This window comes from Strix aluco, chromosome 16, assembly GCF_031877795.1.
Source record: "Strix aluco isolate bStrAlu1 chromosome 16, bStrAlu1.hap1, whole genome shotgun sequence".
In the NCBI taxonomy this organism is placed as follows: domain Eukaryota; kingdom Metazoa; phylum Chordata; class Aves; order Strigiformes; family Strigidae; genus Strix; species Strix aluco.
The window spans coordinates 12,342,831-12,474,314 of NC_133946.1; the positions used below are offsets into that span (position 1 = coordinate 12,342,831).

At 55.1% G+C, this 131,484-nt stretch overlaps 13 protein-coding genes across 27 annotated transcripts in view; 7 read left to right on the forward strand and 6 right to left on the reverse strand.

Annotated features, from left to right (window-relative positions):
- The first annotated feature begins 2,182 nt into the window (after positions 1-2,182).
- LOC141930653 (dispanin subfamily A member 2b-like) lies at positions 2,183-3,836 on the forward strand. Its single transcript, XM_074841838.1, has 2 exons — positions 2,183-2,464; positions 3,239-3,836. The coding sequence occupies exons 1-2, from the start codon at positions 2,258-2,260 to the stop codon at positions 3,455-3,457; spliced, it is 426 nt and encodes a 141-aa protein (XP_074697939.1). The 5' UTR covers positions 2,183-2,257; the 3' UTR covers positions 3,458-3,836.
- Positions 3,837-8,865: 5,029 nt separating this feature from the next.
- LOC141930736 (interferon-induced transmembrane protein 2-like) lies at positions 8,866-11,760 on the forward strand. 2 transcript variants are annotated; one of them, XM_074841958.1, is made up of 2 exons: positions 8,866-9,116; positions 11,287-11,760. In XM_074841958.1, the coding sequence occupies exons 1-2, from the start codon at positions 8,901-8,903 to the stop codon at positions 11,440-11,442; spliced, it is 372 nt and encodes a 123-aa protein (XP_074698059.1). In that variant the 5' UTR covers positions 8,866-8,900; the 3' UTR covers positions 11,443-11,760. The 2 variants fall into 2 exon arrangements, with proteins under 2 accessions (XP_074698059.1, XP_074698060.1); XM_074841959.1 differs by lacking the exon at positions 8,866-9,116 and adding an exon at positions 10,481-10,713.
- Positions 11,761-12,031: 271 nt separating this feature from the next.
- On the forward strand, positions 12,032-15,512 carry LOC141930608 (interferon-induced transmembrane protein 5-like). Its single transcript, XM_074841720.1, has 2 exons — positions 12,032-12,747; positions 13,383-15,512. Exons 1-2 carry the CDS (start codon positions 12,580-12,582, stop codon positions 13,599-13,601), a joined length of 387 nt encoding a protein of 128 aa, XP_074697821.1. The 5' UTR covers positions 12,032-12,579; the 3' UTR covers positions 13,602-15,512.
- Positions 15,513-15,647: 135 nt separating this feature from the next.
- Positions 15,648-36,342, reverse strand: PGGHG (protein-glucosylgalactosylhydroxylysine glucosidase). 4 transcript variants are annotated; one of them, XM_074841709.1, is made up of 16 exons: positions 31,582-31,904; positions 31,205-31,478; positions 26,973-27,058; positions 25,642-25,909; positions 24,929-25,139; positions 23,946-24,381; positions 22,777-22,896; positions 22,468-22,599; positions 22,031-22,142; positions 20,852-20,924; positions 20,229-20,365; positions 19,298-19,431; positions 18,953-19,048; positions 18,378-18,475; positions 16,041-16,255; positions 15,648-15,948 (listed from the first exon to the last, which is right to left on the reverse strand). In XM_074841709.1, exons 4-16 carry the CDS (start codon positions 25,892-25,894, stop codon positions 15,884-15,886), a joined length of 2,082 nt encoding a protein of 693 aa, XP_074697810.1. In that variant the 5' UTR covers positions 25,895-25,909; positions 26,973-27,058; positions 31,205-31,478; positions 31,582-31,904; the 3' UTR covers positions 15,648-15,883. The 4 variants fall into 4 exon arrangements, with proteins under 4 accessions (XP_074697810.1, XP_074697808.1, XP_074697807.1 ...); XM_074841707.1 differs by having other exon boundaries at positions 26,973-27,097; XM_074841706.1 differs by lacking the exons at positions 31,205-31,478; positions 31,582-31,904 and adding an exon at positions 36,227-36,342 and having other exon boundaries at positions 26,973-27,097.
- On the reverse strand, positions 34,711-42,966 carry PSMD13 (proteasome 26S subunit, non-ATPase 13). Its single transcript, XM_074841716.1, has 13 exons — positions 42,769-42,966; positions 42,165-42,243; positions 41,236-41,270; positions 41,103-41,158; positions 40,697-40,740; positions 40,375-40,461; positions 39,406-39,577; positions 38,859-38,938; positions 38,649-38,774; positions 37,958-38,020; positions 36,986-37,066; positions 36,227-36,343; positions 34,711-35,507 (listed from the first exon to the last, which is right to left on the reverse strand). The coding sequence occupies exons 1-13, from the start codon at positions 42,861-42,863 to the stop codon at positions 35,412-35,414; spliced, it is 1,131 nt and encodes a 376-aa protein (XP_074697817.1). The 5' UTR covers positions 42,864-42,966; the 3' UTR covers positions 34,711-35,411.
- A 150-nt stretch (positions 42,967-43,116) lies between these two features.
- SIRT3 (sirtuin 3) lies at positions 43,117-48,665 on the forward strand. 4 transcript variants are annotated; one of them, XM_074841717.1, is made up of 8 exons: positions 43,119-43,290; positions 43,406-43,523; positions 44,624-44,821; positions 45,354-45,586; positions 45,748-45,848; positions 46,049-46,210; positions 46,543-46,752; positions 48,234-48,665. In XM_074841717.1, the coding sequence occupies exons 1-8, from the start codon at positions 43,248-43,250 to the stop codon at positions 48,252-48,254; spliced, it is 1,086 nt and encodes a 361-aa protein (XP_074697818.1). In that variant the 5' UTR covers positions 43,119-43,247; the 3' UTR covers positions 48,255-48,665. The 4 variants fall into 4 exon arrangements, 3 of the variants coding, with proteins under 3 accessions (XP_074697820.1, XP_074697819.1, XP_074697818.1); XM_074841719.1 differs by lacking the exon at positions 46,049-46,210 and having other exon boundaries at positions 43,118-43,290; XR_012625372.1 differs by lacking the exon at positions 48,234-48,665 and having other exon boundaries at positions 43,117-43,290; positions 45,748-46,417; positions 46,543-46,680.
- Positions 48,666-49,542: 877 nt separating this feature from the next.
- Positions 49,543-63,371, reverse strand: RIC8A (RIC8 guanine nucleotide exchange factor A). 5 transcript variants are annotated; one of them, XM_074841711.1, is made up of 11 exons: positions 63,169-63,371; positions 61,445-61,635; positions 58,336-58,383; positions 55,584-56,198; positions 54,897-54,991; positions 53,912-54,062; positions 53,173-53,268; positions 52,768-52,912; positions 52,178-52,322; positions 51,067-51,186; positions 49,543-50,682 (listed from the first exon to the last, which is right to left on the reverse strand). In XM_074841711.1, the coding sequence occupies exons 2-11, from the start codon at positions 61,526-61,528 to the stop codon at positions 50,562-50,564; spliced, it is 1,620 nt and encodes a 539-aa protein (XP_074697812.1). In that variant the 5' UTR covers positions 61,529-61,635; positions 63,169-63,371; the 3' UTR covers positions 49,543-50,561. The 5 variants fall into 5 exon arrangements, with proteins under 5 accessions (XP_074697812.1, XP_074697811.1, XP_074697814.1 ...); XM_074841710.1 differs by lacking the exon at positions 63,169-63,371 and adding an exon at positions 62,922-63,132; XM_074841713.1 differs by lacking the exon at positions 63,169-63,371 and adding an exon at positions 61,720-61,741.
- On the forward strand, positions 63,273-68,749 carry BET1L (Bet1 golgi vesicular membrane trafficking protein like). The gene is made up of 4 exons (XM_074841721.1): positions 63,273-63,460; positions 64,032-64,123; positions 64,875-64,931; positions 66,557-68,749. Exons 1-4 carry the CDS (start codon positions 63,442-63,444, stop codon positions 66,722-66,724), a joined length of 336 nt encoding a protein of 111 aa, XP_074697822.1. The 5' UTR covers positions 63,273-63,441; the 3' UTR covers positions 66,725-68,749.
- A 1,123-nt stretch (positions 68,750-69,872) lies between these two features.
- VPS51 (VPS51 subunit of GARP complex) lies at positions 69,873-77,482 on the forward strand. The gene is made up of 10 exons (XM_074842291.1): positions 69,873-70,093; positions 70,815-70,944; positions 71,040-71,186; positions 71,783-72,005; positions 72,732-73,473; positions 74,058-74,276; positions 75,063-75,284; positions 75,676-75,797; positions 76,302-76,389; positions 76,835-77,482. Exons 1-10 carry the CDS (start codon positions 69,890-69,892, stop codon positions 77,093-77,095), a joined length of 2,358 nt encoding a protein of 785 aa, XP_074698392.1. The 5' UTR covers positions 69,873-69,889; the 3' UTR covers positions 77,096-77,482.
- Positions 77,483-80,188: 2,706 nt separating this feature from the next.
- Positions 80,189-82,843, reverse strand: SCGB1C1 (secretoglobin family 1C member 1). 2 transcript variants are annotated; one of them, XM_074841899.1, is made up of 3 exons: positions 82,357-82,843; positions 80,925-81,115; positions 80,189-80,448 (listed from the first exon to the last, which is right to left on the reverse strand). In XM_074841899.1, the coding sequence occupies exons 1-3, from the start codon at positions 82,406-82,408 to the stop codon at positions 80,425-80,427; spliced, it is 267 nt and encodes an 88-aa protein (XP_074698000.1). In that variant the 5' UTR covers positions 82,409-82,843; the 3' UTR covers positions 80,189-80,424. The 2 variants fall into 2 exon arrangements, with proteins under 2 accessions (XP_074698000.1, XP_074697999.1); XM_074841898.1 differs by having other exon boundaries at positions 80,189-81,115.
- An 8,225-nt stretch (positions 82,844-91,068) lies between these two features.
- INCENP (inner centromere protein) lies at positions 91,069-107,611 on the reverse strand. Its single transcript, XM_074842318.1, has 16 exons — positions 107,475-107,611; positions 107,269-107,382; positions 105,962-106,743; positions 104,028-104,079; positions 103,831-103,864; positions 101,649-101,727; positions 101,064-101,112; positions 100,623-100,740; positions 100,402-100,536; positions 98,027-98,136; positions 97,526-97,643; positions 96,662-96,784; positions 95,976-96,148; positions 95,598-95,688; positions 93,621-93,780; positions 91,069-92,854 (listed from the first exon to the last, which is right to left on the reverse strand). Exons 1-16 carry the CDS (start codon positions 107,609-107,611, stop codon positions 92,640-92,642), a joined length of 2,490 nt encoding a protein of 829 aa, XP_074698419.1. The 3' UTR covers positions 91,069-92,639.
- A 379-nt stretch (positions 107,612-107,990) lies between these two features.
- On the forward strand, positions 107,991-124,271 carry LOC141930667 (inner centromere protein A-like). The gene is made up of 21 exons (XM_074841865.1): positions 107,991-108,022; positions 108,234-108,374; positions 108,584-108,631; positions 108,721-108,834; positions 111,438-112,102; positions 113,208-113,259; positions 113,869-113,902; positions 114,925-115,021; positions 115,645-115,738; positions 116,807-116,942; positions 117,015-117,143; positions 117,667-117,678; positions 118,193-118,302; positions 118,616-118,727; positions 119,898-120,008; positions 120,288-120,415; positions 120,625-120,703; positions 121,634-121,741; positions 121,949-122,059; positions 123,474-123,630; positions 123,941-124,271. The coding sequence occupies exons 1-21, from the start codon at positions 107,991-107,993 to the stop codon at positions 124,144-124,146; spliced, it is 2,676 nt and encodes an 891-aa protein (XP_074697966.1). The 3' UTR covers positions 124,147-124,271.
- A 3,043-nt stretch (positions 124,272-127,314) lies between these two features.
- The window catches only part of NLRP6 (NLR family pyrin domain containing 6), an 8,748-nt gene continuing 4,578 nt past the window's right edge, over positions 127,315-131,484 (reverse strand). For 2 of the 3 annotated variants that reach the window (XM_074842342.1, XM_074842341.1), the window contains exons 6-10: positions 130,509-130,679; positions 130,135-130,305; positions 129,069-129,239; positions 128,243-128,413; positions 127,315-127,877 (exon numbers count right to left, since the gene is read on the reverse strand). In XM_074842342.1, coding sequence (XP_074698443.1) covers positions 127,787-127,877; positions 128,243-128,413; positions 129,069-129,239; positions 130,135-130,305; positions 130,509-130,679 — 775 coding nt within the window. In that variant the 3' untranslated portion in view covers positions 127,315-127,786. Of the gene's footprint in view, positions 127,878-128,242; positions 128,414-129,068; positions 129,341-130,134; positions 130,306-130,508; positions 130,680-131,484 lie in introns of those variants that run through there. The other variant, XM_074842343.1, reaches the window with a different exon arrangement.

Consider the following 131,484-nt stretch of genomic DNA (forward strand, 5'->3'; position numbering starts at 1 on the left):
TCCCTCTGCAGCGCAGCGGCGAAAACATCGGATTTTTCTTCTTTTCTCCTTTCCCGGTCCACAAGTTGAGGCAGCAGCTCCTCCTCGCTGCGGCTCGGGGCTGGGACAAAAACGTGAGAAATCAATTATTAGAGAAATAAGTACATTCACAGCTGGGAAAACTAGAGGGCACCAGTGCTCTGGTTTGTGTTTCCCTGTACTCAGCTTCTTTAAGGATGTGGAGGATTAATTAACCCCTAATTAAACCCAATTTAGACAAACAAGCAGGGAAAGCAGCAGATTGGGAAGCTCAGTCCTTGTTAGGAAGCGAACCTGCTGCAGGCTAGGGCGGCCGGGGCCTGCAGGGAGGAAGAGGAGGAGGAGGCTGGGACGAAGGGGAGCTCTGCACAAGGCTCTCCCGACAGATGTGGAAGATGCACATCTGGGGATATTAAGCCGTTATTTCCCCCAATTTTTGCACCTCTCCAGCAAAGGGAGCAGGCGAGGGGTTGGGGCACAGCTGGTTGCACAACTTTTGGCCAGGGGACCGAAGTTCAGCCTCTTCTCACCCCGCCAACGGCTCTGCGGGGGCCGGGGGGGTTTGAGAATGCTGGCTGGATGTCCCAAAAAGTTTGTGCCTGGCCCATGCCGACGGAGGAGCGAGGCTGGGACACAATGTCCAGCATTACAGGAGAAATTTTCATGCCCATGGGGAGTCTGGGCCCAACCAGGGCACCCGGCGTGTGCAGGGCTCTGCACCCTTCAGTCAGCCAGGCCCAGGGCAACCTGGCAACCACCAGCACCCACGTTACCAGTCACTAGTCCCAGGCAAACTTTGCAAAGTGCCTCTCGTTCTGCAGCGTTCCCACGGCTCGTCGGTGGATCCTGGTGTCCTGGGGGCTGGACGATGCCAGGCGGGTTTCCAAGACGTGCCAGAGGGACTGGGGTGCAGGGACCTTCGTTGACTCAGGGTGTCTTTATCCTTCATGGGCTGCTCGAAGCCTCCCAGGGGCAAAGTCCGTCTTTCCAGGAACAGGTTGTCCTTCCATTTGTTTTACTTAAGCATGAACAATCCCAGAGCTGCCAGTAAAATTTTATTACTTCCTTATATTACAGTGTATAATGTGAATTAAGATGTATTAACAAAGTTAATACACTGTCATACTATAAAGATTGGTCGGTATAATAGGGAGGGGGATTTTCGTAAGGGGGATGGTGCCCTTGGGGACCGCAGGTTTGTGCTTCCCTGCACTCAGCTTCCTTAAGGATGTGGAGGATTAATTAACTCCTAATTAAACCCAGTTTAGACAACCGAGCAGGGAAAGCAGCAGATCGGGACTTTCCACGCGTCCCAACCAATGTTCCCAACAAGTGGCACCTTCTGGCCTCACCCCGTATTTGTCGGAGCGGGTTTGGGTCCCTCCGCAAGAGCAGGTTTGTCCTGCCCGCTTGGGCCCTGTGACGGGGCCGCGCTGGAGGGGCTGGGGCTGGAGGGGACGAGCTCGCAGCCTGTCCCGGCCTTGCCTGAAGCTGCTCTCCCGCCCCAGCAGTGGGATTTCGCGAGCAGGCACAAGCCCGAGCCCTTCGCACGACATCCTGTGTCCCCCTGCCAGCAACGCGCTCGGTCCTGCCTTGATGACATTTCTGGGAACAAACCCAAAAAATGACGGGAGCGGCGATCCTTGCCGTGCCAAAGAGGCGATAATCCCGGCCAGGGCTGCTTCTGCCAAAAGCCTTTCTCCTCGATGGAGCTAGAAACTTCAGGGGCCGCGAAGCTGCGTCCCATCAGCCTCGACTGCCTGCACCCAAAACCCAAACTGCCGGCAGCGGGGAGCTGGGGCTTGGGGCTGAGAGCGGAGAGGGCAGGGGAGGGCACTTCCCAGTGCCATGCGGCAGGGACCTTATTTGGGGTTTCTTTGCCAAAAACCCCAAAACGCTCGTAGCTGACCCCAGACGGCCACCCCGGGAGGGGACAAAGGAGGGGACGAGAAAGGAGGGGACAAAGAAAAGGGAGCAAAGAAAAAAGGGGCAAAGAAGAAGGGGGCAAAGAAGGGGACGAGGAAAGAGGGGAACAAAGAAAGAAGTGGGGAAGAAGGGGACGGGGCACGACTTCCCTCGGCGCGCAGGGGGAGGGCGCGGAGCCTCTCCTCCCCGGGAAGGGGAGGGGGCCCGGACGGGGCGGCCCCAACCCCTCCCTCCCCGCCCCGTCCTCGGTCTCGGGGAAACGAAACCGTCCGCGGGTGCCCGGTGCCGCCGCCCCCCGCAGCCCCCAGCCGGGATGTCGCGGTCGCTGGGGCCGGCGCTGCCGCCTTACGAGCCGCTGTCGGAGGGGCTGAACATGGAGGGGCTCCCGCCGAGCACCGTGGTGTCGGTGGAGGCGCCGCCGCCGCCCCCCCCCCGCGACCACCTCGCCTGGTCCCTCTGCACCACGCTGTACGCCAACGTCTGCTGCCTGGGCTTCCTGGCGCTCGTCTTCTCCGTGAAGGTGGGGGGTCCCACGGGGGCGGGAGAGGGGGGGAGGCAGCCCGGGGACCCCACTGAGCTCCCGACCCCAGGGACCCGTGGACGCCAGAGAGCCCCTAAAGTCGGGGAGTCCTGTGGACCCCGCAGAGCCCCCACCCCGGGTTGCCCCATGGACCCCACAGAGCCCCCACGGAGCCCCCGGAGCCCCCATGTCCAGGGAGACCCATGGACCCCATAGAGCCCCCATAGAGCCCCCAAGCCCAGGAAGAGCCATGGACCCCATGGAGCCCCCAAGTCCGGGGAGACCCATGGACCCCACAGAGCCCCCGCAGGGCCTGCAGACCTTCCAAGCCCAGGGAGACCCGTGGACCCCATAGAGCCCCCACTCTGGGGTGTCCTATGGACCCCACAGAGCCCCCATGGAGCCCCCAGAGCCCCCAACCCCAGGGAGATCCATGGACCCCACAGAGCCCCAACCCTGGGGTGCTCAAAGCACCCCAGAGACCCCCCAACCCCAGGTAGCACTGTGGACCTCACAGAGCCCCACGCCCGAGGGTGCCCAATGGACCTCATAAAGCCCTCACTCCACAGACCCCTGGCCCCAGCTGGAAGCTCTGGAGAAGGCTGGGGTTTGGGGCAGCGGGGGCAGTTGGCACCCCAGAGTAGTGCTGGTGTTTTGGGGGGGCTCAGGCCTGCACAGCCCCTCCAGCACCTCCCACCCTGCTGCAGCCCCTAGGGGGTCCCCCTGGGCTGGCCCTCCCCAACCCCACTGACTCTCCCCTCCACTCCCCCCCAGTCCAGGGACCGCAAAGTCCTTGGCGACTACAGCGGGGCACTGAGCTACGGCTCCACCGCCAAGTACCTGAACATCACTGCTCTGCTGCTAAACATCTTCCTCGTCATCCTCGTCATCGCCCTGATCGCTAGCGGCACCATCGTCGTGATGAACGTCTTCAACCAGGAGCGTCAGGCCTTCTTCAACCTGGACCATCAGTCCTTACCCGGCCCCACTTAGCCTTTCCCTTGCTCTGTGGGCCGAGCATCCCCCCCATGTCTGCTAGGAGCCCCTGTCACCCCTCAGAGCAGGGGGGGGTCGTCCTCTATGCGGCCCCCCCGGAGCCGGCTGGCGTCCTGTACCGCTTTCCTCGCTGCTACTACAGAGCCCTCTCCGATGGCCACCCTTGGTGGTGTCCCGGGAAGGGCCTGGAGCCGCCTCTCCCCTGGCACCAGCTGAGCACCCAAAAACTGGCCGTAGCAAGGGGAGGAATGTGCTTTTCCGCTTGCCGCTTCACTCTGATTTTGTAGCCCCAAGTGCCTGTAAGAATAATCCTAAGGGGAAGCACCTTGTTTGGAGAAAGCCTGGTTCATTCAAATAAAGTTTTCTTCCACTTTTGTCCCTGGCTCGGTTTCATTTTGGTAGGGGGTGATTCGGGGTCCCCCCACCCCAGCTTGGCCCACTGAGAAGCAGTGTCCACCCTCGGGATGCGCCTGGAGAGGGAAATTGTCCCTCGACATGGAGCCTCGCGGAGAGGAGGCTCAAGGATGGGCCAGGCTCAGGGAACCTGGGCACTCATGGGGAAGGGGCACCCACGCGGGGTGTGAAGCCCTTGTAAGGGTCACCCCAGGGATGCGGGTAGCACCTCATCTTTGCCAGGGTGTCACCAGGAGCCCCCCCATCCTCACCAACCCTCAGGAGAGGCGTAGGAGGAAGTGGAGCTGAGAGCAGGCTTGATTTTTGGGGTGGGGGGCTGCGCAAAGGGCTTGAGCGAGAGGAGCTCGAAGGTGGCTCTGTGCAGCCACGTGCGGGGCCGGGGGGGGGGCGGGAGAGGCTTCCTGAGGGAGGGGGAAGCTGGGGGGGTGCAGCTCCATCCCCAACGGCCTTGCTGCAGGACGGAGCCCTGCACCCCAGCCCTGAGAGACGGGGCAGCACTGGGGACACCAGCCAGGCAGGGCTGTGACCCCCACACACACACACCGTCCCCCCCAGAGCTGTTACAGCGTTGTGCCGGCTTTGGCTGGGAAAGAGTTAATTTTCCTCACAGCAGCTAGCACTGGGCTGCATTTTTGAGCTGCGGCTGGGATAACTCCGGGATGTTTAGTTCCTGCCAGCAGTGTTTACACAGCGTCGGGGGCTGCTCTGCCTCTCACCCCAGGGGGCTGGGGGGTGTCCCGATCCAATATCGAGGGAGGGTTCGATATGATCCCAAGAGCGAGATTAAGACACAAACGAGGTCAAATGCCGTATACCCAAACCAGGTTTTTATTACTAAAAAAGTGAAGAGGGGTAGCGATAGGACAGAATGGAAGGAAAAGACAGAAATAAAGCAAGGATGTGGGATAGGGCTGCAAGAATAGTCACCACCATGGATCCAGCAGCGTCCCGTTGGTCCTCAGTCTTCAGTTCTTCGGTGGTGGGTGCACACGGATCTGGCTTCGATGGTAGATGCACACCGAGCAAAATTTTCTGATGCCTTTTTAAGCTCATCGTATCCACTGATCACCATATCTGCCCACCTTTAGTTTTTTTTTCTCTGGTCCCACAGGTTTTGTTGCATCTGGCTTCAGGGCAGGAACGCTTGCCTCTTATCAGTTCATTAGCCATGTATGCATGGGGCCTGGCCTACACAATAGAGCCACCAAATGGCTACAGGATGGGGCCAGCTCAGTACACATCCGCCCCTTTGAGGCTTCTCTAAAGGGTCTGGACAATGCAACTGCAAAGAAGTGGAGGGGTGCATCCTTCAAACAACACTCCCGCTTCTCTGGGCGACATCCCCAGACCAATTCACAGGCCGAAGCAGCTGGTCTTGGAGGTTTGCACAGACACAAGCAAGCTTTGAGACAGTCATAGGACATTTCAGTCTCTCACAGGGGGGCACAAGGAGCTGCGGGGGGACACAGCCGACCTCAGCTGACCCAAGGGGTGTCCCAGACCATACGACATCATGCTCAGTGTATAGAGCTGGGGCGGGGGGAGCAGGAGGAAGAGGGGGCACGTTCAGAGCGATGGCGTTTGTCTTCCCAAGTCTCCGTTCTGTGTGACGGAGCCCAGCTGTCCTGGGATGCAGAGCACCCGCCTGCCGTGGGATGGGGTGAACGAATCCCTCGGTCTGCTTTGCTTGCGTGCGTGGCTTTTGCTTTCCCTATTCGACTGTCTTTGTCTCAACCCACGAGTTCTCTCACTTTCACCCTCCCAATTCATTTCCCCACCCTGCCGGGGGGGCTGAGCTGAACTGGGGTTAAACCACGACAAGCACAGAGCCTCCAGGCCAGCCCCCTCTGCCCGGGGGCCAGGGCTACGGGGGAAGCGGGCAGTGCTCCTCGTGCTGCCGGGGCTGCCGGCATGTGGCACCCTGCTACCCGGCTTTGGCCGCATCCAAAGTGACCCGGGCAAGACCCTGCAAAAATCCCGTCTGAAACCCGTTTGACAGAGCTTCAAGTATGCGCTTGGCCTTTCCCCAGCTCGCTGGAAGCCTTCACGCTCCTTACCCTCGGCAGGCTCAGGTCCTAGGGGCTGAGGCCCCACAAGGATGGGAAGAAAAGCCTTTTTTTTTTCCTCCTCTCCCCAAGAACATCGGTCTCCTGCCAAGAAGCTGCGCTCTTGAGTAAGATGTCAGAAATCCCACCCGCGAAACACAACAGTTATTTGTTGCAGGATCCCTGGCACCGACCTCCTGGTGAATCATCTACTCCTCTGCTCTTCCCGTAAGAGCAAATAAGCGCACGCTCCCGGTGGCAAACGGGGCTGCTCGCTGCCTGCCTGGCTCGCAGGCCAGCGACATGCCCACCGGCAGGATATGGGATCAAACACAATCTAGCTGCAGGGCTCGAGGAGTTTGTTTAAAAGGGCAGCAAACCCCGGCTCAAAAACATTGCCCCAAACGCTCAGGCTCTTGGCGGCTTCGCTCGAGCGCTGGCAGCAGCCACGTCCGTTATCCGAGGGGTTGTCAGCGTGCCACGCTGGATCGTGCCCGCTCCCGCACGCTCCTTCCTTGTCCCACTTTCTCCCGACCCAGGAGCAGCATCCAGCCCTGTTCTGCCCAAGCACATCACTGCCCCGGGGGGGTTTTATGCCCATCTGGGCTGGCACAGGGGTGTGGGCTCACCATGCACCCCCCAGGAGCTCTTGCCCCCCTCCTCGATCAGCCAACATGTGCAAAAAATCCTGGGGCCTATTTTCATAAGGATGCTCTGCAGCCACAAACCCACCAGGGTGGCCCCAGGGCGATATCCCTGGACGGAGCAGGATGGAGTTGGAGAGGGAGAAGCAGCCCCTCACCCTCTGCATCGCCCCAAGACACCACCCCCCCCCACCCCATGCCTCCCCAAAGGGCAATTGGGGTGTTTTGACACGGGGATGCCCCTCGGCGCCAGGTCCTGCTGAGTCCTGGGAGGGAGCCGGGAGGGACAACGGGGACAGGGTGGGCTTTGAAAGCAGAGAGAGCAAAGCCCTTTTTCTGGGGTAAATTCACCCAATTTGGGGGCTGCCACCCCACAGTGGGGAAGGGTAAGGCAGCAGCACTCCAAGGACACAAAGAGCCTGTTGCTGCTTTTACAGCAATTGCTTCAGGCTGTTGGCAAGTGGCCACAAAGCCTTTGAACTCCCGGCCACGCTGCCAGAAGCAAGCACGGAGCGAGCTGCTCTCAACCAACCGAACAAACCTCCCGCAGACCTGAAGGTCCCACATCCGCCTCGCAAACCCTTCCCCCCCGGGGTGCAAAAGTCACCCACCAGCCTGGTGTTTCGCTTTCCCTCACCCCCCCTCCAGCGCTTGGCCCAAAAGCCATCGCCCGCTGCATCCCCTTAACTCTGCCCGGCCCCGCTCCGAGCACCCTTGGGGACCCAACTGCCTCCCCAGGGGCTGGGGGTGTGGGTGGGAGCGAGGCCGGGCAGAGGCACCCGTCTGGCAGCAGCAGTGCAGGTTGAACTTTGTCTCTCTGCTTTCTGATGTCTAGTTTGTTCAGGTTCAAGGGCAAATAAATGAAAAAGCTGGAAACGCAGGCGGGGAGGTGAGCTGGGGTCTGTGAGCCATCGGCTGCGTTCCCGCTTGTGCCAGGGGCTGCGGGAGATGGGATCCCTCAATGGACATTCGGAGCCGGTGGACGAGGAACCAAGCGGCTGCACTCGGTCCTTGGGGCTGCTGGTTGCCCCTGGCCGGCATCTCAGCGCCGCGGGTCCCTCTGACTCCACACAAGCCGGAGAAGCAGGTGGTGCCCCACGGAGGGACCCCGGCACCCCAAAACGGGGAACCCTGCGCTGGGCTCCTGCAGGCAGCTTTGTCGGCAGCGTCGTGCATCAGGAGTTGGGGCTGGAGCATGATCAATCCCCCGGAAATCCCCTCTGAGCCCAAGCCCGCCTCCATCCTCCCCCTTACCCATCCCTGATGCTCTCCCCACTTCCTGTGATTCCTTAAATATCACCAAGGCCTAATGAACCTCATTAACCTCAAGGACTGGCCCTGTGCCAATGGGAAAGTAGCTGAGGAAAAAAAAATATATATAATCTTTAATTTCCTGTAGGTTCCAGACAAGTGATATCAGGGGCTGGGACTTTCAGATCTGCACCCAAATTTCTGGTATGTCCAGAAAACCCACATGGCAGTGAGCGCAGGTGATGAACAGCTTTGTCCTTCTGGAACAAACCCTCCGCTCTTCCCACGTGGGGAAAACCCCATTTCTCAAAAACTATCAGGGCTGGGTTTCCTTTTATCAGCCTCTCACTCAGTCTCCTGGAGCCCAGCGCTAAACAGGAAGGATGTTGATGTTTCTAAAACCCCTGTAGTTTGTAGCTGTGTCTTGGTGGTTTTTTGAGTCAGATGATGGGTTTTACCACCTTGCTGCTTTCTTGAAGCTATTTTCTTTCTTTTTCCAGTCTCTCTTTGGCAGCTGCAAGACGTCATTGCAGCTGCAAGGCCTTGCTATGGATGCTGACCGAAGGGAGAAGCCCCTCGAAACCCACCGTGCAAACCCAGTGGACAGGGACCGAGCCCTTGGTGGTGGTTTGCAGATGGGGAGGGGGTTTGGGGGGGGGTGGTGGCCTCCTCCCCCACGGGTGACATGTCCCCACTGTCCCCCCGTGACAGGTCCCTGCTGCAACTGAGTAACCCCTGGGTGAGGCTCTGTCCTGACCTGCCCAGGGCAGGAATCACTTATCAGCCGGAGAGGGCAAAAAGCAACAAGGAACAGAGGAACAGTCAAGGCGCCCGCCCCACGGCATCGCCTGCCCCATGGGCATCCCCCTCCGATTGCCCCCCCAGCCATGCCCAGGGCTGCAGCTCTCCCCTGCCCCCCCCGGGGAGCCCACCCTGCCCAACAGCCCGTCCTCCAACAGACCCCACGCACCCGCCCTGGTGGCCTCTGTGGTGTCAGACGAGGGGGCCCCACCCCGGCAAACCCTTCCCCTCGCCTATAACTGCCCCAGTACCTGCGCCTCAGCTCCTCACTGGTGCTGGGCTGCCATGGAGAACTACCCCCCATCCACCAGCATCAACACGCAGCCCTATGGCAGGAACGGGGCAGGTTCCCCCGCCACCGCCTTCGGCCCCACCATCACCTCGTTTGTTCGGCCAGAGCCCGTCCCCAACCCCCAGGACTTTGTGCTCTGGTCCTTCTTCAACACCGTGTTCTTCAACGCCTTCTGCCTGGGCTTCATCGCACTCATCTTCTCTGTCAAGGTGAGGGTAGAGGTACCCCCATCCCACCGCTCCCCCGCCCGGCTCAGGGATCCCCACGCCAGGGCTGCCTAATCCCGTCTCTCCCTGTCCCCTCTTGTCCCACCTTGCCCCAAACTGCCTCAGTCCCCATCCTTCCCCCCACGCAATGCCCCCCCCACTCCCTCGGGCCACGTCCAGCCCCCCCTGCGCCGCTCTGCACCCAGCCGGGGGGTCGAGGGTCACCCACCCTCCTTCAGCACTTTGGAAAGGGGGGGCCTGGGCAGTGCGGCGGGTCGAGCTCTCCTCCTGTAGACCAAGCGAGCCCCAGACCATCTCCTGCGGGGGGATGAGGTGGGCAGCCAGCTCCCGGCCCCCTCCCACGGCGCTGCCCAAACCATGGCGAGGCTTCGCCCTGCCCTGAGCTAACAAAGAGCTGCTCCCTGCACACTTTTTGCCTTTTTAATGGGCGCCCTGATCACCCCTCTGCCCCCCTCACCCGGAACCCACCCGCCTCGTGAGACGTGGGGCTCCTGCGGGACCTTTCTCCCCCACTCCCACGGGACAAGGGGGTGTCCCCAGGCACCTCCCGGTGCAGCCTGACCGAGAGAAGCCTCCTCAGCCTGAACCCGGGGGTGAGCTCACAGCAAATAAAGCTCCTGCCCCACCCTTCTCCTTGGAAATGTCGTGCTTTTGGGGTCTGGGAGGTGTTACTCCCTCCAGGCATCCCCACCTCGGGGGGCCGGGGCTACCCCATAACTCAGACGAGCAGCAGGAAAGGGGCCGGGGGAGGGGGTGCCATGTCGGTGCTGTTAATTAAACACACCCCTCCCGGGGGTTCTGGGGTGTCTAGAGGCGCTCCACACCCCTCCTGGCCTGCGTTATCTGCCCTCCCAGGCGGAGATGGCCACGGCGGGGAGGGGGACCCCCAGACTCTGCAGCCCTGCCGAGGAACCCGGGGCTCAGCGGGGGAGCAGGGGGGGTTCCACCTTTCCCTGCACCCGCCTGCCCCCCCATTTCGCCACCCTGAAACCACCCGCCAAGCTCACACCCGTCCCTGCCGCACCTCGGTGCCAGCTCCACCCACCTTCGCTGCCAAGGGGGGGGCTCTCCAAAGGGGAAATTTGGCTTTTGAGTCCCCAAAGTGCCCTTGAGTCCCCTCCTGAGTCCCCTGGAGCCCCCAAAGTCCCCTGAAATCCCCTCTGAGTCCCCAAAGCTGCCCCACACCCGTCAGCTAATGCTGGGGGTGCAGGGACACGGGTGACGGTGCCCGGGGAGGGGGCTGCGCCCCACGGAGGATCCCCGGGGGGGCGGGGGCTGCCCGGCCGCTCCGCCCGCGCTGGGAGGGGGCCCGGGCCGGCGCGGGGGGCGGTACGGGGTCGGTTTCCCTCCTCGGCGGGTTCGGTTTCGTTTCCCCGGCGCTCCCAGTCCCCGGCTCCCGGCCATGAAGCCGGAGGTCGCCATCCCGCTGCAGCCCCGCGGGCTGGGGGGGGCCCCCGCGGCCGGCCCCGCCGGGCAGCCCCGGGACTACGTGCTCTGGTCCTTCTTCAACGTCCTGCTGGGCTACGCGCTGGGCTACCTGGGCTGCCTCTGCTTCCCCGCGCTGATCTTCTCCATCAAGGTGGGGGAAGGGGGGAGGGGGGGCGCCCCGGCGACGCCCACCCGCCACCCTCGCTCCAGCCCGGCCCGTCCCCGCAGCCAGATCCTCCCGGGACCCCCCGCCCCGAGCCAGCTCAGCCCGGGACCCCCGACACGCCCCGATCCCCTCCCCGCCCCGGGACCCCCCGCCTGAGACCCCCTCGACCAGCCCCCTCTGACGCTGGCCCCGCGCTGAGACACCGCCCGCCCCCTCCTCCGCCTCGGGACCCCCCCCCCGACCCAGCCCCCTCCGACATCGTCCCGGGACCCCCCGATGCTCCCCCAGCCCCCTGCCCTAGCCTGCGCCAGATTTCCCATCCCGGGACCCCCAGATCCAGTCCCCCATCCCAGACCCCCCCCGATGCCACACTGCCCTGGGACCCCGCAATGCAGTGCCCCCCCCTCCCCGATCCTGTCCCCCCCCCACGAGAGCTGGGGCTGCGGGTAGGGGGAGCGGGCAGTTCCCCAGGTCGGTGTGTCCCTGAGGTCCCAGCACCACCTCGCAGCCCCCAACTAGGTGCCCCCCCAGCTCTGAGCCCCCCACTTGCCCCCCCAGGCCCGTGACTGCAAGGTGCTGGGGGACCTGGAGGGCGCCCGTCGACATGGCACCCGTGCCAAGGTGTTGAACATCATCTGCTCCGTCCTGATGATCCTCACCGTGGTGACCCTCATCGTCATCGTCGTCATCATCTTCACGTCTGTCACCACCTGACCGCCGCATGGCCGCCGACCTGTTGCTGCTACCCCGTGGGGTGCTTCTTCCTCCCCCCTCCTCTTGCTCCCAAAATGTCCCCGTTCTGGGCGCGTGGCGCAGGGGGGACGGGAGTGCAGCCCCGTCCCTTGGCTGCCGGCAGCCCTGGGTGTCCCAGCACAGCTGCCGTTGGGAGGGCACGGGTGGGCCGTGCTGGGACGCAGGGGACAGCCCCCCTCTTTCCTCTGCTTGCATGCCTTGGCAGGGAGCTGCTGGCTTCCAGGGAGCTGTGACACAACTATAGGTCACTGCTGCTGCAAATAAAGTTTTGTCTTGTCACACTCCCTTGTCGGCCGCCTTGTTCACAGCAGGGAAGGAGAAGCAGGTCCTTGCATATCTTCGGGGCAGCCTCCTCCTCCTCCTCCTCCTTCTCCTCCTCCTCCCTCTGCTGCCAGCTCCACAGCTCTCCACCTCCACCCCCGCCGCGGTGCAGAGCACTTCCAGCCCAGATCCCAGACAAGTTTCTTCCTAAAAGCTAAGGCACAGCAGAAGGCAGAAAGAAAAAAAAATCTCCATGTTTTTCTGGCTGTACGTACCCCATCCCGCCACACAGCCCCTTCTCCCACTTCCAGGGAACCCCGTAGAAGTAGCTCTTCCACATTTTGGTATTAAGTTCCCATTTAATGCATTATCCAGCGGCCCAAACATGCTGCGAATGAGGCGTCTGCCCAGCCCAGCCGGAGGGACTGGGCTGAAGGTGTTGAGCGAGAGATCCTGGCACTGAGGGTCTGTCCCGGGTCAGCCCCTCGGGGTGACGGTCACTTGGTTTCAAGATCATCCCATGGCTCCATCCCAACGGTCCTCCCCGTGCGCTCGGCCTCTCCCCTGCTCACGCTGGAGCCGTCTGTGCTCCTCATCGCGGGAGGAAGGCTGGATATAAAAAGCCCATAGGCTCGCAAAACCCAAGTTTGTTTCTCCTAGCTCCCAGCCAAGCCTTTCTGATAACCACTGCCCGGGGAGGGCTGTAATTTCTTGGGTTTATATATAGAGGCGACGAGGTTGTGCCAGAGACGGGGACTATATAAAGGGGCCGCCCTGCCCCACTCTCCAGCCAGGCTGGTGGAGCTGCAGAGCCGCGGGGTGCCCCTCTCGGTGGCCATGGACACGTCCTACCCACGGGAGGACTACCCGTCCCACAAGCGGGAGCCGTCTCCCGCCGCCCGCGCATCCCCACCACCCCGCGACCACCTCGTCTGGTCCCTCTTCAACACCATCTACATGAACTTCTGCTGCCTCGGCTTCGTGGCGCTTGCCTTCTCCATCAAGGTACGGGCACTGAGCGGGGTGGGGGGAGTCAACGTTTGGGGTCACCTGGGAGCCCTCCCCATGGGCTGAACTTCCTGAGAGGACACAGAGCCTCTGAAATGGAGGTGCTGTCCTGGGGGGCACGGAGGCTCCCCCTCCTGGGAGTGCTGGGCTGGGGGATTAGAGCTGGTTGCAGGCGACGCCAGCTCCCTGTAAAGCCCCCACACTTTTCCTGCCACCTATTAACAAGGCTGAGACCCCCCTAGATAACCCCAGCCTCCCCCCTCCCTGGGGCTGTCACCACCTGAGGACCAACTGCTGCTCCCCAGAAGATGCTGGGGGGCCGTGGTGCCCCCACCCCCTCAGGGCAGGAGCAACTCCAGCTGGTCTGGACCAGGGTGGAAAGGTGGGGGCAAGCAAGGGCTGGAGCCAGCACGGCTCTGAAAGAAGCAGGAGGGGAAATCCCAGCAGCAGAGAAAGAAAGAGGAGCCAAAGGGGAGCAGGAGCCCGGGATGGACAGACGGATGGACGCCCTCTGGGCACTGCCCAGGGAACGAAATTGTGGGCTGCAGGGTGGCCAAAGCCACGTAGCCCAGCGGGGAGGAGGGAGCTGCGGGCGGCCCGGGCGCCGCTGCCCCGTCTCTCGGCTCTTACAGGCACGGGACCGGAAAGTGTCCGGGGACGTGGAAGCCGCTCGGCGCTTCAGCTCCAAGGCCAGGTGCTACAACGCCCTGGCCACAGCGGGGACCGTGGTGCTGCCGCTGCTGCTGGCCGCCCTGGTCATCACCGGCGTCCTCCACCTCTCCAAGCTCGCCCATGAGTCCGTCGGCTTCTTCACCTACCAGTTCAGCGGGAGTGACGACGAGGACAACTGACCAGTGGGCAAAGGGCTTGTAGAAACTCCCTTGCGTTGCTGGTGGTCCCCTCAAACAGACCACTGGTCCAGTGTAACCCACCGCTCAGGGCCACATCCACAAGCTTTCGTGGCCACGGGGCAGCACGGGGCTGGGGGGTGGCAGCCCCCAAAGCTTCTCCCACACGCTGCATCTCCCCTCACCCTCCCCTGCCTGGTCCAGCACCCCCAGCCCCGCCGTGCCCGACCCCGGCTCCTGGCCATGCTTCTCGGGGCAGCTCAATTATTTTTGTTCACCCTGGTTTCTTTTAACTCCCTCTATCCTGTGTGGTGCACGGCATCCCTCCAGCCTCGGTGATTACTATTTAAATCATTAAACCATTTCACACATGGTGAGTCTTCTGCGTGCGTGTGTGTAGCGCAGGCGGGTGCTAAGGGGACGATATAAATACGGTGTTTTCACTCTGATCGTGCTCTTCGCAGGCAGGAGAAGTAATAAAGTCTGTGACCTGTCGAGCCACTCAGCAAGTGAGGAGGGGAAAGAAGCAGGGAAGTTTCATGGCCTCGTGGGGAGACGCTCCAGCAGAGTAGACATCATCCCCTCCAAGGGGAGCTGACTTGCAAACTCATTGCAGTAAAGCAGACACTCCCCAGCAGGTCCCCAGACAAGGACAGAGGGGATGAGCGCAGGGTGCAACCCCCCTGCTCTGTGATGGCCCTCCCCGTTGCCCTCCCCAGGCCAGAGCCGGCTCACTTCGGCAACTGGACTAAAAAGATCCCAGTTTTGGGCAGGGAGACTCCTTTTAGTGCCACCCGGGGCCTGGCTCAGAGCTGGGCTTTATCTCCATCCCCATCAAAACCCAAATCCAGGTGCAGCCCACAGGGCTGTTATGGGGGGCGAGGGGAGGGAGGGGTCCCTTTGTCCTGCTCTGCTGCCAAAAACGGCTGCTAATTAGGGGTTGGGTGACTTGAGGAGGCCTGAGGGAGAGCCAGCCTAATTACAGAGCTGGGGAGCCACTTCGCCTCCATCCCTAAGCGTTCCCACATGCTGCCTGGGGCAGGGAGCAGCCGCAAGGTTTTTTTATAAACTCTGCAGGATTCGGCCGAGATTCCTGGGGTTTGCTTAGAGAGGACAGAGCCCGGGGGGGGCCAGGGAACGCCTCCCACCTCCCTGGCTCTGACCCAGGTGTGTGCTAGCAAAGGCGTGGGGCCAGGAAATGACGCCCCACAACCCGCCCCAGCCTGAGGGATGCAGGAGGGGAATGTGCTGTGGGTGCAGAGCTGGGTGTGGGGAGTATCCTGCTCCTGGGGTGAGTACCGGGGCACAGCCCTTCCCCTTCCATCACCTGGGGCTTTCGAGGACATGGAAAACGCCTTAAGCAAACAGACAGCAGGTCTTGGCTCACCCTGAGGCTACTGAGCTGGAGGACCCTGCTCAGATCCCAGAAAAACTTGTCATCTGACATAATATTAATGATAACTGATGCCTGGGCTTCCACTAGCCCTTCAAACATCAAGTTAGAAGGGCTTTAACTCCCAAACTGCTTGAAAAGAGAGATGATAACGTAGATAAGGGCTTAAAAACATGATAGGGATGTTATACGCTGAATAACTCAAAAGAAAAGGAGCTGCATGCTGCGCTGAGAGGGCTAAAATGCTTTTGGCTGTGTATTTGGTGATCAATATTAGTGCCAAAATAATGCTCAGCTCCAACCTTACTTCTGCCCACCCTGCCTGCTGCCTCACACGGCCTTTGCAGAGTTTCTCATTATGGGGATCAGCAGGATTCGGGGGGTCGCGGCTGCTCAGCCTATTGATCCCCCTCTCTTTGCTCAGTGTCAGGCAGGGGTGACATGGCAAAGCAGGGGTGGCTGAGCCCCCCCCAGCCCTTTGAGCCCCCGGAATGAGGTGGGGGGCCAGGAGGATGCAAGAACCAAGCCAGAAGGTGCTGGAGGAGCTGGGAGTCAATGCAGGCAGGGGCTGGGCTAAGACCAGATCCATTCAGCTAGGGATGTCCCTCTAAGTGCATAAACAGGCGATGGGTGTTTAGAAAACTCGTTTACAACAGTCGCTTTCAGGCTTGATTTCATCTCCTCTGCTAAGTGAGAGGTGTTGAAGGCGTGTGAACAGGAGTCAGCACGGACGAGGATGCTCAGCATCACCCAGGGAGCTGCTGAGTCCCAGAGGGTTTGTGGCCCAGCTGGGATCCCCCCTTCCACCCACCTCTACCTTGCCCCTCCGCCGACATCTGCTCTTCGACTTCTTTCTGCTGCTTCAGTGGGTAAAACCCAGATCAGCCAAGGTTTAAAATGTCTCAGCGGACGATCTCTGAATCCAGCCGGCTGCGGTGGGGAAAGAGACACTCTGCCCTGCAACAAAAGCCAACCCGTGTGAGATACGGGAATGGTTTCTCCCCAAATTGTCTTTATTTTAAGAAGCAGAGCAGGCGATGATACCACACCTTCACACAGGGGAAACCGCTGCCCCGACTCCTCCAGCACAGCTTCCAGGGGAGGTGCCCGAGGGTCCCGGGGAGATGCGGTCACTTTGATCCTGAGCTCTTCTTTGGTGATGGTGAACGTCAGTTTGTTGCCAAAGTAGGAGACGCCAGTGACTTTCAACTTGTTGACATCATCGGGAAAGGCTGGGTCGAAGCGGAGGCTGGACCTCGTGATCCTGGAAAGGCAGGAGCATGTCAGCAGTGGGAGCAGAGGGTGGCCCCAGAGGAAAGCAGCTCTGTGGGGTCGGCCACCTCCCCAGACAGTGCAGCCTCACAGCCCCGGGGCCCTCCTGCTGCTTCGGGGATCTGCGGGCAGGGGGAGTCCCTGGTGTATCCCGAGGATCTCCGGGCAAATCCCGAACACGCTGATGAAGCGCCCGGTGAAGAGCTACTCGAGCTGTGATTTCACAGCCCAGCACCCTAAGGTGTTCCTGTCACACTCCCAGTTCCTCAGCTGGGGTCTGTGGTTTCCATTAGGTTTAATTTTTAATTTTTTTTTAATAAGAGAAAAAATATTTTTTTTTCTTCCAAGGCAGCTCAGTTCCCCACTCCGGTTCAGAGGTTGGCTTCAGCAGCAGCTATGTGGCAGAACTTTGGGAATGCCCTGTCCACGGTGGGATGGGGAACGGGGCACAGGACTGGCAGACGTGGCCAGGGACCCCGAGCAGGAATTGCCACTGAAACTGGGACTAAATGACATGTACTGGAACTAAACTCCAGCCACACGAGGAGCTCAGGAGAGGGCTGGAGCTGGGAGTTTTAGGATGCAAGTCCAGCTTCAAGCCAAAATACCAGCAGCAAGTGTCTGCCCCCAGCTGCTGTTGCTTGGAAAGGTCTGTGACCCTGGTGAGATGGAAGGAGTTCACCTCACACCCGGTGCAGATGCTCCTGGACGTGCTGCTCACTAAATCATGAGACACGCCTGACCACTAGCACTGCCCCTCCCCTCTGTAATTTGCCATCTCAACAAAGATGCATCCGCACAGCCCAGTTTTCACTTTCCCTCTGGGCTGTGACCTTCAGAAACCCCCATCAGCTCCCACTCCCGCCAGTTTGAAGGGCTTTAAACTCAGCAGCGCTATATGTGCTCCTTCACCAAAAGATAAAAGTCAAGCAAACAGCTTGAATCCTCCCTCCAAGCCCTCACCCAAAGTCAAACAGAGCCCATTTCTGAGTTCTGGCTTTGGATGAGAAAATACAGAGGTCACTGTTATCTCCTACTCAAATGTTGACACATGAGAGCTCTTGACCATCATCTCCAGTCTGTAGAGAGGGCTCAATGGTCTGGAGAGGGCTCAAGAGAGGCTGAAGAGACTGGAGAGCCTCAGCGGCAGGCCAACGCTCCGGCCAGGGTCTGTGGCTTACAACGGGCAGGGCACGAGCAGCACGAGCACGGCCCTGAGGGCGGCATAAATGTCACCTCAACATCTGTGGAAATTTGGCTGGAGCCCCAAAGCCCGTGGCTTGAGCCTGTGCCGAGAGGGGCCCGACCTGACACACACGGGGCGTCTGAAGACCTTCAAGATTCGCAAAAGCTGAGATTAAGGTTTTCAGATGGGAATACAGTAGCTCACACCCAGCTCCACCAAGAAACTGGTGGGTTTCTCAGCAGCTTCTGGCCACACACAGAGAGTTAAAACACATAGTTAGTGCTCGGAGGTTTCGCTGGAAATCACAAGGCTTGTCAGTTTGATCCATTCTCAATTAAACTAAGAATACTCTCAAACTGTTGCTTCAGGATTGAAACCACCAGGCTGCTTTGGATACAAGACACAGCTTTGAAACTTTGAAATTATATGAACAGCTTAATGTTTTTTTGAAGATATTTTAATGCTGTGGCAATGCCAGCTGAGCACTTCCCTCACAGGGGCTTGCAGAGCCACACATGTGCAGCGGGCAGATTGCCTCCGGGGGGTGCAGAAGGTCCTTCCACACCACACCCAAAGGAGGGAGGATGATGTTACAGCTAAGCCAGAGGACAGACTTAGGGAATGACATTTACCTTCCCAAACACACAAACTCATTAAGTGACCCGGAGAGAGTCTCTTACTGGTTTATAGTTTCTGATAACTCCACCCTGTTCTCACCAGTGACTGGCTGCCCCCAGTACGCACAGTTCATCTGGGATCATTAATGTTCCTGTTTGTTTGTTACCTGCTGGGAGCTCTGGAGGATATCGTGGATGCTGCAAGCTCCTTTCTTTTTCACAAGTAAAACCACATTGCTCCAGCTAAACAGTAAGGTTTTGAGGGACAGTTAGCTGCCTAGAAATTTAACGTGCCGTAACCCAGGTCTCACCTGAACCCCGTGTAGCCAAAGAGGACAGCTTGCAGGAATCCACCCATTCCTGTCAAGAAGTTCACAGCTCCTGATCCATCTGAGTTCTCCACCCAGATCTGCTCCAGCAAGAGAAAGAAATGACTCAACAGTTGCTTTTGGACCCTTCACACAGTTTCATGGGTTTGAATATGCTCATCCGCACCCCTCCCGCCTATCTGGGGCGCTGCAATGACCGTGCCCCGCTACCTGCCCCGGCGTGAGGCGGTGGGTGGACTCTGAGGTGTCTCGCAATACCACCGTCTCTGTTCCCTTTCCTGTCCCTGGCAGGCAGAGGGAAGCCCGGGGTGACCACGACACTGCCCCACGGCTTTGTGCTGCCTGGTAGGAAGCAGATGCTTCCTCACTGTCTCTTCTCCGCCTGCTTCCGAAGAGCAGAGTGTGCGAGCACCCAGCTCAGTATAACAGCAACCTCATGACCACGGGTCAGCAGAGGCTCCAGTCCAGCAGACACCTCTTGGTGTGATGTTTGGGAACAGGAGAGACAGAACCAGGAGACGTTTGTCACAGGGAAGCACCCACGACACCCAGCTAACCTTGAAGGGCTCCATGATGTTGCTGAAACACTTGTTGAGTTGGCTCTGGGCTCTCTGCACCTCCTTTAGCTCCAGCCAGCCCACGGCGAACATGCTCTGCAGGAGAGGAAAACGGCCTTTCACCCACTGCTGTCTCCCCCAGGGGTGAAAACACAGCAACAGCTTCAGAGTGACACCACAGCTGCACCCTCCTGAGCCAGAGCAGACCTCTCTGGTGCACATCTCCAGCTCTGCACCGTCCTCACTCCCAGTTTAAAGCAGGTCTGACAGTCGTGCCGACGGATGGGGCCAGCAGCGACTCACTCAGATGGAAACCACCACCACAGGCCTCGCCCCTCTCCTTACCCAGGTCATGGCTGGCCCAGCCGTCTCCGTGACGGGTTCATACATCTCCAGGTCATTTCTCCGGACTTCAGAGCTCATGGGGTGCATCAGCGGGAACCCAAGCAAGACCACGTCAGCTTGTTTCACAGGCTCACCTGGGGAAAGGAGCGGGTCAGACCACGTGTGCCAGCTGGGGATAACTGCCAGAGTGAGTATTTACTCATACGGGGAACAAACCTGACTCACACAGAACCATAAACTCAGAACAACAAGCGCCATATCAACGGGGAGAAGGTACTGGAGCTGGAGGGAGGACAACTCGTTGCTGCCTTGCTAAAGGCAGACCAGAACAGCAGCTTATGGTGTGTCCTCAGTGCTGTGTCTGCTGGAATCTCTGTCGAGGACACTGGCACAGCCCTAACGTGGTGGCACCCAGACTGGTGCACTTCAGGTGCAAAGGAATAGCTCCCACCATCCCATAAAACCCAGATTAGCCTGCCCCTAACTGTGAGAAAAGGGGCACTCAGCTGGGCATGTGTGTCCACCAGAACCGGCCCCTTCACTTCCAGAGGGCCGGGGGCTGCTGGAAGGGCAACACACGGCACTTGACCTTGGAAAGAGAGACCCAACTGTCAGCAGTGGGTCCACAGCAACCACGCCATCTGCAGCCAGTACTAGAAGTCTCTTCCTACTCTCTGTGTTCCCAAATTTCCTAATTTTATGAATGCACTAATGAGAAACGATCCGCTAAGAGGCAGAAAAAATATCTACAAGCCAGGCTCTCCACACTGGCAACCCAACTGCTGCACCTGGAGAACAACGCTTAAGATCTTTATTTCAGCCAACTATTCCGCTGCTGTTTCTGTGTTTGAACCAGAGTCCCCACTTCTTGCAGGCTCACAAAGAGCGAGCAGTGGCCAATTCAAGGATCTGCTGCTGCCTTTCTGCTCACCTGGGATGTAACCGTCGTACTCGGGGTGATATTTCTTCTCCGCATCAAAGGGTACTTTGACTTTCTTGGCACAGTCCACCCACTCCTCTGGGACTGGGATCAAGAAGTCCCGAGCAACATCAGCTGCAAAATTTAAGCTGAAAAGAAGCGAGGAACAATGCTTTGTGTCAGGCATGGGTGCCCTTGACCCCCTCAGAGAGGGGAAAAGAAGAAAGGGAACAGAAAGAACTAATTGAGCCATAATGGCAAAGAAACAGCTACTCTGAAAGAATATGGGTCAAAGTTTAAGCTTGGGGTAACAGCTTTCATCGCTGGAGTTGGGAGTCCGTTCCTCTAGTTTTAGATGTCTCCAGCTGGCTAATTGCATAGACATCTCATAAAACGCAGGGAGAGAAACCCTCCTGTGAAGTGAAACCCCTCTCAGTCTCGTGTGGACACCTGGCACAGGTCGGATGAACCACCGTGGGACCACCTACTTCTTCCCACTGACTGTAAAGGCAGAGACCAGCTCAGACAGACGTGTGTGAGGAGAGGAAAGGTGTGTCCCGTGCGGGAGCCCTGCCACGCTGCCAGGCAGAAAAGAAGAGAGATGGGCCAGTGCTTCAGCAAGGTACGTGCGTTACCTCCGCTGGGCCACGGCGTTGGTGTAAACAGAGTTATCAACCCGGTAATGATACTCATCTGGGGGCATGACACCTGAGGGGAGAGGAAGGGAACACTTCACACCGCAGCACACCCGAGGTCTGGCACGGCTTTGGGAACCCCTCCCACTGCATCGACACCTGCCCACGCGGCGAGGTGTTCCCTCTGCTCTGGGAGGAGCCCGCAGCCACCTCGGTGCAAGGCTCAGCAGAGGAGAACACAAATGGTGCTTGTTGTGAAGGAGAAACAACCCGGATTACAGATTTGGCTGATGGGCAGCAGGTGCCTCAACCTGAGGGCATCTCCCTCGCTTCACAGGCAAGGTGACCTTCAAGTCATTCATTCTTTCAAGTCATTCAGTCAAGTCAATCAAGTCATTAAAACATGAAAATAGACGTTTAAATGTGTGACTGCTCTGGGGGATTGGGGCTGTCTCCAAGGGTCTTCACACAAAGACCCAGCCTGGAGCAACCCCAGGGGCTTTTCCAGGTCTGATCACCCCAGTTCCATCGAGACCCCTCTGCTGTATCCCAGCCTTCTCCTCCTGACCCTCCTCCCACAAACACCTCTCCTTCACTTCTCCTTTCCTTCCTCAGTGCCCCCTTTCAGCAGCAGCCCATCAGCGGTAACTTGCACTCAACGTAACAAGCTTCAGCAGGATTGCTGCCTGCCAAGAGACCCCTTGCCCTGCCAGACACATCAGCGGTTGTACTTGTTTGGCACCAACAGCACCAGTTGTCCTTCAAGGAATTAAACTCCTGCAGGCTCCTGGAGGATTTAAATTCAGGTCTCTTAGAAAAGACTTAAAGAAAAATCCTTCCTCTCTAAAGCCCTCACACTCCATTTTCTCTAAGTGCCACAACAGCAGATCTGAAGGCACCTGCGCTTGTGGCATCAGCTTGTACCACCACGGAAGGAGAAATTTAGGTGTCCTGTGAGCAGCAAGGGGCTGAGAAAACAAACAACAGATACTGTGGCATCAGAAGAGAGCTGAGCATCCTGTCCCATGTTCACACGGACACAAACATTATCTGTGAGATATTCCAGAGGGCAGGGGTCTGAAGAACCTGTGTACTCCTGTCCAGGCCTGGCTGGAGGGTCCCTGAGCCTCTGCTCACAAACCCCTTCCCTACAAACAGGTCTGGCCGTTGCAGAAGTACCTCTGATGTGGTAGCATTGCTCCTCCTCGCTCCACACCATCCTGCTGCACCAGTACTGAGCCACAGCCCCCACCAGCTTCCAGCCTCCATCCTCCCGGAACAGCTTTTGGTCCTGGAAGGAGCCAAAAGCAAAGAAAAACAGGGACATGAGGGAGACTCAACCAGACCCAAACTCAGCAGGACAGGAGCTCTAAGGAGATGGATGTAGCAGGAGGAAAGGTCAGAAAACTGGCCTGGCTTGAGCCAACAGGATGCTGAGCCACCCACGAGGAGCAAGGACAGAGGAGGCAGGGCTGAAGAAGGAAGCCTGGGGGGCTACCAGCAATGCTGACGGGAGCAGACAACAGCAGAGCTTCTCTGGGAAGGGACAGTGACGGTCACCAGACGCCCCGCAGGCCTTGCCACAGGGCCATCCAGGCAGCACGCTCTGCCGTTACCTGTGTGGTGCAGTAATACTGCTCAAAGGCCATCAAAACGTCCCCAGTGATATGGATTTCCTGGGCTCCGTAGATCTCTTCAGGGCAAACTTCCCGGCCAGTGGCTGCACTCTCCCATGGGAACTTCGCACCCTGCCAGGAGAAGGTGTTTGTGAGGCAGCGGAGCACAACACCTCGAGGTGCTCTCCCCAGCCCACCGCCTACGGGCATGAGGTCACAGCCCCTCGCTAAAATTGGAGCCAGAGAGGCAGAGGAAGGTCCAGCTGCCCTCCTGCTGCACCGCCCTCAGTCCAACATCCCTGTCCCCACCTCGTAGCCCTGCTCCCGTGCGTTGCGTAAGGCTCCTTCCAGCGTGCGGATCCGGTACTCCAGGATGGCTCGGGCAGCTTCAGGATAAAACAGCAGAATGTTCGGGAACATCCAGGTGTCCTGGAGACATCCAAGCAAGGCAAGGCAGTGGGATCGGCTGGTGGGGAACACAAATGCTCCCACCAGTTTCACCCTTCAAGTCCGTCCCCATCCCAAATGCTCTGACTGTGATTTACTTAAAGGTGCTGTCCCGTGGGCTCATTAAAAGGGATAAATCCGCAAGGAACCGCTCCTGCCCACACCTGCTGCTCTCAGGTATCTCACCAGGATGAGATCAGCAGGACCCCCCATCACGCAAGAGAAGGGAGGCAGGAGTCCTCCAAAGCCAGAGGCTCTGGAGAAGGTCAAAACTACATGCGTCACCAGGAAGAAAACACACAAGGTCCAGAGGACTGAAAAGCCCATGTCTGCTGAAAGACCGGATGAGGTTTAGCACAGGAGCCTCAGCACCACCCAGCAGTGTCTCCTGCTCACGCCACCGATAGCTATTTGGCTGCAGAGCTGCGCACCCGTTCAGCGTGGCTGCTCTGAGAACAAAGCCACCCAGCCCAGCTGCCTTACTGAGTACACACCAAGCCTGTGTTTAAAAGTGGAATGTGCCCATCACACGAAACACTTCCATTTTTTCAGTGGTTCAGCCACAACAGGGCTCGCCGATGCCACCAAAGCTGGGAGGAGAAGCGCAGGTTTCAACTTGCTTCGATTTAAACAGCTAGAAGCTGGTGGCCGTGCTCTAAGCCAGTCACTGAAGCTCTCTTGGGGGAGCAACCTGAACTACCTTAGCCCCAGATCCCAGCTTGGGGAAGGGTGCTGCCCTGCAGTGGGGTCTCTCCCAGCCCCTCGCCCCCGTGCGCTATGCAGCAGCCCCAGGCATCTGGTTTTGACTTGGGAAATTTTCTTTTGAGTTAGAGGACAACGCAGAGGAGTGGCTCCAGGGATCGAGCTGGCTCTGGGTCACTCTTAGGGAAGGAGCAGGAGGATGCTCCCCAACACGAGGCTGGTGCCACGGTAACCCTGCGTGGGGGGAAGGAGGAGCCTCCCAGCAGCCTCCCGCCGAGCCTCCTCCATCCCAGTTGTGGCGCAAAGTCCCCAGCACAGCCTCCACCCACCTGGTCCCAGAAGACATGTCCCCAGTAGTCCTCGCCCCGAGTGCCGTTGGACAAGCCGCCAGGGCTGATGCCATGGAAGTGGAAGGCGGGGCTGCCGCGGGGCGGGATGGCGCTCAGCAGGTAGTAGAGGCAGCCGTAGAGGGCCTGTCTCAAAGGCAGGGGCCCATCCAGGTCGAGGCAGCAGTCCCCCCACAGCGCGGCCCAGGCGCGGGTGTGCGAGGAGTGCAGGGAGCCAGCGGCGATGAGGGCCAGCCCTTCGCTGTAGCTCCTCTTCACCTCCTCCTCACTCTCAGCCACGGCTGTCAGGAACTCCCAGGATCGCTCCCGCTCCTCCCCACGCAATGTCAAGGTTTGCGGCACGGGAGTCCAGAGCATGTGAACTGTGGGCCGGGGCCCCCCCTCCACCTCGGGGACCCGCGTTTTCCCATAGACGTAGCTGTGGGAGATGGCGAGCAAGGGGGGAGGGAGAGCGGAGCGGGTGGGACTCGGTGCACATCCACACGTACAGAGGGGACCCACCAGCAGCTCAGCATCAGGCTCTCCTTCCCACCCAGGATGGAACCTCCCTCATCCCCGCACTTCAGCTCAGCTGCCATCCCACCCCCACAGCACGGGAGGCTGAAATTCATTACAACGATCCCCAGACCCAGCAAAGCATTTTTAGAGGCCACCTCCTCCAAACCACTACCTCCCCCAACTCATTGCTTCGTAATCACAGCTAGTCCCTGCCGCCTTCATTGCTCTTTTATGTGTAAGTCATAATTCTGGAGTTGCAACTAATAATAATCTTTCTATACTTAATTTCGGGTTTTTTTATACACCTGCCAGAAGCAGCAGATTCGCACAAGCCTCCCCACTACTTACCACTCCAGTCTAGCTCTAGCCTTACTTTGCAATTTATTTCCTAACGGTGAGCAGGGCAGCACGCAACAGCCCGTGAAGGATGTATTCAAGGCAAGGTCCCCCCCGTGATCCAGACTCACTGTGCTCCCTGGAAGTCCGGCCCTTGGTTCAGGTCCAAGTCCTGGCTCTCTGGCACGAAAGGACTCTGGAGCTGGACTATGATGGGTTGGGTGGCGTGAGCCGCTCGCCGGATGGTGATGCTGAAGGCCATCAAGTGGACGAGGGAATGGTGAGCGTAGATCTGATGGGTGGCTGTGTAATCAGCGGCCTGAAGCACGTGGCTGAAGGTTCCTGTAAGCACAGCAAGTGCCGTCAGCCCTTTGGTCCTGATGTTCTGTCCTATCTACTGGTTCCTGCTGGCAAAGGAGCCACTTTTCCCAGGTCCAGATCCAAACACAGCTTTTGACCAGGCAACACTGTCACACTGAATCTAGCCGAGCCGCTGAGGAGTGATTTGTGCTATAAAACATTCTATCAGGCTTCATGTTTAAGCAGCGTTTGCTGAGCCTGGCTCCAGCAGGGATTGAGATACAGTCTGAAAATCGCTCTTATTCTCACAAGAAAGGGGAATTTCCACTCGCCCCGACACAACTTCAGATGAACAACACCCGGCAGGTGAACGGAGAATGGGGAGAAGAAAGATGCGACCTCATGAGAAGCAGTGGGGGCAAAGAGACTTTTAACTTCTAGAAGAGGGTCACCAGCTAGAGGGAAGGAGCGATGGGTGCCTGAGATGGAGATCTGAAGGGAGGCAGCAGGACAGGGCGATTCCTGCCCCTGCTCTGCTGTTTACCCGTCCGGGTGTTCAAGGTGAAGGTCTCAGCCAGGCTCTCCACACCGGGCACCGTCATCCTCACGCTGACAGGGCTGGGGATGTCGGCACGGTGCGTGTCTCCTGCCGCCCCGTTGTACACGCCGTTGACGTGGAGGATGTCCCGGTACACGCGGGTGCCCAGGTAAGCATTCGTCTCTGTAGCCAGCAGCCGCGGGTCCGAGGGCAGGGAAGTGGAGGTGAACACGGCCGGGTCCTCTTCGCCATCAGCCATTTTTACTGACCCGAGCTGCAGAACAACACGAGAGTCAGGCCCGAGGGTTGAAGGGACAAAGTCGGGGCAGGCTGAGCACGGCTGTGCCAGACGCCAGCTGAAAGTGGGGGCCGCTCCTCTGTAACCTCCCCGCAATGCCCCAGGCAGCGGCAAAGCCGGCCGCTCGCCAGCCCCCAGCCCCATCGTGTTCCTGGGGTCTCCATTTCTTTTAGTCTCCCTTCTGATCACCACCAGTGCCTCTGCCAGCAGTTTTCCTCCATCCCAGCTTTCCTCCCAATGCCTGGGAAGGGTCTCCTCGCCCGGGCTCATTTCCTCCTTCGCTGTTTCCCTTGTTCTCTCTTCGCTCTGGCCATCTCCCAGCCCAGCAAAGTGGCTCCTGCAGCTCACCGAAACCACAACAACTTACCGGTTTTGTCACTTCCCCAATTTCCCCCCCCCCTTCCTCTTCTGCTGCCCTCTCCGTGACAGGATCTCACCAGTTTCTCCCAATACAACATCACCACCTTCCTCTTCTTTCTTCCTCCCAACGCTATTCAGTGACACTATTAAATACTCTTCTGTGGCCTCAGCAGCTCCTCATCTCCCAGCTCACTGTACCCCTGTGCGCCCCCTCACTCTTGCATCTCTAGCTCAGCTTTGGTTACTGGCTTGCTGGGGTAGGAGATTTTTATTTCATTTATATATAAAAAATATAAAAATATATATTGATATATAAACATATATATGAATACCTAATTACATATACACATATGAACAGCACGTTACAAAAGGGAGCTGTAGCTGGCACCTGGCAATGCCAAGCACTAGAATAATCCAGAAATGACAGAGGAAGGCACTGAGCATCTCCCCACGTGGAGCTGGAGAGGCACCCGGGGCCACACGAGAGCTCACCCGGCTCAGCCCCCAGAATCCCCCCGATAGCAGCCGGCTGCTGGCAGCTCACGGGGTCGGTTCGGTTTCCCCACGCCAGGCAGTGCCTGAGATTGAACTGTGAGAAAAACCCTCGTCCTGCCTTCGGGCAAGTTAAAAACACCCCAACCCCAAAAGGGGTGCAGAAAGCGAGGAGGGTCAGTCTTGCCTGCGGTCTGTGGCTGAGGGCGAGCTCCGGCCGGGCGGGCAGAGGCTGCTGCAGGAGCTCCCGGGGGAAGGACGGAAGTTGCCCAACTGAGAAAGAAGGAAGGAAATAACTTTTTTCCCTCATGCCTAAAAAAAAAAAAAATTTAATTAAATAAATCTTGACATGCAGGTGCTTGCCCAGACGAGCTCTTTGCCCCGGCGGGAGCGCAGAGGCCCCGGGGCCGCCGGGCGCTCCGGGGAAGGAGGAACCGAGAGGGAAAAACCCGTCTGCGATCGATGATTTCTCGCCCCGAAGGCGCCTGAGAAACGCAGCAGCGGCCGCGGAGCGGAGCTGCGGCTGCGGGGGGAGCAGCACAGCCCCGCAGCAGGACCGGCCCGCGACAGCCGCCCCGTGTCCCCGGGCTGGCTCTCACCCTCCTCCTCCTCGCTCCCAGGGGGAACGGGGCCGGGCTCCGCCTTCGGGACGCTTTTCGCGGCTGCCCCGGCGCCCAGCCCCGAGCACCTCCGGCCGCTTCCCGAGCCCGAGGACAGAGGGAGCAGCGTTGTCACCAAGCTGCCCCCAGAGAGGGCCCGGTCACCTCCTGATACACGCAGAAACTCCCACCCTCGCCCGGCTGAGCTCGGCGCACCCCTCGGGCACAGCACCTCTGCCCAGCTCTGCCCTGGCGTGACCCTGCCCCAGCTCCTGCCCCGCCACCACCTGCTTCTCCCAAGAGACCCAGGAGAGCGGGACCCGTGGGAGTCCTCGGGGCGGGTGGCACACGCACGTCCCCGGCCGTGGCAAAGGCTCAGGCTGTCGGTTTCCTTGCAGACCTTTTCAGAGCTGGCAAAGCTCCTGCTGCCTCGTGTCGCTGGCGAGCCGACAAGCAGATCCCAAAACTGTGGAATACAGCGGCCAAAATTCACCCCACGTTGTGCCCTTTGGCAAAGGGAGATGACAGCCCCTCCGCAGACACTTCCAGTCCCCAAACACAGCAAGTTCAGAGCAGAGGGGTGAAAAACAAAAAACCAAAAGAGGAAATTACTGTGGATCTAAATGGATATTCCCGCTGAAGAGGCAGATACTCCCTGCACGGCAGAGCCTGGCTGGACCCGTCCTGCTGCTGCAGACACGCAAGAGATGCCTTGGAGAAATCCTGAGGAGCAGCAGAGGGCAGAGCCCAACCACTGATACCTGCTCCCAGCTCTACTCCTTCCAGGTTCAAGGATCTAAACTCACACCTTGCCACAGCAAGTGTAATTTAGTCTCATCTTTAATCTTCACCACCGCCAGCTGGTCCAGACCAGGGCTGAGCCTATGGCAGAGGCACATCCAACCTGCCAGAGCAGGTGGCTCCCCCCGTGTGCTTCAGAGACCCCCCCAAGCCCCGGGCTGCCAGTGCCTCCTCCAGCAGCCACCAGCACGCGGGGGAAGAGCATTTCTCTCCCCCAGCTGACCCAGCGGGCACGCACTCTGCTTCCTTTGCTTTAGTAAAAAATATTGAAATATTCTTTTTCAGAAAAGCCCTTTCTCACAGCAAGCCAAAACCTCCTCGAACTCTGCCATAGCTCTTCCAAAGCAGCTGATCTTGCTGTGACCAGAATGGAGGGTTTCTGATGGCTTTTTTTTCCTTATTCATCTGCACAGTATGATTTTCCCCTGGATAAGTCAGGGCACAGACAAGTTTCTCTAAGAATTTCAGGGGAATCCGTTAACCATATCTGTTCTTTACCATCAGCTGTTTCTCCAGCTTCTCGAGGATTTTAATTGGTCCTTTTCTTTAGCTCCTGTTCAAAACAAAATTTGCAAGGCTTTACTCCTCAACAAGATTATTCTCCTATTCATAGAAAACACAACCAAGCCTTTCACAGCTGTCCCGGACCAACGCGGCCACTTGTCACCCCTGTTAATCCCAGCAAGGCTCCCCAACACCAGCTTTCACTACAGACACGAAGCCTGATCTACAGGAGCAAAAGAAGGTTTTCAGGAAGGGGCCCAGGCACAGGAATTCTTCCCCCTCCTTCACACCTGAAAACGCTGAACTTGGGAGGGTTGGTGGCCAGAGGGGATTCGAGACCCCTGCTTTGGTGCCAGCAAAGGCAGACTGGTGCGGCCGTGCTGCCGGCACACATGTGCTCTGCAGCTCTTGCTCAAGCAGCTCCCCCAGCAGACAGGCCCCTCTTTATCTCTTGGTCTGGACTAACAGAAACAGAGCTAGAACTGCTCAGAGCCCGCAGGCAGCTGGGGCAAGACAGGGAGGGAGACGGTTGCTGCCTGGATGCTTCTTCCTGCCAAGGAGGAGAAAGAAGAGCTGCTCCCAACACCACACAGGTCGGTATTTCTACCACTAAAAGCAGCATAAAGAGGGACAGCGGAACAGGGGTTTGCTCCAGGAAATCAGCTAAGGCAACGGAGGAAGTAGGTCAGCGAGGGGGGTTTCCTGGAGGTCACTTGTTCCTTTCCCTTATCTCACAGAGGCAGATGTTTTGTGAAACTGCTCAAAAGAAAAATCTTTACCGTCAGAGGTTCTGCCAGCCCCCAGCTTTGTGTCTGCCGCACGGAGAGATGAGTGGCTGTCAGCTGGTTGGAAAAAGGCTCTGATGAGCGGGGAATCAAAGGGAAATCCTTTGGAATGTCAGCTGCAAGCAGCAGATATAAGATAAGAGGATTCTGTTCTTGCTTTTAAATTTCAGCAGTCATCTTTCATCAACAAATATGTGCTTGACCAGACAGCCCACGCAGCCCATCATGCCATTATTAAGGTAAAAACCTGCACCTTCATGGGACAGTTGTTCTGGGAAAAGAGCTCTGACCTCCTTCTAAAGACAAGACCCAATTTCATCCCACATGAGAGCCTGCTGTGACCAGGAAGCCCCAGGAGCTGCAAGGAGAATCAGGGAGAGGAAGGTGGCATTCCCAGCTCCAGAAGGAGAGCTCCGAGCAAGTCCGTACAAATCCCGGCAAACTTCCAGCAAAGCTGTTTTTAAGGGAGAGGAGGACACTGGGTTACTCAGCGAAGCAGGCACGTGTCGAAGTCAAGAGGGCACTGCCTGTGCCACCGACACACATCCATCCCCACACCAGAGGAACAAGACCTGGGCTCAAGGCTCTCAGCCACTTCTGCTCTCAGGTTGGGGCAAGTTGGAAGCTGCTTTTGCAAACTCCAGCCCAACTGGATCCAACACTGGCCACAGGTCTGGCAGCACCTCAGAGGGTCGGGGCTGACGGGCTGGACGGACAGACACCACCACGTACGGAGGGGCCGCAAAGGAGATGGAGCAGCCATCACCACGGTGGGACGAGCAAGGCCCTGCTCAATCAGACAGAAGAGCAGACACCACATCTGCAACAGCTTAAAAAATAGTACATTGTGTCTTGAGTGTTAGAAATTTTAAAAAGCCTGAGAGAAAAGGTCTGCAATCCAGCAGAGCATCGCAGAGAGGTCCCACCTTGCTGGCTGGGGACACTATTTTTGACCTTGGAGGCACAGGGAGTTGGGTGCTGTTGAGGAAAAAAACACCAAATGCTTAAGGGAAGAAAAAAAAATTTAGTAGTGAGCAATTTGGGAAAACCTTGCCATTTAAGGGTTTCCCGCTGCCATGCCTTTGGGAGAGTGGCCGGCCCCGTGCCGAGGGGTGGCAGCAGGGTGGTGGCAGCGGGGGGGTGGCAGCGGGGACAGGCTGGGCAGCTGCAGAGAGAGCAGCACGCTCGCCCTGCCACCGCCATGCGGGGCTTTCAGGGGGGCTCCCGGCTGCTGGCCACCCTGCTGCAGACCCCACGCATCCCCCGGGCGCACGTCGCCTCCAAGCCACCCGAACATCCAGTCTCTGCTGCTGTGAGTAGCTTGGGGGGGGGCTGAAAAGGGTGGGGAGGGCAACCTGCTCTCAGGGGACGCCCTGGTCCCCGACAGGGTGCAAACCCCTCCTCTGTATTACAGCCAGGTTATTTTTGTTGGGAGTGAAAGCAAAAGGGGAGGGGGGAGAAAAAGGAGGAAAGGTGCCCCTGGAGCAGTGCAAGGTCCAGACTGCACCCTCACAGTGGGTGCTCCCCCCCGCCAGGCTCTTGCTTCCATTTTATTGTCTTTTCAATCCCTTTCGTAACCTCTGGGGTTTAAAGTACCTGCTGAGGAGCCCCTGCAGCCCAGGGGGAGGTTAAGCCACGGGGCAGCCTGGGGACCTCAGGGAGGGGGTGGCAGCACAAGGCACCCTGCCAGCACAGACAGACCTGGGCCCTGTCCCCCCCATCCCACTCACCCCACAGCGGGTGTCCCCACAGGCGAGGATGGAGTCTGCTGTCATCCTGTGGTGGTCCCTCCGTCCTTCTCCCTCTGGGGATAATCCCCACAAAAACAGGAGCCACTCCAGCCGTGGAAACTGTCCCGGGCTGGGTGAAATGGGCTTGGAAAAAAGAGCTTTTCACCAGAAATCCTGGCTGGGTTTCACCTCCTGCCCTTGCTTGTGGGGTTTATCCCCCGCTGCCTTTCCAAGGTGTGCACCAAAATGCTCCATGAGCCTGGAGACTCTTTTTCTAGACAAATAAATAAAAAGAAATAAAGGTGACAGCGCAAGGGGTTAAGTGCTGCCCTCATGCACCAGAAATATAAGAGGCTGCTGCTGGTTGCAATTCACACCTCAAAGTCATCTGAAAGTCAGGCCCAGCTGCTCTAGGAAACGCCATGGCCCAAACCTCGCTGCTGACTGAAGGTCACGAGTTGCTCTGATTTCCCAGAGAGTATCATGACAGAGAGACACGGAGTGATGGAGAGAAGCCAGCTCAGTCCGTCAGTGGTGGCAGCTGCTGTGCTTCCCCAGATCTCCGTGCCACGGCCCCAAGGAGCGTCCATCTGGCAGCTGTGGGGCTGCAAGGAACAGGGACAAGCGTGCATGACCCATGGTGGTAGAACAGTCCCAGGACCCCCCCCCACTGCAGCCATCCCGCTAATTCTTCCAATTCTTCTCCCACCTCCACCGACAGGAGCAAGCCCTCGCGTTCTCCGTGATGGCCGTGTGCTTCCTGGCGCCGGCAGCCTGGATCCTGGCGCACGTGGAGCACTACAAGAGCAGATCGGATTAACAAGCAGCAAGAACCACCCGCACCCCGCTGGGAGCGGGCATCTGAGCAAAGGCAAGACCACAGATCTTCGCCGGGGAGGAACCCTCTGAGTTCGTTCATTAAAATTTGCCTTAGCACTCAGCACAACGGCTTGTTGGTTTTGCTTCAGCCCCGCGCTTGCTCGCAGGGGGAGGGATCTGTAACCAGCACACTGTTCCCCTGCCAGCTCGCAGCGTGCGTCCTGCTGCAGCTTTTACCTTGGGCGGCTGCAGCGAAGTACAGGGCAGGTACCAAGGAGCCACCCATGGCCCCAGAAGGAAGCAAAATCAAGTTAAATTCCCAGCAAGAAAACAAAGGCTGTGACGCTTGAAACGGGCCACGTCTGGGTGCCACACACCTGATGTTTCTTCCTGCGTGAAGAACCTCTCCCCCGCCAAGCACAGCACATTTCCTAAATGATCTGGGTTATCAGGGAAGCAGCAGCCAGCACTGGCTCCCACACAGGGAGGTTTGAGTAGCAAGTAATACTTCCAGATATATAAGTGTTCAAGGCCAGGCTGGATGGAGCTTTGGGCAACCTGGGCTAGTGGAAGGTGTCCCTGCACGGGGCAGGGGGTGGCACTGGATGGGCTTTAAGGTTCCTTCCAGCCCAAACCAGTCTGTGATATCTTGGAAAAACCTCCAAAACCACTGTCATCATTCACACTCACTTCAGTGAGCTGCCCAAGAGTTCACACAGGAGCTGGCCCTGCCCTCGGGACAGGAGGGCTCTGGGAACACTCCAAGGCTTTAGTGCCCTCCCAATGGTGCCAAACGCTTCTGGGGGTTTGATGCTCATCGACAGCAGCAGCAGCAGCCCCAGGTGAGCTTTACCGCACGGCCAGCACTTCCTTCACTCCTAACATGCAGTGACAGGACACTACGAGGGAGATTGTACTTTTTAAAGCCTTTTTCCTGTCCTTAGCTATGAAATAAAGGAAACGTTTTCCTGATGAGAACACTCGCCTCTGCCACACACTCTTCTGAAGTCAGTAACAGTGACATCAGGAATGAGCTCTGGGAGACAAGATGAAGCATAAACTGGGGGAAGTCAAATCAGACAACGCAGGAGCAGCCAACAGTGTGTTCAATGCACACACCAACAGCTGAACTAACACGGGCAGGGCAAAATCAAACTTACGGGCTGGACAGGGAAGAGGCAGGAATTCGGAATGAACAACTCCAAACCAGGGAGAAATTTAGGCCAGAACTGATTAGTGTCAGAAAGGCAGAGGGTGCCCACGTACAGGGCCTGACAATTTGATTTTTTTGTTGCTTTTAAAAAGCCTAAGTCTCCCTTGCCCAAAACATCTTTACACCTGCACAGCAGCCTGGTGTCAGTTTTCTTTTTTCCACTGCTGACTTAGTACCCTCAGAGCCAAGACAGCAAACAAGAAAAAACAAAGTACACAAATTCCAGTAGTAGTTTGTTAGTGACGCCAGGGAATCGCAGTGATACAGCACACTTCACATTTGCTAGTGGCCATGGTAAATGATTATGCCAGTAGCTATAGTTACCATATGGGAACAATTGCAAGGTCAAGCAAGAACAAGCTTTGATCTCCAAACCTTAGAAAACAGGTGGAATGTCCTGGACCATCAAGAGAATGTCTGGGATTGTGTTGAGGATGAGTTATTTGACAACCTGGCAAAGGGACTAATCAATTAACTTGGCAATGAAACTAACTTTGGAGTATCCTGACAGTGAACTGCCTTCATTATAACACTAAAAAACACACCCCAGGTCAAAAAGCCCCCTGCCCAGGTTAAGACCCTTCCCCTGAGCGCGTGTAGGAGTAGCACCATTATGTAAGTCGTATTTTTGGTGTATGTTCATCACTAACCAATCAGTATCTAATAGGCATGTTTGGAAAGTACTAACCCCTGATTTTTGTGTATAAAAGCAGCACAAAAACCTGCTGGTGGTGTGCTTGATTTGTGGAAAAGTCCACCAAGCACTCAGGCCTGAATAAATACAGTGTCTCCTGAGCATGATAAGATGGGTTATTGCACACCAGGCACAAATCTGCTTTTTGGGTAACAAAAGTGGTAACTAGAGCTCTTAAGTCAGAGCAGTGACCAGACTGGTGCTGGGAAGCAGGAACTGGCCAGCTGCACTTCAAAAGCCCCTGACATCCTGAGGAATTCAGCCAGACAGGTGAACACGAGTGTTCAGTCTGAAGTCACTGTTCAGTCCCCGGGGCAGTTCCCTGTTAGTACCTGCAGTGGGGAGTTACGCATCCAAGCGGTCACTCGCAGGGAGCCCCCGTTCAGATCTGCACGTGTCAAACTCTCTGCGTGCACAGTTACCTTCCATCCCTATAAAGACATCACGGCACCAGTCAGGCAAAACAATTATGTAACAGACAGCTTTTAAAGAAGCAGTTGAGACAAAAGCAGAAAAAAATCTTGTTGTCTCAGGCCTCACTTTGGCCGTTCCAGTCAGCAAGGCTTACTCGACTTGGGAAGAGGAACTCGACAAGGAAGTACATACCAAGGTAGGACACACCAAGTAAATCACATACTAATCCCACTGGTGATTAACAGGCTGTTTAAGTCTCTGTTGTTCTTGGACAGAGGGTTTTTGTACCATGAAATTCAAAAGGAAGCCTATTTTTAAACAGATCAGAGGCTCAACCACAAGTTATGAAGACAACAAACACAGAACTACAGAAAAGGGAAGGCAGAGAAGTTTATTCCAGCAATACTGCTGCACCTCACTTTAGCACAAAGTGTTCGTAAAAGACAACCACCCCCAAAAGTATATAAAAACACATCCACTAAACGGTAATCCTGGAGAAAACCCTTTGATGGAGTAAACACTCCCTCTACTGCAGATGAGGAGGAGGGGTTGTGGAGAAAGAGGGCAGAAGGAGAAAGATGGTTTGGGGAATGCTGCCTCTGGGCTGCTGCAGGGGCCAGGGGAGAGGCCGCTGGGGAAGGCCGTGCCCTCCCAAGCCGACACCGCTACGGAAACACCACATACGAGGGCCAGGCACCTCCTGTGTGTTTTCACAAAGGAGCCTTTGCTACCGCCCTACCCGAACGCGCAGCCAGCACCGCAGCCTCCGCCGGTCCCTTCACAGGACCGACCGACCCACCGCTGCGGAGCCTTCGTCCTCCTCTTCGAGAGCAGGACGGCAGCTCTCGCGGCCGGCGCCGCTCATGGTAGCGCGTAGGGAAATCTTGACTCCAAGCACCAAAGGGTTACACAGCAAAAGGCCACTTACTCCTGCGAACAAGCGTCAGAAAGCTGCTCCCCCCTCTGCCCACCCACCCCCCTCCAGTAGAACGCGGTACAGTCAGTGGTCGGAGCGCTGCTCGCCTCGGCCGCGGCAGGAATCGCTCTCCCGGGGCGGCACCAGGGCTCTAGGTGAGGATGTCATGGGCTTGGTGCTCCACCAGCATCTCCATGCTCCTCACGTCTGTGCACCAGAACTCCAGGCGGTCTTTCATTCCCTTGATCTGCAAGGCAAGCCCACAACCACCTTGGTGCCTCGACTACCGCAAACACCAACGCTCACAGACACTGGAAAGCCCAAACAACCTCTCAAAACCCCCTACCTCTAGAAAAGATGCTCCTCAGCATCTTCTACCATCAAAACAGCAGCGTTTAAACTTAAATGGCAACACAAAGGAACTGTTTGCAGTTCCATGTACTGATTTCTTTTTTTCCAGGTAAAGGCACCCTATAGAGTCTCCTAAAATGTTATCAGGATGAACCTGAGAAGCTCAGCACCTTTGTCTTTATCACCCCAAGCTCCTCTCTTCTCCAGACAAGCATCCACCTACGACCCAGAAACACGATTTTGTCTCATGCATTTAGGCTGGAAGCAGCCACACAGATGTTCACGTCCTTCTGGAAAAGTCACAGCATTTGTGCTTCACGGTGGTTTCTGCAGCTTTCAGAAGAGAAGTGTCACCAATATCCTATTCTGTCTCCTGACGTGTTTGTACTTACTGCAGAACAGATGCAAAAGGCAGCACACCCCCAAGGTAGGAGCTACAGGCATCAGCGTAAGAAACAACGAAAAGGTGATACACTCCCTCGTCCCCTGAGCATCTTCGAGAAGCACCGAGGACACTAATTCTGACAGTGACCCTTCACAGTTCTTATTTTAACTCCCAGGCCACCTTACAACAAAACAAGGTAGTACCGCCTTAATATCCAAGCTGGCCATTACCTGTTGTAAATCCAACACGCGTGGTTGTACCCACGTCATGTGCACCCTCTTATCGACTTCATCAATGCTGCCCTTCACCAGGCCCACCGAGAGTGCCTTCATCACCAGCAGTTCCACCTGAAAATAAAATAAATAATTCAGGGAAACAATGGAGAATCACCCAGTTTCCCCTGCAATGAATACCACGATTAGGAGGCTGAGAACTTGGCACTACGAAGAAGTTTTATTTGTTCAGCCTACAAAGGGCAGCTTGGGGATACCTCATCAGTCTTCCAGTACCTAAAAGGCAGTAACATGGAAGGTAAGAGGTACTATTTTCACAAGGAGGCACGGTGAAAGGACAAGAGACCACAGGCAGGATTTGCTTCAGCAGGGATTCCATCTGGATAACAGAAGAAAATTCCTCACCGTGAGAAAAATTAAACATCAGTGACATTTCCCCTCGCTGGAAATACTCAATCCAGCTTGGCAGGGCTCTGCATAACCTAATCCAAAGGCCTGCTTTCATAAGCAGGTGGGAACAGATGACCTACAGAGCTCTCTTCCAACTTCAGACTCTGACTAAGAACCTTCAAAAATTTATTTATCAAGAAATAGGAGCACCAAGCAGTTAATTCCTTTTTAAAAAAAGTTCTCCAAATGCACAAGAACAGGGGAGAACATTTCTACTTCAGGTTCACCTATAGGAGTCGGTCCCTCCAGACACTCTGAGAGCTTCAGAACTTCGCCATTAACGAGTTTGTCTAAACTGGAACTCACCTCATTCACAGTGACCTTGGCACTCTTAGCAATCTCTTCGAAAGTGAGCTGTCTGTGATTGGCCGGTCGGGTGAAAGTCATCTGAATTCACATAAACAAAACAAAGAAATAAATCCCCCAGTTTTAACTTCTTCCAACAGTGTGCAGAGCATCCTGCTGAGCTCTCAATCTGCAGTAGCAACTCCATTTCTCATATTTAATCAAAATACTTCAAAGAAAAATGTATTTATGTCACCAGCAAGGAGTCGTACCCCTCCCTTGCTGCAGCAAGCAGCAGATTTCCCCAGCAACATCATCATCTCCCAGTAAAGCTGAGCAGTCTGTGCTGAAACCTCTCAGTGCGTATCAAACCCCTGAGATAACACAGTACCTACAGGTGGTAAAACCCGTGCACAGTAAAACACCAAGACATATACACACACATTAACATACACACGTATTGGTATGTGGCTGTGTATAAACATACGCTACACTTCAGATAACTCAATATTTAAATTTTTGAAAAAGATCCAGGGCCACGGAGGTTTCTATGCCAGTATGATTTGGTCACAGCAGAGCCAAAGCCTTCAAGTGACAGGAAAGAAATTGTTTAAACATTTAGGGTTACCCATCAGGGAAAGGATCTTCAGCCCTCAGGACACCAAGATTTTAGAAACCTTTGTCATACTGGAAGATACTTTAGGAGTTCCATTTCAGACACATCCTGAAGGCACAGAGCTTGCTCTCTCCCTCCCCACCTCCACATCGTGCCTGAAAGGGCACAGGAAGCTACAGACCGGTCCCCAGCCCAGGTTCTTCCCAGCAATATTTGCCTCTGACACCACCAGCAGGCAACAGCTGCAGGCAACTACTCACCCCCGGGAGGGACCGAACACACCCAGAGACCACGATATTTACCCGGGCTACCCCCACCAAGAGGCACTTGGGGCAGCCCCTCCCCATTTCCCACCTTCAACACATCACAGTTCTCACCTCCATAAGACACAACAGCTGAATCTTTTGCAGCAGAAGTGCTTCATTTGCAGCCAGATCTGGCTGTAAAATGATAAAATGGAATAAGTTTGTTCATTATTACCTTTTCTTTTTTCCCTCCGAGGGAGAACAGCATGCTACACACCTGGGGACCCACTACCTTCGTTTACGAGGGAGGAGGCTGCTACTTCCCACCCGCTACCTGGTCACAGTTCTGTAAAACCACCTGTAAGAGCTGCAGAACGAAAGGCAGCGCCTCACATCAAAGGCCACAGCCTGGCACAAGCAGCCACATGAGTGGACCTGTAAATTACTGCAGCGCCAGTGATTTCTGGTACAGCCAGCGCAATTAATATCCAACAGCACTGTTTTCCTCAAACTGTGAGCACAAGGGGAAACCACTATTTCACAGTGGAAGCAGCTTAATCCTGGGAGCAAATGGCATCAAGGAAATGAAATCAGAGGTTATCTTCCCGTGCAGGGCTGCATTGTGTTTGCTTTGCCCCTGATCACGAGAGATTTCTCTTTACTTCTCTCCATCAGTCAGAGGGAAGCCAAAAGAAAACTAATGGTACGTATCAAGACAGAAGAAACATGACTGTGAGTCACCAGAGTCAGGCCCACAGCACCCAAGCGTCCTCTGTAAATACCGAGCCTAGGCCTTAAGCAAAACAGCAACTCATTTGCTCACCTGCTGACCCCACGCCGACTTCAGCGCCTGGAACGTCTCCACATTCCCGCTGTTGAAGGCGTAAAGGGTGTCAATCAGCCACTGCCGATCGGTGCTCCGCAGGGACTCCAGCACAGGGTGCATGAGCTGCAGAAACCAGGCGGGACCATGTTAACCACGTCAAATCCAGTCCTGGTCCTCAGTAGCTGAGGCAGCGCAGCACCAACTTACCAGCTCTCCGAAGTTATAAACACCTTCTCCCAGGAGCCCCGCCAGGCCCAGGGTAAAGGCTCTCTCCTGCTGCTCTGATACTGAAAAAAACAAAACAGAGAAAAAACCCAAAACAATATGAAGCAGCAGTCTAAGCCCCATCACCCCCTCCCCACCCTCCTCCCTGTGCCTGCATTAAATCCCTCCCAGCCCTCTTTCACATCCTCTCCCAAGCGTGACGTCCAGAAGGCTGCAGTGACCACCACAGTAGTACAGCGGGGCCACTTTCTGAACCCACAGGGAAGATTTTTGGGAAGTCAAAGCAGCTATCCCTTCTGGTGGGAGCACGTCCCCCCTCCCATCACCTCAAGGCAGCTTAGGAGCAGAATCCTACTCAGCCATTCCTCTTGGGGATTCCTCGTCTTTCTAGCTAGACCCTGGCTCAACCACAGCAGATTCAAAACAATGTTGAGAAAACCTGTTCTCTGCCAGGGCATTTATTTAGATTGAGATGATGGAACAGAGAATGAAAACTGGGGCTTTCTGTGCTTTGCAAAGGAGCGGTTACCCGGCAGATCTTTAACATCAATGCATCCCAGGAACCGCAGAGCGTCCTTATAGTACGAGGCGTGGTTCCCAATGGTCTGGTAGTACTTGCTGGAGAGGTCATAGAAGCGGCTGTGAACCGAGGTCACACCCGGGAGATTGTTCAGCATCTCCTCAACCTCCTCAATGGTCTCCTAGAGGGTGAAAACCTGTTTGTTACAGACGAAGGTACAACCCCACAGGCACCTTCTTGCCCAGCACCGCAGAGGTTACCGCGCACTTGTGCGGGCCAGCAGTAACATCCACGGGGTAGTAAAGCGATGAGAGCTCAGCCAAAGCATCAGAAATAAAGCAATGGCATTCTCTTTCTACATAGTGGTTACATTAAATAAACAAATAACAACCTTGCTGCAATACTTATATATATATACACACACACGCTTTACATATACTTATACCCATCAAACCTTGTACTTACTCTAAGAGACATCAAGCTGCACCGCATGACAAAAACCTCATCTTAGCTTTAAGAGACTGTTCTAAAACAGCCAAGAGCTGAAAACCCAACACGCTTCGCACCGGAGGCGACAACACTACTTCAGCCCTCATCCGCAGCTCGCCACAAGCAGCACATACACCACTGAACTCAGGAGAGCCCCCGAGCTGGGGGCTGGGACACATCAAGCCATTGTCCCTCTCTCCCGAGCTGCGCGCTCGAGCTGCAAGCAACAGCACCTCAAGGGCCACGTGCATCAGAATCTTACTGAAGCTTCAGAGGTTTGGCCGTAAGTGCTACACACATTTTTATGGCCTACAAGATGTAAAACAGAACTGCAGGTCTTCCCGGAAACCCCAGGAGCTGCACATTTATCATCTCCTCGTTCCAAAGAGGAGCACAGACGCAGGCCCGTCCGTGCTGCAGTACCTGCTGAGGTGTGACCCAGCGCTCCAGAACGCCCCAAGGCGTGAACTGCCCAAGGCATCCCCTCACCTTGGTGACCTGCAGGTCTCCGATGTTCAGCTTGAGCGCCCCGATGGCAGTTTTACACAAGATGACGGCTTCGTCGCTGCTTTTTACCTGCAGGTACACAAAGAGACAAGTTTGGAGAGCGTTACCCTTGTGGCCAGCTGGGCTCCTCAAACCCAGACTGCGGTGTTGCATTTCATTAACGTGTTCCTGCACTCAAATACAGAGCTGGTCACTGAGAAAAGGAGTCGGTACTCTCCAGCACACACACAGCTGCCTCCATGCAGACTCATATGTAAAATGATTCCTGGAGGTGAACTACTAAAAACAGCAATTGCAAAAATACCTTTTCTCGAGTCTTTTCCAGAAAAGTAAGGGCCACATTGGGATCTGAAGTAGAAAGAAAAAAGCAGCAATATCAGGAATTCCCGTGGATCTAAATCTCAACCTAGAAATATATCCTTTTACTGGATTTGTGAAAGCTGGAATGTATTTTTCCTACAACACACCACCCAGCCTTCAAAAGGAGCTATATCGCAGGCCAGGCTTTCTGCTCCCCAGCCGTTTCTCTAGCGAAGCAGCAGACTCGCTGCTCTAAGTAGCAGCAGTTATTTAAGCTCTCTGAGTTAGTTCTTTCCCTTTTCCATACACCAGAAAGGCAACAGCTCAGCTGAAGATTTAGCTGTTAACTAGTTATATTTCACAGGCTTCAGTTGCTAAAAATACTGTAAGTAACTGGTAAGGACACTTACCTGTCATCTGTCTGACTACATGAAGAATGATCTCTACCAGGGACAAGGGGTTCACCCTAGAACAAAAGACTCACTGTCAGAACAGTCTCAGTCAACAGCAGTTACCTAAAAACTTGAAGGCAAACAAACTCACCTGTGCTCAAACTCACTGATGAAGTTCTCATAAAGCTGTAGGCACAAAGACACTGACAGTCAGTGCAAAAGGATATTCCGTTTCAGCTACAAAACTCACTTTTCACTGTGTTCCAATTCATGTTTCCACCAAAGCACTGGGCACCCAACACCGAAATGTCTGCACTGTACAGAATCCAGGAGTCCAAAATTGTTCATTTTAGATAATTCTATCTCTGCAGTCTGCTTCCAACTGCAAGGAGTGATTCAAGAGACGCACAGGCTGGCGGGTACTACAGCAAAACACCTGCCTGCTGCCTGTCCTCAGCTATCACTGTACAATAAGCACAGGCCAAAAGCTTTCAAGTTTCTCTCTGCACACATTCAGAAAAGAGACTGTCTCTAGAAACCCACCTCCCTTTTTCACAGAAATAACTGGCTCCTGGGAAAATGAATTTTAACATAACAACACAAAGTAGGGCAAAAATACATGATTACTTGTAGCATACAGAGAACATGGAACTCTGGACTGAGTATGTCGCTGCCTTCATAAACAGAAGCAGCTCCCAGAGGGGGTGGAATGACCCATTGACCACTCTGAAGCATTTGTGAGCACCTGACAACCCATCCTACACTTGTAGTTGTAAACTCCTTGTTACAAAAGGGAAAGAAAAAGGCTTCCCCTGCACCACCCCCCCAAAAAAATAGTAAATTAAAGAATCATTGTGAAGCTTCTAAAACTGACACATTTCATTTCAGCAGAATTTTCACACACCAACCAATTCCTGCACGCTCATGTCTAGTGCATAAAGCCCAGAAAGCTGAATTCACCTAGTTTAATAATTCTCCACAGACAAGTCACAGCCTGCTTATTTTTCACTAGTACAGAAATACCGCCACTTGTCTTTGCTACAGCAAGATAAAACCTTTGGGATTAATCGAGCACCTCACCTTGATGAGTCCATCTCCTTGGGCAAAACAAGGGTCCTGAACAAAGTCCAAAACTTGCAGAGTCAGCTGGTGCCAGAGTCTTAGGAAACAAGAAGGTCATTCAATGAGTTCACACTTTACACCAGCTCCTCGACTCGTGCCCTGTCCAGCATTTCGCACGCGGAGCCTGTCGAGCTCGCCTGGCCCCGCGGCTGCTGTGACTAATGACGGAGACAAATCAGAAAACCGGTGGCAGAGCCCCCCCCCATCCGGGCGCTAACCTACGGCAAGCCCAAGGAAAGTAACACAGAAATCAGCTCCCCAGTTTTCCACAGCCACGTTCGCGCAGGCTGAACGATTGCTAAATTACGAGAAGGGCACCGGGAGGGGCCCGCTCCCGCCTAGGGAGGGCTCCTCAGCCCGGCACCCCGCCCCGGCAGCTCCGCGCAGCCGGAGGGGGCCGTGGAACCCCCCTCTCCGCGGGACAGGCTGGGCCAGCGCACGCTCGGCCCGGGGAGATGTGCGGAGCCCCAGGACGGCCGGGAGCCGGGCCGGCCCCGCCGAGGGCAGCGGCCGCCTCCCCGGGGCGGGTGTCACCAAAGCAGCCCCCCACCCCCCGACTCACTTCTTGTTGTAGAGCTCCTCGAGGCGGTGCCACACAGCGGCCTGTCCCGGCCCCGAGCTCTGGCTCTGCTGCAGGAAGCCCGGCACGTCCTTCATGGCGGCGGGAGGGAGGGAAGGAAGGAAGGAAGGACGGAGCGAGAGAGAGGGCCGCGACCCGGCCGGCCCCGCGCTCGCGCCCGCCGGAAATGCACACTCACTTCCGGCGCCGCGCGGGGCACGCTGGGTACCGTGGGGCTCCGCGCGGGGCACGCTGGGTACCGTGGGGTTCCGCGGCGACGGCCCCTCCCGCCCCGCCCCGCCGTAGCCATGGCAACGCCTTGCCCCCGGCCTTATCTCTCCCTCCCCAAACAAACACCCCCAAAATCCACGAAACGACCCAAAACAGGGGAGGGGGGGTGTGAGGCCGCGTCGCCGCCGGAGAGGCGGGCGCGCCTATTCGGGGCATTGCGGTAGCGGCGCGGCGGGAGCGCGGCCCCGGGCATGGAGCGGGGGGCGCGGCGCGGCGGCGGGCTGCTGGCGGCGGGTGAGGCCCGGCGGGCCGGGGGAGCGGGGCCGGGCCGCGGGAAGGGCCCTGAGGGCCCGCGGCTGCTCCCCGGCTCTCCCCCAGCGCCCCTCACTCGCTTTCTGCTTCCTCGCAGTATGGAGGAGCCTGTGGGAGCGCGGCCCCAGGGATGGCGGCGGCGGCCCGGGGGCCCCGGCCCGGCTCTCCCTTGGCTCCCGGGACAGCGAGGGGGCTGCGGGCACCGGAGCGCGGAGGTAGGGCTGTCTGGCTTTGCGCACCGCAGCCCGCCGGGCCTCTGCCCGCGATGGAGGGCATCACCTCTCCCCTCTAAACGGGCAGCTGGGTCGCCATCTCTGCAGGCCAGAGCTGGCCGGGGAGCCCGAAGGGATGTACCGGAGCAATATTAGTGTTTGCCAGGTCGTGACTTGAGTCCCCGGGAACCTGGGCTGGCGCGACAGAGCCATGTCCTCGTGTCGACCGCCCTGAGGCCGCAGCCGACGCTTACGCTCAGCAATTGCTGTTTGGGCGTTGGGTCCAGCAGCTCTCTCGGATTGTCTGGGGAGCAGCTGTTCCTCGGATGACCGTGACCCTGCTCAGCCCCGTCTGCACGCCCAGCTGACCCCTGATTTCTTTAGGCCTTTGACGTTTATTTCCTTGTGGAGCTCTGGCGGGGCAGAGCCTTTGGGGGAATGAGAGATGAAACTGTCCGTGCTAACCTGGGCAGCTGTCCCAGGGTGAGCACATCGCCCTCTTAGAAACTTCTTGAAACCTGGGACATAGAAAAGAGTCGTCTGTATCCCGAGAGCAGTGTAAATGCCCCAATATTAGACTGGCTCTTAAGAAGTATTTCTTTCCAGAAGGGGTTGTTGGGCGTTGGAATGGGCTGCCCAGGGCAGGGGGGGAGTCCCCATCCCTGGAGGGGTTTAAGAGTGGGGTTGACCCAGCGCTGAGGGATCTGGTGGAGTTGAGAACGGTCAGGGTGAGGTTCATGGTTGGACTGAATGATCTTCAAGGGCTTTTCCAACCCAGACGATTCTGTGATTCTCTAAATCAACAGACGTGTGGGTCCCAGCGCTGCTCTTCCCACAGCCCTACGTTCACCCTCTGTCCAGAAAAACTCTCAGAGCGGTACCAGTGATTTGGTATTTTTAGATCTGCATAAGAAAGCACAATGAAAAGTATCTACTGGGACATGGATTAGACTAACAGTTAAGTGTTCTCCTTGTTAAGTACTAGCACACAGTCTGGCCGCTTGAAGAGTGAAATTCTTGGGGTGGTTTTCTCTCCTGAGCGTCTTTCAGTCCCAGCTGCTGTCAGTACGCTGCCTGTCGTGCTGTCTCTCTGTTCCGAGCAGGATCCAAGGGACCAGGCCCTTCTCCCTGTCTGCTGCTGTCAGCACCGTGCTGGGAACGGGCCGGTGGGGAGCTGGCGGCGGGGAGCAGCAGCTCACTCTGCAGGACGTGGCACAGCTGCTGCGGAAGCAGGAGTGTCGCCGAGTGGTGGTGATGGCCGGCGCTGGGATCAGCACCCCCAGCGGCATCCCGGATTTCAGGTGACACCTCCTTCGCTTCTTTGTCCTTTTTCAGTGCTGGGAGGGCTGAGATCTCCACCGTAGGTAACACCAGTGCCCACTACTCCTCTCACCCCTTGTTTCGTTCATCCGTGCCTGCGGATCCCCCTTCACCAGCCAAAGGCAGCCTGGCCTCACCAGTCGGACTTGGGGCCAGTCCTTGGCCCATGTCCTCACACCTGCTGCTTGATGCTGTGGCTACACTCGCTGCACTGCTTTGGCTACCAGAGAAGAGCCCAGGTGGCTGTGGCGGGGGCTTGAGACACTTGCAGCTGGAAGAGAGCATGGTCCTCCCCTTCCTGGGCCTGTGGGCAGCCCCCGCAGCCCGGGGAGCGCAGGGTGGTGGCGGAGCAGGTGCCGGAGGCAGGTTCTCCTGTGCTGGGGCGGCTTTGGCTGCTCTCCCAGACAGCACAAAGCAGCCAGGGAGAGCCCAGGGACCTGCCTTGGCCTGGCGCTGTGCAGGGTGGCACCTCTTCCTGCGTTCTGGCTGCCAGCCCCGCTCCCCTCTTTGCAGGTCCCCGGGGAGCGGCCTCTACAGCAACCTGGAGCAGTACGACATCCCTTACCCAGAAGCCATCTTTGAACTGATGTATTTCTGCGTCAACCCGAAGCCCTTTTTCACTCTGGCCAAGGAGCTCTACCCTGGCAACTACAGACCCAACTATGCCCACTATTTCCTGAGACTCCTGCATGACAAAGGGCTCCTCCTGCGCCTCTACACCCAGAATATCGACGGGCTGGAGAGAGGTGAGTTTTCTCTTCCCCATCTCCCAGCAGCCGAGCGCCGGGAGGAGATAAGAGCAAGAAGCAGAATAGGAGGCAGGAGCAGGGAAGCACCCAGCGAACGTGGGGTTTCTGGTTCAGTGGCCTCGTGCTGAGCCGGTCCCATCCCACGCACTGTGTCCCAGCTGCTGGGATCCCGCCCGATAAACTGGTGGAAGCCCACGGCACCTTCGCCACCGCCACGTGCACGGTCTGTCGGAGGAAGTTCCCGGGAGAGGACTTGAGGGTGAGCGGTCACAGCGGGGCATCGACGCGCGGAGCAGAACCTGTCGCAGGCCTGTTACGTCACCCTCGGGGCCGAGAGGTTTTATCGGAGGGGACCAGATCGGGGCTGGATGTTGCTGCGAGGACGCGTCGCGGTTCTGAGGCTGTTCATGCGGGTTTGTGCTGCCCTGTAACGAACGGTGCCGGGTGCTCTTGCTTCAGGGGGATGTCATGGCAGACAGGGTCCCTCGGTGTCCCGTCTGCACTGGGGTCATCAAACCCGACATCGTGTTCTTCGGTGAGGAGCTCCCGCAGCGCTTCTTCCTGCACATGACAGACTTCCCCACGGCAGACCTGCTTTTCGTCATCGGAACGTCCCTGGAGGTCTGGGACTGAGGGAAACCCCCACTCACGAGAGACACACGGAGAACAGGGCCCAAGGGGGCTCTGGGGAGAGAGAGAGGGGTTAGCGGAGAAGGCAAGAAACTGGGTTATTGGTAAAATTGGAGGCGGCAGGGTAAGAAATAAGGTGCATGCGCTCCGAGAGACCCTCTGCAACCCTGGGGGGCATGTGGCGAGCAGGAGTGACTGGTGAGAGCCGTAACCTGCTCAGAGCTGGGGCAGCTCAGCCCCGTGTGGCGGTTAGGAGCCCGGTGCGCGGCGGGTTCCCGCCCACAGGGCCCCGTGGCCGGTGACCGTCTCTCCCTGTCCCTCAGGTCGAGCCCTTTGCCAGCCTGGCGGGAGCCGTCCGCAGCCCCGTGCCCCGAGTCCTGATCAACCGAGACCTCGTCGGACCCTTCGCCTGGCGGCAGCGCCGCAACGACGTGGCCCAGCTGGGGGACGTGGTCCGCGGGGTCGAGAGGCTGGTGGAGCTGCTGGGCTGGACCGGGGAGATGCAAGCGCTGATCCGGAGGGAAGAGGCGAAGGTGGGAGGGGGGCTCCGAGCCCCCACGCCTGGGCTCGCTGCGGGGAGTGGGGCTGCGCTGGCAGGGTTGGACTCGCACCACGGACGTGGCCGTGCTTGCGGCCTGCGTTCAGAGAAAGTGCCAAAGGTTAAAAAAAACCCAACAAAGCCAAACCAAACAGCCCCTCAGAGCTATTCCCCAGGGAAGGTGCCACCAAGCAGAGGCTGAATGTTTCAGTGGTGCTGAAGGGGAGGATGCAGATCTGCCAGCGTCTGGTGAACGTGGAAGAGGCCTGGCTTTGGGTTGAATGAGAGCAATTTAGGGCTTCTTCAAGCAGTGACCCACTCAGTTACTGTAAAGCTTTCTGCTGATTCAGTCTGGCTTTTGGATTTGCTCCTAAACACACCGAAAAAGCCCTGTAGATGAAGGCAGTTTCCTGGAGCTGGAAGCGACCAACCATAAACCCCCCCTGCCGTGACCTGTATCAGATTAACCCAGTACAACCCTGTAAGAGCCCAGGGCTCCCCTTTGCCCTTCCGCCACACAAGACATGGGGGTTCTCCTCTTCAGGCAGCACGGCCCCCAGAGCATGAGGAGACCAAAACCCCCCGAGCTGCTCCTCCGCTGAGCCCTGTATGCTGTTAACAGCCCATTAAAGTCAGTAATTGCTGAACTGAACCAAGGAGCTGAGCCCAGCAGCACCTTAGCACAGCTTTCCTCACTCTGGACTTTCACTTAATCGCTTTGGTTTCATTTCTAGTGTTTTTTCTGGTCACTAGGAGAAATAAGGGAGAGTGGTGATGGAAGGGAGGCTCTAATTGCACCGCAGTGGCCGGACACGCAACGAACAGCAGGCAGGAGGGAGGGTTCTTGCCCTAATTATTAACTAGACTTGCCTTTTTTTCCCCTGCTGATCACGTTTTTCCCTGTGCCCTTCTTGCATCTGTAACCTGAGATCTTCAGAAGGGAGAAGTTGTAGGAGAGCAAGTTCTTAATTACTTTGAGTTCAGTGCTAATGTCAGTTATGCCATTACTTCGGACCTGCTGGGAAGATTTGCCATATTTGGCATCAAACACTTTTTGAATTATTTTTTTCTGAGTTGAAGCAGAAGTTGTAACTTGTGGGCTGGGCCCCCTCCTGCTGGCTGCAGCAGGGCTGAGATAAGGCGACAGTTGTATTTTTTAACAGGTACGCTGCCCCTACACAATGGCTTTGACCCAACAGAAAATCCAGCTTCGAGATTCCAATTTTAACATTCAGGTTGTTCTTATTTTCATCACATTATGGGGTAGGAATGAATAGGAATCAGTCTCTTGGTCAGGCTTTTAATTTTTCACCACAAGCCCTTTTGCACTTGCACGAGATCAGCCCTTGGTTTAACGCTCGCGCTGCCCTGACGCGCCGACGGGGAGAGCACGAAGAGCGCGGCGCTGGCCGAGCCAAGGGGGGCAGGAAGGTCCGAAACACCCTCGCAAACACCACGTGGTCTTTCTGTTTGCAGCTGGATGCAAAAGACAACTAGGAGAGCTGGCTGCCTGCGCTCCCGCCACCGGAGCTCCGCGGCCGGGGGCTCAGGGGCTCGTGCCAGCGCCTGACGAGCCGTGCTCCGGCAGCTTTGTCCTCTGGGCCTCCCAGCAAGGTCAGGCCTAACCGGACAGCGGAGTGGGGCTTCCAGCCCCCCGCGCCAGGCGGAGCATCTGCTGGCTCCTCTCGCAGCTCCTCCTCGGATCTCCTCCCAGCCACGATCTTCCAGCTGCTCCAGACTTGGTGTTTATTCTTCAGACGGAATCTCTGCTCATCGGGGGACAAATGGTGCCATGGGGGGGGCCACCCCCCCCTCCTGTTCAGGAACGCCAGCTCAAGATGCTGGAAGAGTTTTGAATCAGTGTGGTGTTAATTATTTAATAATAAAGAGTTCTAATTCTTTTGCTGATGTCGCCTAAGGGGTTTTTCTGCAAACTTCACACTTTCCCCAGTGTTTGAACACATTCTGCCCCTGCCACTCCCCACTCTCACCTGCTTTTTAATTTTTTTTCCCTTTTAACCCTACACAAGTGCCTTTCCTCCTCATAGATGCTGTCCCAGGGAGAGGCAGTGTCATCCTGTGCTCGCCCCAGACCTGCTTTGCATATCACAGGTGTCACAGAGCCTTCTCCCAGCAACAGAACACGAATTTCATTGCAACAGAACACAAATTTCATCGCTCCAGCGCCCAAATCTGGCCATGGGGACTGAAGCCACACCCAGGTGGCCCTGGCTGCCCCATCTATTGATCATGGGAACTGCTCCAACAGCTGCCCTGGATCAGCACTGGCTCTAAACGAGCACAACAAGATGCAAAGCATTTTACACCACCATTCCCTTCCGGTTAATGCTAAACCACAGAAAACCCAAGCGAAGGGAATAAAAGCATTTGAGCACACAGCTGTGTCTTAACAACACAACACTGGGATGCTGTTCTGGAGTTCTGTGCCTAAAAGCTTTTCCCAGGGCAAAGCTCTTCCCAGGGTAAAGCCAGGGCAAAGCTGCCCACTGGCTGTTTGCAGGATCAGAAGTGTTTGGCCCCAAAATCCAAGCAGCTGCAGGGACCCCGCGGCAGCCCGGCACGGCTCCTGCCGACGCTGCGGAAGGGTGCTGGGCACCTGAGCTGCTTCCCCGAGGAAAGGTTCTAGCTTAGCCCCAGTTTAATGTTATAATTTTACCTCCCAAATAAAACTGTAAAGTTCAGGGTGATCGGCACAGAACCACATGCATCAGAAAAAGCCAAAGACCAGACCCATCGTGTTTGATCAATCACTGCCACGCGCCCATTTGTCAGGTTTTCTTTATTCTAGCATCACTTTTGCATTCCTACTTGTGATAGTAAGTTTTGAAACTCTGGTACATGAGACAAACTGGAAGATTTTCTTTAAAACAATTTTCTTTAAAAAGAAAAAAACAAAACAGAAAAAAAGACAAATCTAAGCCACAGCGAAGGACAGGACCAACACCAGCCCCCGGGCGCAGACAGAGTGGGCCTGTGGGGAAGCCAAGGCAGACGAGGCGGCAGCAGACAAAGCAGATTTTGGCCTTTCCTTTGGGAAGCGGGAGAAGGGGAAAGGCTGATGCCAAAAAACTAAACTCCGTGGTAACAGGATCGTCACGCAGGGCCGGAGACTGAGTATTGGGGTGTTGCCGACAGTCATCCCCGCGTCCCTCCCGTGGACGGAGCTTCACGCAAGGCTCCCCTGGCCTCCCCACGGCGCCCGCCGCAGCTCCCCCGCGCTCACGTACACACTCGCACGTCCAGGCGCTGGTTTTTGCGCGGGCACCGTCCCGCTCCCAGCCCTGCGCAGCACACACGTCTACAGCCACCTGCCGAGGACGTGGGGCACGCGACGCCGGGACACCCCGCAGATAATAACGGCTCCCCCCAACCCCGCAGCCCCCCGGGGAACCGCTCCCCCACTCGCAGCCACCTGCCCGCACGTACATGAGATGCTCCGCAGATTGCTGAGCCCTGATGGCGTGACAGGAAGATCCACCCCCACCACCCTTCTTCCCAAACATCATATTTTTTTAAAAAAAAAAATCCTACTGGAAAGTCCTGGAAGCAATTTGGAGTAGGAAATCCTCAAGGCTGCTGACAGGAAAGGCCAAGGTGGAGCCAGGCGTGAGGACGCTCTGGGAGGAGCGGTGGTTGTGGAGCGGGAAAGGAGGCAGGAAGTTCCTTGGTGTGGACTGCGGGGGGTCCAGGCTGGATCCGGGTCCCCCAGGGAGTCCCAGCCCAGTACGGCCTCTGGGTGCAGCACCAGTTCCAGCGGGAGCTCCGCGGGGCCAGAGGCCTGGATCAGTCCAGCCCCAGGTCCGAGTCGGACGACGACCTCTCGTCAGCCACATCACGGATGGCGTTCTGCAGCGGGGCCAGGCTGCCGCTCGGCGTGATGCCCATGGGCTGGATCACCTGCTCTCTGCAACCAGGGAGCAAACACAGGCCTGCAGCCGGCAGCACGGGAACAGACGAGTGCCGCAGCAGAGCCCAGAGGCAGCAGAACTGCCGCTGAGAACCCCTCTGGAAGCGGGTCAGCTCTAGCCATAAAACCCCCAGCACAAGGAGCCCCTCTCGGTTTCCCTGGAACAGGCTCAGTTTTGAGGCCTGTTCTGTGTGGTTTAGGGTTGCCAGAGGAGAGCCAGCGCTGCCACCAGCATTTCTCCCTCTCCAACACACCGTGAAAACGCACGCGTGAAACGCGCTGCCCTCGGCGGGGGCTGGACTCAGGAGAAAGGTTTGTGATAAACATCAATCACATATGCAGGCACTCATGCAGACATGAACGCACATGATTTTCTAGTACCTGGACAATTTGTCAAACATGTTGACTAACTTCATGGCTTCGTACTCCTTCTGCTCTTCGGTCATCCCTTCCATGGGGTTGGGCAGTTTCTCCTCGACACGCCCCGTCACAGGGTTGATGCTGCAACAGCGAAGCCAGGGAAGAGGAGGGAGGTAAAGCAGTGGAGTGACAAAATGGCTGTTTAAAAAAAAATCTTCTTTGCCTCTCCCGAGCAGAGGAACACAGCAGCGAGGCTGCTCGTCGCTGCTGCTCGTCTTGTTAGCCCCAAGCGCTGCCGCAGGGCAACGTGGCACTTCCAACCTCTTTCTCCACATCCCACACACCGTTGTCCCCCCTTACAAATCCCTCCCATTTCTTGGCATGAGCAACATCCCCATCCTGCTAACTCCACGGTGCAGTTTTAAACCAGATGCCCAAGGCCAGACACTTCTTCCCTTTCCTTAAGTCAGGGGGCAAAAAGCTAACACAGAAAAAAAACCCCAAACCCCCAACCTGCAGAGCACATTGAACAGGCCGCTAGGAAGTACAGGACCTGCAGCTGAGCACAGTCCTGGAGCTCTCCCCGCACACCCCCACCCTCCAGCTACCGCCACCCACGAGCAGGAAAATTAAAGAACAAACAAATAAAGAGTCAGCTCGCTCCAGCAGCACAGGGCTCTGGGGATGGAGAGGAGTAACTGGCACTTCCTACCCACCCTCACCCCAGCGCAATAAAGGCCGGCTGCCGCTCCGAGGCGTGCGGGTGCCAGACAAGGGGGAAGGACACAGATCAGAGCTGCAGCCACGTGCACGCCAGAGTGGGTCTGGCTCTGCCTGAAGGAACACACTTTGCTCCAGAGCCTGTGCCCAGCTGTAGGGACCCAATATATGCACCGGTGACCGCCCACACCACGAGCAGCTCGGCCACGGAGGCATTTCACCCAAGGAATGGAGAGGAAGGAGCGGGACATCAGAAGCGAGGGTGAAACTGCTGAATAACGCCAAGGAAACGTGCATGTGAAAAAGGACAAGAGAGGTGGCAGGGAGGGAGATGAAGAAAGGGACAGAGCAGGAGTGGGAAGGTGGTGCAGGAAGACAGGTGCTGCAGAGGGGGGGGAGCAGACTTCTTTACTTGGGCTTTGCCTCTTTGTACTCCTCAGTGTCCGTGTCTTCATCTTCCGAGTACTCCCCCTCTTCCCGACCACCAGCCATGAGGCCTCGTGCCGCCAGGAGCCCAGCCGCGTTCCCGTAGCCCGTGTACTTCACGAACCGCGACACTGCCGGGAGATGGACAGAGAGACCACCCTATGCCTCCCCTCCTGTGCCTCCCCCGCTGCGCCTCCCCACCAGCCCCAGCAGCAAGATCCACACGAGGCCACGGAGACGCAGCAAGGCCAGCACTTCGCTGAGGTCACACAGGGAGCGAGGCTCCCGCGCTACGCGCCAGGGATGACACCCCAGGGTGGGGGTCTGAACACAGGCCGGGGTGTCCGCAGGGTGGGGGGTGTCCTCCTGCAAAGCCTCTCACTCACTGCCACGAGAGACAGCGGCTCCTTCCCACAGGCACCGGGATATCCCCGCTTTTCCCTGCTCAGCCCATCGGGCACAGGGAAGGCAGAAGCCTGGCTGCAGCAGTTGGCCCATTCCGCACTCCGGCTTGCCCAGAGGCCCAGCTCCAGGACTCCCTGTCACTGAAGCCCCCAACAAGCCCCTGCAACTCACCGCTCTCCTTGCAGAGCACAAAGAGGAACTCCGCCGCGCAGTGCTTCACGTCAGTGTCGATGTGGGTCATCAAACGCACCAGCTTGTTCCGCAGCGAGTTCCCCACCTCTGGCCGGTTCCTCACATCCCGGAGCGGTGGCAGCACCTACAAGGCCACAGCGAGGGGTGATCAGCGGATGGCAGGTCAGACAGGGGAAAACCTACGTTGTTTTACAAATCAGCCAAAACCAGTAAATCCACAGAGCGTGGGAGATGTGGGAAAAACACTGTGGGCACCAAAGGCCTCCACCACCCAAGTATCAGAACCTAGTAGAGAGATAGAGGAGGCCTGTCCGGAGGACGGTTTGCTGTTCTCCTCTCTCCTCAGTGCAGCACCATTCAACTTTCAGCTGGACTACAGCGTACCTTTGCCTTCAGGAACTTCCTCGTCTGGCGGTGGACACGGGCACTCTCCGTCAGCAGGTTCAGCACGGGGGTCAAACTCTCCTTCAGCTTGTGTCCCTGCAGAAGCGCCCACAGGACGAACACCCTGTTAGTCACACTGAGCTCAGCTCGGCTGGCCTGTGGCGGAGCACACGAGTACAGACCAGGGGAGCAGAGGGACCCCGGGGCTTTCCAGCCTCCGCTACGGGAATTTCAGCTCTGCTTCACTCCTCAAACCACATGGTTTTCCGAGCCCTGCTCTGTGGCACGGCAGCACTAGAAATACTTCTGTAGGGTAACCAGATAGAGAAGCGCAGCGGTAAAATTTAGAGGCCCTTTGGAACAATTCAAGACTGAAAACCACAGCCAGCTTGACAATGATGCACGTTCAGGCTTCCAGAAGCTGCCCAGCAGATCACTCCAGCGCACCAATGTTTCAGTCACCCAGCTAATCACCTACTACCACCCGCCGTCCCCAAAGCAACGTCGCAGTCACCATCCCAGTCGACAGATGTTGTTTTAGTCCTACCAAGCACAAGTTTTGCCTCTGCTAAAAACTGCCCCTTCTGTAAAGGGCCATCTCCAAACTAACCATGCCTTGCCGTGCTCCTGGGGTGTCGGCACAGGGCTCTCCCAGGCCGCGCGCAGGCTGAAGGAAGGGCCTGCAGGGAGCTCATGGAAACGGGCAGTGAGGAACTCGCACAGCAGCCTCACAACTCACCCTGTCGAGGCGTCGCTCCAGGAAATCCAGCAGGATGCTGACCGCGTCCATGTTGACACCCATGTACTCAAGCGAGCCTGGCCGGACTTTTGGGGTCAGGAGGACATCCAGACACTTCAGGGGCAGGTTGCCCAAAAGGTTAACTGTATGACTAAACACGTAAAAAAAGAGAAGTGAACACACAGTGACAGATCTTTGTTCACAGTTCTTCACCAATCCAGAAATGAAGGCTCGTTACTAACTTCCAGGAGTGTGAGGACCCTGAGATCCACACTGTCTTTGGGCTGCATCCCAAGATCCTCACACACCACTAAAAGCAAGTAAATTAAACTGCTTTTTGGGGAGTTGAACCATTTTCTGGCAGTCCAAACAGACTTCAGTGACAACCGAGAAGCCATGGATCCTGACGCCGAGGCCAAGCAGGGCCAGCCTGGGTGGTCAGGTCTTTCTCCAGGGGCTCGGGGCGCCCCACTCCTCGCCCTGGCGCTCACAGCAATGATCGCTCAGGATTACTCCCAGCACTGTCATCCCAGGGACAGGATGGTGTCCCCTGCTCAGAGCTGACACCCCTGGGCCAATAATGCTCAGCCACATGACGCAGGCAATTTCTCAGCAGGGCTCAAGAGACAGACAGTTAATTAAGGCCACCCCACTTAATTAAAGTACCAAGCATCTGCTCTGGCAGGCTGCCCGGGGGTGTGGCAGCACGACTGACAAGGCCTGACCAGGATATCGAATATGGCCCTCAGGGCGAGGCGGGCTGGGGGAAAACCCTTCCTGCTGCAGCACTTGTGGGGAGGGCAGGGCTGCCTCTGGGTTCCAGCAGTGCCAGGAACCTGCGGGCCAAACCAAAGGCACCTGCTTGTCAGCAGTGAGCTTGGCAACCACCAAAAAAGCAGAGGATGTTACTGCCAAGGTCAGGCAGGATCTGCCTCGGGAAGAGCTGTTTCTAGCGAAGATGGTGACCCAGTTATCTAACAGAGACCTGTGGAACTCCTCTGTCCGGTCCTCTCCATCCGCAGAGATCATGAGGCAGTGGCGCAGGAGGGCACCCAAGTGCCGGTACAAAGCAGCATCTTCCTGGCCCCAAAACAGAACATAGAACCTCGATCAGGAAGGGGGATCCTCCACATCCTGGAGCCCGCTGCCCCTGCAGCCCCCAGCCCCATCCTCCCCACCAGCAGCCTGACAACCGACAGTTTCAGTGGAAGCAGCCCCCTGATTCTCCTTTTGAGGTCAACACCCTGCCTTCCCGCTGCCCAGTGCCCTTCTTCCCCTCCTCGAGTACGCTGAGTCAAGGGCTGGAAGAGGCCCCAGAACTGGCCCGCGGGTTGGCCAGAGGTGTTCTCCATCACACCTCCCTATAACCTTGTCCAGAAGTTGAAAGCACCAGGCCACGCTCAGAAGTTGGTTATCTGGGGGCTCTGCTCTCGCGCAACAAATCAGGTCATTAAGAAGGAAAAATACCCAAATTTTAAGTTATAAGGCTCTAAAAGTCTTAAGGGTTAATGAGGCACTGGATAGAGGCAGTGCTCTAGGGAGGAACTTCCTTACACGTACCCAGGGGCTGCATGAGGGCCGTATGTAACACGAAGAAATGCACGTGGAGGAGAAAACCTGTAGTCAAAGCGCAGCCCGGAGACACGCAAAGGCAGTGGGGCAGGACACTCACCTCGTCCACCTCCCTCTTGCTGGAGTCAAAGGTGATATTGAAGAGCACTTTCAGGATCTCCATGGCTCGCTCCGTCTCCTGCCGAGGCAAAGGTGGCAGAAGCCCCTCCTCAGCTGCAACTTCGTAGGGGTCCATCCACTTGACACCAAGGGTCAGCTCCAGGGTGTCCGTCATCAGGCTGACGCCCCGGAGCTCCTGGGCCAGCTGCTGCCGCACATCCACCCTCAGCGCTGTCAGCAGGAACAGCAGACGCAGGTCGAAGAACTTGACCTCATGAGGAAGGCTCCTCTCGTTGTACAGCTTGACGCGCTTGGCCAGGCCCACCACCAGCCGGGCCTCGGCTGTCAGCTCCTGGGCCCTAGGGCTGCTGAAGACAATGTTGCAGAGACATTTGAGGGATTCCAGGATTACATCCAAGTCTGGGACCTCCCGGATGAGCTCCTCTGAGTAATCAATGCCAGCATGCCTGGAGAGGGTCTTCAGGCCCTCCTTGGTGGTGAAGGGCTCAAGGCAGTGTTTGTCCCGTGACAGGATGCGGATGCTTTCCAAACACGTGACCTGGCAGGATGGCTGCAGCTCTCTTTCCAGGAACTTGATCAGTAGCTGGGCCATTTTCTGTGCGGTTGGAAACAAGGAATGCCTCGCACACTGACGCTTCACAGCGCTCCCCCCCTCCCGGTAACTCTCTGCCCTGGAAGACACGAAGTCACCCAGAGATGGGTCTGCTAACGCCTCTGGTTCAGGCGTGTGCTCGGGAAGTGTCGGGCTCCAGCATCTGATCCTGACCCAGTTTGAGCAAGGACACCCAGCAAGAAACAGAGAACGGCTGGGAGAGGGGACAGGGTAAGGGGACAGTGTGAACAGGCAACTGCTACTAGTGCGTATCTCAGCTCTGCCTGTGGTTAGGACGGTTGAGGTTAACACAGTTCACTAGACCGCTGCATCAAGCAAAGGGAGGGAGGGCAAAAACATCCCTTATGGCTTCACTGAGGAGCAACCACCAACGCAACAGCAGCTCTCTGCTCCTGCCCAGAGCCTCGAGATTAGGCAGGCATCTGTTTTGGGTGCTCCAGAAACAGACCAAACAGGTTGAGAGATGTGCCAGAAAAATCGCCAAGGGAGGGCAGAAGGAGCTAAGCGAGGCGAGACAAGCACGTGATGCCCTAGGAAAGGAGGTGGAGAGACCTCAGGAGATTCAAATAAGCAGCATCTCTGGATCCTCATCTGGAGACCCACTAGCCCAGATCTTCAGGAGGTACAGACCGGCAGAGCTCCACTAACACCGATTCAGGAGAGCTGAAGATCTGACCCCTGGGGCTAACAGCACCGTGCGGGACAGCAAGCAACGAGGGGTGCGAGAGCAAAGGCAGCGCTTCACGCAGCGAGCACAGCCCACTTTGAACCATGCCTAGCAACACCAACAATCGCTGCAGAGACATCCGCACCTCGGTGAGACCTAGCTACATCTCTCTAACATAACACCGTACCGGAGCACGTCTTGCCATGCATGTCACAGCAGCGAAGGAATCCCAGATTGCAAGGTTCACTGTCACTCGGTGTAACTGGCTTAACACAGCCTAATCGGTTATATTTCATAATAATAATAGAAGAACTGAAGGAAGGAATGAAGAAAAAATGAATTTTAGTCCCTAATGTGAGGCTGGCAGAACTGAACAAGCTTTAGCTCACCAAGCGTGCCCCACAATCACACCCTTGAGAAGTGAGAAAGTACAGTCATTCCTCTTCTCCTTCCACAGGAGGAGACAGACACAGGAGTTAAAGATACAGTCACAAGTAAAACCAAAGCCTCTGATTGACTCAGGTTGGAGGGATCTCAGAGCATGTGCCCAGGGCTAAACCTCCAGAAGAACCGAGCACCAGTAACCAGATGGTTACACTCAATCCATATTTCACAAAACACACCCCAAAAGTGGCAGACCCCAAGGCTGTGTCTGAATTCACGCCCTGTGTCCCAGCTCAAACAGCAAGTCAGTGCAAGGCAGAGCTCAGATTTTGGGAGATCCCATCCTATGCGTCAGGCTGGACCTGGAAAAACTTCACACTAACATTAGCTGGGGCTCAGGCGGAGGAGGTCCTGTTCCCCACCCTGGCTGCCTTGTCCACACGCGCTGTGCTAACACAGGCATTAGTGCAATCAGCCAACGAATGGGACCACAAAACCGATACAGCTGGAAAATAACCCAGGAAAAAAAAGTTATTCTTTAGGCCAGTCAGCCCACCAACCACGTGCAGCCGTGCAAAGGGCTGTCCTTGTGTGAAAGGACTGCAAGAGCAGAAACGCACAGGCAGGAGCGTCTCTTCCCATCAAGCGCCAGCTTACGCCAGCTTAAAGCATCTGCTAATTCCCAGCCTGTGCTGAACCTGGCAGCTGGCTCGCAGCAGAGCACTGACCTTCTGGGGCCCTGCACGCTGCCATGACCCTTGCCTAGCAGACCGGGCCACAAACATGAAGGATCATGCTTTTTGTACACCCATGGCTGAGCCTGTATCCATCACGGAACCCAGAGGGCTTGCTAACGCTGCAAGGATGCTGACCTGTATCCTAGAACACCAACTGCTGTTGGAAAAACTGGAGCCAGATGCTCTGAGAACACCATTCCCTAATCAAGTTAATGAAAAATCACTCATTTCTTTTCCCGTAGGAGCTGCCACCACCAAGCCCCACTGGACACGAGTACAGAGCAGCAGCAGATTTACTCATCTGACTAGAGGAAGAAAGCAAAGAGCCTACCTTCCTCTCTTCCCGCTCCTCATCGTCAAAGGTGAAGCACTGAGATTTCTGTGGGGCAAAACAAAAACAATCAAAATAAGTAATAGGTTAAAAAAAAAAATCCACAAAACTGTTTCCCCCAACCAGGGGAGGGCCATTCAGCTGGAAAGGAGCAGGTCTAAAAACATCCTGCAAAAGCAAGCACATCGTCTCAAGAACACTCCCCACCGGCACAGGGGCAGAGCATCGGCACGGCCGGGAGGGCCACAGCACTCAGGGGGGGCTGCAGTATTTGGGGGGTTTGTAAGAACCGGCGCAAGCTCCCGAGGAAGAAGATAAAAGGAAAACTTCCCTGCCACTGGTTTTCACTTCAGTCCTGCCTTTTCTTTCCAACACTGTTCCCACCTCAGCAGCTCCAATTATGTGCTTCACAAGGAGGGGGAACGAATCTGGTTTGAAAAGCACGGAGAAGGACTACGCCACCAGGTCCAAAGCGCTTTCCTTGACCGAGGGCCCCACTGTTCCGCAGGCTCCTGCTTCTCTTGCCTCCTTGAAAAACATCCAGGATGAATATGGCCCATCGCCCTCTTCAGCTGGCTCTGCGGTGAAGGCTGAATGCCACAGGCCAAAGTTGGGCCCGTCTGATGACGGACTCATTTTTAAATACTGCAGCAGTAAAGTGGGTACTCATCACAATCCCAATATCCCATAATAGCCGGTAATTCCTCTGCTCAGTGACACCACCAAGCTGCGCCTACAAGTTTCTCCTCTTGCTATTTCTTGTTCCCTTTCTTGACCAAAAGAAAGTACTGTCTCCTTGTTACTTGCCAACAGATCCCGGTGGTTATTCAGGCCACATTCTTTACCCACCAGAGACCTGATCTCTACAGCTCCACCACGTCCCTGTCCCTAACGAACAGTCCTGCTCTTTGTTCATGGGTGACATTTCTGTGTTTCTCACTATTCTGGCTGTTCCTCGATGGACAGTCTCCTTTCTGGCTACATCTGCTGCCAACGAACCAGGCACCACAGGAGCCCTGCTGAAAAGCAGCACTTCCCAGTGAATGATGCAACCCTCATTTATACCGAGAGAGCAGCTGGTCCGAGCTTTGAGAATGAAAACGTTTAAAATTTATAAAGCACTAATTATGTATTTATAGATACAGCTAAATCCATAGAGATATGCAGATATAACTGTATCATAATTCTCCCATCGTTTTCTTAGCGCTGTCAGCTGAGTTATGCTGCTTACACTTACGGAGCTGCTCGGTAATTAGTGTTACCACAATCAATCTCTCTTATACTCTGGAGTTATTCTTCTCTTGAGCAATCGCACTTCACAGATATCCCACCTACAGGTCTGACCAGCTGAGCTCGTCTCAGCCCATTTATCACCTCACGAGTTGTGCAGTTGTCTAACTCTACCCGACTTCCCACCCAGCAAAGTCCGGGACTGACTGCACTGAGCTTCTGGAGACCGCAGGTGCTCCCTGACTTGCTCACTCTGCAAACGCAGCCTCCCCTGCTGTTCACTGCCTTATTTATGTGCTGCCAATTCCTGCTGCTTAAAAGCAGGAGATACAGTTTGCAGATTAACTGTGTCACAGCCTTTCTGGCCCAGAACAAGGCGCAACAGACGGAGCAAAGCCGACAGGATGCCTGAGAAAGCCCAGGCGCGGCGGTGGGGCAGCCGAACCCCTGTGGGGCTGTGCCAGGGGCTGCCCTCTCCGGCTGTAGCTCCCCGAGCTGGTCCCTGCACGGGCTGCAGCACCACGTCACGAGGCACTGGCGGTTCAGCCCTGAAACCGACGTGCTCCGCAGACAGCCACGCCACTTGTTCTTTCCCCATCGCACCCTCTTTGTGGGCTCCTGTAATCTCATTCGTGTATGCTCTTGCCATACCTGTGGTTTTGCTTTAGCTGTAGTTTATTCCTGGCAATCAAAAATTGACTGTGTCTGCAATAGTGAATTAAAACATATCCCCAGAAAAAGGACAGTACCGTCAATTTTTACAGTCAAAAATTATGGAAGGAAGTTGCTGAATTTGTCTGCAGTTTCATAATCCTCTTTGGTTGCCCCATTTCTTCTAGATGGGTTAGCAAAACCACTGACATTCTCACAAGTTTCCTACACTTGATACACTGACAAAGGATCCAGCTGGAGGAATTTGACAGAAAATATTGTGGTTTGATGCCTTGAGCTGGGTACACATCAACTTCTGCCTGCACTCTGCTTTTCTCCAGCACTTCACCTGCTGTGGGTGATGTTAATCCTGTGGACTGTCTTTAACACGGACCCACTCCTTCTTAGCTAATATCTCCCCCGTTCCAAAACCAACTGCTGGAAAGAGTTGTGCACTCTCCCTCTTGCACACTCGTGGAAAGTATTCACAGGTTTTCCCCACTGGCTTCCCACCTACTCCAGAATGGTGCAGAGTGAGTCACAGAGATCTGCAGGGCCAGCCCTACCCTGTGGAAACCCTCTGAAGGAAATTTCCCTGACAACCAGAGTCTACTTCAAAATGGACTTACCCCCACAGATAATCTTTTGACACTTTAAGGCTAGAAACTCTTCCATTCCTGCTTCCCAACTACTCTTTTTTTGATGTTCTATATTCATTACTCACTTCTTATTGTCAGCTTTCAGACCAGGCACCTGTATCAAATTCCAGCAGCTCCTCCTTGTCCACCTCTAATGATCTTTTACTTGCAAATCACGACAACCATTCCACCTGCAGCTCCTCCCCACATCTCAATTTTATCACCTCCAAACCTTGCCTTAACATAAAAGCTCCTCCTACTCAGTCTTCACACTGACGTTTATTTCCCTGCCAGGTTTTACTTAGGATCTGGATAGTAATAAAAAAAAAAATCCCTTCTACATGTTTTACTTCCAGTATACGAAGGAACCAAGATAAAGAGAGGCTGCTTAGCTGCTTCCAAGCACAACAACAAGCCATAAACCATCTGCAAGTAAGAGATGAAGCAGTCTGTAACGCGCAGACAGACACGCTCAGAGGAGACAGACTGGGGACAGGCGGATGGCACAGAAATCCCCCAACACGGTAGCCTGCCCCCAGGCTGGTACACGGCAGCGGCTGATATCGGGCAGAGGTCTGATGCTCACTCACCTCCTGGTTGTAGACCTGAAGCACCTTCAGAATAGTGTCTTGCTCCCCACTCTCCACGGTGGCTACCACAGTCCTGAGCTCCATTATCTCAACAGCTCAGCTACAGCAGGTGAAACAGGGAGGAAGGGGAGCGAGGGGGCTTCCAGGGCTGCTGGAGAACAGTGATGCAAAAGGACCTCGATGCACAAGGTCTGAGAGGGAGAGAGAAAGGGGTGAGGAAAGGAAAGAGGAGAAAAAAACCAAAACACAAAAAAAACCCAAGTGAGATTGCTCACGCCGTTGCATCCACAAAAGTAGAGCAGATGGATAACCCGAGTAGAACCAGCAGCCAGCTTCCTCTCCCTCCCTCTAATCCTCTTCTTCCTCTCTTTGCTTTTCAATGTTTAATATATGCCCTCCCAGTAAAGCACTTAGGGAGAACCTTCCCCCCACCCAGCTGGGGATTAACACAGAGCAGATAACAGCAGCTCCCTGAAATAGCTCTCTGCCTCCTCCTCCCCTGGCTGGCCTGATTTCTGTTACTGCACAGGAGGAAAAAAAAAAAAAAATATATCCAGAAACATTGCTGTGGAGTAGAAGGGGATGGAGAGGAAAGCCAGCCAGATAGGAAAGCATCCTCCTGGCTTAGGGTGGAGCTACCATTTAAGGTGGTAAAAAGAAAGAGATCGTCGGGATTTTGTTGCAGTCGCTGCTCCTCACGGTCAGTGCCCGAGACAGGCTGTGCATCAGATTAGGGCAGATACGCTGCCCAGGCGGTGAAAACGCACATACGGGGGCTGGCCAGCCTCCACGGCTCAAATCTTCATGTCATTACAGAAATTATGTGCCTCATGATAATAATGTAAATGAGCAGATGCGCACAGAGATGTGGATGATGAGATTATTTTAGACCCAGGCACAAGTTTAACAGCTTGTAGAGCCATGCAAGTCCACAGTGCTGGAAAGTAACTCCTAATGGTGGAAAATCTCGCAAATTTGAGTACATCTGGGAGCTCGTACATCAGTTTAGGCTCCGTGTAGCTACGTACCGTGTTCTGCAGTATGACCAAGCACTGGTCACACCTAACTACAGGAAACCGTGCTGGCCCTGGGACCAGCTTCGGGAGAGGCCCTGGGAGCACCAGGTCACCCATCCCCTCCCGCCCCAACACCCCTGAAGAGGGGTTCGGTGGGATCGGGGGAAACTCCTACATTTTGGAAGCCAGAAAGCTGCGAGACCCGGCAGGTCGGTTCCCCGGGGCAGGCGGCACGGCGTCCCCAGCGCTGGGGCTGGGCTCCTCTCCGATTTTTTTTGGGGGGGGGGGAAGCACAGATCGCAGCATTTGTCATAATCCCCCCCGACCTTTCCACACCCCCCCAGCTCCCTCCTCACATCGTTACCTCCTTCTCCCACCCTTTTTTGCACCTTTCTAAACCCATTCAAGCCTTTTTGGGGGTTTTTTTGGCCCAAAGTAGCCGGGCAAAGCGCTGGCGGTACCTGCGGCACGCAGTCCCTCGGAGACAGCCGAAGCGGGCCGGGGCCTCGGGGCTGGAGCCGGGCCCGACCCCGGCCCACCCGGGCGCCCTCCCGCCCTCCCTCCGGCCGCCGTCCGTCCCGCCCCTCCGGCCCTGGGAGCCTCGGCCCCGCAGGGCAGGGCCGGCCCGGGGAGGCGGAGGCGGCCAGGCCCGGCCGCCGGCGGGGGAGAGGGGCGGCGGAGCTGGGGCGGGGAGGGAAGCGCCGTTACCTTCCTCTCCGCCGCCCCGGCTTCCTGCCTCATTTCCTGGCCCCGGCCCTCCCCCGGCGGTGCTCCGCGCCCGGGGGGCGGCAGCGGGGCCGGGCCGGGCCCAGCCTGGCGCGATAGCCCCGAGGGGTCCCGGTGCCCCCCGGGAGAGCGGCAGCCACCGCCTCAGGGCCCCGCGGAGCCCCGCCGCTGGGGGAGCGGGGAGGAGGGCGGCGGCCATTTTGTGGAGGCGGGGGCCGGCGCGGCTCCGCCCGGCGAGGCGGGGCCGGGGCCGCCATGGCGGAGTGGGGCCGAGGTGAGGGGCTGGAGGCGGCGACGGGGTCGGGTGGGGGGATCCCTCGCTGCCGCTGTTGCCCTTTTGGGGGGCGGGTGGGCGAGCGTCCCTGCCGCCGCTCGAGAAGGAAGCGGACGCTCCCGCCGCCGTTTGGGACCCGCCTCAGGCCTCCGGCCCGGCCTGGAGGGGGCGGGGAGCGACCCGTCTGCCCAGTGCCTCCGGGGAAGGCAAAGCCAGGGGAGCCCCGAAATGCCCGAGGGGGCGAAGTGCCCCGGGTTTGCTCGGTTTCACCCAAATTCCGTGCTGGGGCAGTGCTGGAGGCCTCACTGGGGCACGAAGCTCCAGTGCTGCTGGGCGGTGGTGGCGGCTTGGGGTCGTGTTGGGGTCCGTTTGGGGAAAGTTTGGTGTGTTTTTGTCTAGAAGAGTTTCGGAGAGTTTCATGGTGCAAACCCCACGAGGCCGTAGGTGCGAGGAGGCAGCTGCAACAGCCTTCAACCAGCTCGCTCAGCCTCACCTGCCACGTTGGGTGAGCAACTGCTCCAGGACTTGCATCAGGCCAGGTAGAACTTACTCTCCTCTCTCTTCCCCCCAGGTCAGAGTCCAGGTGCTGTGGAGGATATGCTGGATGTGGAGAACAAGCGTATGGCAGACAGCCTGGCCAGCAAGGTCACCAGGCTGAAGTCGGTGAGTTGCTGGGTTCACGTCAGGTGCCGCAGTGAAGGAAGGACGGAGCATCGGTTATCCGGGTTGTTTGTGCAGTGTCTTGCGGGAGAGGAAAGCGTGTGGTCAATACAGAGGCTTTCCTGTGTATTAATGGCTCTTAGTTGTTGATAATACCATGGTTAACTTTCACTTGTGAAATGCCAGGGATGGCCAGAGGTTCAGCAACATCATCTAATGGGAATGATGTGGTTTTCATGGCACTCAAGGAAGGAGTTTTAGGTGCAGAGAGAAACATAAAAGCTGCACAGAGGGTTATTGCTAAGCACACCTCCTCGGGAAAAAAGTCACAATAAAAAGGCAGGTAAATTAGTTTTGAAAAATGCACATGTCTCTGTAAGTGGTGTTCTTAAAGCTAGTTTTCTCCTACTAACATCAAATACTTTGATTTAGATCTTAATAGAAGTCAGTGACTTGCCTTGTAGAAGGGAAGGCTCTAAATTCCTGCTGTTGTGTCCCAGCGATCAAATGCTCCTGTCCTATATATGACAGTTTCAGGCAGTCAGGCTTTATTTTCAGAGCTGCAGAGCTGAAAAAGTTCAACAACCTGAAACCAAAATGAGAATCTTGTTCCTTTACCAAACAAGCCTCTGTCTGTCTATGTGGGAGACGGAGAAGCAGGGGCTTGCTTTTCTAATGTGCATTTCAAATTTTACCAGCACGAGATGTGTCCTCTCTACGTTCCCAGTTCATTAATACTTGTTTCCTCCCTTAGCTGGCTCTGGATATTGACAAAGATGCTGACGAACAAAACCGTTACCTGGATGGCATGGTAAGGAACCAAGGGAATGGAAAAAGCATGACTTTTTTGTGCTGGCTCTCAGCAGTTACCTGAACTGTGAAAGTTTAATAGCAGTTCAAAGTTAACAGACAGAGTTAGATCCCAGTGGTCAGTTTGGCAAAGCAGGGAATGTAACTAAACCTGTTTCCAGTGGACTTCTTGATATATAAACATCAGATACTTAGCAGCTGCTGGTATCACTCTGTCCAGATGGGCGACGCGGTTGGTATCTAGCATCAGGAAAGGCCGACGTGGGCCAGCACGCTTCAGAAATGCAGATGGCAATTACCTCCTTGCTGGGATTAAAGAGCTGCCTCCTGCAGCTGATGCTGGGAGATTGGCCTCGTCCTCAGCTGCTCCTGTGGTGTTTGGTATTGCTGTATAAGTCTGTCAGGGTTGCTCACTGTAACACCTGAAACGCAGACTTGGTAGCACACTGATGTCTTTGGAAGGAGCAAAGCCAGTGCTCTGTTCTGTCATCTTCCAACACACAACACCCGATAAACCCAGAATCACTTTCCAGAGTAACCTGCCTCTTCAGATCTGGTTGCTGATGGAAAATCAGACTGCACTGGGGAAGGGCCAGAACAGCACATTCCTGCAGCAGAGGGGTTACCTGCTGAGGCCTCTCAGGAGAAAGGGAATTTGTTATCTAAATTGTGAGAGGAAGGGAATCCAGCCCAGGGATTTGAGAAGCAGATTAGCACCACAACACCGGTGCTTGCAGAGCCTTTTCTGCATGTGCTGAGTGTTGGAGAGCTGGTGTGTGGAAGCGAGAGGAAAGATAATTGTAGGGTTGAAACCAGTTGAGTCAACCAGTGCTCAGCTTGGAAGCTTGATAACAGTGTGTGCTGCCAGTGTTGGAGTGTCTGAAATGGGTGTCTGCTCAGCCTGAAAATAGGAGAATGGAGGATCACAATAAAAGGTGTAATGATAGAAAAGCATAAAGGAGAAGCCCTCAATCAGCATGAAATTGTGCTTCTGTTACAGAGAAGGTTTTGAAGCATTTCAGGAGCAACATGAGCAGAAGCTCCGAGCAGTTTGTGGATAAGGAAAACAGACCAGAACTCAAAAGGAAAATGCCTGAACTGCATTAATTTAAAAATTGTTTGCCACCTTCTGGTGGAGTTGCACAGGCATGCTGTCCCACGCTGAAGGGAAAATAGAACTAATGACAGGAAATTGCAGGTTCTTCTGTGGTTGTGAGCCTGCCCCAGTGCACACTGATGGCATGAGCCTCATGTAGGGACGTTTCCTCTGAGTGAAGCATTCACTTGCAGAGTTGCTGTTCACAAGCTGTTCAGGCAGAACAAGCTGCATGGGTACAATGCAACAGTGCAGCAGCAGGTAGTTCCACCCTGTTTTTAAACAGGGGAGGCGGCTTGTTTTAAGTTTAGAACAGATCTTCCCCTGTCTTTTTGTTTCCCTCTTTTGAGCGCGGTGGGAATGGTGCTGTGCCTGGAGCCTGAGCGCAGGAGGGGACAGACCTTCTGAGAGAGATGGCCAGCTGCTGTGCAGCCCCTGTGCAAATGTGCTGTAGCCAGGAAGTGGGAAATTCTTCAGGGATACCTTCATCTGTTTATAATGCCTCCATCTGAATTTTCTTTCCCATTCAGGATTCAGATTTTATGAGTGTGACTGGCCTGCTAACCGGCAGTGTGAAGCGTTTCTCCACCATGACACGGTCTGGGAGGGATAATCGCAAGTTGCTCTGTTCTGTTTCAGCAGGACTGATTGTTGTTTTCTTCATCCTCTACTATCTTGTGTCCAAAGCTGGGACTTGAGCTTGTTGTTCTGCAAGTTTTACAGAACAAACCCCACAACGATCAACAGACTTGTTCAACGCCTTTCTCGGTCTGCCCTTGGTGGAGACTCAGATGTTCCAGACAGACCTTCCAAAAAACTTTTCTCTCCACCAGCTTCTTGTCATTGTTCTGGCTGGTCTCAGACATCTCTTTATAAAATGAGTATGTTTGATTCTAAACAGATTTTCATGTATAACACGATTTGATGTTGTTAAATGCTTATGCCTTTATCTCTTGCCTTGTCGTCCATGTCTTGCAGCCTGTTTTGTGTTACCTCCCTTACTGATACTCGGTACTAGGCTTGTGAGGAGATATGACTGAGAAATCCAGAAACTCGTTGATACTCAAAATTTGTTTGCTAAACCAGCCGAGCGTTGGAAGCTGTAGAGTTTAGGATGCCAGTTTATGACATTTGGAAGTATGAATATGTGATTTACATTCCAGCGTGGCCACTCAGCTGATACCTGGTCTCAGTTTCCCCTTGACTTGGAGACCTGTTGACATCATTGGTGTCCCTGGGTTGAAATCAAATCTGTACCATGTTGAAATGAAATTAGCAGTAGAGCGGGGCCCTCTTACTCTCTACTTGTTGCAGTGAAATGCTGCAGAGGAGCAAGACTATTTAAATGCTGGCTTGGTCGTCTTTATCATGCTGGGTAAAGCTGGGGGTGAACCCTGCAAGAAAGGAGGGCCAAAGTCCATAAGCCACCTTGACTTACACATGTGTAGTATCTCCCAGTACCTTCCCACGTGCTTGCAATACACTCCCTTAGACTGTTAAATCGGCGTGAAGAAAATCTGATGGGAAAAGGTCCAGTTGATTTCAGTTGTTAGGGTACCCCGGTACTAGAGCACTTCGGGGAGATGTTGTGCAAATAAAAGCAGAGGTTGAGGTCAAGTGAAACTCCTGAACGGTGCTGTTGGGGTGGTGGTGGGAGGTCGAGGGAGGATTTGATCAGAGGGTTGATTTGTGTGTTTATTTATTTATTCATGTAGAAGGTAACCGAAGGAGCTCCTGCTTTGCCCTTCACAGTGTTTTGGGGATCGCAGGCTGCGGTGGTTGTGCGAGATGCGTGGCACAGCCCATCCCTACCAGTTCTGTTCCCAGGGCAGTTGTTTCCTGAAGGTGCAGCGTGTGCCGGGTTTCCTCTCCCGAGGGGTATGTGCAGCTCCGGGCGTGCAGCAGCCGGGAACTCCACCTTCCCTTTGCCCTCCTGGCCTTTCCTGGGGCTGCTCACGCCCCTCACGACCCCAGCTGTATTCTAACATAGCTGAATTATTTAAGTCTGCCTGTGATGGAAGTAGGAGATCTGCAGCTTTAAAAACACTGTGTCTGTTGGGAGAAAGAAAAAAAGAATTTAAAATAAAACGCTCTTTCTCTCTTCAGACAAAGCCCCACTGCCTGTTGTATAAACCTTTCCCTTTCCCAAGCAGCTGTGTTTCATCTTGTCTCTTTTCTGTACCAACTGCTCATCTGTTCCGGTTTTCCTTGTTGGAAGTTTTTGCTGATTTGCTTCTCTTCTGGTAACAACCACCTCTGCAGGACTAAGGCATTCCTCTGCTGATTTTCCTGTCTTCCAACTCCAGCGACGGCTGGATATTTCCTTTGGCCTTCCCCTTGTACCCATGAGGAATTCTTTGTCCTTGAACTAACCGGGGTCCAGATCTGTTAATGGACTGTGTTGTCCTTTGTTCCAGCTGTAGCAAACTGCTAACAAAATACTACCCTAACTGGATTAGGTGTGTTTTTTTCCACATTTGGGAAAAATGTACAGGGAAGACAAGTAGAAAGGAGGCAGCAATTACTTTCTTTGGTTCTTCTTGCTGCTGCTCTGGTAAGATGTGGCAGCTCTGAACTCTCTGTTTGGAAGAATGATGGGTGAATTGTTTTGATTTTCTGAAGCAGATGAGTTCTGATGAAAGGCCACTGGAACAGCCCGGCCTCCATAATGCTGGTGGTTCGGGTTTGCTTTTACTGTTGTAAATAAAGCTCTGGTTTTACAATTTTTTGCTCAAGTGTTTTTTTCCGTGTGCTTACATGCTAGCAAGGCTAAATACCAAGATCAAATCATGCCGTTGAACTGTAGAGAACCTTGGAGCCCAGTTTCAGCGTTACCCCAAGAAACAGCACGTCTTCAGTGACCTGAACCACGGGGCTGGGAGCGGGGCTGCCCTGGCTTGGGGGGAGCAGGTCTTCATCCTCCGCAAGATCTGCCCCTGCCGTTTCAGAAGATGACTCATATCTCCAGTATTGGCTCTGGACGAGCGATACGTCAGCCGTTTTGCTGCTTTAGTGTCCAATATCTGATAATCTAGTCCTAACATTACAATGTTTTTTTCTGAGGCATAAAAATCAGAGAGAGCAGATCTTCCTCATGCACACCCCCCCAGCTCAAAGTGAACGTACAAAACATTTGGGGGAGTTTTTACTGAAGCGCTAACAAACCAAGAACTGGAACTCGGCTGTGAACCGTTGTTTTCAGCGCGGTTTTGCAGCACTGCCTGAAGGTGCATCCCCAGATCGTTACACAGAGTAACTCGCACTTCCCTTGCCTGCTCATACCACCGTTAACACAGTAGCTAGGATCACTGCAGCAAACGTAAAACAAATTATATGGTAATAATGGGACAAGATGAAATACCGGCAGTAACTGCTTTCTGAATCCATATGCCCATAGTTGTTTACTGGAATTAGTGGAATGCAGTTAATTGTCTGAAGAGGGGATTGCAGGTCTCGGGGAAACTGCAGGTGCCTGTGGCTGGATCAGCATCACCTAGAAGGGGAAAAAATGAGAAAAACCCCACAAAATGTGACCGTGGGGCCTTGTTCTCCAGCAGATCTGTCCTCAGCGAAGGCCGTCCGATAGAACAGGCGGATGTGAAGGCCGGAGAAAAGGAGTTTTGGGGCGTGTCAAAAATGTTTGTAGGCGGCCTCTGAAAGGGAAGATCTCGCGTTTGACAGAAGATGGAGGGACGTGCCCACGCCGCCTGGTGCCTCCGGCACCCCAGCATCCCCAGCATCCCGGGGCGCGGCCGCCATGACAGGCCGGGCGGTCGGTTGCCGCGGCAACGGGGACGCCCCGGCGGAAGTGACGCTCCGGGGAAGGGCCGGAAGTAGCGGGCGGGGGCGGAGGTGCCGGCGCGATGGCGGAGGTGGCGGCGGCGGGGAGCGGGGCTGGGGGCAGCCCTGAGGCTGGCGGCGGCGGCGGCGGCGGCGGCGGGTGGCGGCGTCCCCACGGGCCGCTCCAGCGGTACTACGGGCCGCCCGCGGCGGAGGCGACGGAGGCGGCCCCGGACCCCGCCGACATCAACGGGCCCCACTTCGACCCGGAAGTTTTCCTTACTAAGGTGACCTTTGACACCACAGTGACCTCTCCCCTCCCACCCCCTCGGGAGCCCCCGCCCGCAGACACCCCCGCAGACACCCCCAGATAGGGAGCTCCAGGGACCCCCGGGTCGGCCCCAAGGACCCTACAGCGCCCCCCCAGTTCCCTGTGGGACCCCTTTAAAAGGACCCTGGGGACCCCTTAAGGGGCTTCTTAGGGGCGCCCCACGGACCCGGCCGGAGGGACCCTCAGACCACCCCATGACTTTAAAGGGACCCCAAAAAGGGACTCCACGGGGACCCTATAGATCTTCCGTAGGGACTCTTTAGGAACACTGTATGTTTCTCTATGGGGACGGTATTGGGGCCCTCAGGAGCAGTTGGGGGGGGCCGGGGGCAATTAGCACTCCTTGAGGGGGCAGTTAGGGCTCCTGGGGGGCAGCTGAGGATCCCAGGAGGCCCCCAGAGGGCAGAAGGAGGCTTTTGGGGGACATTTCCAGATTCCAGGAGGGACTCTGGGGGGGCATTTAGGGGCCTGGGGGTCAGTTACAGCTCGGAGGGGGGCAGTTGGCAATGCTGGAGGGGGGCAGATAGGGGTGCGGGGGGCAGCTGAGGAGCCCCAGAGCATTGTAGAGGGCAGTGAGTACCCCAGGGAGGCAATTGGAGGCTGCAGGGGGTAAAATGGGGGACTGGGCAGGGGGCAATGGGGTGGGGGGCAGTTGTGCAACTGTTGCCCCCCTCCAGGTGCGCAGTGAGTGCCCCCTGGGGCAGTTGTTGGCCCGTGAGGCCGCGCTGGGGCGGGAGATCCGCGCCCTCGACAGCGACATGCAGACGCTGCTCTATGAGAACTACAACAAGTTCATCTCTGCCACTGGTGAGCGCCCAGCCGGGGGGACCCCGGCGTCTGTGTGGGACTGGGAGGGCCCCCAGGCAGTCGAGGGACCTCGGTGTCCGGTTCCTTCTCCCCAGACACCATCCGAAAGATGAAGGTCGATTTCCGGCGCATGGAGGCAGAGATGGACGATTTGGCTGCCAACATGGCTGCCATCAGCACCTCCAGCGCCCGCGTCAGCGCCGCACTGCAGGACCGGCACCGCCGCGGCGCCCAGCTGGCCGGTACGGGGAGGGGGGGACCCTGGGTGGCAGAGCTGGGGGGTTGAGGTGAGGTGTTGAGGTTGAGGGAGGGGTTGGGGTCAGATCTTGGGGGTTGGGGTCAGATCTTGAGGCTGGGGGAGGCCCTGGAGGTTAGATCTTGGGGTTGGGGGGGCAGATCTTGGGGTTGGGGGCCAGATCTTGGGGTTGGGGGGATCCTAGGGGTCAGATCTTATAGACAGGGGCAGGTTGAAGAGGGTTGGGGGAACCCTGGGGGACACATCTGGGGGTTATGGGGCAGAACTGGGGGTGTGGAGGGCAGATCATGGTGGGGAGGGCTGAGGAGCAGATTGAAGGGGGTGGGGAGACCCCAAGGGGGGCAGATCTGGGGGATGGGGGCAGATCCGGGGTGTTGGTGGCAGGTAACGGGGCAGGGGGGGTTGAGGGGCAGATCTGGGGGGTGGGTGGACCCTGGCGGGGGCAGATCCAGCTCCTAGCCCCACCCATATTTGCTAACCCCCCCCCCCCCCAGTGGCTGGCCCTGCCCTGTGGGACCCCGCCCCTTTCTTGCCCCACCCCACCCCTTTCTTGCCTGCCCCTGACACCCCCGGCCCCCCCAGGGGTGCAGGCGCTGCTGCGGAAGCTGCAGTCCCTGGTGGAGGTGCCGGGGCGGCTGCGGCGCTGGGCGGCGCCGGGGGCGGAGCCTGCGCGGGCCCTGCGCTGCCATGCCCGCGCCCGCGCCGTGCTCCGCCACTACCGCCACCTCCCCTCCTTCCGTGCCATCGAGGACGAGAGCCACGCCATCATGGCCGACCTGGCCCAGCGCCTCCGCGCGCGCCTCCGGTGCGTTCACTCTGGAGCCTACTGACGGCAGCACTAGGAAAGGGGGTTTGGGGGGTGTTTACTCTGGAGCCTACTGATGATCTGGGAAACAGCCTGGAGCGGGGGTTCACTCTGGAGATTAATGATAGCCATTCCAGTAAACAGCCTTCTTGCAGGGGTGATGGTGGTTGTGGTATGTTAACTCTGAAACCTACTGATAACAGCTGCAGGAGACAGCTTTTCAAGGGGTCAGGGGTGTTAAATCTGGAGCCTAATAATAACAGCCCCCAAGAAACATCATAGGGAGGAGGCATTTACCCTGGAGCATATTGATAGCAACCCCAGGAACCATCCCTTGCACAGAACACTCAGAGTAAGGGGGATGATTCTGACCGTTATTGAGAGCTTTTAAAAGGTTGCGTTATCTGGGGCTTTTCTCATGTGTTTATGGTAAAGGGATAGTTCTGGAGCCTGCTGAGGAGTTTTAGGGGGTTTTCACTATTTTTGTAAACTCTGGAACCTACTGATCATCTTTAGTAGGTTTTTTGTTCCTGTAACCACTGTTAACTTTGGAACATGCTGATGCCGTTAAGTATTATTTTTCCCCTTTGTCTTTTGAATAACTAGTGCTTACTCTGAAGCCTACTGATGGCTTCTACCGCTTATTCCGCGTCTTCTCACAGTGCCACTGCTCACCCCGGACCATCCGACCACCCCCAAGTAACCCCCTCATTTCCCCCGCCCCAGGGATGACGCCTTGGACCCCAAGGAGCTCACTGAGTGCGTGGAGATGCTGTTGCAGCTGGAAGAGCCACCCGAGGAGCTGTGCGAGGAGTTCCTGAGCCACGCCGGTGCCCGCCTCGAGGCCGAGCTGGCCACACTGGAGGCCGAGCTGCCCCCGGCTGACGCCTCGGGCCCTGCCGCCACACCGCCCCCCGCCTCCGACATCCTCGACTTCGTCGACCGCGGCAGCTCGGCCTTCGTGGGCAACCTGTGCCTGCTGGCGGCCTCGTACCGTAGCCTCTTCGAGGGGCGTCCCGGGGCAGGGGGCGGCCGCCTGGAAGCCTTCGCCGCCACCCTCACCACCCGCTACTTCGAGCTGCTGGAGCGGCGCCTGGCGCTGGAGCGGGGCCTGGGCGACACGTCGCTGCTGGTGCGGGCGCTCGACCGCTTCCACCGCCGCCTGCGCGCGCTGCTCGAGCTGCTGCCTGCGGCCGGCGCCCAGGCGGGAGCCGCGCTGGTGGCGCGGGCGGCGCGCGAGCGGGTGGATCGCTACCTGCGGGCGCTCCAGACCTTCTTCCTGGGCTGTCTGGGCGATGTGCGCCAGGCGCTGGCCGCCCCCCGACCCCCCGGCAAGGAGGGGCCTGGCCTGCCCGACCTGCTGGCCACGCTGGCCGCCTCCGTGCTCGGCCAGCTCAAGGCTGTCCTGGCCTACGTGCAGCTCTTCACTGCCAAGGACGTCGCCTTCGCCAGCCTGCCCTACTTCAAGGTGGGTCGGGGGCGGCGGGGGAGTTGTTTGGGGGTTGCGTGGGGCAGCTGGGGAGTTGTGTGGGGCAATGGGGGGCAGTTGGGGGGATGTGTGGGGCAATGGGGGGCAGTTGGGGGGGTGTGTGGGGCAATGGGGGGCAGTTGGGGGGGTGTGTGGGGCAATGGGGGGCAGTTGGGGGGGTGTGTGGGGCAATGGGGGGCAGTTGGGGGGGTGTGTGGGGCAGTGGGGGGCAGTTGGGGAGTTGTGTGGGGCGATGGGGGGCAGTTGGGGGGGTGTGTGGGGCAATGGGGGGCAGTTGGGAGGGTGCGTGGGGTGGTTGGGGAGATGCATGGGGTTACGTGGGGCAGTTGGGGGGGTGTGTGGGGTGATGGGGGCAGTTGGGGGGTTGTATGGGGCAGTTGGGTTGCATGGGGCAGTTGGGGGGTCACTGGAGCAGTCTGGGGTTGGCCCCGGGAAGGCTGCAGGGTGCACAGGGCGGGGTGGGGGCCACTGGGGCAGTTTGGAGCTTGTACAGGGTAGTTTGCGGTTTTTTTGGGGCCTCAGGGTGGTATTTTTGGGGTGTAACCCCCCGTTTCTGGTGGCAGGGGGAGTTCTGCGTGGAGGCGGTGCGTGAAGGGCTGGTGGTGGCCTTCGTGCGCTGGCTGTGCCGCACCGCCCGGGGCTTCGCTGACGGCCCGGCAGAGCGGGGGGCCCCCGCTGCACCCCCAGCCCTGCTGCTGCTCCTTGCCCGCCTCTGCCTTGACTATGAGGCCACCACTGTCAGCTACATCCTCACTCTCACTGACGAGCAGTTTCCCCCCCAGGTGAGCCCCCAAAACCACCCCAATTGACCCCAAAATGGCCCTAAGGGGACCCTGGGTCCCCAGGATGTCACAGAATGGCGCTGCGTCCCTCTGCGTCCCAGCGTCCGTTTGGGACATGGTGGTGGGTACCGCAGTGTGGCAGCCTGGGGATCCTCCTTCCCTCTGTGTCCCCCAAAACATCCCTGAGTGGACCCAAAATGGTCTGATTGTCCTAAAAATAGCCCCAAGGGGGTCCCAAGTGGCCCTGTGGGACCTCAAATGGCCCCGAGTTCACCTGTGGCCCTGTGTCCACCCAGGACGTGGTGGTGGGGATGACGGTGTATGTGGAGGTGTCAGGATCTTCTCTGTGTGCCCCCAAGCGTCCCTGAGGGACCTCAAAATGTCCCCAGGTCCCTTCCTGTGCCCTGCTGTGACCCCATGTCCATCCAGGATGTGACCCTGGGGGTGGAGGCAGAAGGGTCCTTACCTGTGCCAGTGTCTCCCAAATGTCCCCAAGGACACTAAAATGTCCCCAAGGGGCTTCTGCATGTCCCCAAGTCCCCACAGATGCCCCAAGGAGATGGGGGTGGCACTGATGCTGCTGGGGGGGTGGCTGGACAGTGTCCCATGTGTCCCCTGATGTCCCTGTGCCTGCAGGACCTCAGAAGGTAGAGGCACATGGGGGTCCATCCCCACACGTCCCCTGTATCCCCAGGCCACCGGTGGTGATGACGCTGTAGGCAGAGGTGCAGGAGCTGTTCCTACATGTTCCCACACATCTGTGTGTCCCTTTTCCCCCCTCTCCAGGACACGGGCCCGGCGGTGACACCGGGCCCAGCGCTGTGCGCTGAGGCGCGGGCGGCGGCGCAGCGGCTGCTCGACCACTACGTGCAGGTCCAGGGCGCCGCAGTGGCGCAGATGCTGCGGAAGAGCGTGGAGACGCGCGACTGGCTGGGCACCGTCGAGCCCCGCAACGTCCGCGCTGTCATGAAGCGCGTGGTCGAGGACATCACTGCCATCGACGTCCAGGTTGGGGCAGTGCCTGGAGCCCAGAGGGGCTGGCGGGGGGCGGGCCTGAAGTCCTCCAGGGGGGTCCCCGATATCCCAGAGGGTCCCTGGAGAGGCCCTGAGGTCCCCTTAAGGTCCTTGAGGACTTTAGGAAGTCCCCAGAGGGCCTCTGCAGCAGTCCCTGAAGTCCCCCAGGGGGTCCCTGATGTCCCAGAGGGTCCCAGGGTGGGGGCTGAAGTCCCTGAAGGCTCAAGAGGGGATGCCCAAGGTCCCTGAGGATCTCTGGGTGTCCCAGAAGGGTTTGTGAGGGTCACAGAGGATTTGAGGGACCCTGGGTGGGTTCGGAGGGTGTTCCAGAGGGTGTTTTGAGTGGATTCTGGGACACCAGCACTGAGAGGGTGCGGTGCCACAGGTGGGGCAGCTCTTCGAGGAGGGGGTGCGGCGGGCGCAGAGCAGCGACTCGAGCCGGCGCGCCTTCTCCGTCTACAGCAGCTCACGGGCACCCGGGCGCTACGCCCCCAGCTACACCCCCAGGTCAGCCCTGTCACCCCTGTGCCCTCCGTGGTCACCCCCAGGGCCACCCTGTCACCCCCAGGGCTGCCCTGTCACCCCTGTGCTCCCTCTGTCACCCTTGCAGTAACCGCTACATCTTCCCCATGACCTTCTTCACATCCCTAGACTGTCCCAATGTTCCCTGATGGTCCCCATGTTCCCTGATGGTCCCCATGTCCCCACCATCCCTGTGTTCTCCCCGATCGTCCCAGTACCCCCCAATGACCCCCGTGTGCCTTGTGTCCCACAATTGTCTCGTCTCCGTGTCCTTGACCGTCCCCGTGTTCCCTGACTGTCCCCACACCCACTGCCCATCCTCATGCTCCCTTTTGTGTCCCCAAACTCTCCGCACATCCCCTGACCATCTGTGTCCCCATCCCCGTGTCTTCTGACAGCCCCCATGTCCCTGTCCCCACATCCCTGGGCCTTGTTCCCCGTACTTGCCTGTCCCTGTGTCCCTGACAGTCCTGCTGTTACCATCCCCAGTGCCCCCATGGACACCCACCTGCTCAGCAACATCCAGAAGCTCTTCTCCGAGCGCATTGACATCTTCAGCCCTGTTGAGTTCAACAAGGTGAGGCCACAACGACATCCCCGTGTCCCCAAGAGCCCTAAATTCCCCATCTTCCCAGCTGTCCCGTGCCCCTGGTGTCCCCATGACCCAGCTGTTGGAGCCCAGGGGATCCCCAGCAGCCAGGGCAGGGCTGTCCCCTGTGTCCCTCTGTCCCACGTGTCCCATGTGTCCCCCTGTCCAGGCTCGGAAGTGGCAGCTAGGACAAGGGTGTCCCTCATGTCACCCACATGCCCGTGCTGACGGGACCTGGGGCCTCCCTGCATTTGGGAGCCCCTGGTGTCCCCACACCCCATGTGTGGGGACTCGGGGGGGGATCCCTGGGGACTGGTGACCAGGATGAGTGTGTCCCAGGGGGCTGACGGCCTGGAGAGGGGTGTCCCCACCCCCCTGTGTGGATGGGATTGGGGGGACCGTTCCCACCCTGGGGGACATTCCTATGCCCCAGGTGTCGGTGCTGACGGGGATCATCAAGATCAGCCTGAAGACGCTGCTGGAGTGCGTGCGGCTGCGGACACTGGGGCGCTTCGGGCTGCAGCAGGTGCAGGTGGACGGGCACTACCTGCAGCTCTACCTGTGGCGCTTCGCTGCCGACGAGCGGGTGGTGCAGGGGCTGCTGGACGAGGTGGCCGCCAGCGCCGCCCACCGCTGCCTCGACCCCGTCCCCATGGAGCACAGTGTCGTCGAGCTCATCTGCGAGCGCGGGTAGGATGGGGGGACATGGCGGAGGGGGGAGAGACGTGTCTTAGGCCCTGTGACGTACCTGGGGACAGACGTCTGCGCCTTGAGTCCCCACACATCCCTGGGGACACCCTGTGCGTCCTTCCCACTGCGGGAACGTCCCGTGTCCTCACACATGGCAGTGGGTGGCGACACCCCCTGTCCCCACACCGGGTCACCCCGTGTCATCACACCCACCCCCCCAACCGTGGAAACACCCCACGTTGTCCCCCCCACCCCAGTGACACCCCCAACATGTGTTGACACCCCAAGTTGTCCCTGCGGCCCCAGTGACACACCGTGTTCCCCCCACCTTGGTGACATCCCCTCGTGCCTGAGTCGGGACTATAAATAAATAAAATAGGTGTGAGCCATGCGTTATGTCCCCTGCCTGTGCTTGGGCTGGGGAGGGGACACAGCGGGGACAGATGCCTGGGGGGGCACAGGGGGGGTGTGGACGGGGGTCACTGAGGTGTCTGGGTCCCTTGGCCACCTGTGTCCCTGTGGGGAGGGAGCAGACCCGGCCTGTCGCAGAAGCACCCATCCTCTCCCTCCCGCCGAACCCTTGTACAAGCACCCAGGGCCTTGCAGAAGTGGGGGGCTGCCTCAGCTGGGACCCACAAGGGGGTCCCGGGGTGCCCGGGGCTGAGGGAGGGGGTCAGGAGCGGGGCCGGGGGCACAGGTGAGGGGTTTGTGGTTGGGGAAGGGCTGAGCCAGGAAAAGGGATCCCCCGCTGCAGCGGGGGGGGGTCTGCCATCCCCATGTGGGGTAACCATGGCTACGGGCACAATTATTAACAGCTACTAGCAAATGTGAAATGCGCTGTATGGGGGGTTTGACCAAACCCACGTCCTCGGGCCGCCCTGGGCCGCAGGGGACAGCGCGGGGGGTCGGTGTCGGGGGGGTCTCCCCAAGGAGAAGCAGGGGCAGCCCCGTGTCCCGCCTCAGCGGAGCCCCTCGGGCAACACAGCAGCAGTGGGGCACCCTGGGCAGGCGGCGGGTTGTGGTTTTATTTCCCCACTACCCAAATCAAGGGCAATTAATTACAGTCATTCCCCCCAGCTGAGTGTTCTGTCCATGGTTGTCTCCCCCCACGGGCTCGGTCTCCCTGGCTGAGGAGGGCAGGAGAGCCCTGGGGGGAGGCAGCTCCCCAGCTGAGCCAGAGCAGGAACCCCACTTCCGAGGGGCTCACATGCCCTGACCGCCGGTTAAAACTCCTGTGGTTAACGGGGAGGGTTTGAACAAAACTTACATCCAGCTCTAGGGGAGATAAAAGGATCAGAGAAAACCAGAAAAGAGTGGGAAAAGGTTTATTAAAAGCTGCTATTGCGAAGGAGGGATAAAAGCAAATGAAACCTGGGTTAACAGACTGCACGTTCGGTCTCTTGCGGTGCAAGAAGAAAATGTTAGAGCTTGTTCTTTTTTTTCTAAAAAAGAAAGAACCTTTGCTTCACTAATATTTAATACATGGATGGACACGGGCGCCCTCACCCTGGTCTGTAGGTCAGGACAGTCCTGTGTCACACGTGGGACACGAGGTGTCCTGGGGAGGAGCGGGAGCCCCACAGCCCGCAGCAGTTGAGAGCTTGTTTGTTTTCAGCCTGTTGCAATATATTACAGTTCACATCTGCCCAGTAGAGTGCATTTATGGTTTTTTATTTCTGCTTTAGTGAGTTTTATTACCCAGTTTTAACTAAAATAACCCTGATAAAGTGCATAAAACGCTTAAAAAGGTCCCCACAGAGAAACTGTGGATTGCAGGTGGGCAAGGAGGGATTGGCAGAGCTCACACTTCTACCACAAGCTCTTTGTTAGCTCCCTGACGAGGTAAAAACTGTCATCGTCTGATAGGACCTGACAAGAAGTTGGCCAGAAAAACTTGGTTGTTAATGGCGAGTGTTTATTGTGCCTTCTGATACTGACAGCAGCGGGGAGCCATCACAATTATCAAGACATTGTGGGAAGCTGACGACGTGTGGAGGCTGAAGAGGCATCAAGGATGACAGGGTATGGGAGGACAAAGAGGTGTGGGACAACAAAAAGTGTGAGAGACCAACAAGGTGTGGAGGCCAAAAAGGTGTGGGGAGAAGAAAAAGAAGTTGGGGAGGCTGAAGAGGTAGGTGTAAGGAGTCTTGAAATGGTGTGGAAGGATGACGAGGTGTAGGAGGCCGACGAGTTATAGAGGCCGTAGCACTGTGGGAGGCCAAAAAGTTTTGGGAGGCTGCAGAGGTGTGGGAGGCTGACAAGGTTTTGTGTCTAAAACCACTCTGAAGATGGAAGAGGTGTGGGAGGCCGAAGGGACTTGGAGAGGCCCATAATTTGTTGAGGCTGAAGAGGTGGGGCACTGTGCACTCTCATCATCAGCTTTGCCACTTTTCCTGACTTTTTGTTTGTCCGCTGTCTAGTTCCGTACTGGCAGCAGTTTGTTGCAGAAAAAGGACACGATCCTTCCCTCACTCCTCACTGGATTTGTGGGTTCATGTGGACTCGGTGTATCTAGTAAGGTGACGCTGAAGAGAAGTGGTGGAGAAGCACTGGGCAAGATGTAGGAGGAGGCGCTTCCCTGGGCGCTGGGAGGGGACACTGTCCCTTCTGGTCTCTGGGTCCCCTCCACAGAGGAGCAGCCGAGAGCTCTGGGGCGAGTTGTGGGACAGTTGTGCCGTCTGCCCACTTTTCCCCTGGCAATCACGGGGCATCCAGCTTGTTCTCAGGTTTTTACCGTAGTCAGTGCAGACACTAAGACGCTCCTTCTCCTCCTGGTCACCCTGTGCCTGCTGGGGGTGCTCTCAGGACCGTGAGCATGGTCCAGAGCGAGCTCTGTTCAGCTCAGTGAGTTTTGGATCCATTGCTCTCAGAACTGCCTTTTTTTCAAAATGGTCAATTGCTTTGGTTGAGGGCTTATTCCCTCGGGTCATTCAGGGTTCAGTTGCTGACCCCTGTGTGTGTTTGTGCTGTGTTGGGGGTGAGTCAGTGTATATAATAATGCTGTTGTTCAGACTTTATCAAAACAAACAGCATCTAGTCCTAACAACAACAAGGAGAAAAAAACCCCTTTATTTATAAAAACAGAGGACAGAAATAATTTCAAAACATCAGCTGAATTTTATTTAGAACTTAGATGTTATCTCTAAAGAAATAAGATTTAAAATAGACTGGAAGGTGACAGGGTGTAGCACTCAGCACACTGAGTTTAGAAAAGCAGCCACCAGCATCCTGGTTTTCTCCATTTTTCAGGTTTGTGTTTTCCCGGAGGCTTTGGATATGAGAAGCTGGAAGTCATGGGGAAGTGTCAGCAGCTGGGTCAAGTATTTCACCAATTTAAGCCTCTGTCCGAACAACTTTCTGAAACAGAAAGAGCAGTGAGTGTGGCATGCCAAAAGAGCAAAGAGCCAAGCTTAGCTCTGGTACTTGGCCTAAACACCGAAGCGGTGACCTCTGGCAGAACTCGCTGAGGGCAAAGGCCGAGTCGCTCACCTGCGGGTGCTCGCCAGGTGCGAACGCTGGCAAAGAGCGAGTGTGTCACGTACCCCGAGTCTGATCTTGGCTCCGTCCCTAAAAACACACCTGCATGAAGCAGGCGCTGCTTCCGCGGGGGGAGTTAACATCGCCATAAATTCTAGCCAGCAAGAAAACCGGTTGTAGAGACCAGCTTTTGTGTAACCATCTCTCAAAGCATTTAGGAGCTTTGTGCTGGTGTGCAACCAAAGCTGAGGCCAAGGGGTGCTTAAGTTAAAGTATTTGGGTGCTCTTGGTCCAGAAGCTGGTACAAGGCTGCACGGTTCTAGACAGTTACGATCATAATAAAACGAGTGAGTTACCAGCAGATCGACGAGGGCCTTTACGTGCGCAGGAGAAAGCTCATCGATACATTCCTTTAACGCTCCCAAAGCGGCTCCGGTCACATCGTCGACGTTGTACTGAGAGATCAGCCCAGCGTAGACCTGTTCCGCGGAGCCTTCAAGCAGTGTCAGAAGAAAACTGGGGACAACATCATGGGCAGAGCCAGCTCCTGCAGTGTGAGGGACAGAGTGGAGCCCAGCGAACAAACCTTTCACCCTTTAACCCCCTCCATGCCAGGAATGACATACACAGCACACTAGGATTTTGCTGAGCGTGTTCGCAGCTTTGCAGGCTTTTTTTTAAAGCTTTCAGAGCAATGGGGTGCCACTGCAGGATCTGCTCTGTTGCACAGGTCCCTTGGTGGAATCCCTCCATTCGTGGATAACCTTCTGCTTGCTGGTCCTCAGCCCCTCTCCCTGCTTCTTCTCAAGCTTTGTGGGATTTTTTTAATCTTTTCCATGCATCTTTGCTTCCTTACGTTATTCCCCGTTCTCTAAACAGATACCAAAAAACGATTCAACTCCCTTCTCTGAATATATTCATGTGTTCATCACTTAGACTGTCTTATCAGTGTACAGCATATTCCTGATCACCCTGCTGCTTCTCTTACTCTAATTGCACAGAACTGTATCTTGGTTAATGACCTCAGAGGAATTACCCAGGCTGCGAGTGCTGAATTACATTGCCTCTGTTTTCATATGCATTTTCACCTTCCAAGTTTACTTCTTTCCCCGTATTTATTTTCTGTTTTCTGACGCTTTGGCAGCAGTGTTGCCTCAGATTAGGCACCTTTGTGGGCTCAAGGAGCCAAGCCTAGAGGTGCTGTTAGGTGATGGTTGTGGTTACCCGTCATTAACTAACAGAGTAATGTTGGGTTCGTTTTGCTGAAGGTTGAGTCTCCACATCTGCTCTTGCCCCTGGGAGCAGCAGGACAGATCCTCTAATCCAGGGCAGGTGCCTGTCCCATGATGGGTTGTGTTGCCACCGACTGGCCCGACCCATCGCTTCGAAGCAGAGTCAGGGTGAGAACTCGAGCACTGGCCGTCGCATCGCAGAGACCAAATCTACTCAGATGAGCCCCGCTGTGAGTGGCCAAGTGAAAAAAATCTGAGACCTTACATGAGCTGCTGTGATTAGTATTTTCTTGGAAGCCAGGTACCTAAATTTCCCTGTCATCACCAGAAGTCTTTGGTGGGAATCAAGGGGGCATCATTCCTGCCAGCAGGGCTGCAGCACGCTCGCTGCAAATTTTAAACGAGGCATCAAGATGCCTTTCGGTTGCCTCCTAGAGTAGTTTCCACCAGGTGTTTTCATGGTACTCTGGGTAGTTCGAATACTTTGTGCAGAAGTTTAATGAGTTCACAGTTATTTAAAAAAAATACATATTTTGTTTTAATTGGCAAAACTTACCAAGGGAGCTGCAGAGCACCATGGTGATGAGCAGAGCAGCAGTCAGCTTCATCGCCGAGCGCCGCTTTCTGTCTGTGTGTGTGGAGCTGGGAGGGTCCGTGAGCGTCGGCTGCAGCTGGGCGCAGAAGGGCTGGGATATATCCGTGGGGAATTACGCAACGCGGCGCAGGAATGGGCCCGGCAGGTCACGCAGCTGCGCTAGAATTGGACCCAGGTCATGCTTGTTTGTGAAGTGGACAGATGAGAAATGTGGGTGACCTCTGCTTTTGTGGCCGGCTGCCACATGAGCGTGGCGCTCCGCCGGGGAGGGTTCGCGCTGACATTGCCCGCGGGGTGCAGGGGTGGGTGCTCAGCACCAGGACTGAGATTGCTCCGTCCCATCAGGTGCAGAGCGGCAGAACCAGCCGCTGATAAATGCCATCGAGCCATTTCGTCCAAGGCACTTTCAAGCTCATTTATTCCAGGCTTCTGACGTGATTTCATGCCGAACTGCTGCCACTTTTCTTGCATAATTATCCTTCTATTGTTTTCCCTGCTTCTCTTCTCTAATTCCAATTCTGCAGGGATTGACATGTCTTTATAAGCATCATGATCTGTGACCCGGAAAAATATATATATATATATATATATATATATAAAAGCACAGGCTGATGCATGGATGAAAATAACCACGCATTAAGGAAGAACATTTTTAATAGCTTCTCCTATACAGCTTTTCAGCCAAGTGCACACTGTTGAGACAAGGAGAAATTGCCTCTGTAAACTCCAAACTGGCAGCTGAAGCAGATATGTTGATAATCTTTGGAATAATATCACAGTGCCACTCCTGAACTTAAAGTGAAGCATGTTTTTAAGGTCAAAATGAACAGGCTGTTGGCCAGCTGAAGCGGCGTTCAGCACAGCTGGCTGATTCTTGAGTTGCAGAGCCAGCTCTGGTAGCTGGCAGGTGGGAAGGGCCAGGGGCCTCCTTCGCCTTTCCTCCCGTGTGGGGAAGGCCCAGCCGCTCTTCATCCTGCCCTGGGCTTCCCGGGGCTGGCAGAGCTCCTGGCACACGTGTGGGCCCCGCTACAGCCCAAAGAGGGGTGGGGTAAGGAGCTTGGGAGAGTGAAGCTCAGATCCGTGGACGTTCCCAGTAGGATGCGTGGGCTATTACTGACTTTGTGGCGCCAAGTTCTGCTGTAATTACCTACTGAAATCTGAAATTACCCTGGCAGAAGGGAAGCAGTAATGGCAGTGCACGTCTTGGAACAAAATGAGACAGGAGAAAGAAAGCGTCTTCCTGTGGACATGGGGTGTCCTCCCTTCTGACTCCTCCTCTAGGAAAGAGCCTCCCCTGGAAATGTTGGGAGTCGCTTTCTGCAAAAGGAAGAGCTCTGCGTGATTACACGTGTGACGATCAACCCTCCTGGGGTCAGGATGTCATCTGATGGCTCTCGGGTAATAAGCAATGCTGCACACTCAGCATATCCCCGCTGTGAGAAAGGAGGAGGCGGTAGATCTTACAGGGCCACATCTTCAGCTGAAAAAATAGAGTATTGCAGCAAATAAAATGGGGGGAGGCTTTTCTGAATGATTCAGCCACCACGCATGTAAGTTATGACTGTAAAATGATATGACCACGCTATTGCAAAGACTACAAATTTTCTCCTATCTCCTTTCCCCCCACAAGCATCAGAAAAGCGTGCTTTACCTCTGAGATCTTCCATATTCCATGTGCAACCCACAGCATTTGAAAGAAACGCATCTCCTCTGCTGTACAGATGATCCCCTTCAGCATCCGTGCTGAACAGCTCTGCCGAGGTCTCCCCGTGGATTTGTCTGCGTAGTCTTGAGGAACTTTATATCTCAGGTTGTTATTTTGTCATTACACCTTGTTTTTAGCAAAGTCCATTGGCACTCGGGTAAAATGTGATGAAGTAGTGGAGGCACCTGAAAGATAACAGGTCCCCCACTTCCCTCTTAAAATGTTTGGTGGTTGTGGAGGGGTGTCCAGGGCCTCAAGGGATGGTTGGAGGATATAGTTTATTTTTAGATGGGTGTGAAGAACTATGTAAACTGTGAATACCTGTTGACCTTCATATAGGACTGTAAAAATATATTATTTTAGTTTTTTTATGATGTGAAGTTGATTGTCTAGGTGACTACAGTACTGAAATCTGAAATTACAATATAAAATTCCTTCCTGAAAATGTTCTCATTAGATTTTTGTGCCATTTTGGGGGCAGGTTGGCAGTAGAGGATTTCAAGTTGTAAGGGCTTAGAGAGCGTTAACAAAGTCTTGAGGTTCATTCTCCAGGGGCTTTTCCCTCTCCTGAGGTTGGGTGGGTGGCTGTTTCCCACCCACAGCCCCGGGGCTCCCTGCCGAGCAGAGGTGGGTACCCGGTGGGTGTCAGAGTGCTGCAGGCTGTAAGGAAGGGTGGCAGCCCGGCAGCTGGCAGAGGACCGCTACCTCCAGGGTGTGTAAAATTTAGGGATCGGTCCCGTGCTTTGGACAGGTGTGATCGGCTGCTGCTTACCTGGACTTCAGGTGTGACGCGCTGGGGACTCCCTGGCTGTCCTTGGGTGGACGCGCAGCTCGGGGGGGTTTGCAGAGGCTGCTCTGGGTGCTCTTCCCCTCAGGATCGGGTCTATTTGCTTGGGTTTATCTTTCTAATTTAAATTAGAAGACTGGGGGCTTCTCTGTTTTGCGCTCCAACATGTCTATGCGGCAGTCGGAATTTCCTAGGGTGCAGAAAAGCTCCTTCACGGGTTTTTGAGGGTGTTCAGAGACAGGAGTGAGCAAAGTGCCGTTTGGGGTGGGCTGTGTGCTCTGGGTAATACACCAACGCGTTCCTCTGCAGCACGAGCAGACACCACGCAGTCCTCGGGATGTTTTTATGTGTTGTAAATGTGGAATTTCTTGGCAGAGAATTCCAGAGAAGGGGAAAGGGGTTTTATTTTCCTTTTCGCTTAGGAAATGGCTCCTGTTTAGCCAGGAGCAAGCAGAGCCGCTGCATAGGGCAGGACCGAGGGATCTTATCGGCCACTTGTCTTCAGTCTTCGTGCTTATTCATTATGCTTTAAAAGAAAAAAGTGTTTGACTGATGAAATAATAAACATGGTCTCAGAAGGCATCTGCCAGGGCTTGTACCTTTGGCTCTGCTCCCTCGCAGCATCGCTGCTGGGGCAGCCAGCGCAGGGCCACGCGCTGCCCCGTCCCCCCCAGCCCAGCTCCCCACCGCGCCGCGCTCAGGAGGTCCGGCCGCCTGAAACGGGACCCAGGCTCAGTCCGTGCTTCGGGCTGTGCCCCTTCAGTTTCTAAGCTGCAAGTTTAAGGAATTCAGTTTGAAGAGCTGTGGGGAGGTTTCACCACCAGCTGGCCTGGCAGGAGCTTCTCCCGATTTTTGCAGCCCTGGAGCGAATCCCACTGGGAGTGAACAACAAGAGTGCCCTTGAAAATGAGGTATTTTTTTCATGTTCTTCTGGTTTTAAACAAAGCATGTATATAATTCTGTTTTAAAAGAACATGAATTTCAGATTTGCCTCAATTAGTGACAAGCAGCTTAATGAGGTCTGTGATGAATGGGAGGGGAGTACATCCTTTCATGGCGAACGCATCCTGTTATTATCTTTGTGCTGGAAATATGGCACTAAATACCCCCATTCCGGTTGCAGGGACACAGCAGCGCGGTGGGGTGGCGGCGCTGCACACAACCCGCCTGGCTTTCGCGAGTTGAACCCGTCCTTATTCCAAGCACGAGCAATTCTCTGGGCACAGGCTGCCCTGGGAGCTTTCGGAGTCTCCTTCCTTGGGTTACCCACAACGCTCTCTTGTGTGACAAATGGTCCAAGAAAAGAGAGTGCTCAGCACTCACTTTGTAAAAATCCATCAGTTTTTCCTCGAGAATGATTCCTGTTTTCATTGTGCATAACTTAGTATAATTACATGACAACTGCAGTGGCATGGCACTTGTTCACCTGATAACTATAGAGGTTAATGTATATATGTTTCAGCAACTGCTTTTCTCACATGAGTTAGCCAGCTGGTAAGGATGATTGCAAAACAAATTATCAAATCCTACGTTTTAATAAGATTAGTAAACAAAGACAGGTTTTTATTTTACTTTATTGTAATGAGAAACCAAAATTATTTTGAAATACGGTACCTGAAAAATACAGTACCATTGTAAACGTGGAGCTGAAAATGCATTGTTGGCATGGCAAAAAGATGGCTTTGTTGCATACAGTCTAGAACATTCTATTTTTTTGGTGGCAGATGTTGTTTAGTCTGAGAAAAAGCTCAAGGTTCTTGGTGCAGCTTTGGGAGAAGGGATGAAAGTACACAAAGAGCTGGGTTACCGCTGTCAGGCTGCGGCTGGAGCGGGGTCACGGGTCCGAGGTGCTTGTGGGTGAACCAGGTACTTCAGGCTGGATGCGATAAGATTCCCCACGTCTCTACGCTGTGTGTGACAGAATCTGCGTCGTGACACAGTCGTGCCTGTGAACAGGGGCTGGACCACGTCAGAAACGTGCTCACGTCTTTATGGTTGGTGGCTGCTCTCTTTGGAAGCTGGGCTGTAAGGTCCCGGAGCGGCAGTTGAGCACATCTGCACTTGTTGGATTGAGAGGAGAGAGGTGGTGGAAGCACTGGCAAAACCCCAGCCTGGTCCTGTGCCTGCTAGGAAAGAAAAGGTAATTTGGGTGGTTTTACTGAGAGAGCACGAGGAAGCAAAGATCTAATCCAAAAGTAAAGGTCTAATCCAGCAGCTGGGTCTAATCTCCAGCCTGGAGAAGACTCCAGAGGGATCTTTCACAGCATATCTCAATACCTGCAGGGAGGGTGCAAAGACCACGGAGCTGTGGTGCCCAGTGGCAGCAGGCAGAGGCTGACACACAGGAGGGTCCCTCGGCATCAGGAAACCCCTTTTCCCCACTGGCACAGGGTGCTCAGAGCTTTTGGAGCTCCATCCCCGGAGATACTCAGAGGCTGCTGGTGATGGTCCTGTTGGACCCGCTGGCTCCCAGAGGCCCCTTCCCAGCTCAACCAGTCTGGGATTCAGTGGATCATTCCTGTGCTGGGTGCGTGGGTCCTCAGTGCTGCTGTTACTGAGGGGCTCAGTGCTCTCAAAAGGGGAGACTGCAAAAAAATCACATGTCCTATTCTCCATTACCCCCAAAAAAGAAGAAAGCTCCCCGTGAAAGATGTGTTTGCACAAAAATAAGCTTCTAGAGTCCCTAAAAAGACCCATCATGGCCCTGGAGACAGGAAACAGTATTTGGAAATATGTATCCCTTGGCAAGGACCGCTAATCTGGATTTTCGTTGTAAGCTACTTAATGTCGTTCAGGGATTTGTCTAAAAGCGTTTGTTTTAGTTTTCCTACTGCTGGCAATATTGTCAGCAATCAGGTCACTAGAATCCATTTTAATTAATACTAATATTTAATCCTGAACAATCAAAAGGTAAAGTCTGGGTCCAAACTGTATCGGCGAGACCCCTGTGTACTTTGGAGCGCGTCCCGTGGCGTGCCAGCTCAGGGAAAGCTGCCCTCTGCCCCGAGTGCACGGAGCTGACAAACTGAGGACCGTGAGAAGGGGAGGATGTGAAAACGATAGGATTTAGCATCTGCTTTCTCATACAGCCTTTCCTCTGTCCCAGCACAGTCCCCTGCAAGGACAGCAGGGGTTACCTGCTCACTTCTGGGCCGCTGCTGAGCTCCGTCCGTGCCGCTCCAGGCCAGCGCCGCGTTCCCCGGGGAGCATCCGACTGGGACAGGCAGGGTCTGCTGCCCCCGGGGCGAGGGGACGGGATGATGACAGCCAAGGGAAATGCTTGGCAGGGCTATAAATCACAAGCAGCACCTCGTGCTCCTCTGGCGTTCCTGTAGCCTTGGGTTTAGTCTTTACACCATGAATAAGTCTTGAGATTTAGTGAGGATGTAGGTACAGATCTCTTGGGACACACGCGAGGCCTCCACGTCCACCTGACAGCTTCTCTGCCGTCTGCCCATTCCCCTCCCCTGCAGCACCATCAGCTCATGAAGCCACCGGGTCCTGCCAACGCCGCCACAGCTGTTTGCTGAGCACACCCCAGCCTCCCCACGGAGAAGCCAGGTCTCACTGCCGAGTCAGGGACAACCTGGACGACCTGGAGAGTTCAGTAGCAGCTCTCCTTCTCCTTCTGCGGCTGGTAGAGAGGGAGGGTGGCAGGAAGGGATTGCGGCTGGAGGCAACAGTTATTTTCATGACTTCCTGGTGTTAAGACATGGGTAAATTTTAACAAATTTGCTGTTGGAAACACTGTGGTTCATGAAAGTAGGTGATGAATGATATTTTGTTGGGTTGTGCCTCTTGGCTGGTGCAGGCTGGATAATCTAGAAAGCACGCAGATAAAAATATTAACTGCTTAATTCTCACTTATAATCCAGACATTGAAAGGTTTAGCCACTGGCTTGTCTTACAACAGATCAGCACAGAAGCTTCTGCAGCACCTCTTCAGGGGCTTTCCTTCCTCATCTTTAGGGTGCCAGGTGGTTGGGCCGGGTCCCGATTCCTGCGCGCTCTCCCGCCTCAGGGCTGCGCAGCAGCATGGGCTGGGGAAAATGCAGCATGAAACCCTCTGTAAACGCATCTCTAGGGCATTTTGTTTTCATTTCTAGGAACTCTTCCTGCTTCTGCTTTGCGGAAGGGACCCTGGAACTAAAGCTGTTGTGTTTCAGTGGCAGCACAGAGGAGGTCAGGAGCAGGACACAGCTCCAGACTCCGCCAGGTAAGGGGTTTATTTCCATGACAGCAAGGCCGGCCAGAGCCGAGCCTCCTGCGCCATTCCCACATTTCCTGTGCTGTTCCCACATTTCCTGTGCTTCCAGAACCATCCAACCTACCTAGGAGGGGAAAGCAGACAGGCACATACCGCTCCTGTTCCCCCAGCCCCAAGGAGTATTTCTGGCAGTGCCGTGGTTCTCACTTCGTACCAAACACAAAGCTAAACTTCACTTTGGTTTCCTTTTATTTTGTTCCCAGGTGCATGCCACTTTTACTCTTTTGCAACCATTTTGCACGCTGTTTTCTGGTATCCTGCAGGCTACTCCTCATCCACAGCAGCTCACAGGCTGCAAAACGCTGGTCCTGGGCTGTAGCCACAGAGAACGACGTTAGTTGTGGGTTTGAGGCTGCATCTGGAAAGGAACTCTGAAGCCAAATCCCCTCCCGAGATCTCAGAGCTCAACCTTCCTGCAGGACGTGAGACCTACAGCTGCCTTATCAGTGAGTGATTTAGGCTAAAGGCACACAGAAAAAGGCTTAATAAACACAGTGTTCTCAAGGCAAGAAGCAGCAGAATTAGGCTTGACCTGCCCCAGGGGGATGGTTGATGTGTTTGTTGTTCCAGGGTCAGTGCTTTGGGCAGCTGCCCGCCGCAGGAGGAAGGTGCTGCTGGCGCTGGGGAGTGGGAAGCTGCGAGCGGTTAGAGAAGCTGCTTTCACCAGCACAGGCAGTTTCCTCCCAGTGTCATTTCGATGGGGGGAGAGGAGGGACCCACGTTCAGGCCTTTGTGGAGAGTCCTCCCCCCACATCTCCACTGACCCCCACAAGGGACACAGCCCCTAAGCCGGGCCTGCGGCTGCGCTCTCTCTTTAACACCCAGACAGGAACCAGGGCAGCTCCAATTTCTTCAGACGTTCCCGTTTCCCCCCACCACTGCGAATCCCCACCCTGGTTTGGCTGCCAGGCGCCGGTTTGGTGCTGAGCAAGGAGCTACCCTGGCCAGGACTGTTCTCCTGGGCCACAGCCCTGTCCTCCCATGAAGGACCCAGAAAAGCATCAGCCACAAAAAACAGTTGCAGGGCAGCCACATCTGCCAGATTTAATCCAAAGGATAAAGGATACTCAGAGGGTTAATGTAGCAAAGGGAACACCAGTGCAAGTCCTAAACGTAAACCAAACCTCAGCAAGGCTCTGGCTGGGATGGCAAGCTCTCATTGGGTGCTTGAAAGTGATTTTTAATAGTCCTATTTACTTGAAACTTGCTTTTCTTGCTAGATTTCCAGCACCTCTGGACCCAAAGAGGATTGGGATCCCACCTGAAACCAAACCTGGAGGAAAGGCTCTGAAAAGCTGCCCCTGGGCAGGAGACTCATCTGGGGCAGGACCTGTGGCGGGGGCAGCGTGAACTGGGAGTCCAGCCTGACCAGAAACAGGTGGGAGAGGCTGGGGAGAGGCTGCTGGGCAGGCAGAGTAACAGGAGAAATACCTGAATCAGGAGTGAAAATGTCTTTCTTAAAATCTTGAGGTTGTAATTCCCTGGGATTTCTACTTGTGGTTTTTTGTTTGTGTGTTTTTAAATGCCAGTGCTGCAGTTGTGCTGTGACTGAAGTTCTCGCGCCACCTGCTGGTGGCAAGTCCGAGTATTTTCTAGACTTGTACAAGTAGTGAATTACAGGGATGTAGGGTTCCTTCAAGATGAATTCAGGTCATGTATTCCTCAGCAACATATCATCATGCCAGACTGTCCCTCTTCCCATTTCCAGAAACAGAAGGAAGAAAAACTAGTCAGCAAATTCTGCAGGGTTGCCAAACACAGATATTTTCCGCGGGAGTTACGAAGTTCTTCCTCAACAGAACATTCCTGTCTTAAGGAAACAGTGCAAAAAGCAACTCAAAAGGACACATCCCAAAATACCGTAGATTTGTCTAATCAAAAGCTATGATGAATCCGTAAGAAGAGACCAGAGGAGATGATTTAACTCACTTTTATCAAATTCAGACATTCAAATAGCAATCAACTTTAAAGTTTTTTCCCATTTCAGCAAGCTTTCTTACAAAAAGGTTACATTCACCCTAAGATACAAAACTCAATCTACAGAGCGTCTATCAAAGCACAGTCCCCTCGCAGATACAAACACGGACCAAAGCAGAGCATCTAGCAGTTATGTATTTAAATATAAAACCCCACATCACTGTAAAGCCATTCGCTTGCAAACAGTTCATGAACTACAGCACGAGGAAAGGTCGAAGCCTCCTCCCGTGCTGCAGAATCTCCGTACAGTGATTTCGAAGGACCGAGTTGTGTGTACACAAACATGCTTTTCAGTCTCTTGCTTACTGGAATCGCAGCCACGAAACGCTCACCCGACTTTAAAACAAATCAAGCCGCAAGGAAAGATGAACCTGAGGTAAGAACCATGGGGGGTGTCTAATTTGCAGAAGCCAGACTTCCACAGCAACCTACAGAAACAAAAGTAACTGTTTCCCTTAAAATCTTCCAGTAAGTACTGTCCTACTGAGACCTCTCGCCATACAGGAGCCTGTCAGAGAAAACAAGTGTCTGTGCCATTTACGAGTCTGGTGTGGAAAGAATGTCTAAAACATCAAGTGCTCTTGGAAATGAAATTCTAAGCCGATATTTTGCTGTTCAGAGGGAACTGTTTTGGTAACAGCACATTTGACACTGTCTTACAGAATGTGTAGTGCGAAACAGGCCTAGAAATCAAACCAGCTTTGATGCTGAACAAAGGAAACGGCCAAGGGGAGAAAAGTCCAGTCCAGTCGATGCCACAGCCATGGAATTTAAATTAGAGAGACAAAATTCTACCAGAACCTTTGTACAATTTCTCTTAAAGCCTAGACCAAAGCTGCCTTCCACTCCTCTGGGTATTCCTGGAGATAGGGTTACACCCAAGGTCACCTCCCTCTCTCCAGCACCTGAAGAAAGGTCGATAAAATTTGTTTTTCAGCTGGAGCTGCAGCACCATCAGCATCACCGCAGCTCACGCACACAACGGCACCAGGCGTTGGCATAAAGCGTGTTGCTGAAAAATGGAACAGTGAAGCCCCTTTGCGATTTGAGGAGATGACAAAGACCCCCCGCACTGATCTCGGACTCCTGGGGAACGCCAGTGGCGCCCGTTCGGGTCTGACCGTGACACACGCAGTGGCCTCAGCGCTACAAGTCCTCTGGCTTCGGCCACGGACAGACAGACGGACAGCTCCCAGCCCTGCCTGGGGAGGGGAGGGTCATACAGCTTTCAGGGATGCACTCTCCCAACCTAGAGGTCTGAATCTTTGCCAGCTTAAAGCTACGGTAAAAGGAAATGCATCGTTCTGAGGCGGTATCTCCCAAAAGCTTCCTGTTTTGCCTAACAGGGAGAAAATAAGCCCTGAAAACAGAAAATGCAAGAGGCCCAGTAAGAGCTGACATTTATTCCACGCTAATACCTAAAGATTTACGGATACTGAACAACTCTTTTCTCACCTAGAGACAGAAGCGCACACCCCCTGCTCTGCAAGAAAGAGCCTCTGCCCACCTCAGTACTTCTTGAGGGTGTAGGGCAGAGCGAGCGCCGGCCTGGTGCCAGGGAAGGGCGGCGAGTTCCACACCGCAGAGCTCGTGCGCTTGAAGTAGCGCGGCTTGCTCTTGTAAAAGATGTCCTCCAGCTTGGGGCTTGCGATCACCCCGAAGAGCGCGTCAACGTTGGGAGGGTTGTAGTACTGGTGGGTTACAGCTTGGCTAAGCAGATTCCCTGGAAAAACAAGAGATTAAATTGGCATTAATTTTTTTTAATTGAAATTGCTGGTTTTGATTTTGAATTTCATTGAATTGATATTCAATTTGAAATTGAAGAGACTGTTTGTACACAGTGTGTCCCGGCTCTCCTCATCTCTAAACCCACTGAGATCGTAAATGGGAGAAATCCTGCAGGGTTTGGTGGTTTAAAGCACCTTGGTTAAGCCTAAAGATTCGCTACAGATCGCTTGGAGCGCAAATATTGCATGTACTGAATTCTGGCCAGGAACTGGAGTAAGTTTGCAAGAGTCAAGGTGTCTCAGCTTTTCTTCCTGCAGCCTGTTAGTTTCCCCACAACTTTTTAGCTCCTCGGGGGTAGGTGGAATATGAAATCATGGAACTGAGCATTTCAGAACCAGAACAGCTGCCGGTCTGAAACCCGGCCCATGACATCTGGCATTACTTTGCTTTTTAAAGGCAAATCAGTGTCAAGCAGGCTCAAGGCACTAGTTCATAATCATTCCTTTTACACTAGCAAAATGACCCTAGCAGATCCATTAAAGCAGTTAAAAGCATATTTTCTCCCCAATATTGTCACAAGAAGATCCCCAAGTGGTAGAGGAGCCTATGACTCGGCACAGCAGCGTGGCTGGAGGAGACCAGTACTTTTAGTAGTAGGAACTGGGCAAAATCTTACACCAGGTCTGACTATGGGTTGGAGCAAAGCTGCAGCAGGGTGTGCTGGGGGCTCTCAGGCCAGACATGGGCCTGCTGACACGTACCGGTGGCCCAGGCAGGGATAGGCTTGCGAGGCTGGCTTTCGTCATCCGTAGAGTCATCGCTGTTCAGATCCAGCCCGTAGTTGTTTGGATTTGTCAGGGCGGGCTTGGGAACTTTTGGGGCCTGGGGAGTCATCTGGTATGAGCTGCAGGCAGGCGAGTTCTAGAAGACAAAGGTACCGGCAGGTGTCAGGCGCAGCAGCCAGAGGCCCAGTGGCCGGAATGCCCCAACATTCACCCCTCGCTTCACCGCACGGCTGCAAAGCCTCAACTTTGGCAGTTCCAAAGTTTTGACCCAAGAACTTGTCTCAAGTTCTAAAGTTTTGACACAATTCTGACTTTGCACTGCCTCCTCCTGTTTAATTATGCTGCTTAATTGGCTATGTACGACACGAACAAGCCAGCAATAGATGCATCTAACACACATGCAGCAGTTCCCTCTGATTCAAGCAAGGCTTAAATGCAGTTGTTACGTCCTCAAAGCTGGAGCAATGTGCTTTAAATACTCTACAGCCAAACTTCTGGGCTTGTTTAACAATATTAAACTGCTTATTACCACGTCGAGAACACACACACAACAGCTCAGGACAAGCTACTGTAATTTTTATGGGAACAGCATGACTGAGAAATGCAAGTGACAAAGAAAAACTGGGAACTGAAAATTTCCCCTTCCATGAAACATCTCTCTAGAGTTGGAAAGTTTTTCTTCCCCATAAGGCTGCCTTCATGGCTTGCGTCCATTAACTCATATTTCACTGTTCTTGCATTTAAAGATTAAAATATATAGCTCTGCAAGGAGATAAAGGTCCATACATTTGTTTTCAATGTTCATTGACCTGCACGTTTTCCTCAAGTTCGTCAGCAGCGAGGCCCCAACACAAAACCATTACACAGGCTCTGCTGCCATCCCGTGGCTGCTCCCAACTTTGAACTTAAATAACACTATTTCAGCATCGCTCCTGCCCGGGAGGTTAATCCAGGATTTAAAGAGGAGCTCAGAAAGGCAAAGCAACTCCAACAGCCGCTGCCTTTCCCTGGCGAGGAAACCCTGGCAAACACCTTCTGCTTCCCTTCCCTCCTTTCCACTCCCCAGGTCATTCCACCAGGAGTCAACCTCCAATAACAGGAAAAGTTTACAGAATCCCTTCATCATTGAAAGGGAACATAAAAAGCAGAGGGTAAAACTGCCCATTGTAACAGCACGTCATTGCTGGAATCGGCATTCTCTGATGTCATCCCTTAAAGTTTCACCAGAGAGAGCAGAATTACCTCTTTGTTTTCTAGGTGCTGGGTTTGGGCTATATCTTTAACCTTTTGTTCCTCTGGCAGTTTCTTCTGTTCTTGCTCCTGCCTCTTCATCTCTGCTAGCCTCTGCTCCTGCTGGCAAGCCGACATCACACAGGAATTAATCTCATGAACTAAACTACGCTGTTAATGCAGGGATCCACTTTTGATATGCAAAAAAATCTGAGCATCTAACTGCAAGTGTTCGTTGCCTGTGATGCTAAAGAGCACTGAGCACAGTGCAGACAGTGAACAAATGCAGCAGTTCGAGCTTTCCTCGCAGTGGCACAAATCGACCTTCCCATTTAAGTGCATTAGTTGCCTTTCTCTACAAATGCAATGACCTCATGCTTTGAAAAGCTTGCTACTGACTTTATCTTCAGGATAGAAACATCAGAAACCAGCCAACCATCTGACTGGAAAAGCCTGTGCTACTGATCTCAGCCTCTTCTTACACTAAGAACCGTCTTTTTAGAGGCCAAGTCGTCCCACTGTACAGTAACCATCCCACACAGGTCACAAGAATCTCACCCTGCAAATGCTCAGTTCTTCCTACTGAACGTAGAGGATACCAAGAGGTGCTGACCCAAACAGCCGGCGTCTAAAAGCAAGTGAAATAACCCCACCCGCTCAGTCGCTCCCAACAGGAACGGCTCCCGAAGCTGGCCCCACCAGCTGCAAGCAGCGCATACGTACGTCTGTCTTCCCCATCTCCTTGGGGAGCTGTTCTTTAGCAGCCAGCGCGTCCTTCTGTGGGCAAGCGGCCTTCTCCTGCTGCTCGCGGAGCCTGAGAACCAAAGCAACAGACCGGTACTCTCAAATCCACCAGGGTACCCCCATCCAGCACCTGCCACAGCCCCCCCTCTCTCACAGCCTTTCAGGGCACTCCCCACCACACTCCCACCTCACCGAGCCCAGGATTTCTCCTCAGCAGCTTAGTACCCACAACAGTCGAGTCGTGCTGACAGCACAAAGTAGCTCTTCACTGCTTGAGCCTTTCACTAGTGCCCTCTGCTCCCGCTTCTCTTCAAAGTCCCACACAGAATTTACTACATAAATTGGATATTGTCTTACCTTTCTGCCTGGATTCTCTCCTGTTCCTTCTTCCTCTCCAGCTCTCTCTCTGCAGCCAGCTGCTTCTCTCTCTCCTGCTCTGCCTGTCTCTGCTCCGCAATCTTCCTGGCACGTTCCTGCTCCTCTTCCTTCCTCTTCTGCATTAGCTCTTTGTGCCGACGTTCCTCCTCCTCCTGGTAAGCCCAACAAGGCAGTTACTCCCCTTACACCGAACCAGAACAGGCTCCAGAGTCAAGGAGCAGAAAGGCCCCATCTGACCCCAGTCCCTGGCACCTCCCGCCAGAGCAGGGGAGCAGCTCCGGGCTGCAGTCCCGGTGCCTCACCTCCAGCCACCTCAACGCCGGCCCCTCCCTGCCCACACGGTACCCAAAGGGCTCTGGATCTCCAAGGGACAGGTTTAACTGATGTTTAGGACTTGCCAACGCACAGATTACAGTTGTAAGTAAGAATCTGTCCAGCACCACAGAAGAACTGTGGGTCACAATCACCAAGAGCTGGCAGCGTATTGCAAGAGGACACAGGAAGCACCACACTGAGGAGAGCTTCAAAGATAAAGCCTCCCGCCACACCGATCCTGGCTGGGCTGGCTCGTGTCAGCACTCCCACGGGCTCCTCACTTACAAAGAGCAGCAAAGCGCGGCCACTCTAAATGCACTCAGGGTAAGAGGATGGGCTCCAGCACAGACCTGCTGCAGTGCTTTTTGTTTTCTGGCCTCTTCTTCGTGCCTGCGCCGGGCCTCTGCTTCTTCCATTTTCTTGGCAGCTGCTTTCTTTTTGATCTTCTCTTCTGCCAGCCTTTCTTCCCGCACCTACGGCACAGGCATAGCTAGCTGGATACCCACGTCTCAGGTGGGACAGTGCTCTGCACGTGAAATATCCTAGAGTAAGTCTCAAAGACACAGAGCTCCCTCCCTCTCACAGGGCAAAAGCGTCCTTTTTCGCCAGTGCTTTATTTTAAAAAGGTAATATTTAAGGAAATTACCTTCTTTTACACATCTCCACAGGAAGAGCTGATCCTATTCTGGCCTTTACACATCTAATACCACAAAAACCATCAGATTATATTCTCAGAACCATGAAATAAGAAAATCAGATGGAGATGATTAAAGCAGACAAATGATTGCTGTGGTCACATGTGCAAATCATCCCAAAGAATCAGATACAAGAAAGGGTCTGGAGGAAGTACATTTATTTTCACCTCTTCATCCATCAGTCAGATGGGAGAACAGCTTCGAGTAGATAAAGCCTCAGGGCCATTAGGCTGGCTTTATCTGCTCGAAGTTCTTCTCCCATCTGACAGAGCCCTAATAAAGCCCATTTAGATTCATAATTCTGGGAAATAAGGGGTTTATCTGCCATTTTCTGTAACCAAGAGAAAGGCGGTCACTCAGAATCGGCAAGTTTCTGGAAGGATCTTTATTCAACCGTTCTCCAGTTCACTCTCTAAATTTCAGCCCCTGTCTTTCTGCAAGGCACACTCATGTGGCATCATCCACCTCAACAGATTATTTATTCTCCCAGACAAACTCCACAGGTATATCGGGCCTTACCTTCTCGGTCTTCTCAAACAGAGCTATCTTCTGCTCAATGCGCCTTTTCCTCTCTTCCTCTATCTGCTCTGCCCGCTCCCGAGCTTGCAACACTTTGCGCAGACGCTCCTCACGCTTCCTGTAGGACACAGCCCAACCTGGTCATTGCAGTCCAGGCAGAGGATTCCTTACAACTCAAATACAAAGCCAGACACAGCTCCTGGGCACCATGAAATTCAATGAAGAAAATACACCATTCATTTAAACATCAGCAATTTTTTTAAGCTCCATCTGAGACAGAGGACTTAAGACGAAAAGCTGAAGAAGCACTCAGCTAGGTGAGTTACCTTTTATTTGCATTCTAGATAGATACTACGAGAACAAATACTGGCTTTGTGGTGTGAGAGCCAGCAGACAGGGATTTTTGCTGCGTGTATGGACTCTGCAAGATAAAAGACCCAGCCACAGGGACCTAGAGGTGCAGAGCACACAGGCTAGGCAGGGCAGAAAGCATATACTCACAGCTTTGCCTCTTCTAATCGCCGTTTCTTTTCTTCCTCCAGTTTTTGTTTTCTCAAGTGTTCGGCTTCTTGCTTTTTCCTCAGAGTCTCTAGCTTCTGTCTCTCCTTTTCCTGAAGTGGATTGAAATGTGATTGTATCCACCTATCAGGGCTTCCTTCTCCCTCGACCTGCTCACGTTAAGGGCGGCACAGAGGAACACCAGGGAACTGCAGCCAGCACCAGGGGACGGTAACAAGCTTGGGCCACCTGTGACATGGTCACAGATGTTTGGGAAGGAATGTGATGAAAAACGAGGCAGTGGTGTTAATCTTAGAGAGCAAGAGAAGAAGCTGGGAAGTTGAAACAGAAGCATCAGCTCCTGAAGCCCAGGCAGGTTCTGCAGAGATGGCGGGTGGACAGCACCATGATTTACGTTGGTAAAAAGAACCAAAAAAGCAGCGCTAATGCTCGGCATGATACCGACTTCCTGCGGTGAGAGCGGGGACAGATGGTGCTCCAGGAGACACCTCGCTGCTCCTCAGAGCTCCCGCCGGCACCTCCGCTTCCCGCGTAGCTCCAGCTCAGGGCAAACCACCCCCGTCCAGCCCGAGCGCTTACGGCCTGTCTCAGGCCCAGGCAGCCCCACACATCACGCAAACGCGGGCGCCTCTCTAACCCGCCCAGCTAACTCGGTCTGAGCACACTGACAATGAGGAGAGCAAGCTCCAGCCACCACAGCAAACAGGTTAAGACAAACTAATTTAATGCCAGATTTGATACTGCAGATGCCTAATTGTGACAGGCCTGGTCTCGGGACAAACCCATTGATAAGCATGGTGAAATAGTGAAGTGATAACCTTACGCTGGGCCCCACGTTGTACATGACTGGTGTTATTAGTATCCAAACTGGCTAATTTAAAACTAACGATTCTATCTTATTGCGCTGGTGCTATTTAGTTATGTCAGGCTCCACACAGAAAAAGTCCTGAGGGGAAGTGGGCCACACTGAAATGAGACCTAAAATATAACATTCAGTGAACTGACAGCGACAAAGGATGCATGAGCCAGAACACTTCTCATCATACCAGCTCCTTTGCCAACACAGGCACTAATGTCAGCAGGAACTCCAGTGAGACTGAAGCTCGAGGCCTTCACTGCTCCCCAACGACAGACCAACTCAGAGCACAGCAAGACTCCCTACACATCACAACCGTGACAGCTTTAAGCTATACAAAAGTTCTGATACAAGGTTGCTGGATATAAGCTAGATGCAGGAAAAACAGTTTCTGCAGTATGCCTTCCTCTCCCTGCCCAGCTCTCCTGCAAGTGAAAACAAGCCCTAGAACTACTGTATTCTGCAGGCACATTGCTGGGTTTCCCAAGTGTGAGCAGCCTGTGCTCACACACCAGCTCCCAGCGTGTCCCTGGGTGCCTCATGAAGCTACTGCGCCCTCATGTCGCAGCACGACTCCGGCACGGGACCTGCAGATGCTGATGGGAACCAGCTTTTCCTCGAGCATGGACTCCTCCGAGCCAAACACCAAATCTAAATGCCGATGAGGTAGAATTGAGGGCTGCCCAAATCTAAATGCCAATGAAGTAGGAGCGAGGGTTGCCCAGCAGGGATATGGGTAGTATTCCTGCTGCAAGTCCAGCCAATGTAATTAAATGATCATGATTTATGACCAAACTCTCCTGTGTAAGCAGAACACAGGGAAAACCAACTGCCTTTGGAAATCTAGAAGCAGATCTCACATCCCATCTGCCCAAAGTACTGTCTGGGGTACAGGGGCTTACCGCTGTGACACTGGAACTTCGCTGGGGTTTGCCCTGGGCAGAAGCAACCCCGCACACAGCAGAGCTGTGGTGTTTGTCTGCTGTGTGCCACCATCACACCCCCTGATAGCGATGCCCGTTAGATCTGGGCTCCGGCACACTCATCTCACTGAACCAGCGGTCTCCTATTCAAGGCAGGCTCATGGTTCTTCCTGCTTCAAAGATCTGAAAAACCTCAGAACATCAGAAGCTTGGATTTAAGCTCAGATCTCACTCACTAGAAAGATCCCAGAATGGAGACTTTGGATGTGCAGACCTCAGTTACACATACACCTCAACTGCAGCATTCAAAATCCTCTTGATTTTCAGTTCCCAGTTTTCATTCCCAACTGTTACTTGCTAATACCACAGGGGAATGCTACAGTAATAAAGCTTAGGGTCCAAATTAGAACTCTTTAGGAAGCTGACTAATCACAGTTTTATTTAATTTATGTCAGTGTAAACAGCTTAAATTTACTTCTTAGTTTACTATGGGTTGAAAAGTTTCTTTTCCATCTGTGCTTTAACTTAGACGCTCACCAGAGCATCACATACTTGCATACAGCAGAGTCTCGTCTTACCTTGGGATCCGATTGGAGAGGAGTGTTGTACCGGATAAAAGATTTTATCACTCCGTTTCTCCCCACAGAGCTCGGCGTCATGAGGAGCTGGTTCTTCTGCACAGTGTGCAAAAACGTTTTGAAAGGACGTACAACCTGTAAGGGGAATGCCAAAAACGGTCCTCAGGAGCGTGAGTAAGAAGAGGTCTTGGTGAAGTTCACCAGGGTTACAAGGATCTTACTTTGCTGGCTGGAAAGACGGAGGATGGGGTCTGTCTTCTCGGAGGAGAAAGCCCTCCATCTTCTGCTTGCTGATGGTCATAGCGTTCGTCCACAGCTCTCTTGTAACTTGGCTTTCTCCTGTCAGAAGAATACAGTCTGTCACACGTGGCAAACCCTCCCGATGGTCTCAAAGTCAGGTTTAAGAAAAGGTCATAAAGCTCTCCTAGCTGAAAAGATACTTCATTGCCTATGCACAAGTAGTTACCCAGTAACAGATTTCTCATGTGATAGAAGATACAAATTAAATTCTCTTTTTATAGAGGCAGAGAAAGCTTCCTGCAAAAGTTTCACAGTCACAGAACACTGAAGCCATTTAACAACATTTCAGCCTTGAACCTGCTTTGAACCAGAGGACAGATCTCCAGAGGCACCTTCCAGCTGGAATGATTCTACGAACATACCTGGCACTCTGGGGCGGCTCCTGGGTCTCCCCCTTATTTGAGTTGCTTTCTGAAAGAAAACAGTTACACAGTCAGCTCTAGCAGAAGAAAACTCCCTTCCAACACAGCTCTGAAAGCAGACAACAGATTTAGCAGCTCGCTAAAGAGCAAAAACCCTGCCATGAATTACACGCAGCAGGATCTTTCTTGCCTTCAGCAAGCAGCCACACAGCGCCAGTCGAATCCAGAAATAGAAAAGAAGGCAAAGCTGCCTGGTCTGCAGCACGCGGCTCGCTCTAACGCAGCGCCGTTGTGCTCGGCGGACACACCGCGACTGCTCGCTCAGGAAGGGGGTTGGACCAGGCCTCCCCCAACCCCCAGAACCCTCTGTCCTCATGCCACGCACTTCCCAGGGTGGGAAGTGACTCCAGCACAGAATCTCCTAACTGCTGATCTCTTGAAACAAATCCTCCCTTGTCAAAGATTAGAACAATCTTTCAAACTGGGCTCTCAAATTAACTAGCCAGTCTCTCAAACCTCCCAGTCAGCCTCCCAACAACGCGATGACTTTTTAAAATTTTGCCACAAAACCCCTCTGGAAGTTACCATTGTTGCTTGGCTCCTCTGGCTGTTCGTTTCTGCTGATGGTTCGAGAGCGAAGTGACATTCGCGGGCTTTGGGGATTCTGTAGGAAAAGCAAATGGGTTTCAGCACAATTCTCACACAGAAACAGCCAATTACTGTTTCAAATCGTGACATCATTCTGACAAGGACACTGCAATACTGCCAGGGAATGCAGAACCACATGGCAGAAAGTATTGGAGCCAGTACTCAGAGGGAAGTCCTAACCTCCAGCTGAGAAAAATACCTCGGGACATATCTTGGGAAATTCCCTGGTGTCCTGTCATCACTAGAAGCACAGAGGTTCCCAGAACACGGGTATTTGCAATGAGGGACCGGCTGCTTAAACAGAACAAACTCATAAACTATTAAGGACAAAAGTGTTTCAAGTTGGAATCTGTTTATGCTTGCTGGACCCCCTTCACTGAGCAGTGATGAATGGGCAGCCTGGGAGACAGCAAAGACAAGCAGCCCATTTCCTTGATTTATGGGTTGGTTACGGATGCTGTTATTTGCCACCTTTGCACTTCCACTGGCACGGAATTGTTGAGATAATGGCTTTGGAGAGCAGGCAGCAGCCCGGCAGTCTGCACTCCGCTAGCAAGGCCAGTGTTAACTCCGCTCCCCGCGCCCGTGGAGGCTGGCAGGCACGGGGGAGATGGGAAGAGAATAAAGTATGGAAACTTTCTCCTCCCCAAATGTTTCTGTAGGGTCTTACCCTAAGGCTGGGGACAGGAAGCATCTTGTAGCACGACAGAAGGATGTAGATCTAACGAATTCGAGAGCAGGGCTGCGAGGATCTGACCTTTGGGGAAGCACACGCGCAGAGGCACTGCCTGTGTGCCCCTACAGACAGGTGTTCTCTGGGCCAAGGGGGCTGCTGCAGCACCACCCTCCACGCTGCTCACAGTTCCCAGAGGAAATCTCTGGCAGAAACCAAACCATGTTTGGTTTGCCAAGAAAAGTGCTGCTGGACGGACAGACAGATGGGGAGAGGGAACCTGGGCTAAGAGTGGTCCCACTCCCAGAGCAGCAGTAGGGGAACGAGAGGTGAGAGTCAGGGCAGATCACACACTACATGGACCAGCCTCTGTTTATAAATCCATCGGGGTACAGAAATAAGTCCTCCACTCGCAGATCTGCAGAGCAGTCCATTCCTCTCTTCTCCCCCTTTGCCCTTTAAGCTTTCTTACAGTTGTAACTCAGGCAAGCTAAAAATCCAGAGGCGGTAGAAAAAAGGAGTTTTGCAGCTCCACTGACAAGCGCGGCCATAAAGGCATGTGTAAGCCTGTCCTTGTTTACAGAACTGCTCGAGGCACAGAGCTCCACTCCATTAACTCAGCCTTAGCTCACTGAAAATTATTCTGGGCAAAACAGTGACATAATCCTGGGATTTCTTCCTCAGGAGGGCAGTGAGAATTGTGGAGGGATATGTTTTGACCTGGATGGTATTTACAAATTTCTGTGTTTGCCTTGAGACAAACTGACAAGCTTTGAATAATCTGCAGGACTAACAAAAAGGTCAAAAGAAGCTTTAAAAATACAGAAGTAGTAATAGTGTACAAACTCTGTACAACTGAAAAAACTTCCCTGAATTATAAGAAGGTTATTTATCTGTATAGATTCAGGACTGAATTTTCACACAACTGATCTCTATCAAGAGGCTGAGAAGCAAGAGCCGGCAGGACTCGGAACACCAGCACTGGTATGCGTCAACCCATCACTTACATTTAATTATATTTATGCCAAGCAGCAGCAAGAATGCTGTTTTCTAGTCAAAGCTAGCCTTGCTCTGAAAGCATCTGAGATCGTAACACTGTACTGACAGAATATAGCTACCTGCATCCAAAATAAGCCTTGGGTCATCTTCCAAATAAAACTTTACTGGTTGTTGTTTTGCCGATTTTGGAACATTGTGATTAAACCAGACTCGCCAATCTCAGACTTTCTCTAGTCTGTGCATGGGAACCAGGGAGGGTAGGGACAAGCTCACACAACCACGCAGAGAGCTCTACACCTCCTCTAGCCAAGCAGCCCGTTGCCCAAATCCAGCAATCTGTGGCCAGAGCTCCCCGATTCCCCAGTAACAAATGAGAGTTGTGTTCAACACCTTCTGCTCACAAGTCCACACAAACGGAAACGCTTCTAATCTCTGCTCAAATCTTACCAACTTGGAGGGGGTACAAGATCCAGGAGGAGGCCTAGAAAAAAAAAATAAAGGCAGCCGTGTTTAATAACATCAAGGAAACTGGGAAGCCATTCATTATCTGCAAGCAGTGCATTTTATACCAAGAATATCACTGTAAAAAAAAAATCCTCCAAGCAGGATATTAAGGATAAAATAATATCTTAAAGTCATCTTACCCAATTTTGACAACTGTTTCTTCTTCCTCTGGCACCTCTCCAGAGCTGGAGGCTGCAGGAAAAGAAAAAAAATGCCAGAGCTGTAAGATAAGAGGTGCAGACCAAGGCTCTGAGGGAGTGAGGTTTACCCAAGACGGCTGCAGAGGCCTTTGCTCTGCCCTGTCAGTACTGCCACGTGCTGCTGCTGCGAGCGAAGGCAGTTCAGTGCCCCCAAGCAGCACTGGAGGAAATGCTGCCTGCAACTTTAATGTAAGACAGCAGATGCTCTCAATTATAGATGAGCTCCAAGTGCTGTTCAACGAGCTCACATTAAGAGCAGCCAGGTCTGGGCTCAGCCTGGGCCGCAGCCAGCTGCCAGCAGGAGTTAGAGGCAGCGTTATTTACAGCACAAGCGCTGCTTCCCGCCAAGCGTCCCCCAGCTCGGCAGTAGCCGGTTTTTAAGTACCACAGAGCCGGAAACTGCTGCTCATAATTAAGGCAGTGATGCAGCTTCAGCCTGGGCAGGGACACAGGGGCAGAGTGCAGAGGCTGAGAGAGCAGCTGCTCCCCTATTTCCACGCCGGTGTGGCCAAGGGAGCCCAGGCATGGGCGCTGTACGTGGCCAGTGCTGCAGGGACAGGGCAGACACACTCTGCAGTCAATTAACACACTTCGAGTGTTAACGAGATCAACTGGAGCTGCCTGAAACATCACAGTTCCCCTCCTTAACCCAGAAATTTCGACTAGGCAGAAGAGCAGTTGTGTCAAATAGCACAGAGGGAAGAAGTAAAGCCTTCCTCAAACCCCCAAGTAATCCAGATCTGGACAATACTGACCAATCATTTAAACTGGGTAGATAAAGCTACTCCAGTGCCTCTTCAAAGTTACAGATGAAAAGACTTCCCTACAGTTTCATTTTTTACTGAGGGAGCCCTCAACGCTGTGCTTAAAAACTTACACAGCACTGCCCAGTACCTGTTACCAGCACAGGAAACCCTGGACTGGGGACTGCAGTGCTCTGGTTCTGGAAAAACATTCAACCAGAACAGTTAAATTGGTATGGAAAATACTACAGTGCTTGTCCAGGAATAACCTTCTACAGCAAAGAGGGCAACTCTTCAAGAAAAGCCAGTTTATACAGCACAAACCCCACCAAACTACAACACTGCAGACTAACATGCTGTTATTTCAGCTGTACTAGTTCTCCCTTCAAACAAAAGAGCATGCTGTGCAAAAAAGCCAATCTCTCCTCAACACAAGTGGCGTGGAAGAGGTTCTCTTGCATTTGAGGAGACATTTACTAGCCACTTTCCCTCAGCTTGAAAAACCAACGACGTTATATCCATCTCTGTGTTCTCCTGCCCCACATCCAACACCTGCATTGCGGTAGCACTGAAGTATATTTAAATCAGTTTGTCCTTCGCTGAAACCTGCCTCTACTGCAAACTGTAAAAGCCTGGAAGACTTTTAATAAGTTTACAAAGTTCAACCTCAAAATTCCCTTCTCAAAAGAGCTCTAGAACCAGCAGCCAGATGTTGTTTAAAGAGCAGTGGATTTGTGATGGCTACCTCATTTCCCAGAAAACAAGACGGCCTTTGTGAGAGCCCAAACCCTCCTTAGCAGCCGCCAGCAGCCACAACCCGCTCGCCAGCCTCCTCCTTCGCCTCGCGACCTGCCACCGCAGCTCGGAAGATGTTTGGGCTGTTCTCCAGAGGATTTACAAGGCCGAGACACAGGCCACGGACTAGCAGGTACCTGGGATTCTCTATTTGCGTAGGTGTCCAGAAAGCCAGTCAGAACATCTACGCTGAAGCGCAGGCGCCTGGCCAAGGAGGATCAGCTGTGGCACCCAGTTGAGGCACTAACCCCATAACACTGTTTTCCTTCAGTAGTGGATCAACAAAAAGAGCAGAAAAAGCACAAAGCAAACCCATCTGGTGCCATTCAAACTTACCATCCACACGACTGGAGGACACGGATGACTTCCGAGCTGCCTTCCTCTTGGCCATTGCCCTGGTGACAGATTTCCGGATCATACTTTCCCTCTTGCTGGCCAGTGAGTATTTCTCTGCCAAGGAGGTTCTGCGAGTCATGGAAGTTTTGCCCATCAGGCTTCTGCGCACCGAACGCCGGCTCAGCCTCAAGCCTTTTGGAGTCCCTGGGCTGTCCCTTATGCGCTGGGGTGGCTCCTTGTCCAACCCCTCTTGTACCTGAGCAGAGTCATCTCCCTCCTCCAGCCTAGATTCCTCACTTAAAATGACTGTAGTATTAGCTGCCTTTGCTGCCTTCAGCTCCGCTGCAGCCTCACTTTCCCCTGCATCGCTTGCCTCAGGGGTGTGAGGAACCATCAGCTCAGCAGCTGCAGGCCCAGGCGGTGATTTGACAACCCTGCTCTGCCTGGGAGAGCCACCATCAGAGCTCAGGAGGATGGTGGTGGAGAGCTGCTCTGCAGGTCCGGGTGTGCTCTTCTGTAGATGTAGCTCGGCGCTAACACAACTGCTGACATCAATTTCCTCTAAGGAAACCTGCCCTTCTTCTTGCTGGGCCAAGGGGGTCTCAGGAACAACCTCCGAGCTTTTAGCAGACGTTACGGCTTGGGACCTTGTCACGCGTTGAGGTGGAGACTGTTCTTTGGCCTCAGCCCTGCTTACTTCCAGCTTTTCTTTATTTTGGAGTCGTTGAGAGTATCGCATAGAGCTTACCAGTTTGAGACTGCTGTTCCTCCTTCTAGATAATCTAACAACAGAAACAGTGTGTCAGACTGGGACTGGATTCAGGAATAGACCAAAGTCCTTCCATGCAAAGGGGAATGTGCAGAAAAACAAAGTTAAAACACCTGGGATGAGCCTCTCTGAGAGCTCAATAGACACAGGGCTGCAGAAAGAGGCTAACACAGAAAGCAGCTAACAGACATAATCATTTTGGAGCAGAATAGATAGAGAATGAAGAAATGCAGCGATATAAAATGGAGGGGAGTGACAAACACTGAGCTTCCCATGAGCACCGCAGAGTGTTCAGCAGAGCGCCCGGCCGGACCTTTAACACGGGGGCGAAGGGGAGGCCTCAAGGACGCGCTCAGGGGGGGCCATTATCTTAGCGCGACTTTCACCAGCAGAGGTTTTCAGCCCCCCAAGAGCCGCCTCCCCCCTCCAGGCGCCGAGGGGACCCTCCCTGCTGCACCTTCGGCCGCCCCATCCCCTCCCAAGCGGCACTTCCCGGGTTCCAGCGCCCCGGCCTCCACCCCCTCACGGGCGGGCCTACCGCTTCCTGCCCGGCTCCAGGCTCTCCTCCTGCGGGCCGCAAAGCCGCTTCCTCCGCTGCCGGTTCTTCTGCGACGGCGTCTTGGGCATCAGCTGCGGCTCATCGCCGTAATGGCTGCGAGGGGACGGGGAGAGGCGGGGGGTCAGCGCGGGGAGCGGCCGGTAACGGCCCGGTGAGGGGAACCGTGGTGGGGGGGGGGTCGGTACCTGCTGAACACCCTGGCCGCCTCCTCGCGGATCTCCCTCAGCCACACCAGGTCGGTGTCGTCCACTTGCCGCAGGAACTCCGCCAGCCGCCGGTTACACACCACCGGCAGCTGCGCCGGTCCTGCCGCTGCCGCCATTTTCTCCTCAGCCGCCCCAGCCCCGACCAACCGCCCGCGCGCGCGCCCCCGGCCCGGCCCCGCCGCCCCGCCTGGAATTCAAACCTGGCGCCCGCCTTCCGCCCCGCCCACGTCACGGCCGCGCCAGCCTATCGCCGCCGCGCCTCCGCCCAGCCCGCCCTCCCCATTGGCTGCGAGGCGGCACGGGACAGCGCTCAAAATCGGCTCCGCTCTGCCCGTTCGTCTCTGTGGTCGCGGAGGACTCGGCTTGGAAGGCGGGGCTCCAGGGGGCAGGCAAATAGGCGGCGGGGTTTTAATGGTGGGGCAGTGATGGACGTGGGCAATGGCCAATAAGAGGCCCTACTCCGCGGGACGTGCGCTGTGATTGGTGGAGGCCGGGATGATTTCTGGGCGGGAGGGGCGGCTGCGCCTGTGAGGGTGCGGAGCAGCGACGAGGCAGGTCCTGGGGCTGCGCTGTTGTGAGCGGAGGGGTCTGGGCGCCCTTTGGGGCCGAGGCTCTGGATTTGTACCTGCCTTCACGTCCTGCTCGGAGGCAGGAAGGGAGCCTGGTGCTTCCCCTCCCGCCCGTGGGGTGTCCTTGGGTGCCAGCCAGCCTCTATCTCTCCCTCTGCATTTCAGGCAGGGCCATGGCGGAGGCCAGTGGTCCCGTGCGGCTGCTGGAGGTCTGCGGGCAGAGGCTCTCCCGGTTCCTCCACGATGCCGAGCACAAGCACTTGGTCTGGCTGCGGGAGGTGGAGGAGCAGGGCAGGAGGATGCTGGATAGGTAGGGGCTGCCCTCAGGGGAGAGCTCCCCATCCCTCAGGGAGCTGGGCTCAAGGTGCTTCCAGCCCCTGGAGCACAAGACCGGGTGTGTTCCCAGCTGCTGCTGGGCCTGCCCTGGGCGAGCCGTGGTGGGCGTTGGGTTTAGCAGCTGAGTGGCTGTGACCTGACACAGCTGTGTGGTCAGCAGCTTGCTGTGGGCCTCACTGCCAGGTGGCTGGTGCACTTCGCTCCCTTGTTTCTCACCCAGCACTCGTCCTTGTCAATGAGGGACCCTGATCTTGTGGGTAGTGTTGCTCTAGGCAGTGAGGGGAAGCAATCTCTGTCCTCCACATTTGTCTGTCTAACAGCGACTTTGGGGCTGAACCTGAATTAATGCCCAAAACGCCATCACAGAGGAGACGTCCCAAGAAAAGGCGGTCCTCCTGCCTGAATGATGAAAATAAGGAGCCAAACAGGAGGAGGTAGGTCAGTCAGTTTGTTGTGGCTCTGCTGCACAGCCTTTAAGAGGGAAACAAAATAGTAACTGTTTCCATGTACACAAGAGCATAAAGTAGCCACTTTATTTCCTGAGTTAGCAAATACATTTAAAAGGGCATGTCAGGATCAATCAACGTTTTGATTCTGGTGGAAGTTTGGGATAGAGTTGACTGGTGTCCTTCACTTTTTTTTTTCCTCTTCTCTGGTTAGAAACAACAATAAATATTCTATTTTCTTGTCTGTTTGGATTTGGGTTCTGTTTGATTTGATTTTGTGTCAGCATGATTTTTGGCCTGAGGTTGCTACTGGTGTTCACTCTCTAAACCTTTGTGCAGGTGCCTGAGAGATCCTGAGCATGGCGCTTGCTGCCAGGGATGTGCAGCAGCAGCGTGTCCGCAGCTGCTGTTTGAACTGTCGGGCAGGAAGGCTCAAAGGAATTAGCGGTGAAACTGAAGTGGAATTTCTAAGTGATTTGCTTAGAACCAACCATAATTGAGGGTTTTAAAACTAGTCCTAAGTAGACAACAGTTGCCTGCAAACAGATGCCAAGACAGGATGGTGTAGGGCATGATTTAATTGCATGTGTACTCAGGGATGGCTGTGATGTTAATTAACTTCCTCGATGCTGCTGCTTCTTGGTAGCTGACTGTCTGCTCTCATCTCATGGCCAGTGGCCAGGCGGTTAAGGTAGCCTTCCCCTCAGAGAGTGTGTGCTGCAAGCGGGGAGTCGCCACGCCTGTGGTGTGACCTAGACCTCATCACTGGGCACGCAGTCATTGACTGTTTATGCGTTAAGGCACTTAAATTCTGATAACCATGGTGAAAAACCCACAGAAATTGGACAGGAAGAGTTAGAACTAAAAGACTGTCATAAACCAGACATGGAGGATGGAGAGAACAGCAAGAATAGTAAGGAAGCGTGGGAAGTTCATGCGTGTGTGTGGTGAAGGAGGGCAGGAGAAGAAAATGTTGCAGATCTAAACGGGGAGAGCTCTTAAGGCATACTGTTACTTTCAGGTAGCAGCTGGATTGCTCCCTTGAAGAAGTCCGGTCTTGCATGTATTTTTCCTCATTTAAACTTAGTTTTGAGAAAGATCTGCTGATGCGACAGAATGCCTGGGCGGGCGGTCAGTTGTCAACAGGAAGTTCGTGCTGCAGTTCAGCACGTTGTGCTTCATCCCGCAGGGTCAGGCCATTGTTCTTTTCCTTGCTCTGTTTTTCTCAGTATGTATTTTACAGCCCATTCCTTAGTGTATTGTTAATTGCACATTTCCCAGTTAATCTGTTTTTGCTAATTCTAGCAAAAAGTTCCTCTTCTTGCTGGAGGTCAGCACGAGGAGTTAAGAGGAGGGTGGAAGGAGGGCAGAGGGTATCAGCTTGAACATTGTCAGCAGGACAAGTCACTGCTCACTGGTGGTTGTCACCAGGGGCTGTAGAACCTTGTTCCAACACCACAGGGGGTACCCTTAGCTGCCTTCTCAAACTGCTGCACACTTCCACGTTAGCTCTCCGTTTCGTCTTTGCCTCTGATCTCCACCCTTTACCTGGCTGCCTCTGGGTTGCTTTGGCATCGGAGCTGCTTCTCTCTGGATGGCCAAAGTTGCCCTCTGGTTTTGGACTTGCCCACCCCATCTCCTTGACTTGCAGATCAAGTGTGTGGCTCCATCCTCCCATGGCAAGTCACCTGATGCCCCGAGGAGGATTTTGCTGCCCGAGTTCCCCAAACACCTGGGTAGTCAGTCAGGTTTAGCTGAAGCAATAGAGCGAGAGACCTGGTAATTTGTCTCTCAAATAACAGTAATTCAAAGAATCTGCAGGTCCTAACTACAGGTATTTTTTTGTTGCCTTCCTCCGGGTTACACTGTCGGGTACCATGCGTGTGGCAGCATTGCTGTTTCCCAGCCTGTTCACAAAAAGTGCATTTAGAGCAGTGAATGTTTTCTCAGCGCTTAGGTCCCTGCTCCCCCGTGCTCGGGGGGTGTTTTATGCAGAGCAGCAGAGCCTCCTGCTTCTAGCTGGAATCTTGTAGATCTCTACAGGGGAGACTTCCACAGGGAGTTGATCATGGACCCAAAATTGCTCTGTCTGTGGATGCCTGCGCTTTGCTCACGGCAAGCAGGAGTTGGTGGCACCGGTGCGACTTGGCTGTCCCCTGGCGTCACTCCGCCTGGGGCTGGGGGCCCTGGTGCCCCTGCTGCTACAGTTCCTGTCCATACGGTACAACCCTTATTCATGAGGCCCCCCAGCACGCCAGGCTGACGGCTGGGCTTGTGCAGTGAGGGTGTGTGCCCTGTGTTCCTGCCCATGGCACACAGGGGTAATGTCTGGCAAAAAAAACATCCTGCAGGCAGCGGGGAGCAGCAATTCCTAAATTGTTCCAGCTAGATCTGCCAGAGCGTGTCTGCGAGCTCTCAAGGTTCTGCTCCTGCATTTCACCACTGGATAGAGGTGTGTTGCGGGGGGGAATGGTGGAGAGAAGAAGTCTACAGGTTCACTTCAAAACTTGTTGTCTGTTTTTTTCCCTCTAAAAATCATTTGGGAATGGGAGACTTCTTCACAATTTCATTTAAAATTGTTTTTATTTAAGGTTGTCCAGAAGAAGAAGCAGCAGCAAGCCAGCATCTTCCAAGCCAAGTTTCCAAAGACGCCGCAGCAAAGACCAGCCCCGGGATCCCAGCTGCCTGGGGGAAGGGGTGTCCGTGGCTGATGCTGCAGCAAGGCCTCGGGCCAGTGTCACAGCCCAGCGGCCGGCGGAAGCACAAGTTCCCATGGTGCAGGGGGGCTGTCAGGACTGCCCTTGGGGAGCCAAGGATGGCAGCGATGCGGCAGGGGAGTGGTTGCCAGCAGGGGATGCAGCTGCTGAGCTGCACGGGGTGTCTTCTGTCACTGGGATCCACGATGGCCAGACAGCAGGGGAGGAGGCCCCCAAAAGAGGAGCAAGTACCTCCACTCCCAAGGCTGCTAGAAAAGGGGATCCTGCCATGCTCCAAGGAGATCGGCCTCCTCAAGGCCTCGAAAAGGTGCTTTTCCAGGACTCTGACAGCAAAATCACTACAGCGACATCCAAAATGCGCCATTGCTCTGGACGCCGAAGCTTTGTGGGCGGCCCCCACAAGAGCCATCGGGCCTCCTTGGCAGAAAAATACTCGCTGGCCAGCAAAAGAGAGAGCATGATCCGGAGGTCGATCAGCAGGGCTGTGTCAAAGAAGGCAGCGGCGCGAGAATCGTCATCTGCCTCCAGCAGAGCGAGCTGTAAGTGTCTGTCAGCTGCCGGGTGTGTTCGTTTGGCCAAATCAGCCTCTTGGCTTTGGTGTGGGGAGCAAGCGGCTGCAGAGCTGCTCGTCTGTGTCTGTGGCTTCTCTTGGTCTCCTTGTCACTGGGCCTTGTGGCTTCCACCTGTTTGGGGTGCGACCCTCAGGGCCTCACCTGCTGTCGGACCAGCCTCGGGCCGTGTTTTGCTGCAGCAGGTGAAGGAGTGTCAGCTGGGGCTCGGGTACAGGGGCTGGAGGCTGTGGATGGGCGAGAACCAGGAGTGAAAGGGAAGCCGTGGTCTGGCTGGTTCTAGCCACAGGTGCAGTCTGGCTGATCAAAAGAGACTATTGCAGTCCCTGGGGAGGGGCTTTAACTTGTGTGTCTGCTGCCAACTCGTTAAAAAATCTACAGGAACCGAATGTCTCCACCCCTGGAATCTGGCTGGGGAACTTAAATGCTTTTTGGGTGAAGACAGAGTGGCTGGACTGAGAACCAAACAGCACAACCATCAGAGGAAGCAAGGTTCAGAAATCCAGGCTATTCCTGGTAGCACCAAACTCTTCACATCCTCTGTTCCTGCTGCTCTGGGGAAGGTTTTGCTATTTGGACTTTCTCAAATCACTGCTTCTGAAGTCAGATTGGCTTCTAATAAAGCACTGAGGCCTTTGGTATTTAGTTTTGTCAGCTTTGAGTCACGCTGTATCTAGGCATTTGTTATAACACTTTCAGCTAAGTGGTGTTATGGGGGGAATGAAATCAGCCTAAATCCACCAGATCTCTGCATAAAACCGTGTGGGGAGGCAGGAGCTGGAGTCAATTGACTGGGAAACGGTGTCTCTGACACAGGCAGGAGCATGTTTGTGCAGCTGGAGCAGTCTGCAGGCAGAGGAGCTGCTGCCTCAGCTCTGCATCCCCAGCCTACACCAGTTTGTCAGTGACACTCGAGGGAGGTGGCAGCGCTGGTGTGGAAAGCTTAGATGAGCAATCGGCGTGTTCCCTGGGAGGAAAGCCTGCACAGGGACCTGAGCTCTACCACGCACACGCTGCTGCTCTTGGGAAGCCGCAGAATGAAACCCCCAAGCTAGCTTATGTTTTTCTCCTCCAGGTCAGAGCTCCTTGGAGGTTTTTGTGGAAGAAGATGTGACCAGCAGCATGAGGTGAGGCTGCCGTTCAGGAAGGAACCACAGAAAACCCTGCAAGGGGGCTCTCTGGGTGGCTTTTATCATACAGGCACAGGGCTGGCTTTGTAAGGTGCTGTTTAGGTGACATTGTCACCTGGGGCAAGTTGAGATTTCAAAGCCTGTGCTGTTCAGGTGCAGCTCATCCTCTTCTGAGCCTGGTCAGAGCATGAGAGGTTGAGCCTGTGCTGTGAGGCCTGAGGCTGCTGGTGGCTCCTCTGCCTGCCAGTGCCTGGCACAAGGTGAATCGTGTCCTGGGCTTCCCGGCTGGTGCTCGCCCAGCTCTGCTCTGCCCCGGACGCTGCCCAGCTCGGGCTGGCTCAGCCTGAGGCTCGCAGCTGCCTTTTTACTGGCTCCTGGAGTTTCTGCCGAAGGGGACGAAGCTCATCAGCCTGAGCTCAGCAGTGGAATGGTCCGTTGGAAGAATTTGCAGCTCCCCTGCTGCATGGCCTGGTGGAAACAGGCTTCTGCCTCTGCTCAGGTTTATCTGTGCTTTCCTTGGGGCCCATATGCTGGCTCCATTGTTCTTTTATCACCTGTAACACCCTTCAGAGCATTGAAATAATTAAAATAACTCTTCTTTCACAGACCTGGACTGGAACTGAACCCCCCAAGTGAAAAGGTAAGCCCTAAGGAACAACCTACAAACTATCTGGACATCTTCTTGCCTGAGTTGACACCTTCTGCTGAGCATTGCCCCAGGAGCAGGGAACGTGGCTGAGGATCTTTCTGTCATGTCCCTTCAGGCTTGATAGTGCTGCTCATGTTGCTCTTGGGCAGGTCATGGAGCCAGGCGGCGCTCCCAACTTGTGCCAGACAGAGACGTTCTGTGCCTGGATAAGGCCTCTTTGAGGTGGAGCCTTGGGAGGGGCCTGGCCAACTTCCTGGGCAGCAGCAAACCTCTGTCAGCCGGGTGTGATGGCTGACCCTGTATTCATAGCCTGGCTGCTTCGAGGCACAGAAATTGGGAGGGCAGCTGACGTTAACGTGCTCTCCTCAGACGCAGAGGCTGCGCACGTGACGAGCTGTCGTGAGCCTGAGGTGTTGGCAGGACGGAGGAACCTGTCCCCTTCCTTCAGCTGGGGAAAACATTGCGTGCGGTCGTGCTGTGACCTGGCCAGGCTGGGAAGAGCCCAGCAGAGATGGGGGTGGGCCCTGGGGCCCCCAGCATGCCAGGGTGCTCTGCTGCAGTGACTTCCCTGGCTTGTTGTGCTGTGAACCTACCGTAACAGCACCCAAAGTGCCTTGTGATCCTGTAGCCTGAAACACTTTACAGGGACTTGTCTTCAGTCAAGTGATTTGACAGGTTTCAAAACTGTGGTTTGAAAACTGGTGTCTCCAAAGTGTGTAGAAGCTGCCTGTGGTGCTTCGGGTGCTTTGACTTTGGAGTCCAGGTTCATAAAGCTCCTGCTCTGGTGGGGAAGTGCTGAGAACTGCCCCTTCTGCAGCGGTGGCTGTCCCGTGAGCGGGCCGCTGTTACTCTGGTAGTCGGTGTCCCCGCAGTGCGGCTCTCGTCGAGGCGCAGGCCCTGGCCTAGCAGCTGAGCTGCAGTTGGAAGCAACTGTCTTTTTCAGGGCAGCAGGTCCTGGGCAGCCTCGTCCTTTGGAGCGACTGTTGTTGAACACTTGTTTCCTTTTCCTGCAGACTCCGGAAGATGTCCTCATTTCAAGCAGAAGCGTACAAGCTGCCAGCCCTCCTGCACAGCACTTGCCTCCTCCTGAGCAGCAGTCAGGGAACAAGGAGTTGGTCTGCGTGAAGCCACACAGGGACCAGGGAGTCAGCGTGAGGGTTTGTGGAGAAAGTGGGACTTGTGTTGAAACAAAACCACCTCTGGCCAGTCAAGGTAATTTTTCAGGTGAACTTGGGATCTCCTGAAGTGGTGAGACATGCAGTTAGATAAACTAGGACAGAAATGTGACCAAGCCTTCAGACAAATTCTGTCCTGTCCAACCTCGGTCTGCATAGTGAGTGGGGATACTCTGAAACGAGATTGCTTTCAGACCTGGCATCTTCCACACAGTGCAATGTTCTGTCAAAGCGCCTCGACATCCCTTTCCTCTGGGTTATGTGTGGATTTACAGGTCCTGTGCCTCAGAGCAAGGAGAGGGAGAGCCAGGCTCTCTGTTTATCCCCTGGGGGAGCTGTAGGATCCTGAGGGAAGAGTAGCTGGTGGCGTTTTGGTGAGAGGTTGTGCTTGTTCAGCAGGGTCTGTGCAGGTGTGTACCACAGCACGGTGTACCTACCCAACACCCATATCGCGGTGGCCATCCAGATCCCCGTGAGGTGTCACAGGGCTCAGAGCACACCAGAGCTGGGGACAAGAACTGTAGCCCTTGCCAGTGGCGCTGACGGCAGCTCTCTTCACAGGAAGCTGTGTCAATCCGAATGGCGAGACCCGGGATGAGACCCAGGAGCAACGCCGCTGTGCCAAGCCCCAGGAGCATCCCTCGCGCGTCTGGTACGAGACATTTGCAAGGAGGAGGAATGAGCCAGGGGTCTGGAAGAACTCAGGCCTGGCCTCTTCAGTAATTTGTTTTAAAAAGTTTTGGGTGTTTGTTTCCCTACCTTGCCCCCTGCCTTCCAGTGTAGCGTTGAAATAATCTTTGGCCAAATCTTGTCTCCTGGGAGGTCCTTGTGACTTCCTGAGCCTTGTTTGGGGCTGGGACCCAGGTCTGGCTTGGGAAGCAGATGCATGAGTGCCTGCACGAGGGTGCCCAGGACAGCGGTTAGATGCCTCACAGCTTAGATGTGCCTGAGGGGCTCTCGTGGTGGGCCGGGGTGGTCTCAGAGGGCAGCACGAGTAGGGACTGGCCTGTTTATCGTGTGCAAGTGTCTGGGATACCCGCCTTGTTTCCTCACTGCTTGTACTGCTGGCGTTTCACATGAGATTTCAGCTGCTTTTAGCTTTGCCCTCAGTCCCTGTCCTGGTTTTTCTGGGGTGAATTTGCTGTGGGTGGCGGATGGGCAGGGGAGTAGCAGTGACCCCCATTCTCACGCGGATGCTTAGCACCATGTGAGGGATCAGGATCTGCAGTCGCCCTCGGGGCTGCTGCTGTGTTGGGCCCTGACTGTGCAGGGAAGCGGTTCCCCCATCTGTCACTGGAATTGGGGGATGCGAGTGAAGTCCTTTCTGAAATGGGTAAATCTAAGCGTCCGAAGTATTTATAAAGCAGGTGAAACCCTGCCAGGGAGGTGAGCGGGGCTGGCTGGTTGCAAACACACAGGGGTTGTCTATCGTGTGCTATTAATACCAGATAGAACAAAGGCTTCTGCACACTGGGGCTCGGAGCGGAGGATGAGAGGGAGCGTGATGTTGTGCATTACTGCTCTGGCGCTTGGCTGTTCCCTGCTGAGCTGCCACTGCCTCCGCTGCCCTCGTGCCCACCACAGGGCCAGCCCCTGTCCTCCAGCAGCAGCCAGTGGGCTGAGGGAAGTGTGTAACGGTGGGTAAATGCTCCTGGCAAGACTGGGACCAACTCCTAATTAACTGATGGTCACCTAACGTGCCTCTTGTTAATGCCACCAGGACGAGAAACTATAAACAAGCGATGGGTGTCACCTGGAATGGGCAGCAGCCAGGGAGCCGTGCCCTCTCCCCTTTGGATGACAAGCACAAGAATTCTGCAAACCGGACTCCACCTTCCTCCTCTCCAGCTAGGACGGTGAGTGGGTGCTGTGGCCCTTTGCCTCCCTTTCCCTGGTGGGTACTGACTCCCTACGTCTTCTCCTCTTAGGTTGTTAGACCACTGAAAAACTTCCTGCAGGCTGTGCAGAGAAACCAGCTGCTGGCGAGCCCGGGGCCCACAGGACGTGTCATAAAGAACTTCATCAAGCGCAATACTTCCACCCGACCTGATCTGAAGGTGCGTCAGTGCCGCCTTCCCTTGCAGGGCTGGAGAAGGGGTTGGAGTCTGGGGGAGTGGCAGGAGGGACCCTTCGCTTAGAAAAGCATAAACATACTCCTAGTTCTGTCTGCGACTACAGACCAGCACAGGTCCTTGTCGCAAACTGGCCTCAGTTCCGCTTCAGCCTCCCCAGGGAAGGGAAGCTGCTCGGTGTTGCTTTGAATTGCCTGTCCACACATGCTGTTACTGGCCGGGGGCCTTTAGCACCAACCCTCAAACCTTCCTCATGCAGAGAAATCTCAGCTGCTGTAGCTGTAGTCAGCAGAAGCCCTTTATATTCTGGGACTGCTGAACCGTAGGAAAGTGGGAAGCTTTTCTCTTGGCAGTGGGACTCTGCCCTTGTCTTGTATAACTGCAGCTGCAGGGCTGACAGGCGGTGTGGGCTCTACCGCATACCCCCAACGGGTGTGTGTGCTGTGAAGGGGGGTGCTACTGTTACTTCCAAACCCTTAATCATGTTTTTTTTGTCTCTTCTCAACAGGGAGACTTTGTTGTAAGTAACAAGGCCCTTAACCGTGGGGCTGGACCCTCTCCCCTCCAGCTGTTGTCCCTACAGCTCTGAGCACACAAGCACACTGGCCACGCCGGCGCCAAGGGGCCGCGATCTCCCTTGCACGTGCATCCTGCTGGGGCTGGGAGCTGCGAGGAAGCCTTGGGGCCTGCGAGCTGGACTCGCGCTCTGCTCCTCCCGCCCGCGCTCCCAACTGCGGGGTAGGTAACGCTGTCCCAGGCCAGGAGCGTTTCTGCAGCAGTTACCTACAGCAGGAGCATGCTGTTCCTTGCCTAAACATATTCTCTACAGCCGAAGGACTGCGGTGTTTCCGTGACTCTTCTGCCCATATTAGTTGAACAAGCATAGTTGCTAAACCGGTGTGTGGGTGAACGTGACTCTGACAGTGACTTCTTTGTTTAGCAGCCTGCCGGGCCTCCAGCTGCCTGTGCACCAGCAGCCTGGGGGCAGGAACAGGCCCCAGCAATCGGTACAGTCTGAACTCATCTCCCTTCAGGAGAAGGAGCGGCAGAGGCTGGAAAGCCTCAGGAAGAAGCAGGAGGCTGAGGAACAGAGGAAGAAGAAAGTGGAGGAGGAAAAGAGACGGCGGCAGGCAGAAATGAAGCAGTGAGTTGGGCCCCTTCCCTCCTGCTCTTTCCCTGGTCTAGCACCCGACGACCCCAGGGCCATTCCTGGCTGTACCCAGCTCTCTTGCTGCTGCTCTGCTGCTGGTGGCTCCTGGCAGTGAGAACCGTGCTGCTGCAAAGCACCTGCTGATGTCTGAGCTTCACCCAGAGCTGAGCCGAGGCTGAGCTCAGCCAGAGCAAGTCAAGAAAATAACTGTTTTCCCCAATTAGCGTGGCAAGTCCCTGTTCCCCCAGCATCCCCTGCGCGAGAGCAGACAATGCTAACAAGCCCCTCTTGCACACACACTGCCCAGGAAGAGGGAAGAGCGTCTGAGGAAGGCCCTGCAGGCTCGGGAGCGGGTGGAACAAATGGAAGAGGAGAAGAAAAAACGGATGGAGCAGAGGATTTTACAGAACGACGAGAAGGTAAGGAGGCTGACCCAGCTTTGGGCCCCTCGGTACAGCGATGTGATCTTGGTGAGGCTGCAGACAGGCCGCTGGTGTGATCCGGGCGAGCACGGGGCTGCTGCTGGTGGTGACTAATCCGGTGGTGCGTAAGTCTGCACCAGACGCTGAAATTCTCCGTCTAACAAGAGGAGGCTTTTGTTCTCCGTACCTCTGCGGTGGTTCTAAGCGCTCCTGTTGTGACATGCAGTGCTGTTGGTGCTCTGCATTCAAGGAATGTGGCAGCACCCCTCAACTCGCCCTGCCGAGGAGGCAGCCCCGCAGCTGGCAGTGCCCTGGGAGCCAGCTGTTGGCCCAAAGCGTCACGGTTTTGCTCGCAGGGAGTGGCAAAGGTGTGGAGAGAGAGAAGGGCGTAGGAGGGGTGCTCATCGCTAGGCTTGGCTCTGCCTGTATCTATCACATTTGGTTTTCAAAGCCTCGTGCAGAGGGTGAGGAGCATGCCCTGATGGGCTGTTGATGGCTGTGTGCAGTCAGTGCTGCTGCTTTTGTCCAGCCGTGCAGGTTCTGCGGGGCTGGGGGAGGCGGTGCCTGGCTGAGCCTTTGGGAGGAGGATGGTTGCTTATTTTGAGGGTGGACTAAGTGACCTTTGGAAGGGGTCAGCCTTAGGAAACAAAGGAATCGTGCTCCTTCCAGCCTTTCCCAAAACCTGAGCAGCCAAAAGTGCCCCCAGCCCTGGCCAGCCCACTGCTGCAGACACACCAGTGCTGCTGCTGGGACAGACACCCCGGGAGGGAGCCGTGTCTTGGGGGCTCGGACAGCTTTCACACCCCGGCTCCTCCCGCTGGCATCAGTCGGCAGCAGCACTGCAGGCACAGCAGAAACCAGCTGCCGGGTCCCCTTGTTCTGCCCGGGATCACTTACCAGATGGAGGCAGGATTTGGGTTGTGGTGTGGCCTCTGCTCCTTCCTCCTGTCAAACGATGGGCATCTCCACACAGATGGTAGTAAATGGTGGTTGGTGCTAAATGGTTGGACTAGATGATCTTCAAGGTCTTTTCCAACCTAGATGGTTCTGTGATTCTGTAAATCCAGTGCACGTGTGCTGCTTGCTGGGTGTTGGGCTCTCGGGCTCACTAGGACCTGGAGTATCCCAGGCTTCGGAGGCTGAGGTGTGTCCTTGGGGCTTCCTCAGGTGCGCACCTCTCAAGGGCGGGAGGAGAAGGTGGCGGAGGAGCGGAGCAAGAAAAAGCTGTCGAAGAAGCACGGGGAAGCTGATGTGCAGAAGCAGAAAGGGCCAAGGCTGGTAAGAGCAACTCTAAGTCCCTCCTGCACGTAGAAGAGGAAAGGAGCAGCGGGGAACCCACGTTCTGTTCTGACTGGGGGGACAGGGAAGGGTCACTGCCACTCCTGCTGCGGGGATTTGGGGTTCATGCTGCAAGAGTTGGGTTTGAACACAAGGATACCTGTGGGGTGAGGGTGAGGTACAACTCGCACAGGCTGTCTCAGAGCATTTGCTTCATATCTTCCCACCTTTCCCCACTTGAGCTGCAGGGGTACAAGGGTTTTTTTCTTTCTTCTTCAGGAAAAAGATGAATTTGAGCCGCAAGAGCCGCTGCAGAGAAGGAGAGAGGATGGAGTGAAAGAAAAAGGAAAAGTCTTGGAACCGAAAAATCTTTTAGAGCAGCAACAGGTGGAAGAAGTGAAGGAGAGGTATTAGCTTGTTTCTATCCTGGAGGAGGGGACTTGGCAACAGGCACAGAGAAGCAGTAAATATAAATAGTATTGCTGAAATTGGGCAGTGGTGGGAGTGTCAGGCTGTCCCAAAGGTTTGGGGTGCTGAAGCAAGAGGCTATAAGAATGCTGTGGGGGACAGGCAGACATGCTCTCTTCTATCACTAAATTATGGCTTTTTTCCCCAGGGATCACAAACAGCGAGGGAAGGAGAAGGCCCCCCAGCCACAGCTGGAGTCAGTACTGTGTGCTGAGAAAAGCGTAAAGGTGGGGAGTTGAAGTGGTCTTGGAACAACTTCTCTGCTGTAAACCAGTGAGCCACAGGACACACAGACTTATTTTAAGATCAGACTTGTTTTCCAAGTGCTGTGATTAAAACAAGATTTTAACATTTGCTCTGTTATTTAGAGGAACAAATAAAACTGATGACAAGCCAACACCTTATTGTGAGGGTTTGGGGTCTGTGCACCCATGAGCTGGCTCTGTTGCTAAAGCCGGGCTTGGCTGTTCTCTTGTTAGCAGGTGAGCCTTCTCAGCCCTGTCACGAGGGGGATGGCAGCCATGCAATGGCCCTGGGAAGAGCACCTCCAAATGGCACCCACTGATACTTAATTGACTATGGAAATTAGTAAGAGATTTTATTTTTCCCTACTATGTTCACTCACTGTATTTGGAGGATGTGATCCCCATGACAAACTCCAGGTATCATATGGCTTCATGTAACTTCATTTGCACTTACACAAAGAACGGTATGGCTTAAAGTCAAGGCTCTTTGTCTCAAAATATCACAGTAACATTTTCCTTCCACTCTTTCTACTCTTAACATCACTCTTTCTTCTGCCTTTTTCATTAGTGAAAAATCAACCCCCCAAATGCTGCTCCTCTTAAGGATAAATTCCTCCTTCTGTATTTGCTCTTGCTGCTCTTACTCACTGGGTCCATGACATTCAAACTCCGATTTGTGCAATGTAATTTTAATGAAGGTTTAAATTCTTCATATGTTGCTAGCAACTGTGCTGGAGTGAGCCACAGCAAAGCTCCTCCAGATAAGAGAGAAGTTGAATATAATTCAAAGTGCTTGCAGCTCTTGCCCTCCCGTTAGCTCTTCCCTCCTGAGTAGTATGGGAGAAGAAGTTCCTGGAAAAAGTGGTTGGGGTTGAAAAGGAGCTTAAGCAGTGAATTTTTTTTCTCTATTAGGAGGAAGAGAGCCCAAAAGAGCTGCACCAGCTGCCTGGGCAGGAGACAAGAGCCAAGCAACCAGAATCCATTGCTGTGACTTCTAAGCCCTGGCTCAAAGTGGTAAAGGTGAGCGTGGGCTCTAGAGACCTTGTTGGTCTGGACCTGAGCAAAGACAGGAGTTGCTTTAGCTTTGAGTCTTGGGTTTGGGGGCGTTTTCTGCAGAAGACGACACAGAGGGACTGAGGATTTTTTTTTTTGCAAGGGAAACATGGCTCTGTTCCAGAGACAGCCTGAACATGAATGAAGAACGACTTAATTCTTGTGTCTTAACAGGAGGAAGACGGTCTGCAGGAGCCCCAGCAGCGGCTGGGAGAGGAGAAGAAAATGAAGCAGCTAAAAGCATGGACGGCTGCCTCTGGCACATGGCTGAGCAGAACGGTGAAGGTGAGTCCTGGCTCCAACAGAGCCCCCAGGTTACATGTTTGGGGTGTCCAGGGGGTTCCTGGGGTTTGGAGCCAGCCCGCAGATTTATTACCCATCAGTGTGGAGCAGGAAATGAAACCTGGGGTGTGGGTGGTTGTGGCTTAACAGGCACCTGTGCAGAGGACCGGGGTCTCTGTCGGCGGGGGTGCTTGGCCGAGAGCGCAGCACCGGGGGAACCTGAACGAAAACCAAGTGTTTTCTCTTGGAAAAGATGTTGGGAACGGCCACAGGATGGCAGCACGTCACGAGGCGCCGGCTCAGCGCCGCGACCGCCCGGTTCCGGCCTGCTGCTGTGCGGGAGCCTGGCTGGGCCGGGACTGCTTAAACCTGGTAACTGGAGAGGTGGGGAAGAAGCTGCTCAGAGTCGGACTCGAGTAGTGTCTCTGTCGGTTAAACCCCCGTCCTGGCTGACCGGGTCCCTGCTCCCTGCTGTGACTCACGGCAGAGCTCCAGAGAACCAAAACCGGATCCGCCATGAAGCCCGGGGAAGGGTGTGAGCGTGTGTGCAAAAGCCCAGCACTTAGACGTGCACGGTGTGTTCTTCTAAGGCTTCTCTACAAAAATCAGGAGGGGAAAAGGGTTAAAAGTAGTTCTCAATCACTGAGCACAGTGACAGGTTTTGTGCGGATGCGTGCACGCTCCCGTAGCGCCGAGTCCTGCAGGACTAGGGTGTGGGTGGTCCCCGCCCCTGGCTGTGGAGCCCGGAGGTATCGCCGAGCTTTGGTGGGCCCCGGTCTGACCCGCAGCTTTGGTGCCTCACGGAGCCCTGGCTCTTGCCCCCCCGGGGCTTCCGGGCAGCTGGGAAGCTGCAGGGTGGGTGGGCAGCTGTTTCAGCTCCGCTGTTTGCAGTCCCTGCCACAGTGTGGCTTTTCAAAGTTTCAAAGTAAAGTTCAGTAATCAAAAAAAAAAAAAAAAAAATTTAGGCATTTCTGGGCTTTACTGAAAATCTCAACCCAAGTTACCTGTCAAGTCTGGGCATTACAGATGTCCAGCTAACGTGGAGGTGAAAGCCTTCCCACATGCAGGTCAGTGGCCTTTTTGGCTCCTGTTTTTTGAACTAGGGATGAAAATGAGCATGAATGGCGCCTCTGCTCTAGGAACTGAGCTGGCAGCTCTGGGTTCTGGCTGCCTCCCCTGCACAGTGAAGCTCCTCGCCCAGCACGTGGCATTGGGAACTCGCCTCTCCCCTCCTGCCCCACGCGAGGGGTCTGCCCCAGCCCCTCCGTGGCAGCATCCCCTGGGCTCCAGCCCGGGGCTCCAGCCCTGTCCCTTCGTGCTGGAGCCCTGCGGGGCCGGCAAGGGGCCGGGCTGCCTGTGGCTGGCAGTAGCCAGCCCCGCCAGACTGGGCCTGCAGCTCCGGCTGTCTCGCTTTCAGAAATCCATCTCCACACCCTACCTGGGGCTCCCGAAGGCTGCGGAGGGGTCCAGGTCCCCAGAGGTGGACAGAAATAACTACGGGATGGATCTGAACAGTGATGACTCCACAGACGATGAGAATGAACCTCGCAAGCCTGTCCCTGCCTGGGCGGATGGTAGGTGCCAAGTTTGGTTTGATTTCCTTTAATTCCTTCCCTGGGAAGCCGGAACTTTCCAGATTCGCTTGGTGCAGTCTCAGCTTCCCCAAAGCGCCACCCAGGAGCGGGTGAGGCTCCAGCTCTGCCGGCAGCTCCAGCTCCCGGGGACTCAGGGGCTGGAGCCACTTCCCTGGGGTGCTGGCGCTGCTGCTAAAGCCCGTGCGCATGCTTGGGATGGCGGGGGCTGCCGGGACGAGGCTGCAGGGTGCTCAAAGGGCACCTTAGGCAGAGCTCAGAAAGCTCATTTCTGGTACGGTTGATTCCGTAGGAGCTCAGCTTAACGAAGCCATTGTACACCAGTACTATCACCCGGTAAACATTGACCAGATCTTTGGGCTAATTCCAAGCCCTAAACTGGAGGATATTTTTGGCAAGAGCAAACCTCGATACTTCAAGCGCACGAGCTCGGCAGTTTGGCATTCCCCGCCTGGGACCAAACCTGCCTGTGGCACATCTTGCAGCTTCAAAAGCTGAGAACATGCAAAGCAACTTGTTTTATGACAATACAGTGTATTGTTTTGTTTTCTTAGTGTGTTTACAATTTTAAGTTTGCTTTTTGTACAAAAATGAAAATATTTAATAAAGACCTGTTGCAGTAAGGTCTCTGTGTCTCCGCTTGCCCCCGCCGCGGTGGGATGGTGCTTCTGGATGGCTGATTGGAGACGCAGGGCTGTGGTTTCTGCAAGTGGAGATGCAGATGTTTGAAGATGTGATTTTGCACCATGACACGTCACCTCAGCCTGCCTCTGGAGCCTTATACGAGGGAGCTGTGAAATTGCTGCAGGGAAGATGAAATTTTTTTAATCAACCTGAGGGGGTAATTTTCATAACCCATTCTGTGCTGTATGTATGTATTTAACACTGCTGCTCTCTGCAAGTAGCCTTCCCTCAGGAATTCTTGTGACCTCTTGTTACTCTGAGCCAGAATCTTTTTCCTGCGGTTAAAAACATCTACTTGGACAGTTTAAGCCACATCTAAACGTCTTGTCACTGTTCTATTCTAATAGAAAAATGAAGCCCAGGCTGAGTTCTTGGTCCTGTTTTTCTAGGAGACTTCAGCATACAGTCTCACTTGGGCAGGAGGCAGATTGATTTGGCAGTTGTGGCTCAAAGGGCAAGTGGTAAGTGATTTCCTTAGGACGGGGTTTTATTGCCTGCTGAGCGCTCCCTGCCGCTGCACACCCCAGGCATCTCGTGGCCATGGAGGTGGCCGGGGCTACTGGGGTGGCCGTGGAGATGGCCAGGGCTGCACGGGGCAGCTGTGTGGCCCTGCTGTGGCTCACAGAGGCAGACGGTGCAGCCCGCAGCATCCCCAGAGCACTTCAGCTCACGGAACCCCGCTGACAGTAGCGATGAGGAAGATGCTTAGAGAAGGGAAAGTCCCTGAGCCGAGCCAAGTCCCCCACTTGCCATAATAACCTTTCCTTCCTCTTTCTGCAGCTCTCCCATCTCAGGCTCCACTCCCTAGCGCAGACGTGGCCCGCAGGGGAGCTCAGTCCTGCCTTAGGTGAGGGGAGGTGTTGCCTTGGGCAGGGCCATTTGCCCTCTCTGCCTGGGCAGGGCTGTGACCTGCCTCCAGGAGGAGGAGGAGGGTCCCTGGCCGGTGCAGCCCTGCACCTCAGGGGAAGTTTCAACCTGGTCACAGTGGTTTTGTGGAGCTTTATGATGGGCTTGGAGGGTTTTGAGTAGTTCAGAAGAGTTTGCAAGTGTCTTAGAAGAGTCTTGCAGGCAGTTAGAGCTTTTGATGGGTCTTCAGAGCTTTGAGCTCTGCAGAGCTGGTGCCAGCAGTTGAGCTGAGATTTGCAGAGGCACAGAGCAGCTCAGAGGGCGTGAGCAGAGCTCTACAGCAGCTCAAAGCTGCTCCTCAGCTCTGTCCCGGCCACAGGATTGCCTCCCACCTCCTGGGCCCCCACAGCTTCTCTGTTCATCTTGGGCTCCCTTCCTGGCTGATGGATGTCTGGGGACTCTGGGTGCCTCTTGCTCTTCTGGCTGGTCCCCCTGAGCTCTCTGGGGTTATCTCAGCGTCTTTCAGGCTCTCTTGGGTCCCTCCAGGATTTCAGTGTCTTCCAGGTCTTGCAGCCTCTCAGTAGTGTTGCCCAAAGGAGTAACTCATGAGCTATAAGCCACGCTTGACTTAGTTTTCACTGAAAGAGGCTGAGCCTGTTGGAGGGGAGATGCGCCCTTGGGGAGTGCTCTCGCCACTTCCCAATCCACGCATCAAGTTCTGGGGGCACTGAGAGTGCTCCCCAAAGGATCCAGCTGGTCCCATGGTCACCTCGGTGCCTTCCCCACCCCCCCCCCCACCCCTGCTCCCTGCCCAGCTGCACCCCACTCCTTTCTCCCAGGCAGGGTGCTGCAGAGCTCATTTCAGACTTTGTCTTTCTCAGATATGCTGGATGTTTTTTGGCCTTTGGCCCTCCTGGGTGGTTCTGTGCTTTCCAGGGCACTCTGGGCTCCCTTGGTTTCGCTCTCTGGGGCTTGCTTAGCATCACTTCAGCTCTCTTGAGATCTCCCAAGAGGTTTTTTCCCCCAGTTCCTCCAAGCTTTCTTGTATTCTCTTGACCCCTCTCACCAGGGGCTTTCTCAGGTGCTTTCAAGGTGGCCATGGCACCTCTGAGCTTAATCTCTGTGGACTGTCTGGGATGCTCTTGTGTTCCCCGTTTCCCTAGGCTCTCAGGCTATTTCAGGCTCCCCTGGTGTTCTGGGGCTCCCCTGAGCACAGGCTCCAGCTGTTCCCAGCCAGCTGGCTTCTGTCCCTCACTGTAATCCTCAAATTACCTCGTTAGACATCGCCAAGGAGGCAGCAGTTTCCGGACCCTGGTGGAGGATGGGAGCTGGAGGTCAGGCTCTCCACTGGGGCTGGTGCCTGGCTGCGGGAGGATTGAGGTCTGCTGGCAGGAGGGAGTGGGGGCTGCTAGTCAGTGTCATGCTCGGGGCTGAACAGGTTTTGCTGCCGCTTGTGCCAGCGCGGGGCTGAACCCGTCAAACCGCAGGCGCGATGCTCGGGCGATGAGCAGGAATCTCCCCAGAGGGCCGCTGCCCAAACCCCAGCCACTGTCAGAGCGTTTCCAGGCCGGGGCCTGCAATCAGCAAAAGCTGTGATGTAGTTTTGGGGGATCTGATATTGGCTGGGCCAGGGACTGCGAAGGCATCTGGGAGGTCTGATCCCCTGTGCAGCCACGGGCCGCGCAGGGCCCGTGCTGCTGGCCCCAGGCTGGGTGCTGGCGCTTCCCAGTGCCTGGGGCAGGCAGCCGCCGGTCCCACTGCCTGCAGGGCTCTGACGAGGCCTGTGCAGCACCGGGCAAGGGGACAGAGTGTGGTCCCAGGTGTCACCTCAGCAGACTTGGGGAGCTGGAGCTCAGCACTGGGGCTGAGAGACAGAATTGGGTCATGGGGGAGGAGATGCAGCACCATTCTTACCCCTGGCGAGAGCTGTGCTGGTCCCCAGAGCGACTGGGGAGTTTAAGCAGATCTGTGCTTCCTTAGCCCAACTCTGCTCAGCTGCGTAGCGATGCCCTGGGTACTGGGAGAGACAGCAGCCTGCGGGACTGCCAGCACCCCCGGGGCTGCCTGGGCCCTGCGAGGGCCAGGGGCATCGCTGCTGGCACAGGAGTGAATGGAAATGTCACAGCGTGAAGAGACTTCAGGGAGGAGATCTTTATTTAACGTGGGTGTAACACAAGCATCCTCCACAATAAATATGTGGCCAAAAAGAAGAGGGAGAATACTTTCTGGGAAACTCCAGGATGAGACAAATACAGAAACCCTCATCAATGTATGAATCACAGTGAATGAACCAGGGGTAGTGAATAAATATCTGCAGCCAAGGTGTGTTCGGGCACTCCCAACAGCGGGCACCAAACGCTCCAGTTTCAGATTCAGCCATTGCCTCGGCCCTGGCCCCTCCACCCCCCCCGGGCCCATGGAGGAGCTCCTGTCTGGGCCTGTGGTGCACAAACGCGTCTCAGCTCTGGGTGGTGGTTCCTACACTCCTCAGAGCCTGGCCACGCCTCTTGAAAGGTGCTTTCGGCACTAAAAGGACCTCTCATAAATGGAAAGAACATCTCCCAGCCCCTCATCTCCTCTTAACACACGCTCAGGCGAGTCCTGCTCGTCAAATGTATCCTACGTACAGCTTGGGTTTTATTTCTTTGAGAGCACCCAGCTTCTGTAACGTCTCTTCGTTTAATCCAGATTTCTTTAGCCTTTGGAGAGGAGAAGGAAAGAGGTTAAATCTACTCAAGCTATTCGCTGTTGGCCATAACATTGCACAGACAAAAAAACCAGACAAAAAGCAGCCTGGGGGGGGGGGGGTCTGGTGTTGTCTGGCCTCTGTCCTACCCAGCTTTCTCTGCTTCAGCAAGCAGAGAGCGTGGGGGAGACTGAGGCTCAGGCTGGTCCATGGAGCCCTCTCAGGTGGGCCCAGGAGCAGCCGCAGCTTCACAGAAACCACTCTCCCACCTCCCAGGGCAGGCTGGGGCAGGGAGGCTCACAGCACACCTGGTCTGTCCCCGTCCCTGCGGGGAGCAGCCCCATGGCTGGAGCAGCCCCGCAGCCCCCAGTCCCTTACCACAGCCTCTGCAAGGTGCAGGTGGGGTGCCCAAGTGGCTCGCACAGCAGCCGCACGCCACCATCTCCCAGGTTGTTCTCGCTCAGGTCCAGGTGCTCCAAGCTCCGGCTGGTGCTGAGCACGGTGCAGAGATCCTGACAGCAGGCACCGGTCAGTTGGCACTTCCACAGGCTGCCGGGGAGGCGTTGGAGAGAGGAGATGTTTGGGGGTTTCACGCACAGACCTTCAGAGCCAGAGACCTCGCTCACGCTGCCTGCACACCCTCCCCCTGGCTCCTCTGGGTGCCTGGAAATAAATTCCAGGGGGGATTGTTCCAGAGCCTTGCTCCAGGCTTCTTGTGAGGTCTCTGGCACTGGGTATCATCTTCCCAGGATGGGGAACATCCCTTAGATGGGCATGGGCAGGACTGGGCTTCCTCTTGACTGGGGTACCCCCCCATTATTTCTTACAACCACCAAACACGATCAGGGTGGTTGTTAAGGAGCAAATGTCTATATATGTGCACCCGAAATGTGCTGGTGAATGGAATAACTGCAGCTGGGGCAGCGAGCATACTGCTGCTCCCCCTTGGAGGGCTTTAAATCCTAGTTATCTCATCTGGATGATAACAAATAATCTCATCTAGCTAACGAATAAATAATTTTCTATTTTTAAGCTGTTAGCACCCTGCCTATCGAGGCTCCTGGCACCCACCCGAAGGTGTCCAAGCTGCCCTGGGGAGGGATGGGGACTGGCTGTAGGAGACTCATCCGGGGAGCACAAGTGGGAGGCAGAGGGTCCCTGCAGAGAGCATCCTCCCGCCCCAAGAGCCCCGGCAGCCCCTCACCTCAGTGTCTGCAGCCGGCAGGCAGGATCCCGCAGGCCCTCGCTCAGCTGCCGCACACCACCATCCCTCAGCTTGTTGTCACCCAGGTGCAGCTCCCTTAGGCTGGGGCAGACGGGGAGCACCGCGGCGAGGGCCCCACAGCTCCCCTCCGTCAGCCGGCACTGCCACAGCCTGCGTGGGGCATGGCCGGAGGAGAGGGGCATCATCATGGCTGCCTGCTGAGCTGCGGGGACGGTGCCCACAGCCCCCTCCACACTAACGGCACCTTTGTCCTGGGGCCGATGGGGAGGAGGACATTTCAGCAGAGAGAAACTGCCCCTGCTCTCAAGGTATCTCGCTTTTATATTTCCTCCCAAATCTTGTAGGTTTTTCCTCTTTGACTCCTGTAGTTCCAGGGGTGGGCAGCACCCACAGCCCCCTGAAGGCACTGGCTAGTGGCGAGAGGGACCTGGAAGCTGCTGTCCGCCCCAGCAGAGCCACATCTCCCACCCGGGGCACTGCAGCCCCCTCCCCTGGGCTCAGCATCGCTGCTGGAGCTTAAAACTGCTGCCAGGCTGTAGGGCTGCACCGCCTGCCGCCCTCTTTCCTGGCTCCAGCGCTGTCCCGAGCGGCAGAGATGCTGCTCACCGCCCCGTTCACTCCCCTGCCCCCCCAGCCGAGCCCAGACCCCTTTTCCCGGGGGGCTGTGCAGGTGGGGGGATGTTGCCTGAGCCCTGGGAAATGCCACTGACTCCAGTTTTACCACCGCTGCTCTGCAGCCTCTCTGCAGTCTGTGCCTCTGCCTGGCTTTCTGCCACCTCTGTTTGTAGGGTGGCTGAGATGAGGCGTGTTTGTAGCCCCAAAGGAGAAGTGGGTAAAAAGCTCAAGTTTAAAAGCAGATGGGAAAACCAGAGCTGTCACAGTGGTGGTGGCCCTGCGGGTCATGGGAGGACAGCCAGCACGCTGCTGCGTAGCCCAGGAGCACGTTATGTCCTTGGATCGTGCGGCGGTAATTCTTTCTGGTTTTGACACTCCGCTTGCCAAGGCTCTCAGTGCCCACCCAGCGATGCCCCCGGCAGCCCCTCACCTCAGTGTCTGCAGCCGGCAGGCAGGATCCCGCAGGCCCTCGCTCAGCCGCCGCACACCGCCATCCCCCAGCTCGTTGACGCCCAGGTGCAGCTCCCTCAGGCTGGGGCAGACGGGGAGCACCGTGGCGAGGGCCCCACAGCTCCCCTCCGTCAGCCGGCACTGCCACAGCCTGCGCGGGTGACAGCGCCGTGGCTAAGCCGGGCTCAGTGCTCTCCAAAAACCACCCGCTGCTCTTTGAGCCGGGGCAAGTGCTCAGGCTGTTTAATTAGAGCGGTTCGGGGGAGCGATGTGGCGCCGCAGGGGCAGAGCAGCCACCCGGCCGCAACCCCACCCGAAAGGCACCTACGGGGAGCAAAGCCCAACGCCCCATACCAGAGCTTCTGGACGCCGCAGCTGGGCCCCGCCAGTGCCTCGCAGAGTGCCCGCACGCCGCCGTCCTCCACGGGGTTGTCACTCAGGTCCAGCTGGGCCAGGCTGGGCATCGCGCCCAGCACGGCGGCGAGGTCCCTGCAGCCGGCGGCTGTGAGGTTGCAGCAGCCCAACCTGAAGAAGAGATGGTGGTGAGGTTGCCCCGTTCCATCGCCCCTGGTCAGAGAGACCCGGCCAGTGCCCCCAGCTCGAGCCTGGGCACAGGGGTGGGTCCTGCAGAGGCTCTGGGGACACTGTTGGAAAAGGGAGGGGAACACCAGGGCCATCTCCCCATCCCTGGCCCTGAGCTGGCACGCCTGTAACTGCTGTTTGCTGCTCCTTGTTCAGCGTCCCTGGGTGTCGTGACGCTGAGAGCGGCTCAAATGTGCTCCCGAGCACAAACTGCGACCCAAATCTGCAAACTCTAAGGGACAAAATGCCGAAGTGCAGCCGCAAGTGGTTACCCGGCGGCAGCCCCGCTGTGCCGGGCGTGGGAATGGAGAGGTGAGGCGACCAGACAGCGTCCGCTTAGCCGGGGGGTAAAGGTCTGGGGGCAAACCACTAATATTGCTTGAGTGGGTGAGATCGATCTGCCTCACTCTTGAAGTTTCAGAGAGATTCCCTCTTTCAAACCTTGTTGTGCAGGCTGAATCTATACCAGGGGAAAATGCGGGAAATGGAAACACCCCCCAAAAAAAATAAAACGGAGAGGAAAATGCAGACACCACTAAGGGATGGTTCATCCCCTTCCCAGAAATGCTCGGTGGGGTGAATCCAGTTCTGCAATTACATGTTTCTACATGGTGTGTGGCCAGCCCTGTTCCTGCCCGGGCACACAGGGACCCAAAAACTCCCACAGCAGCAGGGCAAGAGCCCGGGGAGAAGGTGCCTGAGGTGCACAGAGACACCCACAGACAAGCAAACAGCGGGGACAGTAGCA

What these genes read in the sequence shown, in the direction of transcription:
- LOC141930653 (XM_074841838.1), top strand. Translation starts at nt 2,258, where the DNA reads ATGTCGCGGTCGCTGGGGCCGGCGCTGCCGCCTTACGAGCCGCTGTCG. An exon ending in CGCTCGTCTTCTCCGTGAAG is followed by an intron (nt 2,465 to 3,238) that starts GTGGGGGGTCCC and finishes ACTCCCCCCCAG; the next exon opens with TCCAGGGACCGCAAAGTCCT.
- LOC141930736 (XM_074841958.1), top strand. Translation starts at nt 8,901, where the DNA reads ATGGAGAACTACCCCCCATCCACCAGCATCAACACGCAGCCCTATGGC. An exon ending in CACTCATCTTCTCTGTCAAG is followed by an intron (nt 9,117 to 11,286) that starts GTGAGGGTAGAG and finishes TTGCCCCCCCAG; the next exon opens with GCCCGTGACTGCAAGGTGCT.
- LOC141930608 (XM_074841720.1), top strand. Translation starts at nt 12,580, where the DNA reads ATGGACACGTCCTACCCACGGGAGGACTACCCGTCCCACAAGCGGGAG. An exon ending in CGCTTGCCTTCTCCATCAAG is followed by an intron (nt 12,748 to 13,382) that starts GTACGGGCACTG and finishes CGGCTCTTACAG; the next exon opens with GCACGGGACCGGAAAGTGTC.
- PGGHG (XM_074841706.1), bottom strand. Translation starts at nt 27,095, where the DNA reads ATGAGGGAAAAAAGTTATTTCCTTCCTTCTTTCTCAGTTGGGCAACTT. An exon ending in ACATCATGGAGCCCTTCAAG is followed by an intron (nt 18,476 to 18,952) that starts GTTAGCTGGGTG and finishes TTGCTGGAGCAG; the next exon opens with ATCTGGGTGGAGAACTCAGA. An exon ending in TTTGGCTACACGGGGTTCAG is followed by an intron (nt 16,256 to 18,377) that starts GTGAGACCTGGG and finishes CTGCCTTTCCAG; the next exon opens with GATCACGAGGTCCAGCCTCC.
- PSMD13 (XM_074841716.1), bottom strand. Translation starts at nt 42,863, where the DNA reads ATGAAGGACGTGCCGGGCTTCCTGCAGCAGAGCCAGAGCTCGGGGCCG. An exon ending in ATCAGTGAGTTTGAGCACAG is followed by an intron (nt 41,159 to 41,235) that starts GTGAGTTTGTTT and finishes CTTTTGTTCTAG; the next exon opens with GGTGAACCCCTTGTCCCTGG. An exon ending in TGGAAAAGACTCGAGAAAAG is followed by an intron (nt 40,462 to 40,696) that starts GTATTTTTGCAA and finishes GTGTACCTGCAG; the next exon opens with GTAAAAAGCAGCGACGAAGC.
- SIRT3 (XM_074841717.1), top strand. Translation starts at nt 43,248, where the DNA reads ATGGAGCGGGGGGCGCGGCGCGGCGGCGGGCTGCTGGCGGCGG. An exon ending in AGCGGCATCCCGGATTTCAG is followed by an intron (nt 44,822 to 45,353) that starts GTGACACCTCCT and finishes CCCTCTTTGCAG; the next exon opens with GTCCCCGGGGAGCGGCCTCT. An exon ending in TCATCGGAACGTCCCTGGAG is followed by an intron (nt 46,211 to 46,542) that starts GTCTGGGACTGA and finishes CCTGTCCCTCAG; the next exon opens with GTCGAGCCCTTTGCCAGCCT.
- RIC8A (XM_074841711.1), bottom strand. Translation starts at nt 61,528, where the DNA reads ATGGAGCTCAGGACTGTGGTAGCCACCGTGGAGAGTGGGGAGCAAGAC. An exon ending in AGGAGCGGGAAGAGAGGAAG is followed by an intron (nt 56,199 to 58,335) that starts GTAGGCTCTTTG and finishes CCAACCGCACAG; the next exon opens with AAAATGGCCCAGCTACTGAT. An exon ending in GGAAGTTCCTGAAGGCAAAG is followed by an intron (nt 52,913 to 53,172) that starts GTACGCTGTAGT and finishes GTGGCCTTGTAG; the next exon opens with GTGCTGCCACCGCTCCGGGA.
- BET1L (XM_074841721.1), top strand. An exon ending in AGGTCACCAGGCTGAAGTCG is followed by an intron (nt 64,124 to 64,874) that starts GTGAGTTGCTGG and finishes TTCCTCCCTTAG; the next exon opens with CTGGCTCTGGATATTGACAA. An exon ending in ACCGTTACCTGGATGGCATG is followed by an intron (nt 64,932 to 66,556) that starts GTAAGGAACCAA and finishes TTTCCCATTCAG; the next exon opens with GATTCAGATTTTATGAGTGT.
- VPS51 (XM_074842291.1), top strand. Translation starts at nt 69,890, where the DNA reads ATGGCGGAGGTGGCGGCGGCGGGGAGCGGGGCTGGGGGCAGCCCTGAG. An exon ending in CCGCGGCGCCCAGCTGGCCG is followed by an intron (nt 71,187 to 71,782) that starts GTACGGGGAGGG and finishes CGGCCCCCCCAG; the next exon opens with GGGTGCAGGCGCTGCTGCGG. An exon ending in CCAGCCTGCCCTACTTCAAG is followed by an intron (nt 73,474 to 74,057) that starts GTGGGTCGGGGG and finishes TTCTGGTGGCAG; the next exon opens with GGGGAGTTCTGCGTGGAGGC.
- SCGB1C1 (XM_074841898.1), bottom strand. Translation starts at nt 82,408, where the DNA reads ATGAAGCTGACTGCTGCTCTGCTCATCACCATGGTGCTCTGCAGCTCC. An exon ending in GGTGCTCTGCAGCTCCCTTG is followed by an intron (nt 81,116 to 82,356) that starts GTAAGTTTTGCC and finishes CTCACACTGCAG; the next exon opens with GAGCTGGCTCTGCCCATGAT.
- INCENP (XM_074842318.1), bottom strand. Translation starts at nt 107,611, where the DNA reads ATGGCGGCAGCGGCAGGACCGGCGCAGCTGCCGGTGGTGTGTAACCGG. An exon ending in GAAACAGTTGTCAAAATTGG is followed by an intron (nt 103,865 to 104,027) that starts GTAAGATGACTT and finishes TTTTTTTTCTAG; the next exon opens with GCCTCCTCCTGGATCTTGTA. An exon ending in AGGAGATGGGGAAGACAGAC is followed by an intron (nt 93,781 to 95,597) that starts GTACGTATGCGC and finishes TTTGTCTTCTAG; the next exon opens with AACTCGCCTGCCTGCAGCTC.
- LOC141930667 (XM_074841865.1), top strand. Translation starts at nt 107,991, where the DNA reads ATGATTTCTGGGCGGGAGGGGCGGCTGCGCCT. An exon ending in GGCAGGAGGATGCTGGATAG is followed by an intron (nt 108,375 to 108,583) that starts GTAGGGGCTGCC and finishes CCTCACTGCCAG; the next exon opens with GTGGCTGGTGCACTTCGCTC. An exon ending in GTGCTGAGAAAAGCGTAAAG is followed by an intron (nt 120,704 to 121,633) that starts GTGGGGAGTTGA and finishes TTTCTCTATTAG; the next exon opens with GAGGAAGAGAGCCCAAAAGA.